General features: G+C 43.8%; 6 protein-coding genes and 1 pseudogene across 20 annotated transcripts in view; 4 read left to right on the top strand and 3 right to left on the bottom strand.

The window, feature by feature from the left end:
- Positions 1-1,409: 1,409 nt before the first annotated feature.
- Positions 1,410-5,570, bottom strand: LOC115202768 (dual specificity protein phosphatase 10-like). Its single transcript, XM_029766802.1, has 3 exons — positions 4,573-5,570; positions 2,079-2,384; positions 1,410-1,757 (listed from the first exon to the last, which is right to left on the bottom strand). The coding sequence occupies exons 1-3, from the start codon at positions 5,561-5,563 to the stop codon at positions 1,492-1,494; spliced, it is 1,563 nt and encodes a 520-aa protein (XP_029622662.1). The 5' UTR covers positions 5,564-5,570; the 3' UTR covers positions 1,410-1,491.
- Positions 5,571-5,583: 13 nt separating this feature from the next.
- On the bottom strand, positions 5,584-13,071 carry LOC115202621 (uncharacterized). Its single transcript, XM_029766710.1, has 4 exons — positions 12,871-13,071; positions 12,710-12,761; positions 5,660-6,767; positions 5,584-5,589 (listed from the first exon to the last, which is right to left on the bottom strand). The coding sequence occupies exons 3-4, from the start codon at positions 6,749-6,751 to the stop codon at positions 5,584-5,586; spliced, it is 1,098 nt and encodes a 365-aa protein (XP_029622570.1). The 5' UTR covers positions 6,752-6,767; positions 12,710-12,761; positions 12,871-13,071.
- A 3,559-nt stretch (positions 13,072-16,630) lies between these two features.
- LOC115204268 (serine/threonine-protein kinase MARK2) lies at positions 16,631-42,912 on the top strand. 11 transcript variants are annotated; one of them, XM_029769702.1, is made up of 20 exons: positions 16,631-16,730; positions 16,829-17,996; positions 29,123-29,296; positions 29,679-29,732; positions 30,113-30,161; positions 30,648-30,713; positions 30,932-31,002; positions 31,122-31,178; positions 31,354-31,590; positions 31,696-31,815; positions 31,958-32,096; positions 32,892-33,004; positions 33,095-33,230; positions 33,365-33,516; positions 33,607-33,695; positions 36,333-36,467; positions 37,676-37,939; positions 38,697-38,723; positions 41,040-41,075; positions 41,442-42,912. In XM_029769702.1, the coding sequence occupies exons 2-20, from the start codon at positions 17,937-17,939 to the stop codon at positions 41,875-41,877; spliced, it is 2,415 nt and encodes an 804-aa protein (XP_029625562.1). In that variant the 5' UTR covers positions 16,631-16,730; positions 16,829-17,936; the 3' UTR covers positions 41,878-42,912. The 11 variants fall into 11 exon arrangements, with proteins under 11 accessions (XP_029625562.1, XP_029625565.1, XP_029625561.1 ...); XM_029769705.1 differs by lacking the exon at positions 16,631-16,730 and having other exon boundaries at positions 16,747-17,996; positions 31,958-32,060; XM_029769701.1 differs by lacking the exon at positions 16,631-16,730 and having other exon boundaries at positions 16,747-17,996.
- Positions 42,913-46,612: 3,700 nt separating this feature from the next.
- On the top strand, positions 46,613-48,609 carry LOC115204266 (RNA-binding protein lark-like; annotated as a pseudogene).
- Positions 48,610-48,726: 117 nt separating this feature from the next.
- Positions 48,727-52,635, top strand: LOC115204265 (uncharacterized oxidoreductase Mvan_2161). Of its 5 annotated transcripts, none has more exons than XM_029769694.1 (3): positions 48,727-49,582; positions 50,968-51,528; positions 51,700-52,635. In XM_029769694.1, the coding sequence occupies exons 1-3, from the start codon at positions 49,460-49,462 to the stop codon at positions 52,039-52,041; spliced, it is 1,026 nt and encodes a 341-aa protein (XP_029625554.1). In that variant the 5' UTR covers positions 48,727-49,459; the 3' UTR covers positions 52,042-52,635. The 5 variants fall into 5 exon arrangements, with proteins under 5 accessions (XP_029625554.1, XP_029625556.1, XP_029625559.1 ...); XM_029769696.1 differs by having other exon boundaries at positions 48,727-49,586; XM_029769699.1 differs by lacking the exon at positions 48,727-49,582 and adding an exon at positions 49,597-49,723.
- Positions 52,297-55,265, bottom strand: LOC115204267 (bcl2-associated agonist of cell death). The gene is made up of 4 exons (XM_029769700.1): positions 54,865-55,265; positions 54,212-54,335; positions 53,821-54,047; positions 52,297-53,549 (listed from the first exon to the last, which is right to left on the bottom strand). Exons 2-4 carry the CDS (start codon positions 54,324-54,326, stop codon positions 53,448-53,450), a joined length of 444 nt encoding a protein of 147 aa, XP_029625560.1. The 5' UTR covers positions 54,327-54,335; positions 54,865-55,265; the 3' UTR covers positions 52,297-53,447.
- Positions 55,266-78,833: 23,568 nt separating this feature from the next.
- Positions 78,834-113,425, top strand: part of LOC115204264 (sodium/calcium exchanger 1-like) — a 64,837-nt gene continuing 30,245 nt past the window's right edge. Inside the window, exons 1-4 of the mRNA XM_029769693.1 lie at positions 78,834-79,512; positions 79,844-79,943; positions 107,609-109,018; positions 109,235-109,752. Coding sequence (XP_029625553.1) covers positions 107,684-109,018; positions 109,235-109,752 — 1,853 coding nt within the window. The 5' untranslated portion in view covers positions 78,834-79,512; positions 79,844-79,943; positions 107,609-107,683. The remainder of the gene's footprint in view (positions 79,513-79,843; positions 79,944-107,608; positions 109,019-109,234; positions 109,753-113,425) is intronic.

Here is a 113,425-nt window from a genome sequence, read left to right as displayed (position 1 = left end):
GCAGTGACAAACAACGCAAAATAAATGACAAAACATAGAAATAAAAATAAATAATATGTAATGGTAAACATGTATTCCACAAACCAGGACACTCAAAGAACATCTTGGTGCAGTTTTGTCTTAATTTAAGCACACACCTATGTACCCTCTTAGAAATAAACCTGCTATCTGGAACCTTAAAGGGTTCTTCGGCTGTCCCCATAGGATAATCCTTTGAAGAACCCTTTTTGGTTGCAGGGTTCTACATGGAACCCAAAAGGGTTCTACCTAGAACCAAAAAGGGTTTTACCTGGAACCAAAAAGGGTGGAGGGGGGACAGCTAAAGAACCCTTTTGGAACCCTTCTTTCTAAGAGTGTAGGGTTCATCTTCTTATATCTTTCCAACCATTGTCTGTTGGAAAGACAAAATGGATAGATCCATGACTAAGTCCAGTTCAATAACAGTCTGCCGAATCTGTTGAACGTTGCCTGTGTATTGTTGCTGCTGCTCTGACCATCCTTCTATTGACACCAGCTCTGGTTTCATCCACAGTGTTGTAGGTTTCTGATTTCACCCCATTTCTCTAAGAATTGGCACAATTAAATCCGCTCACTCCTCCACCAGTCACACAATGCTATATTGAACAATTCTCACAAGAGTAAAAAAAAATGACATTGACATTTACAATCCAGTTAGGAAAGATAGAACTAAACCAACAATATGGCAAGATCAGCTGTCCTCTGGGACTGTGTCACTTCAGTTGAGAGGCAATATTTTAAACGACCAAACATTTTGATGGGTAAAATGCATTGGAATGAACTTTCTGGAGCTATGTATAGGGGCGTTATCATAGTTTAATGGTGGGGTGTCACTATAGTTGTTTCTATTCTGGTTCTGCATGCATTATTGATTTTGTAAATGGCCTTGTGTCAGACCAGGACTCATTGCACTTCCTTAGCTTCTGTAATGCTATAAACCACAAGCATCAAATGAGCCATCTGATTACAGTGGATCATGGGAGATAATATTTACATGTTTAAGTCATATAGCAGACGCTCTTATCCAGTGCGACTTACAGGAGCAATTAGGGTTAAGCTCCTTGCTCAAGAGCACATCAGCATATTTTTCTATGAGTCGGCTCTGGGATTCTAACCGGCGACCTTCGGTTACTTGCCCAACGCTCTTAACCGCTAGGCTACCTGCCCCCCTATCTGCCAGATATCAAAGCATTATATAAAAATTGTCAAAATTACAAATGGTATTGGATGAGGATCAGGTTGGCCAGAAATGAGACTATTTATAAAATAACCAATCAAATTATTTCTCCCATAATCTATAGAAGTGCACTATTTCAATCATCAATTCATCATCTATGCCAATAGGGACAATCTGTTAATCAGCGTTCCCCTCTTCATCATTCTACCTTTCATTTCTCCTTCACAAAACTATGGCTCGCCCAATGCGGGTTTCCTCCATCCCTCAATTCTGTCCCTCTAATCAGTCTCCCACTCTCAGACCTGGGTCTCCAGGCCGCTGAGTTTGGGGGTCAGGATGCGAGGAGTGACCCCGGAATTGAGGTCCCTCTCAAACTCCAGTAGCTGACCCATGAAGTTGAGGTTAGGAGACACCACAGGACGACGGCCCCGCACGTACTTGTAGGCATCCGTCATGGTCATCAGGGTGTGCTTCATCAGGTAGGCGATGACGATGGTTGCCGAGCGGGACACGCCTGCTTGACAGTGAACCAACACTCCACGCCCACTCTGGTGAGCCTCCTCTGTGGATAAAAAGAGGTGGCCATCAGATCGCTGAAATTCATCTACTACACAGCTTTTTCTGGATCTGACTCTCCAGTTCTCCCATCTTCCCGTTTGATCCATTTATAGCTCCCTAACTGTCTCCCCAGTCAAAAACGTTGAAAGAGGAGATCGAGATCAGAGGAAAAACTTAACATATGAATCATCATGATCCTTATCTTATCTCACTGCTAAAATACTTCAAGTGTCAAAGATTCTAAGCTCAGAGAGAAAAAGACTGAAAGACAAGAACGGGGATAGAGCGTGCCGTAGAACATGAAAGTAAATATTGTTCAACTCACCAATGAACTCAAACACCTCTTCAAAATACTGACGCAGGTTCTGCTTGCTGTTGTCGGTAGCCGGCAGCCGTTTGTAGTGTATCAGGCTGGAGCCGAGGTGGTAGAGGGGCAGGTGTGTGGTGACGTTGACCACGTAGCCGATGTTGAGACGCAGCAGTAGGTCCAGGTCCTGGGCGTCCCTCTCGTTGCCCAGGAAAAGGAAGGGCAGAATGGGGCTGACCACCGCATTCTCCACGTCAGGGGTCATCCCACTCTCATCTGACAGGGAAGCCGGGAGCGAGGAGGAGAGCGGCAGAGTGAGGTGCACTGGGATAGGAGAGGACAACACAACACAGTGAGAGATTGCTGTTAGAAAGGACAATTTCATTTGATTTGGATCACTGGCTGACATGCATTCACCCTGAAGCATACCAACATAGATCAAGTATTGGAGACAGAAAGAGTTATGAAGAGACGTGTAAATGAAGGAGAGACAATGAAAGTGTACAATTTATCTAATTTATAGTTCTTGTTTGAGCATGACTATCATTGGCGTTCACTTTACACACGCAGAGCAAAGAAGTATGCAGCTCTGAGGAATTGCTCAAATGCTTACATAACTTCATACATATTCTCATAACAGGAAGAGGGAAAGGTACAGACATGAAAAGATGTCTGAAACTACTCTCTTCATTCTATACTGTATGTCATCAACACATCCTGCACTCACTTAATGGAGTGGGAGGAGGCTGGAGTTAAGTAACTATTAAGAATAGAGAATACATTATAGCTTTTTGGGTCTTCATCATTTAAATGAGAACAGCTTAATCTCCCACTGACAGGGTTCAGTGTCAGTGACCCCATTTCCCTTAGGAAAAAATAACATTAATTCAGCTATTCTAATCTCCCCCTCTTATCAGCGCTCTTCTCCATTTCTCTCTTCTCTGTCTCTTTTTTCTCCAGAGCCTAGGCTATAATTAACAGTCATTATCCCCGGGTTCCTCTTAAATCACCAACATGTTAGAACACCGTAACATATAAATAGAGATAGGCAGGGAAAGGCAGGGGATTTAAAAGAAAGGGAAGCAGGAAAAAGGTAGAAGAAAGAGACAGTAATGAGAATAGGAGGAAAGAGATTTACTGAAACAAATGGTAATTTCTGCAGTCAGACATGAAAGCTGGTTTATCCATTGGGGATTTTTTTTTACTGAAACTATCTAAGTGTCCATAACTTTCTGTCAAAAATGTACAACAGTCCAAAACCATCAGAAGTACACTATATGTACAAAAGAGTGTGGACACCCCTTCAAATTAGTGTATTCAGCTATTTCAGCCAGACCCATTGCTGACAGGTGTATAAAATTGAGCACACAGCCATGCAATTTCCATAGACAAACATTGGCAGTAGAATGGCCTTACTGAATAGCTCAGTGACTTTCAACGTGGCACTGTCATAGGATACCACCTTTCCAACAAGTCAGTTCGTCAAATTTCTGCCTTGTTAGAGCTGCCCCGGTCAACTGTAAGTGCTGTTATTATGAAGTGGAAACGTCTAGGAGCAACAACAACTCAGCTGCGAAGTGGTAAGCCACAAGCTCACAGAATGGGACCGCCGAGAGCTGAAGCATGTAGCGCATAAAAATCGTCTGTCCTCGGTTGCAACACTCACTACCGAGTTCCAAACTGCCTTTGGAAGCAACGTCAGTACAATAACTGTACACCGCGGGATTCATAAAATGGGTTTCCATGGCCAAGCCGCCGCATACAAGACGAAGATCACCATGCGCAATGCCAACCGTCCGCTGGAGTGGTGTAAAGCTCGCCACCATTGGACTCCGGAGCAGTGGAAATGCATTCGTTGGAGTGATGAATCACGCTTCACCATCTGGCAGTCTGATAAACAAATCTGGGTTTGGCGGATGCCAGGAGAACGCTACCTGCCCCAATGCATAGGACCAACTAGGAGGAATAATGGTCTGGGGATGTTTTTAATGGTTCGGACTCGGCCCCTTAGGGAAATATTAACTCAACAGCATACAATCACATTCTAGACGATTCTGTGCTTCCAACTTTGTGGCAACAGTTTGGGGAAGGTCCTTTCCTGTTTTAGCATGACAATGCCCCCATGCACAAAGTGAGGTCCATACAGAAATGGTTTGTTGAGATCGATGTGGAAGAACTTGACTGGCCTGCACAGAGCCCTGACCTCAACCCCATCGAACACCTTTGAGATGAATTGGAACGCCGACTGCAAGTCAGGCCTAATTGCCCAACATCAGTGCCCGATCTCACAAATGCTCTTGTGGCTGAATGGAAGCAAGTCCCTGCAGCAATGTTCCAACATCTAGTGGAAAGTCTTCCCAGAAGAGTGGAGGCTAGTATACCAACAAAGGGCGGGACCAAATCATTCCATGATTTTGGAATGAGATGTTTGACAAGCAGGTGTCCACATACTTTTGGTCATGTAGTATAAACTAAAAGACTGAAACAAAAAAAGTGTGTATGACATCCTTACCTCTGCCGTTCTCCTCGTCCTGCTCTCTGTTGACTGAGTTTAGAACCAGGTGGAGGGACGGGGCGGAGGGGAGGGAATGCCGTCCCTCTGCATCTCTCTGTCTTGGTTTGGGTTTGAGGAGAGTGCTGGGAACTGACGGTGCTGTTGAGAAGGAAGAAGGGGATTGGGGAGAGGGGGAGCGGGGGGAGGGGGTGCAAGGGTATGCCATATCGTCTTCCTGCCCCATGCCATCCACCATCCCTGTCTCCCCACCTTTCTTCCAGAGCCTCTTCAGCGAGTCCCGGCCTGGATCTCGCCCAGGCCCAGACCCAGACCCAATGAAATCCAGGACGGCCATCTTGCCCTGCTGAAGCCGGCGGCGGCCAGCGTGGTCTGTTATTTGATTCCGGGTGAACTCCAACAGGTTCTTACAGTCCAGGATAACAGGGCTGGTTCCGTTGCTGCTGTTCTGATTCTGACTGGCACATGTCTTCCCCATTCCCATCCCCATCCCGGCACAGCTCTGGTGGTTCTGTTGAGTTTTAGACCTGGTCATCTTCTTCGCCAGCTCCTCGGGCCAGATTGTGCGCACACTGTAATCATCGTCATCGGCGGGGAATACCCCCATGGGGTGCCCTGACACTATACCCCTCCCCATCCCGGGGGGCTTTCTGCCCCGGTGGGGGTTGAAGGTCACCACTATGGGGTCGCTGCTACAATAACTGCAGGTAGAGCTGCCGCCCTGACTGGCTTTGGGGTTGCAGCCACTCACACAACTCTGTAAGGCTCGCAGCGGGGCTGAGGAGGATAGTGGGGTACAGGGCAGGCATCCCCCCACCAGTTTTTTGCGGAATGCAGCAGGACTCTCAAAGGCGCCAGCCTCCCCGGAGCAGGAGGCACATCGCAGGGGTCTGAGCAAGCCCGTCCGGCAGTCCGACACAGTGCTGTTGGAGGATGAGGTGTTGGTGGTGGAGGCTGTGGACAAACATCCCCCCAGAGTTCTTAAACCCATTGCTGAGCCCCCCCTGTGGTTCACCCCTCCAACCCCGTGTCCGTGGGCGCAGGAAAAAGAAGAAGACGGACTCCCCCCACCCCCCTGAAAGCCAGCAGAACGTCCCCTGCCCCCCCTGCAGCGGACCAGCTTCCAGCAGCCACAGCTGAAGGGATGGGAGAAGTCGATGGTACAGGTGTGGTCTGGGCTGGGGAAACCTCCGCGGGAGGAACAGGGGGAGAGGGGTAGGCCGTGGAGGATCTGAGGGCGATGGTCCCTGCCACGGGATGGACGGGGCTGGTTGAGGGGTTGCTGGAACGAGGTAGAGGCACAGGGTTGGTGGGAGGGAGGGGAAGCAGGGTAATGGGAGTTTAGGACGGAGGCATGGGGCACAGGAACAGAGTTGTGGTGGCGGGGCAGGCTGTGGGCGTTGGGGTTTTCATGGACAGGTCCCAGTTTGGAATTCTCTTTGTTACCCACGCAGGGCACTTCCCGGGCACCTCTGGGGGGGAAGCTGGCAGAGCAGACTTTGGAAGCTGCGTCCTGCGCCTTCTCTCTTCTGGACTTGGTCTGCTGTCTCTGGGCTGGGACAAATTCTAGAACCCCTCCTGGGGACACAGCCAGATGATTCTGATGGTGACTGCCTAGTGAGGCCTTGATCTGGTTCTGTGGGTGGTTTTGGAGTTGCTGCACTGCTCCGCCAGGCTTCCCTGATGTTCCCTCAGCTTTTCTCTCCCCGTATCCGGGATCCAAGCACAATGAGACCCTTTTTTTGCCCACCTTCACACTCCCACTGCGACCTAAAGTGTTGCTGTGCCCTCGTCCTTTTGTTCCTTTGTTCACGGATAACTTGATGTCGATGGTGTGTGTGTGTTGGTGGGGTCTAGGGCCAAGAGTCACGGTCCCGTTACTGTGACAGTGGTTAGGGGTGTGTCTGACACCCTCTGACACGATGGCCTTGTTGCCCTTGGTTTTCTGCAGACGGGATGATGATCTGCTCTTGCATTCCAAAGACAGTGAATTCGGGGAGGGAGGATTAGGGTGGGACTGAAGAGGGTGGGGATGAGAAGGGCGGGAGAGAGGTTTGTTGCTGAGGGCTGTTATATGGGAGTGAGGCTGTGGTGTGGTCTGTGGGGAGGGCCTACGTAGGGCCAAGTTTTTAGGGCGCTGAATAACCACTATGCGCTCGCCAATAGGGAGTGGAGGCATCTGGGTCTACACAAAGCTGTGTGTGTGAGAGAGAGGGAGAAAGAAACAGAGAAACAATGTTAAGATTGTACTCAGATAAAATATAAAATTAAGGTCACAGATTTTTTAAATTACTTTTGGTATCACAGTGTTGGGAAGTAGTAAACTACATATAATTCAACTAGTAATTTAACTACATTTTACAGTAGCTGGTGATATTAAACTAAATTGAAATCTTGGTAGTGTTTTCAGTAGTTCATTACTTTTTTTGCCATGTAGCAATGTAACTACTTACTGGAACGACACTACTTTTTTTGCAAAAAGAAAAGAAAACATGGGTGAAGTAGGCAAGAATTTCCTTTCTTTTTCAGCATCAAACCAGCCTAATTCTCACCTGAAACATAGTTTTTGGTTTTAATAGGCTAAATTACACATTCTGTTAACATCTTAGTAATCTGTTCTGCAATTTGTAGTCTATGACATTTCAGATTTAGATATGATCATTTATCACAAAGTAGTTTCGATATAGTGAACTACTTTTTCAAAGTGACCTTAGTTCAGAAAACTATACATAGGTTTCTTAAGGGTAGCTGTAGCGTAGCTGAACTTCTTCCAGTGTGAAGGAATTGCTATCTTGGCAAACTATATTTTCAGAGTAGCTTCCACAACACTGTGGTATCATCATCAACATCGTCACATTTTTTTAATTCGAAGCCATATTTACATCACATCGGTCCTACACCAGAGTACTGACCAGTGAAATAACCAAGCTATGTAACTACCTTCCAACAGACTAGGTATGGAGTTATGGACACTTTTGCTTGAAAAAAAAAACACTTTGGGAAATACTATTAAACAGTCTGTGTATACATACCTAGTACACAAGATATTTACATGTGTTATTTACGCAATAAGGCCAGAGGTGGTGTGGTATATGGCCAATATACCAAGACACAACGTGGAGTGCTTGGATACAGCCCTTAGCCGTGGTATATTGGCCATATATAACAAACCTCTGAGGTGCCTTATTGCTATTATAAACTGGTTACCAACATAATTAGAGCAGTAAAAATAACTGTTTTGTCATACCCGTGGTATAGGCTCAGATATACCACGACTGTCAGCCAAGCAGCATTCAGGGCTGGAACCACCCAGTTTATAACCCCGTATAGATAATGCATAATAAAGCCTATTAATTTAAATTGTTGCAGAGTTCGAATTCAAGATGAACACACACATGACTGTGATGAACACTCAGAAGAATATGTGAAGCATATTTCTGTTAGTCACCGTTAGATTGGAAAAAATATACACCAAAAACAAACAGGAATGTAATCAAAACAAAAAGACCAAAATATAGCCTTTATGATTTTGCCAAAACATGGCAGACACCACTGTTTCATTATTTCCTATTATTCTTTTTTTTTTACTTCAGTTTATTTTAGTTAATACTTTCTTAACACTTATTTATCTTACAACTGCATTGTTGGTTAAGGGCTTGTATGTAAGCATTTCACTGTAAGGTCTACACCTGTTGTATTTGTATTTGTATTTGTATTTATTATGGATCCCCATTAGCTGCTGCCAAAGCAGAAGCTACTCTTCCTGAGGTCCAGCAAAATTAAGGCAGTTTACACAATTTTAAAACATTACAATACATTCACAGATTTCACAACACACTGTGTGCCCTCAGGCCCCTACTCCACCACTACCACATATCTACAGTACTAAATCCATGTGTATGTATAGTGCGTATGTTATCGTGTGTGTGTGTGTGTGTGTGTGTGTGTGTGTGTGTGTGTGTGTGTGTGTGTGTGTGTGTGTGTGTGTGTGTGTGTGTGTGTGTGTGTGTGTGTGTGTGTGTGTGTGTGTGTGTGTGTGTATGCATCTGTCTGTGCCAATGTTTGTGTTGCTTCACAGTCCCCGCTGTTCCATAAGGTATTTTTTTAATCTGTTTTTTAAATGTAATTTTACTGCTTGCGTCAGTATTCGGTGCATGTGACAAATAACATTTGATTTGATTTGATTGATTTGTTTTAAGAACATTTTGGTGAAATTGAAGTTAGGTCAAGAGAATGGTGGGAGACATGGAGTAGAACCAAATGTCTCCCTGTTAGAAAAGGCCCTTTGCCATAACATTGCAAACTAGAGAGCCAGCTGTAACTGCCTGAGGCACTGACTGACCATCGATGTACGTAACCTATAAATAAGCACTTCGTCATGAAATACTTGAATAAAGACTGGAGGAGAGAGTGAATTCTGGACAAAGCTTTAGATATTGTATTATTTTCATTATCATTTTTTTCTACCCTTTAACTAAAAACATGGGGTCAATTGATGCCTAATTCTCATTTGTAGTAACGACTTTGCTTTTGTCATCTACTAAGCCCTATTTACTATGACAAAACTATTAATTCGCTTTTCTGCATTAAAGATGATTCTCTGGGACAGGGCAATGGAGAGAGAGAGAGAGAGAGAGAGGGAGAGAGAGAGAGAGAGAGAGAGAGAGAGAGAGGAGAAAAAAATACAGAGGGAGAGGTTGGGAGAGAAATAGAGAGATGGGAGGACAGAGATATAAAGAGACAGAATATGACGTGACAGGGTGGACTACAGACTAGAGGGGAGGAAGAAACATGTCAAAAAGGCACTGATGACGTATTCACACCCACGCAACACGCACACCAACCCATAGACAGGGCACACCATGCTCGCATTTCCACATGCATACATCAACGCACAGGGCTTGGTGATGGTATCCTCATCTTTTTTCCTTTTTCAGCCTTGCCTTTGTAGCCTGTGGTGGAGGGGGTGGGGGTTACATTGACCCAGTTTTGTCATGGTGGAAGTCAACATCACTCTGATCACACATTGTAAACACCTCATCAGCACATACAGTGTGTTCCGAAATGATATTCACCCTTGATAAAGATGAGCAGACTGTTTCAAATAAATAATTCAAATATACTAATACAATTGCTCAGAGAAACAGATTTTGTTAAACATGTAATACTTTTTTTTCTCAAAAAAGTTGGGGTCAAAATTATTGACACCCCTGTTTTCAATAGCTCACCTTGCAAGCATAATGCTTTTTCTCTTTTTCTCAAATGTTTGATGAGTTGGAGAAGACATATGGAAGGATCGTAGACCATTCCTCCATACAGAATACTTCCAGATCCTTGATATCCTTCATCTGCACTTATGGACTGCCCTCTTCAATTTAAAACCACAGGTTTTCAATGGATTTCATGTCCGGAGACAGCCGTTGCAAAATGTAGATTTTGTGACCAATCATGATGCTGTCATATTTTCACGTCATCCAACAAATGTAAATGCCCGCCCACAGGGCAAACGCTAGTTGAATCAAGGTTGTTTTTAGGTAATTTCAATTAAATTACGTTCAACCAATGTGGAATAGATGTTGAAATGACGTCTGTGCCCAGTGGGTGGGGCCTCATTTATCAACCGTTTCTTACTAAATTCTGGTGTATGTGGAGATTCTAGGATTTGCATGCGCCACAAATGATTGGGATTTATCAAACTGTAGATGGAACATATACGCATGTTTTCATTGATAAAACAGAGCCATACTATATTTGTGCAGTCGTGAAGGAGTGCTAAAACCCCGCCTGGAAAACGCCCTCCATTAATATTTGATGGTAACAAAAACACCCTCATTTGCTGTATGATTTGGAGATGTTGGAACTGGGCCATGACAGCTCCTAAAAGAAAGCGCAATGGAACACTTTTTCCCATTTCTGTAGATGTGTGGGCAGAACTCTGCAGTGACTTTTCCAAACTAAAAATGCATGCTGCCTAATGAGTGACAAACACTGGTCATGCATTGTGAAAGATTGCTTGTCCTTTCGAACAAATTAAAAGTAAATGCTACAGCCCACACTTCTATGCAAAAGACAAAATTATGTTCAATATTTTGTTTATCAATACATGATTTTGCTTTTATCTCCTTCCTCGGTATAGGCTCTGAAATGAAATAGGCTAGCCTATGATGTTGCGCTCTATCGCACAGCAATACTGTAGCCTACCCATACTGTCACATACTGTCAAAGCTACTTAATTTCGAGCATACTTGGCTATTGAATGAGCGATTGATAAATGGTAGCCTACAACTTGTTGTGTAGCATGAATAATTTAAACCAGTTCTGTCAGAAAAGGAGAGACATGTCCCACTGGGCAAAAACTGGTTTAATCAATGTTGTTTCCATGTCATTTCAATGTCATTTCAATGTGATGACATTAACTCAATGTGGAAAACTGATTGGGTTTGCAAAAAGTCATCAATGTAAGGGAATTTCATATTTTTTTCACCAAACTTTTAACTTAAATCCATTGATATGGTAAAATGTTTAGTTGATTTCATGTTGAATTCACGTTAGTTGACAGCTTGCAATACAGTGGATCAACCTTCTAGAAGTTGTGCGCATGCATAGTTTGACATTTGTGTGAAAATACGCACACTTTCCCGTCAAGTTCGATATGGATAAATACCAACCTTTACGGGAAAACTGGTGCATGCAAGGTTTAGAGTATTTTTGTTGTGCGCACGCACCTTCGATGAATGAGGCCCCTGGAGTTTGCCAAACAGCATTGGCACTGATGCTTTGGTCAGATCACATGAAAATAGAGCGCTTTGGCCATGCACACACCAGTGGTGGGTTTGGCGTTGAAATGGGAATGGATGAGCAGAAAATAACCCCATACATACTGTCAAATATAGTGGTGGATCTTTGATGTTATGGGGCTATTTTGCTTTCACTGGTCCTGGGGTCATTGTTAAGGTCAAAGCATTATGAACTTTACCCAGTACCAGAATATTTTTGCCTAAAACCTGGTTGCCTCTGCCAGGAGGCTGAAACTTGGCTGCAAGTGGATCTTCCAGCAAGACAATAACCCCAAGCACACAAACAAAATCAACATTTTGCATTAGCCATTTCAGACTCCGGACTTGAAAACCATTAAAACCTGTGGTTAGAATGAAAGAGGGCAGTCCATAAGCACAGATGAAGAAGGATATCAAGGATCTGGATGGATTCTGTATGGAGGAATGGTCTAAAATCCCCTCAAATGTGTTCTCCAACACATTTTCTAAAAGGGATCAGTGTCGTTATCCTTACAAGGTAAAGTATTGAAAGGTATTGATAACAGACAGGGGTGTCAATCATTTTGACCCCAAACGTTTTGAGAAAAAAATGTATTACTTGTAAAACTCAATCTCTTTCTCTGAGCAACTGTATTAGTAGAAAATAATATAATTGACCCATTTCTTTAGCATAGAATATAGCTCGGTATTTAAATTGTTTATTGTATACAGTCATTTCTGGTCATCTTTATCAAGGGTGTCAATAATTTCAGACCCCACTGTACATGAAAACAGTGTAGCAGTGTATTAATCATACTATCTAAGCACAGTCAGACCAAAAACACACATTGCAAACCTAAAAAACATACTTAAGAAAATGCTTGCAGCTATGCCTCGAGATCATTATCATCATTGTTCATCAGCCCCATTCTGACCATTATTGTCACCATATCTAAAATTGCAGCCAGTAGGTCTTCATACATTTTGAAAGAGGTTCTGAATTTGGAGGCTTGATCAAGGGCAAAAAAGATTGTTTTTGCTATAGAATTAGAACTTAGGCTTACATAAAAATATTATGATGTGCAAAAGAAGTCCATCATTAGACCATTATGTGATTATTGTTATAATGATAGAAAGAGTGGCTAGAAAAATGTTGAAACTGTTGAAATTCTGTCCCCTCATGTCACAAAGGTGAAAGAATGACCTGATGATTACTCTGACTCTGAAGTAGAGAAAGGACCATGTGAGATTCACAAAGCACAGTACGTATCTTTGGGGTCTTATTATCAATCTACTGCTGAAATGATCTGAAATTGTAAGGTTCTATTTGAAGCCTTCCATGACCTTTCTTCATGTCTCTACACATTCACAAACAGACCTACCTGCAATACTATTTATCCCGGTTTTCTGTGGACAAATAAAGGCCTGCTGCGCCTGCAAGAGAAGAGGATAATAATAATAACAACAACGGGCATGGTTGAAAGAACACTAATAAATTGACTGCTGATAACAGAGGAATCCCATAAATAAGGTGGAATCATACGAGAGTGAAATTATTTCGCGCATCGTCAGACATCATTATGCTCAGGGTCCCGTCTCGGTCTCTGTGTGTCACTGGCAGGAAATAAGAAGCAGTCTCTTCTCATCTCCATGAGTGGCGTTTTACGGTTGCACTTTGATCGCATATAGGCTATGTTAGAATTATTAGGCCTGGGCTATATAAAAATAACCAAGATAAGAATAAATTATAATATAAAAAACGCATATCATGTAAATAATTCATAAGAAAACCATGCAACAACAAAGAAATAGGTAAACAATAATATGAAATAAATAATGGCTATGGCCTTATAGCTTAGTCTGCATGTCCTACAACTCTAGCATCATAGCCCAGTTTGGTAGTCCAAATTAGGCCATGGAAAAGGAATCGTCATCGTCTCGTATCACTTTCACTCATGTTTGGTCCTGATCAATAATAGAAAGTATTTTCGCAAAGACTGCAGAGATTTAGGCAAAGACTGCCAGGCGGTTAATAAGTAATGAAGGTGAATTTAATCCCTCTTGATTCGTAGTGTCGCGTAAAAATGGTTAGTGTCGGATGTATCAGTGAAGGGGATCCTAGTTCGAGGACGTCACTGTTCTAATTTGGATGGCATTTTAACGCACTGGCGTTTCTTATATGCATATAAATGTGTAACACATAGCCATAGTGCTGGATCATCATGTGGCAACAATAGCCTATAATAATCAGAGTGATTTAATATCAGACTTGACATCTTGTTCGTCAAGCTATGCTGGCTAAAGTGTTTAAAATAAACTTACTTACGTTAGGAGTGACAATTCCGTTGTATCTTCATGCTCTCCGTGTAATACAATTCCTTACGTTTTCATTGTTGTTGTCCAGACATTTGTTTGCACTGCAGGACCTATCATATTTTGCGGATCCGTGTGCGGTGCAGGTATTAGCTTGCATAGAAAAATATAGGACCATCGACACTAACCATCTATTATTAATAATTTAAAAAAACATAGAAAAAGTGCTTACACCATACCAGTGTCAGTGCTTGTGCGTGTGTAAATGTGCGCTCAGATTTATGCGTGAGAGGAAGACAGAGGTTGCTGGAGGAAAAGGGGGGGGGGGGGGGGGTAAGGAGGTGGGGTCTGTGGTCTGTACAGTGGATGACATCATTCCAGACCAATTGCAAGTAAAATGTGATAAGGCAGCCAGCAAATTAAGCCTCGTCTTGAGCAGTGTGAAGTATAAAATGGTAGGCTCTTATGTCTTTCGACAGGGTGGGAGCTGGTGATAAAAGTGATAGGTATTCTATAAACCAGTGTTGTACTTGATGTGAAATTATGGAACAGTGAAAGCTTGAATACAAATCGATTGTTTCATTGTAGTTGTACAACTACAGAATGTTGTTTCAGCCATTGTTCAACCTCTTGACCTATCCTATTGCCTACATAACCTACACATTAGGCCTGTATCTATAAGGCTGCATTTACACAGGTATCCCAATTCTGATATTTCTTTCCACTAATTGATCTTTTCACGTTAGATCTTTTTCAAAGCTGATCTGATTGGTCAAAAGACCAATTAGTGGGGGAAAAAAAGGTCAGACATTGGGCTGCCTTCGTAAATGCAACCTTGCCACACATACACACACACAGCAGAATGTTTATTGAATTTTTACACTGTCTCGGGAAGATATATATGTGAATAATGAAGGCTTGTAGAAGAGTGCCTTGCTTTTTTTTGCCAGGACCCTTTCATCCAAAGAGCACCATCCCTACCACTCTCTAACATAATCATTTTCCCAGCCCAGAGCTTCAGAATGACATAGGCCTAGGATAAAAGCTTGAAATGCTGTTATTTTAAACAACAACCAACAGGTGACAGCAAAAACTAGTAAATGCCTGTGTTGGGGTTTCAAGTTGATTGGGGCCCTGCCACAGAGTTTCTAAAAAAACCTATTTGGCCCTACACTTGTGTAGTTTCCGGAATGTGATTTGTTCGATTTACACATCGATTCCTGGGGAGCCCAATGTCTCTTGGAGGCTACTCTGTGTATAAATGTTAGACTTTTTTGGTGGGGCTCACATTGAGGAGGAGCCTTGATTTGATATTGGGATGCCCAAGTCCCCTCTAGCTCCACTGTTATTTAAACAATGAGCTAGGATAAACATTTGCCATAAGTGGGTTTCTGGAGGGATTTAATGGGACAGAAGATTCAAGGTGTTGCAGATAGAAAAGGAACTGTTAGTCCCAATATATTTTTCAGCCATGATTCCTTAGCCTGGTCCCAGATCTGTTTGTGCGATATTTTCACTCCTTGTCATAGCTCTTGTTGACCCAAGAGGGGGGCATCTTGGGTTCTCAATTGAAGCATGGACGACGGCACGCCCAATGTATACAACAGTACCGACGCTCTGTCTACCCCTTTACAAGATCATGAGTGCTGATGTAATATTGACTTTAAGCATCAGCTATCAGGGCAGCTTACAGATCATTGCACCTGTACATAGCCCATCTGTAAATAGCCCATCCAACTACCCCATCCCCATATTGTTATTTATTTTATTTATATTTTTGTTTCGCTCCTTTGCACCCAGTATCTCTACTTGCACATTCATCTTCTGCACATCTATCACTCCAGTGTTTAATTGCTAAATTGTAATTATTTCGCCACTACGGCCTATTTATTGCCTTATCTCCCTAATCTTACTTCATTTGCACACACTGTATATAGACTTTTCTATTGTGTTATTGACTGTACGTTTGTTTATTCCATGTGTAACTCTGTGTTGTTGTTTGTGTCACACTGCTTTGCTTTATCTTGGCCAGGTCGCAGTTGTAAATGAGAACTTGTTCTCAACTGGGCTACCTGGTTAAATAAACGTGAAATAAATAAAAAAATGTTGTCCCTCATTATGAATAACACTGTTTATGCCTCTCCCTCTCTACCTATCTGTGTGTGTGAGAGAGTGTATGAGAGAGAGAGATGTGTGAAAATAATTTATAAACAAGTTTGACGGCATGCAATATGGTTTGGAAATCTTGGGAACTTTACGTTCTTATAATCGAGAGATCATTTTCAAAAACAAAATGTACAATTACAATACACCTTTTTAACACAATTTCCACACGGCCATACTTCCATGTTGCGGCTTGTTTACAGAAGAGTGAGGCACCCACTTGTTCTAATTAGCATCTCCAAACAACTGTATGTGGGAAGGGACGCCTGAAAAGTGTTGTAACTGAAAAATACTTATGGCCGCAACTGTTAAAACAGTTAGTGTACATTTTGCATTTGTAAAATTATTTTGATGTGATATGAAAGTAGAGGGCTTTTTGTTTCTTGAACCGTATCACAATTGAGAATTGATTCACGTTTAGATTGACTGTTTTGGCTCCCAGAGCCAGTTTACCTCTGAACATAACATATAAAGGCCTTGGACATTAAAGGAGTAGGTTAGCCTACCCCTACACAGTACATATTGGACTAGTTTGGCATATAACACATGGAGTAAAGGGTGGAATGTTAGCATAAACAGACTGGTACCCAGGCTAATGTTTTCTTGTTAGTTTATTTTTCTCCTCTCGTTTTCTTCATCCGCACTGATGCGAAAATAATGTTGGAAAAATGTGTAAGACAATGTATTTTTTTATACAAGTAGTAAAGGATGTGACAGAAGAAATGACTGAGGAAACGAGGAAAGGGTTTCACTTAAGACTATTGAGATGAACCCACTACTTCTAGTGTAGAAATAGATGAACATAAAACTTGTGGCTAGTCCGACATGAAGTCAAACCAGGCATCTCTAACGTTACATCCAGACCATATAGTAGATCTGAAACAATCATCGGATGAGTGTAAAAAAGAAACTCCACCTAGTCATCTGGTAGGCGCCACCATATTGCTTACACCTATCTGATCTTGCGGAAATGTGTAGGCTAGCTATAGTATTTGATTTATTAACGCAGGATTGTTTGTTTTTAGGTGGCCGGCTGTAAAATAATCAGCGCAGACGCCGTCGAAACCTGGGCTAAGCTCCAATTCTTGTCCGCCCGAGATTCGGCGACCCAGCAGCAATCATACTCAACTAGAGCGGGGGGGACAAACTCTGAATCAACTTGATTACTTGTCGCTGTATCTAGCTATTTTCATCTTGAAACATGCTAGTGTAGATAGCTAGCTTCAACCTATTTCACATTTTATTAGCAATGCTAAAGACGGACGGAAGAGCTAGAAAGCTAACGTTAGTTGCTAGCTGGTCAGGAAAAATACAGGACGTTGCGCTGGTTGTTTTGCTCGTTAAACTCGCAGATTCTTATCTGTGCAGTGAAGAGAAACTAGCCTACGCTAGCTAACATCAGCAAGCTGCATTGTCAACTATTATGTTGTTTTCATTCTCATTACAGCTGAGGTTTGACTCTTTATTATAGTTCGTGCTATGTAACTAGCGTTTGACTTTCCTTCATCCAAAGAGGACGTTCGGGTTGCTATATTATCGGCGTGGCCGAGGAAGTTTTCTAATCCCCGGACTAGATTTTACCGTATAACGTACTTGTAGGAACAAACCTCGCTTTGGGTAACGCTTTAACGTTAACTAACAGAGCCCTATAACTTGACAGCTCATCGTACCCACTGCACAGCTCAGTGTTATTGGCGAAGCACTTTTGTACATCCAGAGAGTGGAATAGGCGCACCAATGTAACGTTAACTTAGCTAGGTACTGTAGCTAGCTTGTGAATGCAGGGTTAACGTTACTTTATTCAGATACGTGTGAATTGAGAACTTTGCTTTTAACTCTACTTACATATTATTGATAGGTAGCTATTTTTTTTACTGACGATTAACTACTTCAGCTAGTAGGTTAGCTAGCTAGTTAGCTAGCTATAACTTTAGCTTGCTAACTAGCTAGTTAGTTTACGCCTTCGACACGTAGCTAGCTAGCCGCTAGACAAGGGTACTTATGAGAAACGTTTTGATAAGTTAGCTAGCTAGCTAACGTTAGCTAAATAAACAAGATAGCCCCCAAAAACAGAGGACAGATGAACATCGAGTTTTGAGATTCTGTAAAGTTGTTACCCCCCGGAAATTTAAGATGTCAACCCGGACAGTAACCAGGACGGCATTATTAACAATTGAACATTCTTCAAACCAGGTAAGCCAACTGCAGAAGCTAGATGGCAGCTAATGTAATGGCGGTAGGCCAGTTCAGAGGTCCAGATAGCCAATTTATCCAACCTTAGCCAGAAATACTATAGCCAACTTATTCTTATTCGATGGGGTTTAACAGCGGTTGGCATCCAAACTATAGCCAACCTAAACCACAAAAACATTTATTTTTCCTAGGCCCCAGCTATCTAACGTTATATTTATAGGTAGCTAATTACACATTGTAGTCATGTGGATAGGTCATGCAGTAGAATCTAAGGCTTTTTATAACTAGGTAGCTAACTCTGATCAGAGCCCTCTAACTTTTAGGCATGTAACTTGGAGGGCTAGGACAAATTGTAACCATAGACACATTTTAGTTGCTGTAAGTTTTATGGAATTGGATAACACATTTCAGTAGGAAATGCCAATGCTTTTCAAACTCACTTTTCCATGTCTTCTTCAAATCTTGTCGTTTTGTCAACAGGAACTAAGCTGATGTAATCTCAAACATTTAATAGATGTTATCTCAAATCTTAATGCTCTATTGCCCACATTGTTTGAATGACTGTCTTCAACAGATCATCCACTGTCAGTCCGCAAAGTTGTAGGCCCAACTAGCTATTGCCACTTGTATGATGGGCATTTCATCATACAAATTGTCTGACGGCATTCTAAATATACTTTAGTAGGAATAACTCACATCAGGTGTAAGTAGAGGACACTGGACTTCAGCGCATTTGAGGAGCCACTCAGTCCTGAACACATTTGCTTGCAGTGAAGACTGGTTCTCTAGTGAGATTAGTGGTTTAGTCATTAATGAAATTCTGACAATTGTCTGTACAAATCACAAATTGCTGATACTTATACATGGGTAGCAGAGATGCTGACGCATCCCATAGTGGTCATTGTGGTGAAAATTCCCTAACTTGCACAGGCTACTAATTCCAAGGTTTTGTTAGCCAATGAATTTGTCTGAAGCAAGGAGTTGGCGAGGTTTCGCCATGCCCTGCCCAGCTTGTTTGACTACAGACTGCTGTTGAACTGGGCCCAGCTGGCGACTCTGTTCTTCCTACCCCAGTTTCTCGGTTAGTTCAAACCAGCATTTCCAGTTGAGCTGGGTGTGTAGGAGTTGTGTGGAGGCCGAGGGGAGTGCTCCTTTTCTTCATTTTGTCCATATTAGCATTATTTGTATGCACACGTTTCCTTGTGTGTTTTTCGTTCTGGATATGTCATATCATGTTCATGATTGATCATCAATGAAAGCTGAAGAGAATAGTTCTCCATTTGGTTGTAGGTTTTTACAAATTCTATTCAATAGGCCTATCTGGTTTATGTAACAGTGTCTTTGTTTTTACCAGCCATTCCCCTAGTGATTTTGGTTTCTCTCTGGTCTTTGTCATGTTCTAACCCACTCTCATATACTTGTAGGTATTAATAGCTCACCAGGAGGGGGTGGGATGGTGTTGGATGAGGGTGGTGGGCTGATTTTTTAAAAGCTTGTCAACACTGTTCCAGCTTTGTTTGAAATGTAGATTTGGTTTCTTGTCTGAAAGGATATATCAGTATTTCTTTTATTTCTCAGCTTTGTAGCTTGTGCTGTTTTCTGAGGAAAAAGTTGACAGGTTTTAGTTAAGTAGCTAAGTATATTTACATTTAGGATTCCTTGTTAAAGGGATACTTTTGGGATTTTGCCCTTTATCTACTTCCCCACAATCAGATGAGCTTATGGATACAACTTTTATGTCTCTGCATCCAGTATAAAGGAAGTTAGAGGTAGTTTTGTGAGCCAACGCTAACTAGCATTAGCGCAATGACTGGAAGTCTATGGTATCTACTAGCAGGCTAGCAGTTACCAGTAATTGAACTAACGCTAGTTAGCATCATTCTTTAAAACTGCACGCAGAGACATACAAATGGTATCCACAAGTTAATTTGACTCTGGGGATGTAGATTAAAGGGCTTCATTGCCGAAATCCCAAATGTATCCCTTTTAATGTATTGTCCTAGAATTTACAAAACCAGGGCCCCAGTGGGTATAAAATTCACATTTCTCTCCCCCATAGTTCCACTATGCCATGTATTTTGATTTCAGGATGTTTTTACTGTCATGTTTTTGAGTTAAATGCTTCTGACAGAAGTGTAGAGTATGGAGAGGATGAGGTGACTGGAGGGAGAGCTCAGTTGGTGTCTATTTGTGGTTCTTGCTGCCTCTACCCTGACTGGAAATAGCCATGGTGTGATATTAATACCCAGATAAATGACAAGCTGGCTCACACACCTCCTTTATTTACCAGTTCTTCTCCCTCTCCCTGCCAGTCTTACTTTGTTTACCCTCTCTTCTTCTTTCTTGGAGCAGGCAAGAAATAGTTTTCCTTTTGAAGGGTAGCATAACATTTGCTAAAACAATTCAGAGTTTAAACCAGGATACAGCGTGGACACCCACTTTCTAATTATCTATTCGGCTTATTATGAAATGTTCACTTGTTTAGGCCTACATTTGTATTGTTGCATACACCGGATAGTTGCTGTGAAATGTGTTAAAGAACTAGGGTTCCTGATGCTCCAAGAGTGTGTTTGTGTGCTTGTTTCACTGTGCATTGCTGAGTCTGAATTGAATGCTTTGCTCTGAGTATTTTGACTAGAGTGAGAGACTTGAGGGGACAGCCAGGCTAAAGTGAGTGTGTTTCTGTGTATATGAGAAGGTTGGGGAGGCAGAGTAAGGGATAGGTTTAAAGTAACTGTCCAGTGTTTACAGATTTTTTTGTGTGGAAATATGACCTATAATTAATTACAATATGAGCTAAATAGTTTTCCTTCCAAAAAATGGTAATTAGGCCAAGTATGTTAAACAGCTTTTCTGTGTTTGAATAGTAAGTATGTGTGTACCCTAACAACAGGATGGTGTGGGTGTATACTGGTCATAAAAAATATTAATGTGAGTATGCTGTTGATTGGCCAGCTCATCCTCCTCAGGAGGATGACATCATCCGCTGAGGAAAGCAAGTATTTTTTAAACGGTCTGTTTGAGGTTTGGTTTTTGAAGTGTTTTTTTTTTTTCTCCTCCAATTTTATGATTTGGACACATACGAGTATAGGATGAGTCAACATTATTTGGGTACTTTAGGCAGTAGGTTGCCATGGAAACACTACCACAGCACAAGTACTTTGTCAGAGAAGCGCTATTCCATCTGATCTTAGCAACACTAAAGCATTTCATCAACCTCTCATAGCAAACTTGCACATTTCTCCAACTCATTTTATGTTCTCAATTGTTGAACGTAATGAAGTGTAAAAGAACATGAGTGCAGTTGTGGCAACAGGCCAAGTTTTAGAGGATCAAATTTTATTTGTCATGTCCCGAATACAGGTACCTTACCGTGAAGTGCTTACTTACAAGCTCTTAAGCAACAATGCAGATTTTTTTTTTTAAGTAAGAAAATATTTGCTAATAAACTAAAGTAATAAGAAAAGTGTAACAATAAAATAATAACGGGGCTATATACAGGTGGTAGTGAGTCAATGTGCAGGTGTACAAGTTAGTCGAGGTAATATGTACATGTAGGTAGGGTTAAAGGTAACTGCATAGACATAGATAATAAACAGTGAGTAGCAGCAGCGTAAATAGTTTTTCCTTTGTAATCCATAATAGTTTGCAAGCCCTGGTACATCCGGCGCATCAGAACCGGTGTAGTAGGATTCAAGCTTAATCCTGTATTGACGCTTTGCCTGTTTGATGGTTCGTCGGAGTGCATGGCGGGATTTCTTATAAGCGTCCGGATTACTGTCCCATTCCTTGAAAGCAGCAGCTCTAGCCTTTAGCTCAGTGCGGATGTTGCCTGTAATCCATGGCTTCTGGTTGGGATATGTACATACCGTCACTGTGGGGACAACGTCTTCGCCGCACTTATTGATGAAGCCGAATGGAGGGAGAGCTTTGTAATTGTCTCTATGTGTGGAGTAAAGGTGGTAGAGTTTTATATATATATTTTTTTCTCCCCTCCGGTTGCACATGTGGCATGCTGGTAGAATTAGTTAAAACGGATTTAATTTTTCCTGCATTAAAGTCCACGGCCAATAGGAGCACCGCTTCTGAGTGAGCATTCTCTTGTTTGCTTATGACCTTATACAGCTTGTTGAGTGCGGTCTTAGTGATTGAATTGTACAGTCAACTCTATATGTAAAGTGACTGCAAGGCTAAGGCAAGGCTAAGGCAATACATGGGTTAATGATGGGTTAAGCTGGGCTATGGAGATTGGTTGCCAAGGGAGATGGGTAGAGCCAGTTCATGGGTCTGTGATTTCACACAGATTGCGTTTGGATTACTGATAGTGTTGGATTAATTCTGATGTACTTGTTTTGAGTTTGATTCTTTATTATTTGTGTACTTGTTTGACATTTTACTGCACTGTTACGAGCTAGTAACACGCACGCTGTAACATATGTGTACACGACCAACAAACTTTGATTTGATGTGTGGAGGGACCAGAGCAGACATTTGTCCATCCTGTCAAGGTTTTCAGGTTAAATTCTGGTAGGAGTTACTACAGTACTAGTTACTGAGCACATTCATCTTGTTTGTGTGTGAGTAAGAGGGAGAAGGAAGTGCATTAGGTGATTTGACACACGGTAAAGGTTTTGGGTGGTTTTCTAAAGGGTGTGGTACAGAGACTACTACACTGATTTGCTCATTTGTTGCACAACTACAACCAACCTCTCCTTAAAACTCAACACCAAGTTATACTTCCTGTTGTTTTCTCTTTAGTCATGGGGAATCCTTGACCTACCCTCTTTATTTTTATTCTTATCTCTTTCCCTCTCTCATTTCATCCCCTTTTTCTTTCAATTCTCTGGCACAGCTGTCTGAGCATGTCAGCTCTTGTCCATCGGGCTTCTCCCTCCCCTGCCTTTTCTCATCAGGGCTACTGCTCCCGCCGTCAGACAAACCTAGACATGTCTCATCTGCACTAGGAGCCTGACCTTGTCTTTGTCGGCCATTTCAGACTTTTTGGTTTTCTTTTGGGGGGGTGTAATTGCAATATTTCCTCAAATTGACCAAACATACTTTGTCTTCAGCATTGGGACGAACAGGTCTGTCTGGCTCTCTGAAGAGCCTGGCTGTGCGTGCTGCATGTGTCTGTTTCCTATTTTAGCCTGAGACCTCATGGCCCCCTGTGTCCCTGTTCTTGGTCATCTATCCAAGCCATCAACTCAACACCCCTTTATGCTTTGAAATCTGTAACAAGGGGGACACAGACCTGTATTGTTGTGAATCGTTTTTAGATACTACTGCACTGTTATGAACACAAGCATTTCACTACATCTGCTAAATATGTGTATGTAACCAATAAAATGTGATTTTTAAACTCTGAACTCTGTCTACATTTTCGTCATAGAGCATGGCTGAAGTCTTTCTTTATAGAGGAAGTGACAATGTTCCGAAAGCTACTGAATGGTAGCGGGCTGGTCAGTGCTAATGCTACTGAATGGTAGTGGGCTGGTCAGTGCTAATGCTACTGAATGGTAGTGGGCTGGTCAGTGCTAATGCTACTGTCAACCATAGAGTACACAAGTCCCACTGCAAGTATTCATGTAGAGTAGAAGGTCAACATTTTTGCATATGTGGATGTTTTTTTCCATTTGTGGATGATTCTTTTGACAGAATTGTAGCCTGACTGATCAGGGTGAATCTCAACTTTGTCCACACCAGTGTCATAGAGCATGGCTGAAGTGTCTCTTCATTGAGGAACTGACAAGGTTCCTAAAGCTGAATGGTAGCTGGGTCATTCATTTCAGCAAGCCATGACACCCACCATCTCAGATTGTTCTCTTTTTTTTCTGTAGTTAGAAACATAAGATAAGCATTCTGAAAGCATTGTTTTGTTGAAATATAATTTGATCTGAGAAATTAAGCTAATTGGTTGCACCCAAATTGGCCATTTTAATTTATAGGATTCATATAATATCCAATAATTATAGTAGCCTACCTAACATTCCATTTGGAACAAACTTTTTTTCAAACAATGAGTAAGACATGAGGAATCCAAATAACTGGTCAAAAGCCATCCACAGACCCCTCACGCCCCATGCCAATCCCACCCCAAAAATGAGTATATAGAAACAGTTATCTATGTTTGGCAAGTATTGTTTCTTCATCTTATCTACTAGTTTTTTTTCATTGAAGTTGGGTTTATGTCCCATCCTGATATTACCAGGTTCTGTCCACTAGATGGCGGTGATTATTTTTAAGAACCCCGCCCATTGTTAAAGGGATAGTTTACACAATTTATATATTGGTTTCTTACCTTGTAAGCAGTCTATGGACCAGGTATGACAGCAGCCCATGTTTTGGTTTTGTTTACCTAGCCACTGTTTGACTTGCATTGGATATTTGACACGCATGTTAAAAAGTTAGCATTTGAAACAGTGAACAAAACCAAAGCATTGGTTGCTGTCATTCCAGAGGGCAGGGTTTCCATTAGCCGGTAGTAGCCGGCTTTTGTCCGGAAAAAGTCGTCGACGTAGCACCCGAACTGCTGTTACAGCTCATCACACAGCTCGTTCATTGCAGCTGGAGTGAACCGTGCTTTTATAAGCCCAGTCATTGTGCAATAATTCTAAATGCAATTGCGTGTTAAACAGTTTCGATTGCCAAGATTAGCATTTTTTACATTTATTTTATCAACCTTTAAAGTATGCTTCCCATTTGCAATTCAATTGCCTAGGTAAGTAGGCAGGCTTCAGTGTGTCTCACACCACTTTGCGATGAGCTGGAGTCAGTATGCATTTTGTTAAACGTGTACTTAATTGATTGAAACTTGATCGTTTTACTACATATTGAGGCATGTCTTAACTTGCTTCAAAGTAGCTTAGCCAAAATCCAACCAAACGTGCAGACAATTATTTTTTTTATAGTCTTCTATATGCCATTGAAACCAGTAGTCGATTTCATTCATTCTATTGGTTTTCAAATCAACTTTCTTTCATTGTCCAGTAGCCAAAAGCACAGTCCTAATCATATTAGCAACCAATGTTAATTGGTGCATCTTTAGATCTCCTCTCTTTCTCAATTTCTAATGGATATTTTCATCTGTCTCATGAAACCACTCGCATGTGCGGTGTGCTTTTGACAAGTGTTTTCCCATTAATTGCATTATGGAATGAACATTTGTGCGTAGCTTACTGCCTTGTGTTCCATGCTGTGTTTTTAATGTGAAGAAATGTTAACTTTTTAAGCTAAACGTTGTGGTTTGTTTTTTGGATGAAGCCTAGGCCAACTGGTTGAATTAATTTGGGATCTATCGTTCCACAGCTGTCCCAGAGTCTGTTTGGAATGGGTGACTTTATATCTCGCTCAGAACGTCAAGCTGACCGATAGAATAGGTACATTTTTCTACTATGGGGGATAGTAGATTAAGTTAGGCCAGTGATTTTGCTGTTTGGTACTCGTCCTGTTGGCTGAGAAACTGAATGTGGACAGTTATTATAACATCTTTAAATTACCCTTTGGAATTCGGTAAGGACACACGCCATTGCATGTTATTTTAAAGATGAATTACCATCATCTAAATGTGATTTCTGTCATTCTGAACACTGTGGGTGGAATCCCTGATCAGGTTATGCACCCAATGCATATGCGTCCGGTAAATGTAAAAGGCCTGCTGGTCAAATGTCCGGCACCGCATTTTCGTAATGGAATCCCTGCCAGAGGGATATCCTACGAATCAAGCCAGATCTACTCTGGGTTTTCTAAAGCTAACCAGCTTTAGTTAGCTTCACATTCTAGCTCAGGCTTCATCTGTACTACGACTGGATATTGCTCGTCCGCCTGCCGCCAACTCTAGCAGGCTTGTAACTGCATGTCCCACGTGGCTAGTCATTGAGATAATGCTGAAACATTCATCCATGGGCGAGCCAATGCCACGTTTTCATTTGTGCCGAAATCAAAAGTGAAGGAAAAGTTAACTCGCTAATTCAGCAGGCTATGGTGTGAAATAGGCTTTTTAAAAGTGCGGTGTTTATTTTATAACTTGTTGTTAATGCTGACTTTGGTGACTATTTAAATCATACAAAAGTGTTGCTGTGCGTGAAGTTTAACATGCATTCTGTCATTACTAAATGTGTAATGTAATTTTTTTAACACAACAAAATTCATCAATAAAATATTTAATCAGTCTTCCTCAAATGAAGAGGATGATGCAGTATTTGCAAGAGGGAGGGAATCTGATTTAATTGGTCCTCAACTTGTGGCGCTAATTTAATTTAGGGTAAGTGGAGTTAACTGTGAGTTAGCCTGCCCTGGAGCAGGTTAGTTCTGAAGGATTCGTTGCCATAGAAATTTACCTGGCTAAAAGGTGAGCAACTTTCGAATGACCGGATATCCCAAGTGGAACTCAGTTGACCAAAGTTATCTAGTTAACTCCTCAAAACTGCTCCGTAGGATACCCTTCTGGTCCATAGACGGCTTACAGGATTAAAAAAAAGTCATTTGGGTGAACTATCCCTTTAACAATGAAGGTGGGAGATTCTTAAAATTCTGAACTAATAGCAGGAACAGCACCATCTAGTGGTGAGAACTTAGTAATATCAGGATGTACAATGGGATGTAAATCCAACAACTTCAATTACTTTCTCTGAACAGAAAAAAATCACAATTCACTGATAATACATTACATAGGATGAAGAAACAAAGCTCTATACTACTTGTCAAACAGACAACTGACACTATAAACTCATTGTTGGGGTGGGATTGGCATGGGGGTCCGTGTGTGGCTTTTGGACATTTATTTGGATTCCTCATGTCTAACTCATTGTTAGAAAAAAAGTTTGGTCCAAATTGGATGTTGGGTACTATATTTATTTAATATTATAAGAATCCTATAAATTAAAATAGCTGATTGGGGTGCAATCAATTACGCTAATTTCTTAGATTAAATTATATTTCAACAAAATAATGTTGCAGGAATGCTAATCTTATCGGTTTCTATAGAAACTATTTGAGAACAGAGATGGTGGGTGTCAATACTCTTTCTTGTGCTTTTTGAGGTGGAGCTGTCTGGTCAGTACTTATGCTACTGTTAGCACTTGATGAAGTCCACAAGTCCCAATTCAAGCATAAAAATAAAAGGTCAACTACATTTGCATGTGTAGATGTTTTGTGCATATCACTGAATGAGTCTTTTGACAGAATGGTGGCCCACTGATCAGTGAGGTTTTGCTCTAATGCTACCGGCTCTGTAGAGGCATGAATTTCAAATGTGTCATCTTCAAGTGTTTGTGGTTCTTGTCATGCCCCTCTCTCCACCTGAGGCTGATCATGATCTGAACAGAGAGACATGGGGTTATAATGTATATGTGATGAGACCCTCCAGTCTCTCAGGCTCCTCCTGGCTGCTCTCTCCTCAGCCTTTCTCTCGCTGTCAGTCAGGCCTGGAGCTGAGCTTCCCATGACTGACGGTATGTCTCTGTTCGGTCTTGTCGGTTTTGTCTGTATGATATGTTGCATTTGTGAACACGTGTTTTTATTTATGCATGTTTGTTTGATCTTTGTCAATGTGCCTGTTTTTGAATATGCTTCTATCTGTGTCCCAGTGTGTGCCAACCTCGGCGAGTGTGATTGAAGTGCTGGCTACTGTGCTGAAGGTCAAAGCTGTGTTTGTGAGGACTGCAGACTGCATTGCTGACACTCTCTCAGTAACTGCAGAGCTCCTTCGCAGATCAGCTGGGTGCAAGACACCTCTTTGACATAAACATTGTACAGTAGACACTCGGTCCCTGTCCCTCACACAACAAGCCCACTGTAGAGGGATGGCTAAACCATGTCTGCCAGTGCCAAGACAAATACAAAATGAAAACGAGGTCACCACACTGCCAGTTGTTGTATGGTAGTCTGGTTTACCCTGTTCTGCTCTGTATGTAGCCATTGAGGTGATGAGGCACTTCCTCATGCGTTTATGCCAGAGTCTGCTTTTGTGTGTGTGTGTGTGTGGGAGGGAGGGAGGGAGCATTTAGGTGACAGCTGTCTTCTGGCTCGTTAGGCTATGCTGGTTCTACCGGCAGACTTTCAACAAGCTTCTGCTTTATCCCTCAAACTGGCTGGGGAGGGACTCGACACAGAGAGACACACAGGTGTTACAAAATATAACAGTTACTAAGTGGATATTGGTGCATTTGTTTTCCATTTACTTGTATGTGGAGTGCTGTTTTCTTTCTTACAGGGAGGTAAGAGCATGACTTGTTGGGAAATGTGATGTACTGTATTTGTCTCATAGCCCCTGCTTTTTGTTTTCTCTTGGAATATGACCACTAGAGAGGAGCAGAACTGGACTTCTATTTCACAACAATGCTGTTTGTCAACTGTCAATTTATTAATAATCCTGTGTTCTTTAGAAGAATCTGTCCTATTTTCTAATTGTAAGATTGCAGAATAGTAGGGACGCCTCGGGCCCAGACTTGGACCTTAGTTTCCATGCTCATGTGGCACAATCCACACACAACATAGAACTGTGCCATGTCAACAATAGCTTTTCTGTCCTCTTACGTATGCTCACAAAGTGACAATCTTATCACACATGTCAGTCATACAGAGGGAGAGGGAAAGGGAGGGAGTGTGCAAATGGGGTACAATTCAGTGTTTGTGAATGCAGAGACATGTAAACCCCCCCCCCATCACTTTCTCTTGTTTTCTGGGGCTCCCTCACTCTTAACTACCTCTTTTGCCCACATGCATATGGTACCTTCACCTTTTTCCCCCTACTCTCCTTTACTCCCTCAATCAGCCCCCACCCCTTTCCTTCTGTTCATTCAGCTCTCTTTCTTGTGAGTCACTCTCCATTTCCCCCCCTCACATTTCTCTCCCTCTGTCCTGTTTGCTTGTCAGTGTGGATTTGAGCTGCTAGCAGAGAGAAATACCCTGAGTGTCAGGAGCAGCATCATTAGCTAAGAGCTGGGGTGACTATGTGACTATGACAGATCAACATTATTGGCCAGTATCAAGTTATGCTCACAATTGTGTTTCTGAGGTATCCTTGGGTCCAAGGCTCTTTTGCCTTTACTGAGATTCTGAAAAACATTGTCTGGATTTGTGAGTGAGGTGTTGCGTATGCCTAAGAATGCTTTGTTCCCCTCTTTCAGTCTCCCTCTGAATCCAAGGCAGGCGGGCGTCCCAATATGCCGCGGTGCCGGAATTCTGTCCCCACGACGGCAGACGAGCAGCCACACATTGGCAACTACCGGCTGCTAAAGACCATTGGCAAGGGCAACTTTGCCAAGGTCAAACTGGCTCGGCATGTCCTCACAGGGAAAGAGGTGAGGATAAACCATGAGATCAAAACAAGTCCAAGCATTGGATTTACTGACTGTGATGTTTTGATCCTCTGTTGGATGTGGTTTTATCATTATGTACCCAATGTTGGTAGTGCAGGATCCTACTTCACTTGACCCATATCCCTAACATTCTGATCTCTTGAGTATGGATCAGTGGATTATGAACATGTAACTGCCAGTTCTTTAATATGCTAATAACGTGCCATGTGATGTGGTTGCTGGGAGTGGGGCAGCACATGGAGAAACATAACAGAGCTTAGTAGAGTGGGGGAAAGTCTTCATCCAGCTCTTTCCACTGATGGGTGGTTTATCCTAAGTTTGCGGTTTTACTCATGTCTAACGTCATTGTTTTTTTCTCCTAAAGGTGGCTGTGAAAATCATTGACAAAACGCAGCTGAACTCTTCCAGTCTCCAAAAGGTGGGTGCATGTAGATGCTGTGTGTAATGCCATGCGGTTGTTTTGATTTGTGTTCGGATAGTGTGTTTTTATTTCTGAAATAGAAAAAATAACGCTGAAATCAATGAAGATGGCAGTTCCTTCCGAAGGGCTTAGGGCAGGATATGGCGGTAATTACAGGAAATTAGACCCAAGTACTTCCTGTAGTGATGGTTTGGGTGTGGTGCCAGTACTGTCCTCAGAAATACAGTATATGCATGAAGACTCCCACACAGTGATTTGCGCATAAATATAGTTTTGGAGTATACGAGTAAAAATGTGTATAGAATAAACTGACTTTGTTTGATATAAACTGATTGATCCTCTGTTAATGTCTTGTCTATTTGTTCTCCTGTCCATAGCTGTTTCGTGAAGTGAGGATCATGAAGTTGCTGAATCATCCAAATATCGGTGAGCTTTGTGCTGCCCTCCTTTTTAAGATTCTCATCAATCCCCAACCAAATGACAGAAACATGTTTGTGTTCCGCCTGCCTGCTTATTCTTGTGCAGATGCCTTTCTGAGGATATTGAACATATACTAAGAAATTGACAGCTATGTTGTGATGGGTGTTGTCCAGGGCTGGGCGGTGTACCGTATTTTAACAGTATTGATGCACGGACCAGTTTGGGTTTTTACTTTACCTTCTATAACGTTATTTGAATGTTTGTTAAATGTGATATGTTGTGTGCAACTTCCATTTTTATAGTTTACTTCGCTACTTGAGTCATCGCTCTCCACTCTCCCCCTCTCTCTCCATAAAATATAAAATACTGTACATTTTTTAACAAGTACCATGATATGATATTTTGACCATATCGCCCAGCCTTGGTGTTGTCTTGATTGGATTGAACTTTCCGCTCTTTTTCCTTCTCGTCTTTTACATTTTTCCTCTGTAGTTAAGTTATTTGAAGTTATTGAGACGGAGAAGACACTGTACTTGATCATGGAGTATGCCAGTGGAGGTGAGTAAAGGCACAAGACACTCCTTTCAACACACCACTCAACCTGAAATTCTGTTCTCAGCTTCTGTAATAACATCAATGCTAAGTCCCAGTTCTCTCACTCTATTCACATGCACTCTGTTCCACACTTGTCCTTTCATCCTCTTTTGTGTCGCCACTGCTTTTTTGTTCCTTCAACACTCCCCTACGTTCTGTCTCACCTCTCTATCCCCCCTCAGGTGAGGTGTTTGATTACCTTGTTGCTCACGGGAGAATGAAGGAGAAAGAGGCCAGAGCCAAATTTAGACAGGTGAGACCCTTTTGTCTGCTGGTTTCTTTTCTGTTTTTGACACCGTTTTGACAATGTTATTGACAATACTGTTTAAAAGGGAATTGTCATCCTAGCTGTTGCTCCTTCTCTTGCTACAGATAGTTTCAGCGGTACAGTACTGCCACCAGAAGTGCATTGTACACAGAGACCTAAAGGTGAGGATAGACAAATGTGGCAGGTGTTTTTTTGTGTGCAGATGGAGAGAGAGATTTATGGATCCAATTCAAAGTGACAGATCAATATCATTACATTATGAGGTATGATGTTGGATACGTTTTTAAAAGAATGTTACAGAAACTTGTATCAATAATTAACACACTCTTTCTCCAGGCAGAGAACCTACTCCTAGATGCTGACATGAACATCAAGATCGCAGACTTTGGTTTCAGCAATGAGTTCACCATGGGGAACAAGCTGGACACTTTTTGTGGCTCCCCGCCCTACGCCGCTCCGGAGCTGTTCCAAGGGAAGAAGTATGACGGGCCCGAGGTGGACGTCTGGAGCCTGGGGGTCATCCTCTACACACTGGTCAGCGGCTCTCTGCCCTTTGACGGGCAGAACCTCAAGGTGAGCAGGGAACTGTGAAAGAGGAAGGGATACATGGAAAACAAGTAATGTTCTTGAATACCTAGCTACCTTTATCCTGGTCTTTTGTGCTTGTCTTCCCTTTAGGAGCTGCGTGAACGGGTTTTGCGGGGGAAGTATAGGATTCCCTTCTACATGTCCACAGACTGCGAGAACCTGCTCAAGAAGTTCCTCATTCTCAACCCAACCAAGAGGGGCAGCCTGGAGGTTAATAGTACCTCATCTAGCCACTGCTATTTCCTCCACTGGATACACTGTGTAGACGACTGTAACGCTACTGTTGGTGCTTTGTTTCCCATCTTCCATCAACCCTACATCTGTCCTCCCTCTTCTCTCTGCTTGTGTCCAGCAGCAGATCATGAAGGACCGCTGGATGAATGTAGGCCATGAGGAGGAGGAGCTGAAGCCCTTCATCGAGCCCCAGCCAGACTATAAGGACCCCAAGAGGACAGGTCAGAACCCCGACCGAGCGGGGGGGTGGAAGAGAGGTGGGGCAGGTGTCTGGTGGATGAGCTGGTTGCAGCAGATGGGTTACTGGGGTGGGGTTTAGAGGTCACACTAATTGGGGGAGGTCTCCTCTATCTGAAGGTGCAGAATCTTTTCAGTCTTATTTTACGTGCTGTCTTAAGCTGAAATTACACACAGAGACAGCGTGTGAGAGTAGTGAATGGTCGATTCACATATATGTAGCCTATTTGACTGGCAAACCTTAGCTTACATCCCAGTACATTTTAAACTACATCTTTAGTCTACTTAGCATATGGAAGATCATAACAATTCCTCTAATTCCACAAACGACCCAGTCATTTTACCAGCATTGCTCCACGTAGACATTAGGAAAAAAGACTTGCTTTCTAATTTGACGCTTGCGTCCCGTCTGTTTTCTGTCATTCACTCATATGCATTCTATTTCCAGCGTGACCACGCGTGATCATGCACTTAAATGGAATTGAGCGTTAGTCTCTGTTACGTAACGTGCCCCTTGCGGTGTTGGCATGTGCCTACATGTTTAGTCAAACTAAATGCTAGACTTTTTGTTAATTTCTGTCCTTGTTTGCTGCCTTCCGTTTTATTAAATGATATGCCTGTACGATAGAACTGTTTTGTCCATATAACGATGCGCCTGTCTGTGTTTGTTAGAGAACTATTGACCTGTTGCTTTCTAGTATGTTAGACTTGTGTTAAGTAGTCTCTGATATGCCCTTGTCTACAATGCATGTGTGTGTAATGTACTTCTGTCCTTGATGTGGTTGTAAGGTTGACATTTTCTCCATTCTGTCCAGATATCATGTTGCAGATGGGCTACTCTGCAGAGGAGATCCAGGACTCGCTCGTCAACCAAAAATACAATGAAGTCATGGCCACATATCTATTACTGGATTACAGGAACACGGAGGTACAAAGTGTATACACTCACATCTGTAGGAGCGAACTGTGTCCTACTCCTGCCATGGTAATATTGATGACCATCCCTGTTCCCTTTCAGATGGACGAATGTATCAGTCTGTCAATGAAATCCCGCCCAGGAAGTGACCTCACAAACAGCAATGCCCAATCTCCTTCTCACAAGGTACAGCGCAGTACCTCATCCAATCTGAAGCCCCGTAGAGCAACGGATGCAGGTAGGAAGCTGTTTGGGTTGATGAGGGTACTGAAAATGTTGAACTGTTTTTGATATGTAGTCTTATTTGATGCTCATTCTTTGCGTCTCTGTCCCACCCTTTCTTTCTGTTCTCGCTCTTGTTCTTCTTCCCAGGTTCTTCTGCTTCCAAGCGTTCCCAGGGTGACAACAAGCACACAGCAGAGGATTATGGGAGAAAAGGTTCTGGCACTGGCAGCTCCACTAAAGTCCCTCCCAGTCCTTTAGCTTCAGCAGATCGTAAGAGGAGCACCCCGACCCCCTCCACCGTGAGTAGACTTATTGTTCTGCATGCCTGCCACTCTAGGATTGATGGCATGTACAATACTGTACCTAACATCATCTCAATGGTCATACAGAACAGCATCCTGTCCACTGGTACGAGTCGCAGTCGAAACTCGCCAGTCCCTGAGAGGGCCACACTTGGGGTCCAGAATGGAAAGGACAGGTACACACAAGCACCCTTGCAGCCACAGACATACACAGACACGCTCACATGGCTGTGGAGCTCTCTATTTGGAGCTAGTCACGTGTCTAGATGGCAGTGTTTACAAGCAGTGGTCAGCTGACAATCAATTGAATACAGCAGCTAGCAGCTTCCCCACCAGCATGAGATGGAGTCCCGGTGTACGTAGTCACACATTCACACGAGAGCAGAGATTTGACATTTTTCTAGAATGTATTAGTGACACTTGCAACATTTTATGAAGGACTTAGAATGTACTCAAGGCCAGCTTAGTCACTCACACAGTAATACACTGCATCCGTAATCAACTCAAACAATAATAATATCTTTGAACTCTAGCTCACACAATCATGGCAAGATTAGTTTGCTAATGCTGACAATTATTTGATATTTTACCATTTTATTACCATATCCTTCACTGTGAAATGTACAGCAGAGTAGAAAGCCAGGTTTAGGTGCAGAATCAGGGGCCTCAGACACTGACACTTAACAGTATTAAACACATTGACCCTGATAATCAGATCCCAATCCTTAATCTGGGATTTGTGACGCTGGCTGCTCTTGTATGCAGGTTACTTCCAGACACAAAAAGGGAGAAATGCAGAGGGGAAGTGTTTAAAGAACACGTTCTGTGGGGGAGAGAGGGGGAGCAGCAGTGACTCAGACATGTTTGCTATAAAGAGATGATCAGAGGGCAAACGGACAGTGGTCAGCTCTAGCACTACTGGTAGAACAAGTCACTAGTACACATTCTCCTGACACAACAGCCATTTGACCATTTTCTTGTTGCATTTTTAAGCAGTTTTTCCTTTCCCCAAACTTGTTCTGTCCAGACAGTTTCTCCCTCCATTTCCAACGCTTCCTTTGCTGCACGATTTTTTTTGGGGTGTGATGCTTCCCAGAAATAATGCAGTCTGTCACATTAAACTCCCCTAATGAAAGCTCAGTGTTTCCCCTATATTCATTTAGCAGCTGCAGGCCTCTGCTTCTAAATCGTTACCGCCTTGCAAAAAAAGGGGGGTAAAACGTTTTCAGTCTAAACATAAAACGACTAAAACCAGAAAGTACTGAACAGAAATATAAAGGCAACATATAAAGTATTGGTTGTATGTTTCATGAGCTGAAATAAAAGATGCCAGAAATTTTTCATACGCCCAAATAGCTTATTTTTCTCATTCGGTGCACAAATGTTTACATCCCTGTTAGTGAGCATTTCTCCTTTGCCAATATAATCTATCCACCTGACAGGTGTGGCATATCAAGAAGCTGGTTAAACAGCATGATCATTACACAGGTCCACCTTGTGCTGGGGACAATAAGGCTACTCTAAAATGTGCAATTTTGTCAAACAACAGATGTCTCATGTTTTGAGGGAGCATGCAATTGGCATGCTGACGGCAGGAATGTCCACCAGAGCTGCTGCCAGAGAATTGAATGTTCTCTACCATAAGCCGCCTCAACGTCATTTTAGAGAATTTGGCAGTATGCCCAACCAGCCTCGTAACCGCAGACCACGTGTATGGCAACGTTGTGAACAGATTTCCCCATGGTGGGTTATGTTATGAGCAGGCATAAGCTACGGACAATGAAAACAATGTAATTTTTTCGATGGCAATTTGAATGCACAGAGATGCGTTACGCAATCCCGAGGCCCATTGTCGTGCCATTCATTCGCCGTCATCACGTTTCCGAATGCTAATGCACTGCCCCATGTCGCAAGGATCTGTACACAATTCCTGGAAGCTGACAATGTCCCAGTTGGCCTGCATACTCAGCAGACATGTCACCCATTGCCCATGTTTGGGTTGCTCTGGATTAATGTGTACAGTATGTTCCAGGTCCCGCCAATAGCCAGCAACTTCACACAGCCATTGAAGAGGAGTGGGACAACATTCCACAGGCCACAATCAACAGCCTGATCAACTCTATGCGAAGGAGATGTCGCTCTGCGTGAGGTGGTCACCAGATAGTGACTGGTTTTTGGATCCCCGCCCCTACCTATTAATATATGTTTTTTTAAGTATCTGTGACCAATGCATATCTGTATTCCCAGTCATGTGAAATCCATAGATTAGTGCCTAATTAATTTATTTCAATTGACTGATTTCCCTATATGAACTATAACTCAGTCAAATCTTTAAAACTGTAGAATATTGAGTTTATTGTTGTTCAGTATAGAAAAGATAACGCAGCTATATATTTTTAAATAAGATCATGTTTGCGAAGTAACACCCACCAAAATAAAAACTAGACAGTCGGGGAGAATTCCAGAAATGTCATGGAATGGGGGCCTCCATTGATTTTATGTTTGTCACTCAGATAGCATTAGAACGCGGCCTAAGTCATTGCAAAATGTGTTGAATTACAGGAAACTAGCTTTAAAACTAACTACATCTACAACCGCGGCTGAAAACCAAATCTTAGGGGAAACACTGAGGCTGTTATGTTTTAGTCATCCAATACAAATCTGCATTATTTGAGATGTCTGTGATAATGTGTGGTTTGATCCGCCCTCGGTGTCCCTGCTTCCTCCCCAGTTGTAACCTTGTTACCCCGTGGCTCTCTTCCACCCCTCACGGGGGACGGTCGGCATTGGGTTTCTTCATTTCTCTCCCTCAGCCTGACCACCCCAGGGTCCCGTGCCTCCACAGCCTCGGCAGCTGCCGTACTCTCCTCCTCCCACCCCCGACATCACAAGTCCTTGTCCACCTCTGCTCACCCCAGCCCCCCAGACATCCATGCACACCGGCCCAGGCAAGTGGCAACAGGGAGGGGAACACAAGGACAGCCACTCTGCAGGAGGGAGAGTAGAGTGGATATTCAAGGCTTTGGGTTAGATGGTTCCTGGTTGCAGTTCTCAGCATTGTGTGTCCAACATCGGGAACAAATTGGTATTAAAAGATCAGCTGTAGGGATTAAAAGGGTAGCAATATTGCTGTTGAAAAGGCAACTCACTTTTCCGTCACTTTCCACCACCCCCTGAAACACAAGCACCCTGCCTCTTTGTGAAATCTCTTTCTCCCCACCACCATCACTGTCCTTGTCCTACCACTAATCTTCCACTAGAAAGCCAGATCCTGCCAACCCGTGGCTCCTGTGTACCTGCAAACCCTCAGTGACACATCACAATTCTATCTTGGCCCATCCGGTGCCATTATGTTTTTGGCTGCAGTGAGCTCCTGACTGGTGTGCACTGCTGTGCATGTCATGTAATCCCTTTTAATACGTTCTGCAACTCCGTGTCCCCAAACACAATTTGACATCTCGTGGGCCATGCACATTGTTCACAATTTATTTTTTTATCGTTTCCTTATGAACTAGCTATAATGCTGGGATGTCCTTCACATGTCAATTGGTTCATACTGTGGAAGCTATTTTCTCAATTGAGAGGGTGTTATAACATCTGCCAATATGATCAGGTCCATGACATAAATCAACGCTATCACAGCTCCCTGACCCTTCTCCATACTTCCCTCTTTGTTGTGATGCTGCAGCCATCGTCCTGTTGGCTGATCCTAATGTGCCATGCTAATTGTGTGATTCATGCCGTGTGCCTGTGATTTAACACTCAACAAGGCTTCACTGGCCTCATTCTAAGACTGGTTTATACCTGCTGCCCGTGGTGGGTCACAAGGCTGTAAGATGTTATTTTACTGATTTCAGTCATGGTGAATTTTGCTGAGTGGATGGCACCACAGTTGGGGTGCATGTTGTAGACCAATAGAAATATGCCTTTTACACATTGCTTTTGCAAACTGCTTAATCAGGCTTCCTTACAACTGTGGCATTTGTATAGAAATGGTATGCATTTCATTCACTTAACTTTAGTTTACTCTGAAGCGCAGTTAGGCTTTTATCATAAATTCTTTGTGGGAAATGGCTAAAGCAGTTGAAACTTTTGATATACATAATGAAATATATAATTGTCTCTCCTCTTCCTATTCACAAAACTATCAAAACAGCACCGCCCCTCAGAGAGTACCGGTGGCGTCTCCTTCTGCCCACAACATCGGCAGTTCCACGGCGACAGACCGTTCCAACTTCCCCAGAAATGTGACCAGCCGAAGCACTTTCAGTGCCGGCCAGCAGAGGGCGGCACGGGACCAACATACTTCCACTTATAATGGTCCTCCATCATCCCCTTCCCTCTCCTACGGGAACAGCCAAGCCCGAAGAGCCGGCGGCACTGGTATCTTCAGAAAGTTCACTTCTAAATTTGTGCGCAGGTGAGCGAATGAGGGAATGGGGATCTGAGATGTGTGATGGGGAAGATGGTTAGTGTTGAATCCAATGATATGCTGATCACATCCTGGTGTTGAACGGCTTGTCATTAGTGAATTACAGTTAGGTATTCATGTTTGTGCAGCGTGACCTTTGGACTGTTTGTTATTAGCATTTGTGTGTCCCTGTGATTTATTTATTTATTTATTTATTTTTTGTCTGGCCATAAAGTTATTGTGCACGCAATGCGCTTCACTACTCCCCTCTTTCAGGTTAAGTTGGTTTGAAGCAGGTCATATTTCTGTGGCTATGGTCAGTTAGCACATAGTTGAAGCAGATAGGGAAGTTACTGTGTGAGTATACCTTCAAATACAATTCGGAATATCCTGCTATAGTTTAATTGTTTAATGATAAATTGTACAACACCAGGAATTAAAACTGAGTAAATATAACATCTTAATTGGCATGCATGTTTCCTATCCAGTGCTAACGTTAATCCTAATCTGAGTCCATTGTTCATGTAACTGCTCTTCCCCGAACATCCTAAATTCTATGGTAATGTCAGGCTACAATAACAGCCATTTAGTGACAACCTGTTTGGCCCAAGCAGCTCACCTCCTGAGGGACACCGGGGGAGTATTCATGTATTTGAGTTGACTGACATGCACATGACATGTATAACAGGATTGGCTGTGGTTTGTTTTGCGCACGTTTGTGTACATACTGTTTTTTTTCTTTTCTTCCCCCTCCCCTTTGTTGTAGAAATCTCACATTCAGATTCCCCAGAAGGTAGGCAAAAATAACCACACACTTGATTCTGTCAACTATTGCCTTGTGTCCTATCTATCCTCTAAGGCTGTCATTTTATGTGTCATGACCCTTTTCATGAATTTTTTTATACGTATTTTTTAACCATTTGCCATTTATACTAACGCGCCCTGCTCTCGCCATCGCCTGATTCACCCTCGTCTGCTGCTCGGCTCTCTTCATCCCTCAGTGAATGATACTCCTCCCTTCTTTCTCTCATCCCTGTTTCCTTTTTGACTCCGTTAGTGTTGTCAAATGTCGTCCTGTGGGTCCTTGGCCAAGTCAATAGAAAACCCTCTGTGCTGCCCAGTCTGTGGCCGTGCTGCCCGGTCTGTGGCCGCGCTGCCCGGTCTGTGGCCGCGCTGCCCGGTCTGTGGCCGCGCTGCCCGGTCTGTGGCCGCGCTGCCCGGTCTGTGGCCGCGCTGCCCGGTCTGTGGCCGCGCTGCCCGGTCTGTGGCCGCGCTGCCCGGTCTGTTTCGCCAACATTCCACTCCTTGGACTCCGTGTCATATGACAAGGAGTGGAGTCATAGCAGGGTTTTTTTCTGGATGAAAAAGGGGCTTGGGGTGACGGGGCGTGGTCTGACCGTCGGCGCGGCAGAATTAATGGCCGGCCCCATCTTGGCGTTGTAGAGCTCTTTTATTTTTTAAGGACATTTCCTCCAATTCTACATTTTCTCCCATGGAGCTGAGAAAAAGTAGCAGTTTTAAAGCTATTTTCCTGTAATTCTATGCATTTTGCCATGGCTAATGCCTTTATTTTGCACAAACATAATAATCTATATTACTAAATTCAATGCTTTGGGAATTTTCAATTCTCCCCAACTGTCTAGCTTTTATTTTGGGGATCGTTAGTTCTCAAAGATTATATCATAAAAAAAATATTTAGGTCCATTTATCTTTTCAAAAATGTTATCTGATTTTAGTTTACGTTTACACTTAAAGCGTTTTTCTATCCCGAAAAATACATTTTGGTAACCTGAAAAAAACCGCTTAGGTGGCACGCCCTAGCATTTCATTTTGACAATTTACTTATGAAGCTTGCATTTGAAATATTTTGTTAAAATATATTATTACATAATCAAAATGTGTTGTAGCCTTAATAGACAAGTTATTGCCTGTGTATTTTTTATTTTTTTAAACTTGACTGAACGCACGACTTGGACTTGACTCGAGACTCAACCCGTTCTACCTGGGACTCGACTTGAGACTTGGACCTTGAGACTTGCTTGTGACTCTAATAATAGTGACTTGGTCTCAGTCCTGAACTATTTGCAGGACAGACATTTTATCTAAAAAATTTCAAATAAATAGTTTCAATGGTATTGAAAAACCTTCCTGTGGCTATTTCCAAACACCCCGGACTGTGGTATACTGCCCAAGCCTTGTGGAAGAGGGGGGGCAGTGAAGTGTTTGTTGGCAATGTAGCATCGCTGTCATATTTTTGGGGGGGATATCTCCTGCCTTTCTTTCTCTGGTCTGATACCAGACCACGGTCCAGGCTGCACTGCAGTTTGTGCTTAACAACCTTATTTTCAGCAACATTCTGCAGTTTTTTTCATCTTTTTTTAACCGTGGCTTATCCGCTAATACTTAGTCTTTTTAGATTTCGTTTTTCTATTTTGAATGAGTTGACTGAAGAGTCATCAGAGAAGTGTATTTCTTGGCTCTAATATTATATTCTCAGCGACAAAGATGTCCATTCAATCAGAAAATAAGTGAAGATTGAAAGTTTTGACGTTAACAAAAATGTGCATCAAGGGGGGCATGTATTTTTGTCTTATTGTTGTGGGTGCAGACTTAAGGATGTTGGGCACCTTGAGAAACTGAGAAGAGGTCTGCAGAATGCCCGCATATGCATCTGACAGATGCTGTTCCTTTGTCGTTTCTGATGCCTTGCTGTGGGAGTTTGAGGAGAGGGTTATTATATGGTGGTGATGGGACTTATTAACATAACAAAGATGTGATCTCTGACCTTTCATTCCAGTTGTATGCTAAACAAAAAACAACAGTTTCCATGGATTGTGTGAGTCCACTTTGCAGTGGGGGGGTGACCAAAAACACATTTGAATTTGTAGAGCTACCTAGTTATTCTCTCATAGCCCCCCCCCAAAATGTAGTGGCGCTCACATGAAGTAAATCTATGGATATGTGCAGTATGTTTCTAAGAAAAATACTATAGAATCTGGAAGTGGAAGGTCCAGGGGTTGCCATGGGAGTTGGTAGTGTTTGTTCTAACCTGGTAATAGCCTAATTGGAATTTTGGGAGACTAAACTTGTGCCAATTTTTTTTGCGGAGCCCGTATGAGGGAGAGGGTCGAGATGAGGCCAGCAGGTGAGGAATACAATAGTGAAAATTTGATCAATCTGATTCAGTGATTACACTTTTTTTTTATTATTATATTTTTTAAATCAAATAATCATTACATTCATTGAGTAAGGTGGTATAAGAATAGCATGATTGTGATCATATAGCTCATTCAATTTTGACAATGCAAGCATTTGATATTTTAATAACAGGAGATGTATTCTGTAGCTTAGTGAAGCTTTTCATGCTCATGCTGTATCTTTGGCTTCCCCTGTGATTGAATGCATTGTTAACCAGCCCGTAAGATTCCTGTTTTGTCTGTCTCCCCATTCTGTTTCTCTCCTTGCCTTTTTATTATATTACTGTCCTTTCCTACTTTCTTTGCCAACTCAGACCCATGTTGACCACCGCTGAGAAGCTGGAGAAGGTCACTCTGGGCTCTGCAGGAGATGAGAACAAGGACTTCCTGTCCTCCACCTCTACGGTACCCAGCACCCCGACTTCAAGCCTGACCTCCAAGGACCACAAGCCCCGCTCGCTGCGCTTCACCTGGAGCATGAAGACCACCTCCTCCATGGAGCCCAATGAGATGATGAAGGAGATCCGGAAGGTTTTGGACTCGAACAGCTGCGAGTATGAGCTGCGGGAGCGCTACATGCTGCTGTGCGTGTCTGGGAATCCCGCCCTTGACGACTTTGTCCAGTGGGAGATGGAGGTTTGCAAGCTGCCCCGCCTCTCCCTCAACGGGGTTCGCTTTAAGCGCATTTCTGGCACGTCCATCGCCTTCAAGAACATCGCTTCCAAGGTTGCCAATGAGCTCAAACTGTGAGCTTGTGGAAGAGTAGTGATGATGATGATAACAAGGAGTCGGCTGGTGGAAGGAGACAGACTGGAGCACGCAGGCAGAGAGGCTAAACTTTGACACAGAACTGAGTTGAGAGGGCGACAAAGGAGCGTGGAGAGACTTTTTGGGTGGGGGTGGCAGGCAAAGAGGCTAGGGGAGGTTGCGTGTATAGACCTTTTAAGGGGATTGTTAATTTTCTTGAAGGGGTGTTCTTTTCGTTTGGGTTTTCTATCCTCTCTCCCTCTGACTTTTCTGTTGTCTTCTAAGGCAGTTTTGTTTCTCTTAAACCTCACGATCCTCTTTTTCCAAAAGGAATTCATTGATGGAAAATATGAAAGGAAATTAGTTATAAAGCAATGAACTGATTGTGGGTTTAATTATATTTTTTTTGTTGTTGCCCAAAATAGCCCTGGACTCAGCCAGCTGTAACCCTCAGGCCCTTCTCTCTCCATTATCCTGCACCAAGGACAAACGGTCTAAGCACCATGTTACTGCATCTTGCCCCTATTTTCAGCTGTCCGTTTTGAACAGATGAAGAGACCTGCAGTTTGACACTCTGAATGTACAACATGATTAGACGGATGTATCTTAGGTACAACGCATATTCACTACAATGTAAATTGGTTTTCACATGTTTTGATTCTGATCAGCTAATGAAGGCTGCACAAGGTTCCTGCTTCAGTGTGGTGGTTCAGAAAGCCATTTTTACATCACAGCACAATGTCTTACTTGATCGTAAAGTGGAAGTGCAGACTGGATTTACCTCTTTGCTCTGATTGCGAGCCTTCACCACCCTTTACCCCAAGCCCCTTCAATTAGTTTTTGTTTTTCTACAGCAGGAGTAATTTATCTGATGAACTAATTAAGGGCCAATTGATAATTATTGGTGGATTGTAATGTAATTAAGAGTGGCTGGTTGGTTTCAATGTGCTGCACTGGAATGTCTGAGTTCCCTTGCCTTTCTCTGGAGAAAATAATTATTAATATTGTTATTAAGAATAAACAAAGTTGGATGATTTATTTGCTTGTGCTCTTCAGTTGTTTAATCTGTTTTACATTCAGTTGAAGTCGGAAGTTTACATACACTTAGGTTAGTCATTAAAAATAATTTTTCAACCACTCCACACATTTCTTGTGAACAAACTATAGTTTTGGCAAGTCGGTTAGGACATCTGCTTTGTGCATGACACAAGTAATTTTTACAACAATTGTTTACAGACAGATTATTTCACTTATAATTCACTGTATCACAATTCCAGTGGGTCATAAGTTTTCATACACTAAGTTGACTGTGCCTTTTAAACAGCTTGGAAAATTACAGAAAATTGTTATGGCTTTAGAAGCTTCTGATAGGCTAATTGACATAATTTGAGTCAATTGGAGGTGTACCTGTGGACGTATTTCAAGGCCTACCTTCAACCTCAGTCCCTCTTTGCTTGACATCATGGGAAAATCAAAAGAAATCAGCCAAGACCTCAGAAAAAAAAATGGTAGACCTCCACAAGTCTGGTTCATCATTGGGAGCAATTTCCAAACGCCTGAAGGTACCACATTCATCTGTTCAAACATTAGTACGCAAGTATAAACACCATGGGACCACAGCCGTCATACCGCTCAGGAAGGAGATGCGTTCAGTCTCCTAGAGACGAACGTACTTTGGTGCGAAAAGTGTAAATCAATCCCAGAACATGAAGATGCTGGAGGAAACAGGTACTAAAGTGTCTATATCCACAGTAAAAGGAGTCCTATATCAACATAACCTGAAAGGCCGCTCAGCAAGGAAGAAGCCACTGCTCCAAAACCGCCATTAAAAAAGCCAGACCGGTTTGCAACTGCACATGGAGACAAAGATCATCTTTTTTGGAGAAATGTCCTCTGGTCTGATAAAACAAAAATAGCCATAATGACCATTATGTTTGGAGGAAAAGGGGAGGCTTGCAAGCCGAAGAACACCATCCAAACCGTGAAGCACGGGGGTGGCAGCATCATGTTGTGGGGGTGCTTTGCTGCAGGAGGGACTTGTGCACTTCACAAAATAGATGGCATCATGAGGGAGGAAAATTCTGTGGATATATTGACGCAATTAATTGCAACGTCCCCCTTTGCCATGCAAATGAACTGAATCCCCAAAAAACATTTCCACTGCATTTCAGCCCTACCACAAAAGGACCAACTGACATGTCAGTGATTCTCTCATTAACACAGGTGTGAGTGTTGATGAGGACAAGGCTGGAGATCACGCTGTCATGCTGATTGAGTTCAAATAACAGACTGGAAGTTTCAAAAGGAGGGTGGTTCTTGGAATCATTGTTCTTCCTCTGTCAACCATGGTTGCCTGCAAGGAAACGCGTGCAGTCATTGCTTTGCACAAAAAGGGCTTCACAGGCAAGGATATTGCTGCCAGTAAGATTGCACCTAAATCAACCATTTATCGGATCATCAAGAACTTCAAGGAGAGCGGTTCAATTGTTGTGAAGAAGGATTCCGGGCGCTCAAGAAAGTCCAGCAAGCGCCATGACCGTCTCCTAAAGTTGATTCAGCTGCGGGATCGGGGCACCACCAGTACAGAGCTTGCTCAGGAATGGCAGCAGGCAGGTGTGAGTGCATCTGCACGCACAGTGAGGCGAAGACTTTTGGAGGATGCCTGGTGTCAAGAAGGGCAGCAAAGAAGCCGCTTTTCTCAGGGACAGACTGATATTCTGCAAAAGGTACAGGGATTGGACTGCTGAGGACTGGGGTAAAGTCATTTTCTCTGATGAATCCCCTTTCCGATTGTTTGGGGCATCTGGAAAAAAGCTTGTCCGGAGAAGACAAGGTGAGCGCTACCATCAGTCCTGTGTCATGCCAACAGTAAAACATCCTGAGACGATTCATGTGTTGGGTTGCTTCTCAGCCAAGGGAGTGGGCTCACTCACAATTTTGCCTAAGATCACAGCCATGAATAAAGAATAGTACCAACACATCCTCCGAGAGCAACATCTCCCAACCATCCAGGAACAGTTTGGTGACGAACAATGCCTTTCCCAGCATGATGGAGCACCTTGCCATAAGGCAAAAGTGATAACTTAGTGGCTTGGGGAACAAAACATCGATATTTTGGGTCCATGGCTAGGAAACTCCCCAGACCTTAATCCCATTGAGAACTTGTGGTCAATCCTCAAGAGGCGGGTGGACAAACAAAACCCCACAAATTCTGACAAACTCCAAGCATTGATTATGCAAGAATGGGCTGCCATCAGTCAGGATGTGGCCCAGAAGTTAATTGACAGCATGCCAGGGCGGATTGCAGAGGTCTTGAAAAAGAAGGGTCAACACTGCAAATATTGACTCTTTGCATCAACTTCATGTAATTGTCAATAAAAGCCTTTGAGACTTATGAAATGCTTGTAATTATACTTCAGTATTCCATAGTAACATCTGACAAAAATATCTAAAGACACTTGTAATATTCACATGTGTAAACATACTGAATTATATTTTACCGCCGTATCATACTGTGCTATGATTGGTTAAGACCACCCAGATGGTTAGGTCATGGTCAGTTGATCATGGTTGGAGATGGGTGAACGTGCCAGTTGTAGCTAGCTAATAAAGAGCTACGTTAAGAAATATCCTGTAGTACTGCGTTTTATTATTTTGTACAAAGCGTACAAAACAAGACAACACTGAAGCAGCAAACTTTGTGGAAATGAATATTTGCTTCATTCTCAAAACGTTTGGCCACGACTGTACATTCCACCTGTACAATTTTATAAAATAACGGCAGACTAGGGAAAGGAAGTCACTTTAGAATATTGATGGGGCTCCCGAGTGGCGCAGCGGTCGAAGGCACTGTTTTTCAGTGCAAGAGGTGTCACTACAGTTCCTGGTTTGAATCCAGGCCGAATCACATCCGGCCGTGATTGGGCTCATAGGGTGGCGCACAATTGGCCCAGCGTCGTCCGGGTCTGCCCGTCATTGTAAATAAGAATTTGTTAATAACTGACTTGCCTAGTTAATTAAGGGTTAAATAAAATACGCAGCCGTAGACAACAAACTTTGCTCTTCCTAGTTATCCAGCTAGCTTTAGTGCCAGCTGCCGTTAGCTTGCTGCAATTTGTTGTCAGTGGGAAGTAGGGCTGTGGTGAAGCCACCAAAGTACATACCTACGTAACCCAACCTACACGGTGATATTTAAGTTAATTTGTACAGAAATAGACGAAAGCGACTTGTCTTACAACCTCAAAAAGGCAGCCAGCTAGCAGTTGACGTTTTTAGCTTGCTAGCTAGCCTGCTGCTGGCAGCTTTTGTTAGCTATCACGCTAGTTGTGACTAGTAGCTAGCTAACCTCCACAAACACTAACAACATTATCTAACTAGGCTACATCTACTAAGGTATTTCTATTTGGTCAGAAAGGCACACTTTATTTTGTGGAATGTAACTAGCTCGCTAGATATTTCAAGTGACTGTATTTTTGTAACTTATCAGTCACTAACGTTAGTTACTAGCAAATATACTCGCCAGCTAACGTTAAATAGCCTGGCTGTAACAAGCTAGTTAACATTAGTTAACCCCACACTGTGCCTGAGAACCCCAGAATTCCCACGATTCCAATGGGGTGTTAATGTCTAACTTGTCATATTTTTGGTTTTAGACCGGTTGAGTGCTGAAGAAGTGTCCTCCAGGAATCCTGTAAACTTGATGCACCCCTTATGTGCAACAGCTAAGTCAATACTGTCTTGTTAGCTACCATACTAAAATGGTAAATATATTTGTTGGAAATGTGAACTCCCCAACCACAGAGCCAGAACTGCATACCCTATTTGAGAAATATAGTCCGGTATTGGACTGTGACATTCTGAAAAACTATGGCTTTGTGCACATGAATGAGGAGGCGGCTCAGAAGGCAGTGGTAGAACTCCATGAGCTCAATGGAGCGCAAATCACAGTGGGGTTTGCCACTACGAAGGTCCGCAATGCCACAAAGATCTACGTAGGGAATGTCCCTGAGGGGGCTACAGCTGCTAAGACAAGAGCGCTCTTCCAGCAGTTTGGTAAGGTGGTAGTGTGACATTGTGAAGAACTTGGCCTTTGTGCACATGCAGAAAGAAAATGAGGCCCATGGGGCCATTTCTCAGTTAAATCACTCTAAACTGGAGGGCCAAAAGATCTTCGTGTCCATCTCCTGCAACAATCAATCCAGAAATGGCAGAGGGGATGACTACCCTCCCCCACCTCACCACTATCCACTTCACCCACACCACGGTCCTCACTACCTCCCTGCTCGAGCGCCACACAGTGACTACTACCCATCTCGTGGTCCCCTTCCACCTCCTCCACCCCCTACTAGGGCCTATTACGATCGTGACCTATATGAGAGGAGTGTCTGCCATGACCCATACTTTTCCTCTTACTTTGAGCAGGATTCTTATGAGCGACAGCTTCCCCCACTCCCTCAGTGGCCACTTTCTCCCTCACTTACTTCCTGTTATTACTGGGAGCGCAGGCCCCTGGCTAGCCGCCACACTCTGTTGCTCTCACCTTCCTCTGCCAGCTATGTGCGAAGTGGTGCTTCGTGAGATTTTGTTGGTGGCAGCTCTGTGCCCCCTCCTTCATCTATGCTCTGGGCTCAGGCTTTGATAATCATGATTACTTTGAGGAGAATTACTCCAATGGTTTTGGTAGAGGTTACTAAGGGCTCTTTTTGAAATGGAAGATTTACTGTATGAGTGTGTTTGCTATGAGTGCACAGAGAGGTTTTTTGAAGCTGGTGGTAATCGTATATTATATAGGAGAATGGGTAATAGGGACAATACTGTACATTCATAAATCTTACTTCGTCAAACATCACACTTAATTGATTTTGACTAGTTTTTGTTTATTTATGATGGAAGACACACCAGCCATAACAGCAGTCTATGAATAATTGTATGAGTGTTTGATTGTTAACATATTTGTAGACTTGAGGTGGTAGGCTAGTGTCTCAATGTCTGTTGTTAATATTATATTTTGGACTTTTGGAGTTTAGGATTTTCTGGTGTAGTATAGGAATTGTGTTTTGTGTAGTAGGCCCTACATTGAGTGGATGGCTCTGCCTAAAAGTCCTGAAATACTACTCTCTAAGACAGTTTTATTTGTCCCCTAAAAATAACCCCTCTCCCTCAGGTTTTTGTCATTCACCCCAATTCAAAGGTTGGGGGTGTTGTGTGCAACCTGACTGACCGACTAACCAAACACACCGCAACAGCTGACCGAGCTCATCTCCTCTGAAGGCCTTGCCACGTTCGACGCAGCATCATAGGATAAAGCATCGCCTTCGAAACAAAACCCGATACGACCGGTTCATCGACTTCAGCAACGAAATAAAAAGATAACCACCGAAAAACCGTTGCACCGCCACAGTCACACAGCTTGTATTACTATTTCACATTATGCATATATGAACTAATCACTAGCTTTCTGTTGCGTTGTGAGACCTTTTTGTTTTTGTATAACGTGACGTTGATGTAATCCAAAATAAAATAGACATCTACGCCTATAGACTTTCCTGATTGTACGCTTCTCGGTTAAAATGCTGTTAATTGGAATGGGAACATTTTTAATGACTTATTTCGAATTCATCATTACGGTTGTTGAAACGTTGGACAAATTTGACTTGTTTTGATAAGAAATACATGAAGAAATGTCTTGATCAGCCGCTTTTGTCATTTAGCAGCTTAAATAAAATGTCGACCTCACTCTGATCCCATCGATTTTTCATTTAATACATTTTTTGTTGAATATCTTTACGAACTGATGATGAAATAATGATTGCTCAAATACGTGATTGACGGTTACCAATAGTGTAATTGAAATGGTTTGTGTCCTACCACAACTAAATGACTTGAAGTCTCTACAGACAAAAAAAAGCACCCTCGCCAGTGGTCAAGTGAGTAGCTCTGAACAATGTCAATGGTGTTGAGGTGTTTGGATGTCAAATGTCAGTCAAAAGGTAAGGTGTCTGGTGTATACAGGATCTTTCATACAACCTACCTCCACAAACTACCCCCACAAGGGGCTAAACTCAGACTAAACTTTTGTGTAAGACCTGACATGGCTTCTTCCTTTTGTTAGACAATTCCTTTCTCCAAATAGAGAAATAGGGCCTGGCATACTGTAACCCTTAACTGCTAACGTTTTAATTTCTCTTTTACAAGTTGTCCTATGAAAGCTTTCCTCCACCTGAAAAAGGTAAGTGAAAACTTGTGTAACAGCTTGGCAGGTAAAACTGAAGGTACTGAAATTGAAGGCAAGGATGCACAGGGCCTCCGGCATGGTCTTTTGACAATAATGTTTTGGTATTGATTGCTTTTGATGGTGTGCAACATTTCAAGTTCTCCATGGTGCACTTCCCCAATCCAATACATTCCATGGTACCACAATGTTGCATATTTTCAGTAATTTCACTGGATGCTTGGAAGGAAATCTCTTTAGAGAATTTCATGCCATGGCAAAATCTGAAGTCTGAAATGTCCCATTTCTCTGTTCTTGCCTATCTGGTCTTTAATTACTTGATAAGTGAGGAAAAAGGAAGATGAACAGTAATTCATGGAGGATAATAAGATTGTTTTATACTGTCCTCTTTTTCACCCCTACATGTTTCAACATCTATTCAGCCTCTTCCAGTCAACAGCACGTCACTGGGGACTGTTCCTGATGGCATATTTAAGGGTTTGTGAGTATTTAAAGAAAACGATTAGCCATTTAGCATTATTGAAGTTAATTTTAACAGCTGCCATTTTAAAGCAAAAGTTGACTTTGTCATGTTATTGCAGGTGACAATGAAATAAGTCCATTGATTTCCAATGTTGGGTATGACTTGTCTTTATTCAAATCAAATCAAACTGTATTTGTCACATGCACCAAATAGAACAAGCCCTTAACCAACAGTGCAGTTCAAGAAGAGTTAAGACAATATTTACCAAATAGACTAAAGTAAAAAATAATAATAAAAAGTAACAATAACGAGGCTATATACAGGGGGTAGAGGTTAGTTGAGGTAATTTGGGGGGGTGTCAATGTAAATAGTCCGGTGGCGATTGTATAAATTGTTCCGCAGGCTTATGGCTTGGGGGTAGAAGCTGTAGAGGAGCTTTTTGGTCCTAGACTTGGCGTTCCAAGTACCGCTTGCCATGCGGTAGCAGAGAAATCATCTGCTCTAAAGTGAAAAAAGTGTCATTCATATGGTCTTACTTAGCCTGTGTGTTATTTTTATACAGAAGTAGTTGAAGAAGAAGAAGGAAGCCACTTTAGACGATCTATTAAAATGCGTCCACAGTTAATCTGGTGATGTGCGCGAAGACAGTAGGGAACCCATAAAATACCTTCGGACATCACCAACTTCGCTCAAATCCTACAACGTATGTTCGTGTACCGTACCATCTAAACATAACAACACGTGGTCATCCTTCAAGTAAGTTGTCTGTCTCTAAAGAAAAGTAAACGTATGAGAAGCAAAAACATGATACTATGTCAGAAATATGATAGTATTTTGCAGCCACTGAAATGGTCTGAAGTTGGTTTAATAGCTAGCAATTTCCTGTCAAATTCAGTGTTCCATCATGGCGCGAATATTGTGGTACCCCAGCCAGTTAAATGAAACGAGTCCTCTTCTGCTCAAAAAAATACATTAAAAGCTTGGCCATGTAGACTTGTCTTGAAGTACTATTCCACTAGTTTTAAGTTGTAGTTATTAGTCGTATGTACGGGATACACATAGTATAACGTAACATAATGTCCAACGAAATGCTTGCAGGTGTCTTCTCGACAATGCAATACAAAATAACAAAGATAAGTATACGGCATAAAGTAAAATGCTCAGTAGAATATAATATTTTTTAGCATCAGTATTGCACAGGAAGGCACAATTTATAGTCCGATATTTACACGTATTTTGGGGAAGGGGATTTGTGAGGAAGTGTTTTAAATTGTGCAGTATTTAGCGAGCAATCGTACGAGTCTGGTAGTAGCAGTTGTGACGTGTGTGTATGTAGCATGATTGTATAGGTGGGTGTGTGGCTAATGGTTAAACCACAATGTCCATCTTTTTTTTACAGCACAGTACTCCCCAGCCCTTCCATCTGGCGTTGATGTCTTCCCCCCTGCCCTCGTTTAGACTGAATACTGGGGCTCAGATGCCCCTCCTGGGACTAGGAACATACAGGCTGCAAGGTAAGCAAATGCACCTGAGTGTTGACGCTGCACTCAGGGAAGGGTATCGTGCCTTTGACACTGCTGCGGTGTATGGCAATGAAGCAGACTTGGGCCACGCCCTGTTGGACCTGATGCCCAAACACAACCTGACCAGAGCAGACATCTTTCTCATCAGTAAGCTGTCCCCAGCGGACATGGGCTCGAAGGCCAGAGAGGGCTGTGCTCGTAGCCTGGAGAGGCTGGGGCTAGGGGGATACATTGACTTGTACCTCATCCACTGGCCTGGAACTGAGGGTCTGGAACCAGAAGATGAGAGGAATGCACAGCATCGAGCCCACAGCTGGACTGTCATGGAGGAGCTCCATACCAATGGTATGCTCAGAGCAATTGGGGTCTCAAACTACTCTCCTAGGCACCTGATAGAGCTGCTGGAGACCTGCAGGGTGCGCCCTGCCGTGCTGCAGGTACATTCATGTCCTCATGATTTGTTGAAGTGGTTTTATTTTTCAAATTTGACACATACAGACCACAGTTTAAATGTATTCGGATTTAGCTTAGCCAAGGGCACAGCTGCTGTTTGTACCTGGCCTGCGATTTTAACTCTCATTTATTATATATTTTTTACCATTCTGCAGGTGGAGTTCCATCCTAGACTGGCACAGAAGGAGCTGAGGGTCATTTGCAGGGACTCGGGAGTCTGCTTCCAGGCGTATTCATCCCTGGGGAAAGGTGCCCTGTTGTCGGAACCAGAAGTTGTTGCTATGGCGGAGGGGCATGGCAGAACTGCCTCCCAGGTGCTTTTGAGGTGGGCCATTCAGCAGGGTGTGGCTGTGTTACCCAGGTCCGCACGGCCCAAGAGGGTGAGAGAAAATGGGCAGGTGTTTGACTTTGACCTGGATGAAGGGGGAATGAAGACACTGTCTGACATGGACAGTGGAAAAAGGTTCTGCAAAAGAGATCCCACTAGTGTGGTCTAGAGGAGAGAGCCCCACAACAATATACTTGATCAGTCATAGAACATTGTGTTAAATGTAATTCTGAACTACAAACGAACCTATAATGAAATGTAACGTTTCATTTACAATATTTATGTTTAAGTCATAGTTCCTTGATTCTTAAACAAATGTTAGGCCAATCGGTTAGTTTAAATAAAGACCTATCCTAATGCATGTTAAAATGCTTAATATGAATTACTTCAACAAAGATTTGCAAAAAACAATAGTCACATTTTAATAAGCAATGTTCAAACATTTAATCTGTTACATAACATAAAAAATATTTACAAATAGTTATACAGTTTTTTTATGAAAAAAATAAATATAAAAATGTTAAGCCACACAAATTTTCAAGTAGAATATCAGTTTTAACTGATGGCAGTGGATGACTCCTACTATTGTTTATACATCAGATTGCCATATACACTCATATTTGTTGCTTAACAGTATTCCCGAATATTTGCATATAAGGTGGTTGAGAAGGCTGCATATGGCCTGGATTGTAAATATTTACATACCGGTATGCACACTATACAATTGAAAAAATATACTGAATAAATGAAAGACTATTGCAAATGAAAGAAGATAATGAAATGTAATGCATCTACGTTTAAGATCAATACCAAAATAAACTTAGTGTATCAGTTAAGTATGTATGAAGATAATTGAACATCTACTTTTACGTTTTTGACAATACCCTGACTTGAAATAGGTGCCTGTCCATCTAAGTCTACGTAAATCTACTCATTCTATCGCACACTGGAGTTACATGTGCCTATGTCAAGTCAGAATGCACTAATGTTTTTGCAGATAAAGGCATTTAATAGGCTAGCATAGGTGGGGGGGGGGTCTGTATAATAAAACGTTTTGTACAACATACCCGTCTTATAATTATTGTCATCACAGATCAGTTGTCCTTTTCACAGGTTTCATATTTTAAGAATCATTAAAGTATATTTACATTTTGTTTATTTCAAACCATTAGTTATTAGCCTACGCTTTGAAATTCATACTTACAAATGTAGAAACATTTCATAGAACAATTTGACATTTCTCTGCAAATATGTTAATAAATATGTAATTGGCACAAGAGATTGTCGCTTTTTAATGACTGCATTTCTTTGAAAATGCATTTATTATGCACTGAATAACTTTTTGGTAATATTGCAACATGTTTTCAATATGCAATGCATTTTGCATAACGTTTGATTTGATTGTACAAAAAGGTCACATTTGAATTGGTGATATTCTCCATAGACATACTGTAATTTAAGCAAAAGTATGCCTATGAGATGTGAATATTTCAGGTGTGGTCCAGTCATTATGGAAATGTGTATGAGCTCCTTCTTGCCTTGGTCTCTGAAAGAGGTGCGTACTGTATTGGTTTCTCACTCCCTGCCTTCCGCCTCCTTTGGACTCCAGAGGAAAGAGAACCATCCTCGGGAGACTTTCTGCTTGCCTCCTCTTGGAATAATCCCTCTCTTGGGCACCTGGGCAGGGAAATGGATTGAAAGGTCAACTCTATACATTTTGATGTAAAGCAGTCTTTACTGCAATCACTGTCAATTAGTGATACTCGGGTAAATCATTTTCCTACGGTATATGCACTATGCTTAGACCTGTGGAGTCCATTCATGTAGCTAAGGATAAAGTCGCATATTACACATTTACTATATATGTATATAGTAAATGGGAATGAGAGTGTCTGCTTTGTTCCCAATCTTTCAATTGTACACTCCTCTGCCAGCCCACATATCTTACCCCTTTGTCGAGCCAGGTGTCAAATTCATCACTCATCCTCCTCAGCTGGCAGCCATATTTCTTTGCAGCCCACAGTGCAGGAGGAGCAGACTGTGATCGGCCTCGGAATGAAGCCCCATCACCCCCACCCTCCTCAGTAGGAGTCATCACATCCTGAAACTCTGTGTCTTCCCTTTTGCCAACCTGGGAGCACACCTGGGACTCTGAGTAGAGCCGGACTCGCTCACCTGTCAGTGAGTGGAAAGGGAAGGGGGGAATTAAGAAATGGTTAGATGTATTTATACCTGAAGAGATTCACACATGTATCCAAACTGAGTATGAATGTATTTTCACATGATATTCGATATCCAGGCTTTATAGGTTTGAGGGTAAACGCAAGTTTGATTCTGACCTGGTCTTGGTCTGTTGCTCATTGTAGTTGAGACATGGAGCTGAAATTCTGAGTTGTGTGTGGTTCCTGAGTGATCAGACTCACATTCATCCACACAATCATGTGTGTGGTCCATTGTAAATACCTGAAGAGAAATGGACCATCCACAGTGAATTATTTTCATTTATTATGATCCCCATTAGCTGACGCCATTGGTTTCATTTGTTTTTTGAAACCAGGTTTGCAATTCACTTGCGCTATATTAGATGGAAGGGAGTTCCATGCACTCATGGCTCTGTAATACTGTACATTTCCTTGAATTTGTTCTGGACCTGAAAAGACCCCTGGTGGCATGTCTGGTGGGTGTGTGTGTGTGTGTGTCAGTGCGTGTGTCAGTTGACTATGCAAACAATTTGGAATTTCCAACACATTAATGTTTCTTATAAAAACAAGAAGTGATGCAGTCAGTCTTTCCTCAACTCTTAGCCAAGAGAGACTGGCATAGTGTTGCTCATAACCATATGTATCTACTGTAAGGAATAGTGTGGCTCATAACCATCTACTGTAAGGTGAACGTTACTCTCACCACAGCAGGCTGTTGGTAAAATCAATATACATGTATTTTATTTATTTATAAGAATTCAATATTTTCAGTATATTTAGCTAGAACTTACCTAAGGTGTCCTGACGACTTGCAAGAGGGTGGTTATAGGTTGACTCTATTTTGGCTATCCTCTTCTGTCAATGTTAAACTGGACCTTGGAAGTGGTGCTATTTCTGTTTCTCCAAGACCCAGTCGGTGTTGATTTCCTCTCATTGCAAGTGGCACACCCAAATAGAAACAGTAACGGTCTATCTAGTAACGTTATTGCTTTGTGTGCCACCGGGAGCCTTTTATGATCAAATGTTCAAAATAAACTTTCGTAGTTAGCTCACATCTTCTGTTCTTAAAGATTGTCTTCACTCAATTTCAATCGACGAGTTTATCAAATTCTTACTGAAATGTCTTGACATATGGAAGGCGGTCTCGAGTACCCAATGCTGTTGTTGTCTTCCGTCGTGTTGTACAGTAGCACCTCTTCGCCCAATAGGCTGACACTGGCAAGCAGAACAAGCCAATAAGCGCGCTGCTAGGGGTTTTTCAATGGCTATCTTGTCAAAACGTCACTGTTGCGAAACGGATATGGAACACAGTTGTATAAATGAGTATGGAACAGTTGTATAAAGTATGGAAAGCCGAATGGTTCATGCGGTCTCGTGACTTGTTTACCGTTTCGCCCATTCCGCGCGCACAATTTACTAAAAGCTTATTATTGATATTGGGTAGTGACGGACATTTAGATTAGCTCATAAATAACCAAACTATTACATTAGGTAGAGAAATTTGCCAATGCCCAGTATATTTGTTCTTCTGTAATTTAGTCACACTTTAATTTGAGATAATGTGTACTTTATCTGAGATGTCACCCCTAATGATTTTTCATTTGTTGGAAGCAGTACAATATTCTGACCATGATGACAGACCTGCAATGAGGGACATCACATCAACATGAGGTAGCCTATGCTTTTTTTTGTTTATGTCGCCACAGCAATTATGTACACGGTGCCTTCAGAAACTTCACACCGCTTGATTTATTCCACATTTTGTTGTTACAGCCTGAATTCAACATAATAATAATTTAAAAAATTCTCTCTCACCCATCTACACACATTACCCCATAATGACAAAGTGAACACATGTTTCAGAAATTTTAGCAAATATTTTGAAAATGAAATACAGAAATATCTGATTTACACCCCAGAATCAGCTTTGGACCAATTACAGCTGTGAATCTTTCTGGGCAAATCTCTAAGAGCTTTGGACACCTAGATTGTACAATATTTGGCCATTATTATTTAAAATGTTCTGTCAAATTGGTTGTTGATCATTGCTGGACAACCATTTTCAAGTCCTGACATATTTTCAAACAGATTTAAGTCAAAACTGTAACTTGGCCAATCAGGAACATTCACTGTCTTCTTGGTAAGCAACTCCAGTGTAGATTTGGCCTTGTGTTTTAGGTTATTGTCCTGCTGAAAGGTGAATTAATCTCCCGGTGTCTGGTGGAAAGCAGACTGAACCAGGTTTTCCTCTAGGATTTTGCCTGTGCTTAGCTCCATTCCGTTTTAACGCTTTGTATTCATGGCAAAAAGTTTTTATAAATTCACCGCTTTGCCACATTTTTTTGCAGTGTTACTTCAGTGCCTTGTAAACATGATGCATGTTTTGGAAACATTTTATTCTGTACAGGTTTCCTTCCTTTCACTCTGTCAATTAGGTTAGTATTGTGGAGTAACTACAATGTTGTTGATCCATCCTTAGAGTTTAATGGCTGTGATAGGAGAAAACAAACTGTTTTAAAGTCACCGTTGGCCTCATGGTGAAATCCCTGAACGGTTTCCTTCCTCTCCAGCAACTGAGTTAGGAAGGACACCTGTATCTTTGTAGTGACCTGGTGTATTGATAGTAATACACCATCCAAAGTGTACTTAATAACTTCACCATGCTCAAAGGGATATTCAATATCAGCTTTTTTCCTAATTTTACTGATCTACCAATTCTTTGGGAGCCATTGGAAAACCTCCCTGGTCTATGTGTTTGAAATTCACTGCTCGACTGAGGGATCTTACATATAATTACATGTGTCGGGTACAGCGATGAGGTAGTCATTAAAAAATAATGTAAAAACTAATATTGCACACAGAGTGAGTCCATGCGACTTATGTGACTTGTTAAACCAAAATTTTACTCCTGAACCTATTACCATAACAAAGGAATTAAATATGTAATGACTCGACATTTCAGCTTTTCATTTTCAATTAATTTGTTAAAATGTCGGAAAACAATTCCACTTTGACATTATGACAAATCTCAATTTAATCCATTTTAAATTCAGGCTGTAAAACAACAAAATGTGGAAAAAGTCCAGGGGGTGTGAATACTTTCTGAAGGCGCTGTAATTCATCAAGTCTTCTGAGATCAGAAGGTATGTAGGAAAGGAGATGAATAAAGTTTGGGCTCCCGAGTGGCGCAGTGGTCTAAGGCACTGCATCTCAGTGCTAGAGGCATCACTACAGACCCTGGTTTAATTCCAGGCTGTATCACAACCAGCGGTGATATGGGAGTCCCATAGGGAGGCACACAATTGGCCAACGTTGTCCGGGTTAGGGTTTGGCCGGGGTAGGCCGTCATTGTAAATAAGATTTTGTTCTTAACTGACTCGCCTAGTTAAATAACAAAAATAAATAAAAGGAGTCCATTGAGATACATACAGCCACCATAGGCTGCGTTTAGGAAGCCTTATTCTTGATTTTTTTTTCTTCCAATAATTGGTCTTTTGTCCAATTATATCAGTTCTGAAAAAGGTCAGATGTGAAAAGATCTGTGATTGGTCAAAATACCAATTAGTAGGAAAAAAGATCAGAATTGAGCTGACTATGAGGGGGTGCAGCCTGTGTTGGCTAGGGTTTCTTTATTTTTCTAGTTGTAGTTTTGTTTTATGGCCACTAGATGGCGGGAAACTCTTATACAGCAAAGCTGTTATCTTAATTATTTGACTAGCATGCTATTTAAACTTTATATGAATTTGATTAAAACGTCCAATCAAAATCCATGATTGTAATTAAATATGTTGACCTAGTGCGTCCTTTTCAATCTCTATAAGTGAATTTATATTAATTTATGTTAAGGGAGGGTCATTTAAGCTAACATTATTGGAAATCCAGGTAGTAGGCTTGGTGGAATTCTAGTGTTTTACTTTAATTAGCACCTTATTGGTCTTCGTTCAGATCAGAGCTTGATGATGCCTGGCAGGGCAAGATATCAAGGCAACATGCAACGATAGGGAAGAAATTAAAATATTATTTGGAGAGACAATTCCATGTGTTTCATGGGATAGTTAGATAAACCAAGTGCCTAGGTGCTCGCTGAAGGTCTCACCATTTTCAGTAGTATTAGGGATGAATACACACACGCACGAGCGTACACACATGCACAAGCGTGCGCACACGCTGTTTGGAAGATATTTTCTGTTTTCAGGTGTCTTAGAAAGTGAGCAGTGTCAAGGCTGTCTACAGTCAGTGTTTCTGCTGGTGTCAACCTCAGTCCTTCAGGGCTGCTTTTCTTTTTATCTTTTCTTGAGCTTGGATGCTTTATTTACGTCTTATTGTACAGTAAATCTTACTGCTGCTGCTGTTTCTCATCCTGAATTACTGATTTAGTTTCTGGACACAGACCAGATTACTGGACCCTTTGTGCACATTAGTATGGGGTGATCCTACGTTTAAATTGAGTCGATGTTAGCTGGGCCCGGGGCTAGGGAAATTGGATTGCTCCCCAGCCCCTAAGCACATAACCTGAATTGCTTCATTACTGTAGATGCCTCTGTAGCTCAATCTGTAGCTGCGAGCAAGTAGGCTAATGGTGCTTTCTGTGAGAGGGAAAAACAAAGACAACATGATTACGTTATATTACATTCATAATTTATCCATTGTTTGGTAGACCATGGTTGTGCAGGGAACAGAGCCCCTGCTGTCTGGGGGAATTGTGGAGGCCAGGTCTGCTGTGGCTCATTGCTGCCTGGAGCTCATCCAGAATTCTGTGGTACAAAGTGTCTTTTGATGTTCGATTAAGTAACCAAGGCCAGTCTGTGGGCAGCCCATTACTCCAAAACCAGCAGAGGGACAATTATAAAAAAAATTAATCAGTTACCCTGTCCAGGATGACTTAACCCTCTTCAAAATGTCTGAAACATCTCCAGTAGGGGCTGTAACTCTGAGCTGAATGCTGGATGAGAGGGCCGCCACTGACCCAGAGGATTGGGTGATCTCTCTCTGAGGCCGACGTGAGTAAGTCTTTAATCAGATCAACACCCGCAAGGCCACGGGACCCGGCGGTATTCCAGGGGGCGTTCTCAGAGCTTGCACAGAACAGCTTGCAGGCATATTCACTGTAAATTTCAAACTCCTTGTCCCAGTCTATAATCCCCACGTTTTAAGATGACCACCATCATTCATGTTCCCAAGATCAATGACTACCACCCTGTAGCACTCACATCTGTAATCCATGAAGTGGTTTGAAAGGCTGGTTATCAAATCAAAATGTATTTGTCACATGCGCCGAATACAACAGGTATTCACCTTCACCTTACTGTGAAATGCTTACTTACAAGCTCTTAACCAACAATGCAGTATATAGGTCCTGGATGTCAGGAAGCTTGGCCCCAGGGATGTACTGGGCCGTACGCACTACCCTCTGTAGCGCCTTACGGTCAGATGCCGAGCAGTTGCCATACCAGGTGGTGATGCAACCAGTCAGGATGCTCTCGATGGTACAGCTGTAGAACATTTTGAGGATCTGGGGACCCATGCCAAATCTTTTCAGTCTCCTGAGGGGGAAAATATGTTGTCGTGCCCTCTTCACAACTGTCTTGGTGTGTTTGGACCATGATAGTTTGTTGGTGATGTGGACACCAAGGAACTTGAATCTCTCGACCCGCTCCACTTCCGCCCCGTTGATGTTAATGGGTGCCTGTTCGGCCCTCCTTTTCCTGTAGTCCACGATCAGCTCCTTTGTCTTGCTCACATTGAGGGAGAGGTTGTTTTCCTGGCACCAAACTGCAAGGTCTCTGACCTCCTCTCTATAGGCTGTCTCATTGTTGTTGGTGATCAGGCCTACCACTGTTGTCGTCAGCAAAATTAATGATGGTGTTGGAGTCGTGCTTGGCCATGCAATTGTGGGTGAACAGGGAGTACAGGAGGGAACTAAGCAAGCACCCCTGAGGGGCCCCAGTGTTGAGGGTCAGGGTGGCAGATGTGTTGTTGCCTACCCTTACCACCTGGAAGTGTCCCGTCAGGAAGTCCAGGATCCAGTTGTAGAGGAATGTGTTTAGTCCCAGGGTCCTTAGCTTAGTCATGAGCTTTGTGGGCACTATGGTGTTGAACGCTAAGCTGTAGTTAATGAACAACATTCTCACATAGGTGTTCCTTTTGTCCAGGTGGGAAAGGGCAGTATGGAGTGCAATTCAGATTGCATCATCTGTGGATCTGTTGGGGCGATTTGGAGTGGGTTTGGTTTTCCGGCATGATGGTGTTGATGTGAGGCATGACCAGCCTTTCAAAGCACTTCATGGCTACCGACGTGATTGCTACGGGGTGGTAATCATAGGCAGGTTACCTTAACTTTCTTGGGACTATGGTGGTCTGTTTGAAACATGTAGGTATTACAGACTTGGTCAGGGAGAGGTTGAAAATGTCTTTGACGACACTTGCCAGTTGGTCTGCACATGCTTTGAGTATACGTCCTGGTAATCGGTCTGGTGAATCTTGACCTGTTTAAAGGTCTTGCTCACATCGGCTACAGAGAGCATGATCACACAGTTGTCCGGAACAGCTGGTTTTCTCATGCATGCTTCAGTGTTGCTTGCCTCAAAGCGAGCATAAAAGGCATTTAGCTTGTCTGGTAGGCTCACGGCAACGGGCAGCTCGCATCTGGGTTTGCCTTTGTAGTCCGTAATATTTTTCAATCCCTTCCACATCCGACAAGCGTCAGAGCCAGTGTAGTTGGATTTAATCTTAGTCCTGTATGAACGCTATGCGTGTTTGATGGTTCGTCTAAGGGCATAGCAGGATTTCTTATTAGGGTCCGGATTAGTGTCCCGCTCCTTGAAAACGGCAGCTCTAGCCTTTAGCTCGGTGCGGATGTTTCCTGTAATCCATGGCTTCTGGTTGGGAAATGTACGTGTGGTCACTGTGGGGACAACATCGTCGATCCACTTATTAATGAAGCCGGTGACTGAGGTGGTATACTCCTCAATGCCGTTGGATGAATCCCGGAACATATTCCAGTCTGTGCTATCAAAACAGTCCTGTAGCGTAGCATCCGCGTCATCTGACCACTTCCGTATTGAGGGAGTCCCTGGTACTTCCTGTTTTAGTTTTTGCTTGTAAGCAGGAATCGGGAGGATAGCATTATGGTCAGACTTTGCCAAATGGATAGCGAGGGAGAGCTTTGTATGCGTCTCTGTGTGTGGAATAAAGGTGGAGTTTGTTTTTCTCCCTCTGGTTGCAAATGTGACATGCAGGTAGAAATTGGGTCAAACGTATTTAAGTTTCCCTGCATTAAAGTCCCCGGCCACTAGGAGCACCGCTTCTGGATGAGCATTTTCTTGTTTGCTAATGGCCTTATACAGCTCGTTGAGTGAGGTCTTAGTGCCAGCATCGGTTTGTGGTGGTGATAGACGGCTATGAATAATATAGATGATAACTCTCTTGGTAGATAGTGTGGTCTACAGCTTATCATGAGGTATTCTACCACAGGCGAGCAATACCTTGAGACTTCTTAAATATTAGACATCGTAGGCCTCCCGAGTGGTGCAGTGCCACTAGAGATTCTGGGTACGAGTCCAGGCTCTGTCGCAGCCGGCTGCAACCGGGAGACCCATGGGTCCCATTGGCCCAGCGTCGTCCGGGTTAGGGGAGTGTTTGGCCGGCAGGGATGTCCTTGTCCCATCGTGCACTAGCGACTCCTGTGACGGGCCAGGTGCAGTGCACGCTGACACGTTCGCCAGGTGTACGGTGTTTCCTCCGACACATTGGTGCGGCTGGCTTCTGGGTGAAGTGGGCATTGTGTCAAGAAGCAGTGGTCTCTGTGAAACATAGGATATTGCAGTTTTTAATGTCCCTTTGGTAGGATAGTCTTAATCGTAGATCGTCCAGTTTGTTTTCCATTGATTGCGCGTTGGCCAATAATACGGAGGGAAGTGGCGGTTTACATACTCGTCTGCAAATTCTTACAAGGCACCCGACCCCCCCCCCCCCCCCCGTCTTTTTCCTCCGTCTTTGTTCAGTTCGAGGTGAGTAGTTGCTCTTCTGATGTCCAGAAGCTCTTTTCGGTCATAAGAGACGGTAGCAGCAACATTATGAGTTACAAACATTGTGAAAAAACAAATAAAATAGCACTGTTGGTTAGGAGCCCGTAAAATGTCAGCAATCCCTTCCGGAGGCATTATTCATTTTGCACGCATGAACTCCATCAACCCAGACACCCTAGACCCACTCCAATTTTGCATACTGCCGCAACACGTCCATTAACGACACAATCTTAATTGCACTCCACGCTGCCCTCACCCACCTAGATAAGAGGAATAACGATGTGAGAATTCTCTTAATTGACTACAGCTCAGCGTTCAACACCATTGTCCCCTCCAAGCTTGTCACCAAGCTTAGGACCCTGGGGCTGAACACCTTCATCTGCAACTGGATCCTGGACTTCCTGACCAGCCGACCCCAGGTGGTGAGGGTAGGCAACATCACCTCCTCCACGCTGACCCTCAACACGGGGGATTCACAGGGGTGTGTGCTTAGTGCCCTCCTGTACTCCCTGTTCACCCATGACCGCGTGGCCACGCACGACTCAACACCATCATCAAGTTTGCAGACAACAGGACGGTGGTAGAACTGGTCACCGGCGACAAGCACATCGACGGGGCTGCAGTGGAGCGGGTCAAGAGCTGTAAGTTCCCCGGTGTCCAAATCACTAAGGACTTAAAATTTCCACACACACTCATAGTCAGGAGGTGAAAAGGTTTAACATGGGCCCTCAAATCCTCAAAAAGTTCAACAGCTGTACCATTGAGAGCATCTTGACTGGCTGCATCAATGCTTGGTATGGCAAAAGCACTGCCCTCGAGCACATGGCGCTACATAAGGTGGTGTGGACAGCTTAGTACCTCACTGGGGCCTATCTCCCTGCTATCCAGGACCTCTATATCAGGTGGTGTTAAAGGATGGCCTGTAAAATCCTTAGACCCCAGCCATCCAAGCCATAGACTGTTCTTTCTGCTTCCGCACAGCAAGCAGTGCCGGTGCATCAAGTCTGACATCAACAGGCTCCTGAACAGCTTCTATCCCCAAACCATAAGACTTTGCCTTCAGAAAGTATTCACAACCCCTTGACTTTTTCCCCATTTTGTTGTGTTACAAAGTGAGATTAAAATTGATTTAATTGGGGCCTCACAAGTGGGGCAGCTGTCTAAGGCACTGCATCGCAGTGATAGAGGCGTTACTACAGACCTGGGTTCATTCCCAGGCTGTACCACAATCGGCCGTGGCCGGGAGTCACATAGGATGCCGCATAATTGGCCCGGCATCATCCGGGTTAGGGGAGGGTTTGGCCGGTGGGGCTTTACTTGGCTCATCGCGCTCTAGCGACTCCCTGTGGCGGGTCGGGTGCCTGCAGGATGACCCCGGTCGACAGTTGAACGGTGTTTCCTCCGACACATTTAACTGTCATATTTTGTCAACGATCTACAACGATCTACACAAAATACTCTTATGTCAAAGTGGAAGAAACATTTGTAAAAACAATGATTAAAAAGAAAACACTATCTTGATTAGATAAGAATTCAACCCTCTTATGGGTTGTGTTCTTATGGGTTGTGCTCATGTTCTATAATAGTTATGACTGAAAATACAATGCATAATGCATACCTACTATCTATCTAGATGTAATGTATACCAAAATATCTAATTATTTATTCTTCCTATGTAAAAGTGTGTGTAGAATGTCCAAAAAAACTGTAGAAATGTTTTAATTAATTTAGTAAAAATACTTTAAAGTACTATTTAAGTAGTTTTTGGGGGTATCTGTACTTTATTTTACTATTTATATTTTTGACAACTTTTACTTTTACTCCACTACATTCCTAAAGAAAATATTGTACTTTTTACTCCATACATTGACAACCAAAAGTATGCTTAGCAGGACAGGAAAATTGTCAAATTCACACACTTATCAAGAGAAACGTGGTCATCTCTACTGCCTCTGGCGGACTCCCTATATGAAAATTGATCTTTTTTAAATAATGTCTGAGTGTTCGAGTGTGCCCCTGGCTATCCAAACATTTTAAGAACAGAAAAATGGTGCTGTCTGCTTTGCCTCTTTACCCCTACCTACATGTACAAATTACCTCAACTAACCTGTTCCCCAGCACATTGACTCGGTACCTGTACCTCCTGTATATACTGTAGCCTCGTTACTGTTATTTTATTGTGTTACTATAGTTTATTTTGTGACGACCCTCCCACTCTGTCTGCTGTTTTTCTCTCTTTGCTCTTGTTCCCCATTAGGATGCCAGTGGGCGGAGTTGGAAGGGTCGTCAGCTAGATGGGAAACACCTGGGCTCGGGTGTGTCCCAGGATAAAGACAACTCTTCCACAGTCATTGGGGAGACTCTCTCCACGCAGACACTTTGTTGATTTTGGTTGTGTAGTTTTGTGGCTTTTTGGTTATTTGCTTTGGCACCTTTCAACACCCTGCATTATCACATTCAGGTGTGCAAAACACTCACTTACACTACTGATTACTGATTACACACACCATTGTTAATTACTTAGTTACTTTATTTAATAAATATATATTTTGATACTCCTTGTCTCCACGTTGTCTCCCTTTTGTTGCGAACTCTGAGCCGGTTCGTAACAATTTAGTAAATATTTTCTTAACTCCATTTTTTTAAACTGTATTGGTGGTTAAGGGTTTGTAAGTAAGCATTTCATGGTAAGATCGGCACCTGTTTTATTTGGTGCACGTGACACATACATTTAGATTAATATAAGGAATTTTGTAATTTTTACTTTTACTTTTGATACTTAAGTAAATGTAAAAACAAATACTGTTAGACTTTGACTTAAGTATTTTACTGGCTGACTTTTACTTTTCACTTCTACTTTTTCCAGCACTGTATTTAGTGTCCTCCAATCGGCCCAAAAAATAAAAAACATTTAAGAAAAGTATTCAACCCCCTGAGTCAGTACATGTTAGAATCACCTTTGTGAATACATGTTAGAATCAGTCTTTCTGGATGGTACAATATTTGCACATTATTCTTCAACCTCTGTCAAGTTGGTCATTGCTAGAAAGACATGTTCAGGTCTTGCCATTACAATTTCAAGCCAATTTAAGTCAAAACTGTAACTCGGCTACTCAGGAACATTTAATTTCGTCTTAATAAACAACTCCAGTGTATATTTGGCCTTGTGTTTAAGTTATTGTCCTGCTGAAAGGTGAATTTGTCAACCAATGTCTGTTGGAAAGCAGACAGAACCAGGTTTTCCTCTAGAATTTTGTCTGTGCTTAGCTTTATTCCATCTATTTTTTGTCTCTATGCACACTCACAGGGCCTTACACACTCACACTGACACTCCAACACACACACAAACACTTATTACAACATTTGCACACACACACACACACACACACACACACACACACAATATGCACATACTTTTTTACTGACACACATGCATACCCACTCACATACAATCCTTATATACATTGCTGCTACTCTGTTTATCACATATCCGGTTACCTAGTCACCTTACCCCTATACATACAGTGCCCACTGTAATTATTGGGACAGTGAAGCATTTTACTTCTTTTGGCTGTATACTCCAAACTTTTGGATTTGAAGTCAAGACTGTAAGCTTTAATTTTAGGGTATTTTCATCCATATCGGGTGAATCGTTTAGAAATTACAGCACTTTTTGTACATACGTCTGCTCCCACAGTTTTATGGGAGCAGACGTATTGTTACAAATTAACTAATGTGTATTAAACAGTGGAGGCTGCTGAGGGGTTGACCGCTCATAATAATGGCTGGAACGGAGTAAATGGTATGGCATCAAACACCTGGAAACCACGTGTTTGATGTATTTGATATTATTCCGCTCCAGCCATTACCATGAGCCCATCCTCCCCAATTAAGGTGCCACCAACCTCCTATGGTATTAAAGTATTAAAAAGTGAATTATTTGATCCTGTAAGGGTTGCGGAACTGGTGGCAGTGAAGTCAGACGGAGCAGTTTAATTACAACACCCACGGCAATACAAAAAGAACCTACATGGGTACAAAACCCGACGCGCACCAGTAACATAGCGTACAAGCACTTACAAACAAACAATACCACACAAGGACATGGGGGGGGGGGACAGAGGGTTAAATACACAACACTTAATGAGGGAAATGGAAACCAGGTGAGTAGGAAAACAAGACAAAACAAATGGAAAATGAAAAGTGGATCAACGATGGCTAGAAGACCGGTGACGCCGACCGCCGAACACTGCCCGAACAAGGAGAGGAAACACCTCGGTGGAAGTCGTGACAGATCCCATATTCATAGCACACAATGACTACATCAAGTTTGTGACTCCACATTTGTTGGATGCTTTTGCGCTTTGTTTCGTAATGGTAAATAATGTATTGTCACTTTTATTGTAAATAAGAATAGAATACGTTTCTAAACACTTCTACATGAAAGTGGATGCTACCATGATTACGGATAATCCTGAATGAATTGTAAATAATGATAAATGAGAAAGTTACAGGCACACAAATATCATACCCCTCAAAATTCTAACCTCCCCTGTTATTGTAATGTTGAGAGGTTAGCATGTCTTGGGGGTATGATATTTGTACATCTAACTTTCTCATTATTCACAATTTCTTCAGGATTATCCGTTATCATGGTAGCATCCAAATTCATGTAGAAGTGTTTTGAAACATATTATATTCTTATTTACAATACAAGTGACTCCAAAATGACACAATTACGTTATTTACCATTAATTTATACTGGGCACAAAATCATCTGAAACACAACCAAAACAACAAGCAAATGTATCCAACAAATTTGTGCTGTGGGTATGAGCAAGGTTGTTGTGTTTAACATAGGCACTCTGCTGTTCACCACTACTGTCACAGGGGGAGAGCGAGGAGCTGTTAATAAGAGTCAACCTTCAAATTATAACTACGTCATATTACAATTAAAGATTGAATTTAAAACCAGCTGTTAATTATGTTGAAAATGTATTGAAACCAGGTTCAGCATTAAGGAAAAGGATGGGAGAAGGAACACTGTTCCTATTGTTAGTTATTAGAATAATTAAGAAAAGTGAAGAACCAGCTTCTACTGTAACTGCTCACATAGCTTCCATGATGCCGTCCTGAGCATGGAAGGCCACTATGAGTCCGTCGGGGGCCTGGGTGGGAATGCCCGGTCCTAGGCCTGTCAACTGCTACCACAACATCTGTAGCAGGTCAAGACTGGAGCTGACAGGGTGGTCTGCTGTAACTTGGCTCTGTCATATCCTCACATGGTCTCTCCTATCATTGCTACGCAGACGACACACAATTAATCTTCTCCTTTCCCCCTTCTGATAACCAGGTGGCGAATCGCATCTCTGCATGTCTGGCAGACATATCAGTGTGGATGACGGATCACCACCTCAAGCTGAACCTCGGCAAGACGGAGCTGCTCTTCCTCCCGGGGAAGGACTGCCCGTTCCATGATCTCGCCATCACGGTTGACAACTCCATTGTGTCCTCCTCCCGGAGTGCTAAGAACCTTGGCGTGACCCTGGACAACACCCTGTCGTTCTCCACTAACATCAAGGCGGTGACCCGATCCTGTAGGTTCATGCTCTACAACAATTGCAGAGTACGACCCTGCCTCACACAGGAAGCAGCGCAGGTCCTAATCCAGGCACTTGTCATCTCCCGTCTGGATTACTGCAACTCGCTGTTGGCTGGGCTCCCTGCCTGTGCCATTAAACCCCTACAACTCATCCAGAACGCCGCAGCCCGTCTGGTGTTCAACCTTCCCAAGTTCTCGCACGTCACCCCACTCCTCCGCTCTCTCCACTGGCTTCCAGTTGAAGCTCGCATCCGCTACAAGACCATGGTGCTTGCCTACGGAGCTGTGAGGGGAACGGCACCTCCATACCTTCAGGCTCTGATCAGGCCCTACACCCAAACAAGGGCACTGCGTTCATCCACCTCTGGCCTGCTCGCCTCCCTACCTCTGAGGAAGCACAGTTCCCGCTCAGCCCAGTCCAAACTGTTCGCTGCTCTGGCACCCCAATGGTGGAACAAGCTCCCTCACGACGCCAGGACAGCGGAGTCAATCACCACCTTCCGGAGACACCTGAAACCCCACCTCTTTAAGGAATACCTAGGATAGGATAAAGTAATCCTTCTAACCCCCCCCCTAAAAAATTTAGATGCACTATTGTAAAGTGGTTGTTCCACTGGATATCATAAGGTGAATGCACCAATTTGTAAATCGCTCTGGATAAGAGCGTCTGCTAAATGAGTTAAATGTAAATGTAAATGCTGGGGCTGAACTGAATCATCCTTCAGACCTTGGACCTTCATGTACTCTTTGACCTTCATGTACTCTTTGACCTTCATGTACTCTTTGGCCTTTATGTACTCTTTGGCCTTCATGTATTCTCTTCATGTACTCTTTGATTTTCATGTACTCTTTGATCTTCATGTACTCTTTGATCTTCATGTACTCTTTGGCCTTCATGTACTCTTTGGCCTTCATGTATTTTCTTCATGTACTCTTTGGTCTTCATGTACTCTTTGGCCTTCATGTACTCTTTGATCTTCATGTACTCTTTGATCTCCATGTACTCTTTGGCCTTCATGTATTCTCTTAATGTACTCTTTGACCTTCATGTACTCTTTGGCCTTCATGTACTCTTTGGCCTTCATGTATTCTCTTCATGTACTCTTTGACCTTCATGTACTCTTTGGCCTTCATGTACTCTTTGGCCTTCATGTATTCTCTTCATGTACTCTTTGATTTTCATGTACTCTTTGGCCTTCATGTACTCTTTGGCCTTCATATACTCTTTGGCCTTCATGTATTCTCTTCATGTACTCTTTGGCCTTCATGTACTCTTTGGCCTTCATGTACTCTTTGATCTTCATGTACTCTTTGGACTTCATGTACTCTTTGGCCTTCATGTATTCTCTTAATGTACTCTTTGGCCTTCATGTACTCTTTGGCCTTCATGTATTCTCTTCATGTACTCTTTGATCTTCATGTACTCTTTGATCTTCATGTACTCTTTGATTTTCATGTACTCTTTGATCTTCATGTACTCTTTGGCCTTCATGTACTCTTTGGTGAACTGCTCCTTGAGGATCATCATCTTATTCTGCAGCTGGTCCTTCTCTTTGGCTGAGATCCTCTGGCCCAGCTCGTTCAGCTTGCCCTCCGTCTCTTTCACAATGCACTCCAGGGTCTGGTACGGTTTTAAGGGGGACAGCAGGTCTGTCTGGACTGTCTGCAGCTACAGGGTTACCCTGTAGGGGGATCAGCCTCTGATTGGAGCTGCCTGAGACAGCCACACAGGACAACACAACCAATTAGCTACCAGGTTGTACCATACAATATTACAGTAATCATTACCTGTAATGCTTTGTGCCTTGTGCAGATGCCTTGTGCAGTCAACTGGTGTCTAGTTGTCTTCTTGGTTAGGGAATTAACAAAGTTAGACCAATATTTACTGTTGGACTGACCTTTTGTGATGACGGGTGGAGGTGTTGTGATGTTGGAGGGTACTCTGTCTGGCTCTTGGGGATGCTCCACCATGCCAGCACAGGAGGTTGGTGCACCTTAATTGGGGAGAACGGGCTAGTGGTAATGACTGGAGCGGAATCTGTGGAATGGTATTAAATACATCAGACACATGGTTTCCAGGTGTTTGATGCCGGTCCATTTGCTGGGTTCCGGTCATTATTATGAGACGTTCTCCCCTCAGCAGCATCCTGTGATGGCCAGGGGTTGGAATGGATCTCATGGAGCCTGTTTGGGTTAGGTAAGATGTAAGGAGATATTACAAAAGTAGATTTGCTATCAATATTTTCTTTCAACTTGGTGTCAATATAACTCCACCCAGACAAATAAACAAACATGTTTGTAGAAGTACAGTAGATGTTTGTCTGTTAGTAAACCAGCTGTCCCTATCTGAGAGGTGTCATGGGAGGGGGTGTGAGCTGAGATAGGTCTGTCGCGGGGACTGACAGGATGTTGTTGAGGTAGTCGAGGAGGTAGGAAACCACAATGGTGTGACCACCCTGAGCACTTCCTTCTCCTCTTCACACTTTGCTTCTGTGTCGTCGTCGTCGCTGCAGGACGATTCTAAGATCTTGCTCATGTCCATCTTCCAACTGTCAGGGACACCCTTTGATTGTAAGGAAATGCACTGTCCCATGAGCCATTCTTACCATTACTTCACCAGAACTCCAGCTTAGAGATGCTGTTCATTTCATGGATCTCATTTTTTGCCACAATGTAAAAAAATATATGAAAACAAAAAATATCTAAATGCATGTGCATTCAGCTATTTTTATTTTTTGACCAATTGTTTGAAGACTGTATTAGCAAAAATACATGCATATAACCTGTGACAGGGCAAAAAATAAAACAAGATAATATTTGTAAACTGACCAGAATTTCCTAATAATTATACAACACAAAAGTAGGACGCACAATGCTTACAATTTGCAGGCTTGTGTACTTGTTTTCAGCCACATCTCTGTGTCCCTTCTCACAGGTAAACGTCAACGCCGTCTCTCCCAACACCATTGTGGTGTGGAAATTGGCTCCTGAGGACAAGAACACCGGTGTCAAATTACACACAGAGGGTTGTGTGTGTGTGAGTGATCACTCAGGATAACAAAGATAAACTTTAGAGGAAGTTTTGGTGTTAGCCATGTGAATTTCGATAATGTTTGATCTGAGGATGAGGGAATCTCAAATAGAGGTTTGTAGAGATTGGTTTGAGAGAGCCAAACAGACAGGCTGTCCATTTAGGACAGGTTCTGCTCACCTGCAGCCAGCAGGTATCCAGTTCAAGGGGTTGCTCCTGTGCAGCCTCCATGAGAGGTGTTGAGCAGCCCAGCTCGATGTCGGCCCAGCCTTGATAAGGAAGTCAGCCATGTCCAGGAAGCCCCCACGCAAGGCCAGTCAGGGACGTCTCCTGGGACTCCTCTGTCTAAGCGTTGACATTGGCACATGCAGAGAAATTAGGATTTAAGAAGGTTCTGCTTGGAACACACTTTAAATAGTATTAATCTATTCCCGCTGTTGGCTATTGACCCCAGAAATATTATATCAATTTGTTTTGGAAAAGCCAGCTTCTACCTTTTACATCAACTCAAGAAGACTATGATCTTAAAACTGTATGTGAATATAATCATATCACTTGATAATTTTGTTTCCAAAAGTGGGGTCTCATATTTTGTCTCAAAACTGAGCTTGGATGTCAATATGGTAGGTAAAATATATAAACAAAAGCAGTGGTTTAATTCAAACCCAGAGAGGGAAGCCCATACCTCTTGCCAAAAGCAATGTCTGGCAGAGGGATACCATAGTGGCCAAAAGTCTGTATTAGCATGGGCAGCGCCATTGAGGACTTCCACCATTTTAATGTAGTCAACTGAGTGGGACTTCCAACTTCATTGGGTGATCCCTCCTGGTGACACAGATGCTATAATGGCACAGATACAAAGATGAGTCCTCTATCTCTGGGTGGGGCTACATAAGGATAGGAGTGGGTGATGGTCTGGCAGCACCACCATCTCCTCTTGGCCCTCTTGTGCAGCCTCCATGAGTGGAGTGTATCCTTCATCATTGATCTCCTCCAGGTTGGCGCCCCTCTCAATCAGCAGGGCAGCCAACTCTACGTGTCCCCAACAGGGCAGCCAGCTCTACGTGTCCCTCACAGGGCAGCCAGCTCTACGTGTCCCCCACAGGGCAGCCAACTCTACGTGTCCCCCACAGGGCAGCCAACTCTACGTGTCCCCCACAGGGCAGCCAACTCTACGTGTCCCCCACAGGGCAGCCAACTCTACGTGTCCCCCACAGGGCAGCCAACTCTACGTGTCCCCCACAGGGCAGCCAGCTCTACGTGTCCCCCACAGGGCAGCCAACTCTACGTGTCCCCCACAGGGCAGCCAACTCTACGTGTCCCCCACAGGGCAGCCAACTCTACGTGTCCCCCACAGGGCAGCCAACTCTACGTGTCCCCCACAGGGCAGCCAACTCTACGTGTCCCCCACAGGGCAGCCAACTCTACGTGTCCCCCACAGGGCAGCCAGCTCTACGTGTCCCCCACAGGGCAGCCAACTCTACGTGTCCCCCACAGGGCAGCCAACTCTACGTGTCCCCCACAGGGCAGCCAACTCTACGTGTCCCCCACAGGGCAGCCAACTCTACGTGTCCCCCACAGGGCAGCCAGCTCTACGTGTCCCCCACAGGGCAGCCAACTCTACGTGTCTCCCACAGCCAACTCTACGTGTCCCCCACAGGGCAGCCAGCTCTACGTGTCCCCCACAGGGCAGCCAGCTCTACGTGTCGCCCACAGGGCGCCAGTGACACAAAAGAGTCAGCAGGTATGTTGACCTTTGCGCCACTGTCCAACAGCAGCCAGTGTGTGTCTATGTGAGTACTCACCATACAATCCTCCATGAGTGTTGTGTGCATCTCGTCAGCCCCAGCCTCTAACAGGAAGCATACCATGTCCACCCATGGGTGGAGAAGAGGAACAATAAAAAACAATGCTCTGGCTGCTTTTTCCCTACAATTACATTTCCTGTTTACCATCACTCTTTGTCAACAGGAGTGTAAACATTAGATCACTAATGAAATGTGTCAGATGTCTCCTGTGCGGTTTTGTGTGGTGTTTTACAGGGAGGGAGCAGATGCACACCTTTGCTGATTAGGAATTGTACATTACACAGGTGTCCCGCTCTGGCTGCTTTCATCAGACTGGTTCTGCCTTCCTCTGATTCATGTCCTTGCAAGACAAACAAAAAGAAAGAAAGACAAACAGAAAGACAGGAGTGAGTAAAGTGGACACACGGAAACACATGAGCAGCAATGCATCCAGAGAGAGAGACAGTAGACAGCATGACTGAATAGGTTAAGTTATGACAGTAGCTATCGTCGTCTGCTAGCTAGCTACAATATGTCCCTGATGTTTACCCCTTGCCTTCGGTAGCTGATCTGTTTGCGACCCTGGCAGGTGGGGTGCTGTTTACAAAGCTGGACATGAGACAAGCTTACCAGCAGCTAGCTTTGGATGAAGACACAGGGGAGCCCCTGACTATCAACACACAGCGGAGGCTTTTCAGGGCAACAAGCCTCCAATTTGGAGTGTCCACAGCAGTGGCCATTTTTCAGCGCTACATGGACACCTTGCTATCAGGCATCACAGGGGTCCAGATGTACCTTGATGACATACTGATTACAGGCCGGACTCTGAAAGAGCAGAACTCTCGGCTGAGGGAAGTGCTGAGGCACTTTGTAGAAGCAGGGCTACGACTGCAGAGAGAGAAGTGGATTTTTGCTGCACCACTCACTACCTCTTTGTCTGAGCCACCACCTCCCTGAGAAGTGATGCAGTTTGCAGGTGGTTCTTGATGCTCTTCTCCAAGTTTCTAGGATAGCCGCACTGGCCTTTAGGGATCAAGTCATGTTACGGGTGCTTCGCTGGGTGCTGCATGGATGGGCCTCCGAGGTTCCTGGCTGCCAGTTTGGGCCCTACTGGCCTCGTCGAAATTACCTGTTGGTTCACAAGAACTGCGTGTTGTGGGACAGCCAGATGGTGGTTCCTGGCCTGGCGAGGGAGGGGGTCCTTTCCATGCTGAATGATATACATCCTGGAATAGTGAGGATGAGGGCACTAGCACGGAACTATGTGTGGTGGCCTGGGATTGACATGGAAATTGAGGCTGTGGTGCGCAGCTGTCAGGCAATGCTCCAAGCAAAGGCTGCCTTGCACCCATGGGAGTGGACAACAAAGAAATGGTCTTGTCTTCATATAGACTTTGCTGGCTATTCAAAGGAAAGACTTATGATATTGTAGTCGATTCCCGCTGGAAGTAGCCATGGTTAGCTTCATATCCTCTGCTGCTGTGATAAGCATGGGTTGTCAGACAATGGATCTGCCTTCACTTCTGCTGAGTTTAAAGATACGGACGGAACGGAATCAGACCCGTCACCACAGCCCCATGTCATCCATCCTCCAATGGCCAAGCTGAATGCATGGTTCAGACAACCAAGGAGGCTCTGTCTAGGATCTCGGTGGGTGACTGGCAGACCCGACTGTCAAGGTTCTTGCTGTCTCAGCATGTTACGCCCACGGCCTCTACTGGGAAGAGCCCGGCCAAGCTGTTAACGAACAGGTGATTGACATCTGCATTAGACTGGCTGCACCCGGACTTCGCAAAGCAGGAGGATGTTGCAGACAGGAGCCATGGTCATTTAAGGCATTTTGTACCCGACTAGTCTGTGTCAGAGGAAGGCCCCAAAAATTGTTATTGACTCCAGTCACCCAAGTCATTGACTGTTCTCTCTGTTACCGCATGGCAAGCAGTACCAGAGCGCCAAATCTAGGTCCAAAAGGCTCCTCAACAGCTTCTACTCCTAAGCCATAAGACTGCTGAACAGTTAATCAAATCCCCCCCCCCCTCGCTTTATTTTTACAGTGCTGCTACTCTCTGTTTCTTATCTATCCATAGTCACATTACCCCTAACTACATGTACAAATTACCTCGACTAACCTGTACCCCCGCACATTGAAATGGTACCGGTACCCCCTGTATATAGCCTCGTTATTGGTCTTTTATTGTGTTACATTAAAAATATATATTTTTTACTTTAGTTTATTTAATAAACTTTATTTTCTTAACTGCATTGTTGGTTAAGGGCTTTTAAGTAAGCATTTCACGGTAAGGTCTACACCTGTTGTATTTGTCGCATGTGACAAATACAATTTGATTTGATTTTGATTTGGTTTGACATGAGGAGCTACTTTGGAGGCCCTAAGTGGGTCCCTGCAGTCGTGGAAGAAGCCACTGGACCTGTCTCTTACAGGACTCGGATGCCTGACGGTCAGGTCCATGTGGAGGCCGCGAAGCAGCAGCCCCCTTTGCTGCCACCTCCTCCCTCCCTGGCCTGGATGCCCTGGACACCACACCTTTAGGCAGAAGCAGTGCCAACTCCAGAGCCAAACCCTGATACTAAGCCCCCAACTTGCAGCTGAGCCCTTTCCGGCCCTGAGGCTGCCTGTGAAGGTAGGAGTTACAACCAAGGGTTCCATCCAAAGGTTATTTGGTTACATTTAGTTTTTGAAGGTGGTGGCATAATTCCCCAAATTAGTTGCTTTTCCATTATGATCTATTTTCAACAAAATACACTACCGGTCAAACATTTTAGAACCCCTACTCATTCAAGGGTTTTTCTTATTTTTTTAAACTATTTTCTACATTGTAGAATAATATTGAAGACATTGCAACTATGAAATAACACATATGGAATCATGTAGTAACCAAAAAAGTGTTAAACAAATGTCACGTTCTGACCTGTAAAGGTGTGATTTGTTAGTGTTTAGTTTGGTCAGGACGTGGCAGGGGGTATTTGTTTTATGTGGTTCAGGGTGGTTGTGTGTATGTGTCCATGTAGAGAGGGGTATTTGATTTATTAGTCCAGGGTTTTGGTTATTGTTCTATGTTAGTTTATTTCTATGTTCTGTCTAGTCATTTGTATTTCTATGTTTAGTTAATTGGTGTTGGGGCCTTCAGTTGGAGGCAGCTGTCTATCGTTGCCTCTGATTGAAGGTCCTATAATTAGGGGTGTGTTTGTATTGTGATTTGTGGGTAGTTGTATTCTGTTTTGTGCTTGTCACCTGACAGAACTGTTAGTGTCGTTTCTGTTAATTGTATACGTGTTTATTTTGTTTCTCCTTCTTATATATTAAAAAGAGAAGTTGAGTATACACTTCCCTGTTGCGTCTTGGTCCTCCACACACGACAATCGTTACATCAAATCAAAATATATTTAACATTTGAGATTCTTCAAATAGCCACCATTTTCCTTCATGACAGCTTGGTACACTCTTGGCATTCTCTCAACCAGCTTCACCTGGAATGCTTTTCCAACAGTCTTGAAGGAGTTCCCACATATGCTGAGCACTTGTTGATTGCTTTTCCTTCACTCTGAGGTCCGACTCATCCCAAACCATCTCAATTTGGTTGAGGTTGGGGGATTGTGAAGGCCAGGTCATCTGATGCAGCAATCCATCACTCTCCTTCTTGGTAAAATAGCCCTTACACAGCCTAGAGGTGTGTTGGGTCATTGTCCTGTTGAAAAACAAATGATAGTCACACTAAGCCCAAACCAGATGGGATGGCATATCGCTGCAGAATGCTATTGTAGCCATGCAGGTTAAGTGTGCCTTGAATTCTAAATAAATCACAGACAGTGTCACCAGCAAAGCACCCCCACAGCACAACACCTCCTCCTCCATGCTTCACAGTGGGAAATATACATGCAGAGATCATCCGTTCACCTACTCTGCATCTCACAAAGACATAGCAGTTGGAACCAAAAATCTCCACTTTGGACTCCAGACCAAAGGACATATTTCCACCGGTCTAATGTCTATTGCTTGTGTTTCTTGGCCCGAGCAAGTCTCTTCTTATTATTGGTGTCCTTTAGTAGTGGTTTCTTTTCAGCAATTCGACCATGAAGGCCTGATTCACACAGTCTCCTCTGAACAGTTGATGTTGAGATGTGTCTGTTACTTGAACTCTGTGAAGCATTTATTTGGGCTGCAATTTCTGAGGCTGGTAACTCTAATGAACTTATCCTCTGCAGCAGAGGTAACTCTGGGTCTTCCATTCCTGTGGCGGTCCTCATGAGAGTCAGTTTCATCATAACACGTGATGGTTTTTGCGACTGCACATGAAGAGACTTTCAAAGCTCTTGAAATTGTCCGTATTGACTGATCTTCATGTCTTAAAGTAATGATGGACTATCGTTTCTCTTTGCTCATTTGAGCTGTTCTAGCCATAATATGGACTTGGTATTTTACCAAATAGGGCTATCTTCTGTATACCCCCCTACCTTGTCACAACACAACTGATTGGCTCAAACGCATTAAGAAGGAAAGACATTCCACAAATTAACTATTAACAAGGCACACCTGTTAATTGAAATGCATTCCAGGTGACTACCTCATTTATTTTATTTATTTATTTTACCCTTATTTTACCAGGTAAGTTGACTGAGAACACATTCTCATTTACAGCGACGACCTGGGGAATAGTTTCAGGGGAGAGGAGGGGGATGAATGAGCCAATTGTAAGCTGGGGATGATTAGACAGCCGTGGTATGAGTGCCAGATTGGGAATTTAGCCAGGACACCGGGGTTAACACCCCTACTCTTACGATAAGTGCAATGGGATCTTTAATGACCTCAGAGAGTCAGGACACCCGTTTAACGAAGCTGGTTGAGAGAATGCCAAGAGTGTGCAAAGCTGTCATCAAGGCAAAGGGTGGCTATTTGAAGAATCTCAAATATAAAACACTTTTTTGGTTACTACATGGTTCCATATGTGTTATTTTGTCGTTTTGATGTCTTTATTATTGTTGTACAATGTAGAAAATAGTAAAAATAAAGAAAAACCCTTGAATGAGTAGGTGTTCTAAAACTTTTGACTGGTAGTGTACATCTATTTAATTGCCCATTGGTATACAGTGGCACTCCCCTTTACGTTCCCCAATGTAACATCTGGTTATAACAGTAAGTAAGATGAATGGATAGGAGGTTACAATGTTTTAATGGACTGGATTAGTCTTAATTGGTGTTGTTAATTGCCTACATCGTAGGCTATGCATGAAGCAAATAAGCAGTATTATGTTAACATCCGTAACTACGCGTTATGTTTTTTTTTTTATTGAGACAATCCTATAATTCCAATAATTTCTGTCGGCCCTTCATACGCAGAGACTGTTGATGGCGAGCTGTGCGTTTCTATACTGAACACATATATAAATGCAACATGTAAAGTGTTGGTCTCATGTTTCATGAGCTGAAATGAAAGATCACAGAAATGTTTCATATGCACAAAAATGTCAATCAAATTTTGTGCACAAGTTTGTTTACATCCCTGTTTGTTCTTTGCCAAGATAATACATCCACCTGACAGGTGTGGCATATCAAGAAACTGATTAAACAGCATGATCACTACACAGGTGCATGTTGTGCTGGGGACAATAAAAGGCCACAGATGTCTCAAGTTTTGAAGGAGCGTGCAATTGGCATGCTGACTAATGGAATGTCCACCAGAACTGTTGCCAGAGAATTTAATGTTAATTTCTCTACCATATGCTGTCTCCAACATCGTTTTAGAGAATTTGGAAGTACGTCCAACCGGTCTCACAACTGCAGACCACGTGTAACCACGCCAGCCCAGGACCTCACATCCGGCTTCTTCACCTGCAGGATCGTCTGAGACCAGCCACCCGGACAGCTGATGAAACAGCAATATTTGTGTCTGTAATAAAGCCCTTTTGTGTGGAAAAACTCATTCTGATTGGCTGGGCCTGGCTTCCCAGTGGGTGAGCCGGGCTCCCAAGTGGGTGGGCCGGGCTCCCAAGTGGGTGGGCCTATGCCCTCCCAAGCCCACCCATGGCTGCGCCCCTACCCATGTGAATACTCAGTTTAGGGCCTAATGAATTTATTTCAATTCACTGATTTCCTGTAACTCAGTAAAATCGTTGAAATTATTGCATGTTGCGTTTATATTTTTGTTCTGTATAGATGTTCCAAACGTCCCCTCCCCTTGCCCTGCAGTCCAAGCTGCTAGAAGATGCTGTTCCTTCTCGCGCATTGTTTTCTACCTTGTGCCAAAACCTGTCAACCGATAGACGAAATAAGACAGGGCTGCATTTGCATATATCCTTATGCCTGCCTATCCAACACTTTCTTCCCCATTCGCATCGCTTTCGCTTCCATGCTCTACTGATGCTGATGTGAGTGTTGGGTTTGCGTCTTTTTAGTACATCTTCATCACTCATTCCCGCCTCTTCGAATAGGCTCTGAGAAACAGCATTTTGAAATAGATTTTTGGTTGATTGCGAAACATTCTGCCAAAGCGGTTTGTTCTTCGTTTAATTTAGTGTAGACAAACAGCATTTGGTTCTTCTGGAGAGTAAATGGCTGATCAAAGAGGAGCGCGGATCCTTAAACGATCCAACACTGTGTCAATAATTAGACTAATTAATTCCGCTTCAACAACCTCTCATTGCCTTGTTCACAGATAGGCAACTAATACCAATTTAGATTTTAGAAAAATCAAAACAGATATTCTGGATACAAGACATTGTTTAGTACGAATAAAAGAACAAGGACCGATCATAGCCTATCTAATAATTCCAAGTTAGCAACGAAACCTGCCTGAGAAGCCTATTCCTGAAAAACGCCTAGGAAAACAGAGCGACGTTTCCAAAATCCAGCGCAGCCTACGGAGCACCATTGATAGTGTTCTTTGGAAGTGACAGGCTACAGTGTTTTGCCGTGCCACATTGTATACGGAGAAGGAGTCGAAGAAGGATAGGAGGCAGATGATATTGGGCAGCAAGTGAGTATTATGGATATGGATGAAGCATTACTTTATGCCTTGACAATATTCATTCTGCAAATAAGCTATCACTCTAATGATAAACGAGGATGTTTAACAAATAAGCTAACCAATAATATTTGTCTCATTGTGAGGTCAGTTGGATTGTATAAATGGTGCAATTCCTTTGATAAATCAATACATTATACTTCAAGAGTTGATTAGGAGAACGATAGTCAACTTCATATAGGGTATTTTTGTGTACTCCGTTATGAATGGTTAGAAGTGGCATTTTGTGAATCTCTATCAAATAAGTTGTTAGAATTGATGGAATTGTCTTGTCTTGCACCAGTTCCATTTAGGAAGAAAACCTGCCTGCCATTCCAAAGAGCGAAGGGGGATGATCTGTTAAGACCACCAGTTTGTTGCTCACTGCTGACAGCAGCACTCAGGTGAGTGATAATAATATTCTGTCTACTGAGAAAGTTGTACATATTATGGAGTAGTGTATGTTTTGTCAAAACCATGGAAAAAGTATTGTTGGCAAATAAGTAATTAGTCATGACCTCAGCCACTGACTTTCTTGTTAATGTTTGTGGTATATAACAACAGTGTTGTGTTCAGTTGTTGATGCCGTCGATAACACACCTGTTTAATGTCAACCTGTGTGTAAGTCTAATGTTCTAAATTGTCTTTATGATAGTGTTGTCATGGTAATGATATAAGGTTTACAGGACCAACAGATCTGTCTTATTAAGATGTGACTATATGAACATGGTTTGCGTAAGACATTGAGATTAGGATATACCTGAGACCTGAGTGTTATTGTACCGCAACAACACTGTACCTGCAAGTTGCCTATCCAAAGTAGTGTGTCTTTGCCCAGAGCAAATGTATTTTATTTGGATTTATTTTATTAAACCTTGCCCAGGGAAGAACGATTGAGACCATGCCTATTTTGTAAGGGTGCCCAGCTTCAGACACAAAAAGCAGGAGAAAATACAAATTTAAATTGCGTTAAATGACAACAATGTGAGTTGTTGTTAATATTCCCATGAGGAAACATGTTTCATTAGTGCAATGTATTAGTGTGTATGTTTTGCCTCATACTCGATGTAGGTTCCCTAGTGATACTGTATTATGGAGAATGAAAAAATAATGGAGGATGGCTGGTGCTTTCAAGACAATTCGGAAAACTCTGAATATTTTTTGCACAGAGCTTTCTATTGGTTGATTCTAATATTTTCCAAGTGGGAAACTCGGCGCACATTTTTCTACAACTAGTTTCCAAGTCGGAAATTTCAGAGGTGCCGAGTTGTCTTGAAAGCGGCAGGAGACCTGAGATGTTTAGACCATATACATAATCCTGTGGATGAGTTCAATTCTGATGTTGAGTTAGTGGTTCTAGTTTTATTACCACCTGTTATGGGAATCCAGTTCCACTGCTATCCTTTCTTGTAGGGCTTGGCACTGGAAATTATGATTGAAGAATGTATTTTAATTCTGAGAGAAAGATGTTTGGTGCTTTCTTTGTTATGTAGCCATTTCTATTTTTGCATTTGGACTATTTATGGTCTCATTTTAAAGGGTTGAGGGTGGTAAATGCGATGTGTTGTGTTTTGATGTGATCTATTAACTACCCATCCTAGATGCCTGGTGTGAAAGAGAATAATTGCAGACAGCAACTCAGTGAACACATCCATACTAATCTAACCTTCTTAACAATGGCGCCGACAGAGATGGTCGCCTCGCTTCGAGTCATTAGAAACTATGCAGGATTTTGTTTTTTTAATTATTGTTTCTTACATTGTTACCCCAGGAAATCTTAAGTCTTATTACATACAGCTGGGAAGAACTATTGGATATAAGAGCAACATCAACTTACCAACATTACGACCAGGAATACGACTTTCCCAAAGAGGATCCTCTGTTTGGACCACCACCCAGGACAATGGATCTAATCCCAGAAGCTGACCCAAAACAACGGCACCGCAGAAGGGGCAGACAGAGCGGCCTCCTGGTCAGGCTTCGTAGACGTGCACATTGCCCACAGCTCCCGAGTATACTACTCGCAAATGTCCAGTCTCTTGACAACAAGGTAGACGAAAATCGAGCAAGAGTTTCCTTCCAGAGAGACATCAGAGATTGTAACATTCTCTGTTTCATGGAAACATGGCTCTCTCGGGATATGTTGTCGGAATCGGTTCAGCCACCGGGCTTCTCCATGCATCGCACTGACAGAGATAAACACCTCTCTGGGAAGAGGAAGGGCGGGGGTATATGCTTCATGATTAATGACTCATGGTGTAATCATAACAACATACAGGAACTCAAGTCCTTCTGATCACCCGACCTAGAATTCCTTACAATCAAATGCCGGCCATATTACCTCCCAAGAGAATTCTTACAGATGGTAGGCAAGGTCACAGTTATGAAAACTTAGGACACTAAAGAGGCCTTTCTACTGACTATGAAAAACACTAAAAGAAAGATGCCCAGGATACCTGCTCATCTGCGTGAACGTGCCTTAGGCATGCTGCAAGGAGGCATTAGGACTGCAGATGTGGCCAGGGAAATAAATTGCAATGTCCGTACAGTGAGACGCCTAAGACAGCGCTACAGGGAGACAGGATGGACAGCTGATCGTCCTCGCAGTGGCAGACCACATGTAACAACACCTGCACAGGATCGGTACATCCGAACATCACACCTGTGGGACAGGTACAGGATGGCAACAACTGCCCGAGTTACATCAGGAATGCACAATCCCTCCATCAGTGCTTAGACTGTCCGTAATAGGCTGAGAGATGCTGGACTGAGGGCTTGTAGGCCTGTTGTAAGGCAGGTCCTTACCAGACATCACCATTAACAACGTCGCCTTTGGGCACAAATCCACCGTCGTTGGACCAGACGGGACTGGCAAAAAGTGCTCTTCACTGACGAGTCACGGTTGTGTCTCACCAGGGGTGATGGTCGGATTCGCGTTTATCGTTGAAGGAATGAGCGTTACACCGAGGCCTGTACTCTGGAGTGGGATCGATTTGGAGGTGGAGGGTCCGTCATGGTCTGGGGCGGTGTGTCACAGCATCATCGGACTGAGCTTGTTGTCATTGCAGGCAATCTCAACGCTGTGCATTACAGGGAAGACATCCTCCTCCCTCATGTGGTACCCTTTCTGCAGACTTATCCTGACCCTCCAGCATGACAATGCCACCAGCCATACTGCTCGTTCTGTGCGTGATTTCCTGCAAGACAGGAATGTCAGTGTTCTGCCATGGCCAGCGAAGAGCCTGGATCTCAATCCCATTGAGCACGTCTGGGACCTGTTGGATCGGAGGGTGAGTACTAGGGCCATTCCCCCCAGAAATGTCCAGGAACTTGCAGGTGCCTTGGTGGAAGAGTGGGGTGACATCTCACAGCAAGAACGTGCAAATCTGATGCAGTCCATGAGGAGGAGATGCACTGCAGTACTTAATGCAGCTGGTGGCCACACCAGATTCTGACTGTTACTTTTGATTTTGACCCCCCCCCCCCTCTTTGTTCAGGGACCAATTATACAATTTCACATGTCACATGTCTGTGGAAGTCACATGTCTGTGGAACTTGTTCAGTTTATGTCTGTTGTTGGATCTTGTTATGTTCATACAAATATTTACTTATGTTAAGTTTGCTGAAAATAAACGCAGTGGACAGTGAGAGGACGTTTCTTTTTTTGCTGAGTTTATATCCTGAGGCTGCATTTATTGTAGCTGGGGATTTTAACAAAGCAAATTTGAGAACAAGGCTACCTAAATTCTATCAGCATATTGATTGCAGTACTCGCGGGAGTAATACACTCGATCACTGCTACTCTCTTCCGCGATGCATACAAAGCCCTCCCCCGCCCTCCCTTTGGCAAATCCGACCACGACGCCATCTTGCTCCTACCGTCTTATAGGCAGAAAGTCAAACAGGATGTACCAGTGACTAGAACCATTCAACACTGGTCTGACCAATCGGAATCCATGCTTCAAGATTGTTTTGATCACACGGACTGGGATATGTTCCAGTCAGCCTCAGAGAACAACATCGACCTATGAGTTTATAAGGAAGTGCATTGGAGATGTTGTACCCACTGTGACCATTAAAACCTACCCTAACCAGAAACCGTGGATGGATGGCGGCATCTGCGCAAAACTGAAAGAGTGAACCACCACATTTAACCATGGAAAGAGGTCTGGGAATATGGCTGAATAGAAACAGTGTCGTTATTCCCTCCGCAAGGCAATCAAACAGGTGACATGCCGGTACAGGGACAAAGTAGAGTTGCAATTCAATGGCTCAGACACAACGTATGTGGCAGGGTCTAGAGGAAATCACGGATTACAAAAAGAAAACCAGCCAAGTCTTGGACACCGACGTCACGCTTCCAGACAAACTAAACACCTTCTTTGCCCGCTTTGAGGATAATACAGTGCCACCGTCGCTGCCCGCTAACAAGGACTGCGCTCCCCCCCACACCTTCTCTGTGGCCAACGTGAGTAAAACATTTAAACGTGTTAACCCTCGCAAGGCTGCTGGCCCAGACGGCATCCCTAGCCGCGTCCTCAGAGCATGCGCAGACCAGCTGGCTGGTGTGTTTACTGACGTATTCAATCGCTCCCTATCCCAGTCTGCTGTCCCCACATGCTTCAAGATGGCCACCATTGTTCCTGTACCGAAGAAGGAAAAGGTAACTGAACAACATGACTACCGCCCCGTAGTACCCACTTCTGTCATCATGAAGTGCTTTGAGAGAATAGTCAAGGATCCAAGAACCTCCACCTTACCGGCCACCCTAGACCCACTTCAGTTTGCATACCGCCCCAACAGGTCCACAGACGATGCAATCGCAATCACACTGCACACTGCCCTATCCCATCTGGACAAGAGGAATACCTATGTAAGAATGCTGTTCATTGACTACAGCTCAGCATTCAAGACCATAGTACACTCCAAGCTCATCATCAAGCTGGAGGCCCTGGGTCTCAACCCCGCCCTGTGCAATTGGGTCCTGGACTTTCTGATGGGCCGCCCCCAGGTGGTGAAGATAGGAAACAACATCTCCACTTAGCTGACCCTCTACACTGGGGCACCACAAGGGTGCATGCTCGGCCCCCTCCTGTACTCCCTGTTCACCCACGACTGCGTGGCCATGCACGCCTCCAAATCAATCATCAAGTTTGCAGACGACACAACGGTAGTGGGCTTGATTACCAACAACGACGAGACAGCCTACAGGGAGGAGGTGAGGACACTCAGAGTATGGTGTCAGGAAAACAACCTCTCACTCAACGTCAACAAAACAAAGGAGATGATCGTGGACTTCAGGAAACAGCAGAGGGAACACCCCCCTATCTACATCGAAGGGACAGCAGTGAAGAAGGTGGAACGTTTTTTAAATTGCTCTGTGTAGACATCACAGACAAACTGAAATGATCCACCCACATAGACGGTGTGGGGAAGAAGGCACAACAGCACCTCTTCAACCTCAGGAGGCTGAAGAAATTTGGCTTGTCACCCAAAACCCTGACAAACTTTTACAAATACACAATCGAGAACATCCTGTCGGGCTGTATCGCAGCCTGGTACGGCAACTGCACCACCCTCAACCGCAAGGCTCTCCAGAGGGTGGTGCGGTCTGCACAACGCATCACCGGGGGCAAACTACCTGCCCTTCATGACACCTACAGCACTCGATGTCACAGGAAGGCCAAAAAGATCATCAAGGACAACAACCACCCGAGCCACTGCCTGTTCACACCGCTACCATCCAGAAGGCGAGGTCAGTACAGGTGCATCAAAGCTGGAACCCGAAAGACTGAAAAACAGCTTCTATCTCAAGGCCATCAGACTGCTAAACAGCAATCACTAACTCAGAGAGGCTGCTGCCTACATTGAGACCCAATCACTGGCCCCTTTAATAAATGGATCACTAGTCACTTTAAACAATGCCTTGTTAGATATTACTGCACTGTCGGAACTAGAAGCACAAGCATTTCACTACACTCGCATCAACATCTGCTAACCATGTGTATGTGACCAATAAAATTTGATTTGAACCTCTGTGCTCCTATGAGTCCAGTAGCTTCTATTGGACTCGGTTATAAGGGCATGACTGTAAGTACAAGTAGGTTTAGTATTAGAAATACAATTCTAATCTATTCCACAGTTAACAATATGTTAAAAAAAATAAAAAAAATGTGCCATTACAATTACGTACAGTACCAGTCAAAATTTAGTACACACCTACTCATTCAAGGTTTTTCTTTATTTTTACTATTTTCCACATTGTAGAATAATAGTGAAGACAGCAAAACTATGAAATAACGCATATGGAATTATGTAATAATTCCCACATATGCTGAGGACTTGTTGGCTGCTTTTACTTCACTCTGCGGTCCAACTCATCCCAAACCATCTCAATTTGGTTGAGGTCAGGTGATTGTGGAGTCCATGTTATCTGATGCAGCACTCCATCACTCTCCTTCTTGGTCAAATAGCCCTTACACAGCCTGGAGGTGTGTTGGGTCATTGTCCTGTTAAAAAACAAATGATAGTTCCACTAAGTGGAAACCATATGGTATCGCTGCAGAATGCTGTGGTAGCCATGCTGGTTAAGTGTGCTTTGAATTCTAAATTGGAACCACACATGCAGAGATCATCCATTCACCTACTCTGCGTCTCACAAAGACGCGGCGGTTGGAACCAAAAATCTCCAATTTGGACTCATCAGACCAAAGGACAGATTTTCACCGGTCTAATGTCCATTGCTCGTATTTCTTGGCCTGAGCAAGTCTCTTCTTATTGGTGTCCTTTAGTAGTGGTTTCTTTGCAGCAATTCGACCATGAAGGCCTGATTCACGCAGTCTCCTCTGAACAGTTGATGTTGATGTGTTTGTTACTTGAACTCTGTGAAGCATTTATTTGGGCTGCAATTTCTGAGGCTGGTATAACTCTAACTTATCCTCTGCAGTAGAGGTAACTCTGGGTCTTCAATTTTTGTGGCAATCCTCATGAGAGCCAGCTTCATCATAGCGCTTGATGGTTTTTGCGACTGCACTTGAAGAAACGTTCAAAGTTCTTGACATTTTCTGGATTGACTGACCTTCATGTCTTAAAGTAATGATGGTTGAGGTCATTTCTCTTGTGACCTCTAATGAGGTCGTTTCTCTTTGCTTATTTGAGCTGTTCTTGCCATATTCTGTATACAACCCCTACCTTGTCACAATACAACTGATTGGCTCAAACACATTAAGAAGGAAAGAAATTCCACAAATGAACTTTTAACAAGACACATTACCTCATCAAGCTGGTTGTGAGAATGCCAACCATGTGCAAAGCTGTTATCAAGGCAAAGGGTGGCGACTTTGAAGAATATCAAATGTAAAATATATTTTGATTTGTTTAACACCTTTTTGGTTACTACATGATTCCATAGGTGTTATTTCGTAGTGTTGATGTCTTCACTAATATTCTACAATGCAGAAAATAGTAAAAATAAAGACAAACCCTTGAGTGAGTAGGTGTGTCCAATCTTCATTTGGACACACCTTCATTTCATTATTCCTATTTTATTATCCTATATGTTATATCAGATTTAAAATAGTTTATTCTCTTAAGATAGAGGTATCAATATGTCTGTTTCTGCATGTACAGTAGGGTTATTTTCTCACGTTGAGGCATTTTGTTCATGCCAAACATCCCCATTGAGCTGGATCAGCTCTAGTTCCATTCTTTTCTTTTTGTGAGATGAGGTTTAGTCAGAGGCATGAACTTTCACTCCAAGCCTGTTCCGCCAATGCTTTTTCTTCATCTGCAATCCTGCAATCTAAATGGTAGTGAGTAGTGGATTCGCTGTTTTTCTCAGTTCACAAAGTCACAACCACAGATAATTTCCCGGTTTGACTGGGAAATAGTACTGCCAGGGTTCAGGGATGCCTCTCAAAGAGAGTTACATGAGTTTGCATTGAAAAGATCACGTGCAAAGCTATCCCTGTGTCATCTATTTGTATTTATTTTAACAGGGAAGTTGACTGAGAACACATTCTCATTTACAACAATGGCCTGAGGAGTAGTTACAGGGATGAATGAGCCAATTGGAAGCTGGGGCTGATTAGGAACACATGATGGTATGAGTGGGATGCAGTTCAGAGGCAAGCCAGCGGTGGGATGCAGTTCAGAGGCAAGCCAGCGGTGGGATGCAGTTCAGAGGCAAGCCAGCGGTAGGATGCAGTTCAGAGGCAAGCCAGCGGTGGGATGCAGTTCAGAGGCAAGCCAGCGGTGGGATGCAGTTCAGAGGCAAGCCAGCGGTGGGATGCAGTTCAGAGGCAAGCCAGCGGTAGGATGCAGTTCAGAGGCAAGCCAGCGGTGGGATGCAGTTCAGAGGCAAGCCAGCTGTGGGATGCAGTTCAGAGGCAAGCCAGCGGTGGGATGCAGGGTGGTATGAGTGGGATGCTGGGTGGTATGAGTGGGATGCAGGGTGGTATGAGTGGGATGCTGGGTGGTATGAGTGGGATGCAGGGTGGTATGAGTGGGATGCAGGGTGGTATGAGTGGGATGCAGGGTGGTATGAGTGGGATGCAGGGTGGTATGAGTGGGATGCTGGATGGTATGAGTGGGATGCAGGGTGGTATGAGTGGGATGCTGGGTGGTATGAGTGGGATGCAGGGTGGTATGAGTGGGATGCTGGGTGGTATGAGTGGGATGCAGGGTGGTATGAGTGGGATGCTGGGTGGTATGAGTGGGATGCAGGGTGGTATGCTACTGCTGATTAAATCACCTACAGTTGAAGTTCATCTTAATGCATGTTGTGGATAGATAACATGAATCTGTTTCTTGTCATCAGCTAAATTCAAGAAATGGTTTATTTTGTGATCCATGCTCTGGATATGGGGAAGCCAAAAGAAACACATATGCTATGTGGAAGAGGCTTTTTGCGTGCTTTAGTCAGATTTACACCTTCAACCTCATTTGGTGTTGAGCCACATTTTGTTCGATGTCTCTCAAACGTCTTCCCAGTCTTACAATTACTAAAAGGAAATGGTCTAAGTGTTTTATTTTGTGTGCTCAGAGACCTTTGTGACCATCGAATACCAAAGTCATTCTTTACCGTGTTGAGCTTTCCAGGACCTACATGGACCCCAATCAGGCGACCTCAGGAGAACTTGTGCCCCAGTCTCTGGACCAGTGTTTCCTAAGTCCAGTCCTCGATTACCCCCAACAGCACACATTTTTTTGTTGTAGCCTGGGACGAATACCCACTCATTCAACTCATTCAGGGCTTCATGATTAGTTGACAAGTTGAATCAGGTGTGCTTGTCCAGGGTTACAATACAAATGAGTACTGTTGGGGATACTTGAGGACTGGAGTTGCAAACAATGCTCTAGACCATAGCAATTTAACATGGCAAATGTCTCTGGTGTTCACAGTGAATCTTGTGATGCTCTAATGAATGCACAAACATGATTGTGGATCCTTTTTTCTTTAGACCTGTAGGAATGTTAATTTCAGATTTAATGTCTGTTTCCTGTTTGGTGTTTGGCTTTGTGACGCACTAAATGAATTTGCAGAGGCGTTGTAATCTCTCAACAGAAACTGATGAACAGTCTCAGGGTCTCGGTTAATTATAAAAATGTTGTTGACACTTCTGTCTGTGTGTGTTGCAGTGACTGAGAAAATCTAATGTATTTTGCTGTGTTTATGCAATTGTTTTTTTATATGTTGACACAGCCCCTAATTACCACCAAAGATCTTGAAGTGATTAATTGGAACCAAGCTACCAACGGCACATTACGGTCTCATTCCCTCTTAAAATATAAGGGTGCTTGACAAATCAAATCTGGCAAACGTTGACTGTACAGTGTCCACTCAAACATGCCATTATGTACTGCCAAGTATTTTCACTGTACACATATAGAGCGTTGTAAAGCAGCAGAGCAGCAATGGTACCAGGTGCTGTCCATGGTCCTGATTCTGCATGTTAGAAACAGCTACAATAGTTAGATGAAATCTTGCTAATCAACACCAACCATTGAGAACACTGAAGACTGGAGAAGTGGCAGAGCTATCGATTTGTTTCTGGAAATTAAAAGCACATTTTAAGTTGTATGTCTTTGGGCTCCACCATGGTGAAGAGAATGTTAAATCCCACAATCTCTTAAAAACCCTTTCTCACTCGCTGTCATTCTCTCTCTCGCATTCTCTTTCTCTCTCTCTCTCTGTCTCTCTCTCTCTCTCTCTCTCTCTCTCTCACACGCACACACACAACCAGACATGGGTTCAAATATGTGTGTATTTGAATATTTGTTATTTAAATACTTTTTTCTGTATTTGGGTATTTTCAAATACTAAGTCCAAAATATATACTTTTATTTGAATACTTGAATGGTTATTTGTAAAAAAAAAAAAAAAAAGATTTTATTTCAAGTACTATTTTCAAATACCTGGTTTAAATTCATGATTCAGTGTATTTTTGTATTTTCAAATACTGTACTTTCCAAGTGTATTTCCATTACAAAACGGGTTGTTTGGATCCTGGATGCTGATTGTTTGATATCCCGCAAAATACCATGACGTGGTAATCTCATTATTCCACTGTCCCGCGCCCCAGACAGGAAATGTATACATATCATCTCCCTGGAGGAATAAAGCGTCTAAACATAATTTTTCCATGCTACTATTTGGTTTGCAACAGTTGGGGGTTTTATACACCTACCTGTCTACCTCTATAACCTGTGCAACAATGTATCATTTTACAAATGCGATCTCTCCCGTGTTAGTAGTCAGATACAGATATGTTCCTAGGGCTAGCTAGCCTAAGAATGAACGTGAAAATAACAATTCACCATGGAAACCGTAAACACTCAGAATTCCATTCATTCATTAACCAGCGCAGTATGGCCTATGTAGACCTATTGGATATTTATTAAATAATAATTTATTGAAGTTCTTGTCTCTCATCATCATTGCATCTCTGATAGCTAGCTACACTACCGGTCCAAAGTTTTAGAACACCTACTCATTCAAGGGTTTTTCTTTATTTTGACTATTTTCTACATTGTAGAATAATAGTGAAGACATCAAAATTATGAAATAACTCATATGGAATCATGTAGTAACCAAAAAAGTGTTAAACAAATCAAAATATATTGTAATGAAACAGGCAGGGAGCAGGTCTCGAACCCTTGACCTTCTAGCCCGAAGTCCAAAGCACTATCGACTGTGCCGCAAAAGCGGCAGAGTCGATATCCGTGCTTATAAACCCAGGGTCGTTACACTACTCCCTCCTTTCAAAGAGTGCGTCCTCGCGCTAGCTTGCGACTCTACGTCTTACAGGAACGCGCTCACTGGCCAAGCACACGCACTGTCGTGGATGCAAGGTCCGATCCTACTTCTGACACCAATGTAATGAAACAGGCAGGGAGCAGGTCTCGAACCCTCGAAATCCAGCGCGCTATCGACTGCCGCAAAAGCATGCTCGAGCGGCAGAGTCGATATTCGCGCTTATAAACCCAGGGTCGTTACAATATTTTATATTTGAGATTCTTCAAATTGCCACCCCTTGCGTTGATGACAGCTTTGCACACTCTTGGCATTCTCTCAACCAGCTTCATGAGGTAGTCACCTGGAATGCATTTCAATGAACAGTTGTGCCTTCTTAAAAGTTAATTTGTGGAATGTCTTTCCTTCTTAATGCGTTTGAGCAAATCACTTGTGTTGTGACAAGGTAGGGGGGTATACAGAAGATAGCCCAATTTGGTAAAAGACCAAGTCCATATTATGGCAAGAACAGCTCAAATGAGCAAAGAGAAAAGACAGTCTATCATTACTTTAAGACATGAAGGTCAGTCAATATGGAACATTTCAAGAACTTTGAAAGTTTCTTTGAGTGCAGTTGCAAAAAACATCATGCGCTATGATGAAACTGACTCTCATGACGACCACCACAGGAAAAGAAGACCCACAGTTACCTCTGCTGCAAAGGATAAGTTCATTAGAGTTACCAGCCTCGTAAATGCTTCACAGAGTTAAAGGAACATCTCAACATCAACTGTTCAGAGGAGACTGTGAATCAGGCCTACGTGGTCGAATTGCTGGAAAAGAAACCACTACTAAAGGACACCAATGATAAGAAGAGACTTGCTCGGGCCAAGAAACACGAGCAATAGACATTAGACCGGTGGAAATCTGTCCTTTGGTCTGGAGTCCAAATTGGAGATTATTGGTTCCAACTGCCGTGTCTTTGTGAGATGCGGTGTGGGTGATTGGATGATCTCCGCGTGCGTATTTCCCACCATAAAACATGGAGGAGGAGGTGTTATGGTGTGGGGGTGCTTTGCTGTTGACACTGTCTGTGATTTATTTCGAATTCAAGGCACACTTAACCAGCATGGCTACCACAGCATTCTGCAGCGATACGCCATCCCATCCGCTTAGTGGGACTATCATTTGTTTTTCAACAGGACAATGACCCAACACACCTCCATGCTGTGTAAGGGCTATTTGACCAAGAAGGAGAGTGATGGAGTGCTGCATCAGATGACCTGGCTTTGGTTTTGCAAAGGTGTTGTGGACGAGCGTGGCATATGGGTGTAAGCATCTGCCGCTGGTTCCAAAGGTTGCATGTTTGAATCCAGCTATAAAAAGTTTTTTAAAATATTTTTTGTTTTAAGCCTCTCCTAAACCTTAACCCTTATCTTAACCATTTGGAGTTAATGCCTAAACTTAATCTTGGAACGATACAGAGATGAAACAAAACACTTTGAAATTTGACTTTTACATTTGAGAAAACTTGCGCCAACCTTAGTACACTGCTCAAAAAAATAAAGGGAACACTTAAACAACACATCCTAGATCTGAATGAAAGAAATAATCTTATTAAATACTTTTTTCTATACAAAGTTGAATGTGCTGACAACAAAATCACACAAAAATAATCAATGGAAATCCAATTTATCAACCCATGGAGGTCTGGATTTGGAGTCTTACTCAAAATTAAAGTGGAAAACCACACTACAGGCTGATCCAACTTTGATGTAATGTCCTTAAAACAAGTCAAAATGAGGCTCAGTAGTGTGTGTGGCCTCCACGTGCCTGTATGACCTCCCTACAACGCCTGGGCATGCTCCTGATGAGGTGGCGGATGGTCTCCTGAGGGATCTCCTCCCAGACCTGGACTAAAGCATCCGTCAACTCCTGGACAGTCTGTGGTGCAACGTGGTGTTGGTGGATGGAGAGAGACATGTTGTCCCAGATGTGCTCAATTGGATTCAGGTCTGGGGAACGGGTGGGCCAGTCCATAGCATCAATGCCTTCCTCTTGCAGGAACTGCTGACACACTCCAGCCACATGAGGTCTAGCATTGTCTTGCATTAGGAGGAACCCAGGGCCAACCGCACCAGCATATGGTCTCACAAGGGGTCTGAGGATCTCATCTCGGTACCTAATGGCAGTCAGGCTACCTCTGGCGAGCACATGGAGGGCCGTGCGGCCCCCCAAAGAAATGCCACCCCACACCATGACTGACCCACCGCCAAACCGGTCATGCTGGAGGATGTTGCAGGCAGCAGAACGTTCTCCACGGCGTCTCCAGACTCTGTCACGTCTGTCATGTGCTCAGTGTGAACCTGCTTTCATCTGTGAAGAGCACAGGGCGCCAGTGGCGAATTTGCCAATCTTGGTGTTCTCTGGCAAATGCCAAACGTCCTGCACGGTGTTGGGCTGTAAGCACAACCCCCACCTGTGGACGTCGGGCCCTCATACCACCCTCATGGAGTCTGTTTCTGACCGTTTGACCAGACACATGCACATTTGTGGCCTGCTGGAGGTCATTTTGCAGGGCTCTGGCAGTGCTCCTCCTGCTCCTCCTTGCACAAAGGCGGAGGTAGCGGTCCTGCTGCTGGGTTGTTGCCCTCCTACGGCCTCCTCCACGTCTCCTGATGTACTGGCCTGTCTCCTGGTGGCGCCTCCATGCTCTGGACACTACGCTGACAGACACAGCAAACCTTCTTGCCACAGCTCGCATTGATGTGCCATCCTGGATGAGCTGCACTACCTGAGCCACTTGTGTGGGTTGTAGACTCCGTCTCATGCTACCACTAGAGTGAAAGCACCGCCAGCATTCAAAAGTGACCAAAACATCAGCCAGGAAGCATAGGAACTGAGAAGTGGTCTGTGGTCTCCATCTGCAGAACCACTCCTTTATTGGGGGTGTCTTGCTTATTGCCTATAAATTCCACCTGTTGTCTATTCCATTTGCACAACAGCATGTGAAATGTATTGTCAATCAGTGTTGCTTCCTAAGTGGACAGTTTGATTTCACAGAAGTGTGATTGACTTGGAGTTACATTGTGTTGTTTAAGTGTTCCCTTTATTTTTTTGAGCAGTATAGTTGTTGCCTACGTGATTATTGGATATTTATTGAACCATTATTTATTGAAGATCTTGTTTATCATCACCATTGAATCTCTGCTAGCTAGCTACGTGCCAATGATTTGTTTAGCATAGCAATGTCGAATGAATAGAATGATTCGAATTAACGTGACATGAGAAAATAACTAATGACCAGCCGCTTGTGGAGCAACTTCAGAATGCAAACACAAATTTACTTGTTTAAATAATGTTTTTAATGAAAAAATGTAATTCAAATTTGTATAAATATGTTGGCAACTGTTTTATAAAAGCAATAAGGCCCTGTAACCTGGGGATTATCGTGTGATAACTCCTTCCTAAGGGCTGTTCCCAGCCCAAAGCGAACAGCCCTTCGGAAGGAGTTATCACACAATAATCACTGGGTTCTCAGGCCTTACTGTTACTTTATTCCAGTATTCAACTGCTTGTTTTTTCAAATAAAATAATCTGAATATGTGTTTAAAAGTAATTTAAATACCTGAAATAGAATTTGAACCCAGGTCTGACACACACACACACACACACACACACACACACACACACACACACACACACACACACACACACACACACACACACACACACACACACACACACACACACACACACACACACACACACACTGCCTCCATCTGTCTGGAGCCCTATTAAATGTCAAGCTCTGCTTTTTCTCTACTCCCTGTATTTAAATGAATGTTTTAGAGTGAATTCCATTTTGAATTGAGTCATTTCAGGGTTTGAATTGGACATACCATTTTTATTATAAAATGCTCATGATGCAGACATGGGTTTTTTAGATATTCAAATCAATATGTTCTCCCTCTTTCTCCCTCCATCCCTTTTGCTTTCTCTCCCTCCACCCCTCTCACTTTCTGTAGGTCTGTCTGTCTGTGTCTGTCTGTCTGTCTGTCTGTCTGTCGGGCTGGCTGTCGGGCTGTCTGTCGGGCTGGCTGTCTGGGCAGTTTGTCTGTCTGGGAAGTCTGTCTGTCTGGGCAGAGGTCACTCAACGGATATACCAGCCAGTTGTGCATGACATTGATAACAAGTAAATCTATTTCTGCTGTTAGAAATTCCATGTGTTTTTGCTTCATGATAATTGAAATGAGAATGTGCTTTAGCCATATTGAGAAGGCATAGTGCCCAATGTCAATACTTCCCTTCCTATAAATGCTTTTCTGTGATATCGGGTTTTGCTCAGTTATTTGGGCATGTGCCCACACTGGCTCCATCTCTATGTAATATTGCAGTCATTACTGAGTGAATGTCAACGACTCTTGAATGGAAATGTGTAAGACATGTGGATATAGGTTGGCAAAGTACAGCGAAAGAGTTGGCAAGAGTTGGCAAAGTTTTAAGACCAAGAATATGACATATGGGGGTTATGTGGCAACACAACTAGTGGCACAGAAAACTTGAAGTGGGGTTGGGGAGGAGGGGGGGGGGTACCAAGATTTCCAGCTGATACTTGAGACATAGAGAGGAGACGAATGGAGAATGTAGCTGTGCCTGCACCTGGGCAAATATCACCAATTGAAAGAAGAAAGTAAAAAGAAGAGGTAGTGTTATTTTTGTCTGGCACATGCCATATACTCCAGATGCTGTCTCTCCCAGCTAGGTAACGTTCCAAGGTCTTTTACAGGGTGGCCTGACTTTACCTTATATTCTTACTTCACCAGAGTCAGGACAGCACATGTGGTTCATCTGCAACAAAAGACATGCAGTGCTGGCAGGTGCACATCAACAGTTGTGAATTTGTATGAATCTTACTGGCTTGCTTCATTAACAACTTATATTGGTGATCCTGTAAGGTCAGTGTCAGAAACATGATTTTATTTCTTGCTGCAAGAATGCATAACCGGTTGATTGAACACGGTCTTAGATAAGAGGATGGAGTTAGTAGAAGAGCGTAGTTCATTTGCATTGGCCTGGTTGCTTGTTACACATTTACTTCCCTGGGCCCAGTTATCTGGATTTCACTTATTGGATAGGATTAAATACATGGCAATATCATGAATAGAACTGACAATTCATTGACTTGAATGGGGACTCCCGTTCTATTCATTCCAATTCATTCTATTCATTCTAATTTTAATCCTATCCGATAGGTGAAATCCGAATAGATAACTTTTGAAAAACTCTGAGGTTAAGGTCTAGATTAGTTCTTTAGAGGCACAACAATTCTATGTGTGATTGATTGTGCTTGTTCAAATTGTGGAGTCTTCTAGTGGAACAGGCCATGAAATGAAAAGCATGTTCACATCAGGAGAGATCAGCATGAAACAATTTCATTCGGCTCCTGTTTGGGATTAGGACGTTCTGAATGGTAATGTGTTGCATATGCCGTGAATATCAATGTGTGTGTGTACATGTGTGCAGCATATTGAAAAAGGGAAAATGACAGCTCTGAATATGCAGGAAGCTGGGCTGGGATAGCCTTCATGTTTTTACAGCTCAAGGGGAATGCTGTTGACCCATTTAAAATATGATTTTTTTCCCACACGTTTGATGCCTTACACATTAGGTACTCTACTATGTGTATCAACTCAATTAAATGTCAATTCAAACCATTGCTCTTATATCATAGAATTGGGACCTTATGCCTATTTGATTGTGTAATGTGACTGTCATGGCAGTTTTAAAATTGGAATTCCTTGAATATTGTATCAGTGTTGAGAAAAATATCCCAGTGAAGTAGTATTTATTTATGAGTTGGCATCTTTGTGTTTGTCTGTCAGTTGGATACCTCACATGTGTACCTACCGGTATGCAAAAAACAGAAGATTTTTTATTTCATTTTGTGTGTGGTGTGTGTGAGCAACGTGTGTGTTTAGGCATGTGTGCAATTCTCCACATTACTGCTGCCATACATGTGATTTCAGTTCCCTGCACCATACCTTTCCCCATCCATGACATCAAAGCCAAGTCTTCAACCTCTAACTCCACTCAGGAATGGGATTTAAAAATATTCTCTCTCATTGCAGTGTCATCTCTTTCTTCCTTTGTCCCTCTGTGTTATTCGAATGTGCTTGTTGTAGACAATAGGGAACAATTTTAAATTAGCCGATGAAGAAGAGAAGATTTTAATCTCAGCTCTGTCACTTCCATAAAGGAAAATCCTCATATATTTGAAGTAAACAATCTTGCCTGCCTGTTGTTATCTCATTGTGTGTGGTGGTGGGGATTGTATTAACAGAAATTATGCCAAACAGTGAAAGGAAACAATCCCTTGCACATGGTTCTCATTCTGTATGAGGAATTATCTTTGGGCTTTTCTTATAATAATGATTATTTTATATTTTAGTAGAGTGTGAAAGGGGGAAAAGGAGAGACAGAAAATAAAGGGTGAGAAACAGAAGGAGCATCCATGAACTTCTTGACACTTGTAGACTCAGCTGGGGATTTGATTTGATTTCATAGGATCCCCATTATCCGACGCCTATGACGACAGCTAGTCTTACTGGGGTCTGACACATAACGAAAAAGACATTACAGACAAAAGACATTTACAATTGACATACAATTAAAAACATTAACATGTAGCGTGTGTGTGTGCATCTATCAGTTACACAAACATGTCAGTACATACTCACAACAAGTAGGTCACATGGGGGAGAGGCGTTGTGCCGTGAGGTTTTGCTTTATTCGTTTTTTAAACCAGGTTTGCTTTTCACTTGTGCTATATAGGATGGAAGGAAGTTCCATGCACTTATGGCTCTGTATAGTACTGTACGTTTACTTGAATTTGTTCTGGACCTGGGACTGAAAAGACCCCTGGTGGCATGTCTGCTGTGGTAAGTGTGTCAGTGCTATGTGTAAGTTGACTATGCAAACAATTTGGAAATGCCAACACATAGTTTTTTATAAAAACAGGAAGTCACTCAGTCAGTCTTTCCTCAACTCTTGGCCAAGCATAGTATTAATATTAGCCCTCTGATTACAATGAAGAGCAAGAACTGAGGCTTTTTTCTGGGCCAGCTGTAGCTCAACTAGGTCTTTCTTTGCAGCACTTGACCGTATGACTGGACAATAATCAAGATAATATAAAACTGGAGCCTGCAGGACTTGCTTTGTGGAGTGTGGTGTCAAAAAAGCAGAGCATCTCTTTATTATGGACAGACCTCTCCCCATCTTTACAACCACTGAATCTACAGTGCCTTCAGAAAGTATTCAGACCCCTTGACTTTTTCCACATTTTGTTACGTTACAGCTTTATTCTAAAATATATATTTTTTTTATTACATCCCCAGCAATCTACACAGAATACCCCATAATGACAAAGCGAAAACGGAAAACAAGTTTTTAGATGTTTTTGCAAAAACAGAAAAACCTTTAAGTATTCAGACCCTTTCCTATGAAACTCTAAATTGAGCTCAGGTGCATTCTGTTTCCATTGATCATCCATGAGATGTTTCTACAACTTGATTGGAGTCCACCTGTGGTAAATTCAATTGATTGGACATGATTTGGAAAGGCACACACCTGTCTATGTAAGGTCCCACAGTTGACAGTGCATGTCAGAGCAAAAACCAAGCCATGAGGTGGAAGGAATTCTGCGTAGAGCTCCGAGACAGGATTGTGTTGAGGCACAGATCTGGGGAAGGGTACCAAAATATTTCTGCAGCATTGAAGGTCCCCAAGAACACAGTGGCCTCCATCATTCTTAAATGGAGAAGTGTGGAACTACAAATACTCTTCCTAGAGCTTGCCTGCCCGGCCAAACTGAGCAATCGGGGGAGAAGGGCCTTTGTCGAACATCTCTGGAGAGACTTGAAATAGCTGTGCAGCGACACTCCCCATCCAACCTGACAGAGTTTGAGAGGAATGGGAGAAACTCCCCAAATACAGGTGTGCCAAGCTTGTAGCGTCATACCCAAGAAAACTTGAGGCTGTAATCGCTGCAAAAGGTGCTTCAACAAAGTACTGAGTACAGGGTCTGAATACTTATGTAAATGTATTATTTCAGTTTTTATTTTTTCTAAATTAGCAAAAATGTCTAAAAACCTGTTTTTGCTTTGTAATTATGGGGTATTGCGAGTAGATCGATGAGGGGGAAAAAACTGTTTAATCAATTTTAGAATAAGGCTGTAACGTAACAAAATGTGGAAAAAGTCAAGGGGTCTGAATATTTTCCGAAGGCACTGTATTATGGAAGCAGCTGAAGAGGATGACATCTCCCAGAAGGTCGTGGAAACAAGGACACCTACTCTGCCAACACCACGATGAGCTAGTGCAACTGTGTGTGGCTGTGGAAGGGGTCCTCCATATCCTCCACTGCCTCGACACCACCTAAGAGGATTCACCTCCAACTAGCGGTTGGCCTCCTACCACGAGTCGTCCCAGCGAGCCAGCCCCCCAGCCTACCCAGCAGACCGCCCAGGTCAGCGATGACCGACTGTCCCTCACGGACAAGTATGACGGGACTCCATCCCAATGCCGTGGCTTCTTTCCCCAGTGCTCCCTCTATTTTGCCCATCACACAGGAGCCCCCACCACCGAGAGGTCCAAGGTTGCCACGGTCATTTCCCTGCTGACCAGAGAGGCGTTGGAGTGGGCTACGGCCGTCAGGGAGAGAGGAGAGGAGGAGCTAGGTTCCTACGAGAGGTTTATGGCTCTGTTCAGGGCAGACTTCGACCATCCACCAGAGAGCAGAGACGGAGGAGAGGGACTACTCCAACTCCGGCAAGGTGCCCAGACCGCTGCTGAGTACGCCTTCACCTTCCGGACCGTGGCAGCCTCCAGCAGATGGAATGACCCGGCACTCTGCACCCTATTCCATGGAGGACTGAGCAAGGAGGTCCAGACCGGAGTCATGCACATCACAGCACCACTCACCCTGACCGTAGGACTCCTGCACCAAGAAATCCTTCCCTTCCTCATCATCAACGCACCCGTACACAGTCATCCTCAGCCTCCCGTGGCTCCAACGTCATGACCCCACCATGTCCTGGTCGAGGATCAAAATTCACCGCCTGGGCTCCCGGATGTCGGAAGACCTGCTTTCCATTACCCTGTGATTCCACGTCGGTTGAGAGTCCTGTGGTTGCCCTCCAGCCCGACATTCCGGATGTTTACCAGGATCTCTGGGAGGTTTTCTCCAAGAACCGCGCAACCTGTCTCCCTCTTCATCGCCCCTGGGACTGTGCTATCGACCTGCTTTCAGACTCTGCACCTCCGTGTGGTCGCGTCTACCCTCAGTCGGTGGCTGAAACCGAGGCCATGGAGGAGTACATCCAGGAGGCTCTCCAGCAGGGTTTTTTCCGCTCATCTACCTCCCCTGCATTGGCAGTCTTTTTCTTTGTGGCCAAGGACAGAGGTCTACGTCCGTGCATTGATTACAGAGGCCTCAATTCCATCACCACCAAGTATCGCTACCCTCTCCCAGCCCCCATCGAACATCTCCGCAGGGCCCATTTTTTTTACTAAACTGCACTTGTGGAGTGCCTACAATCTGATCCGCATCCGGGAGGGGGATGAATGGAAAACGGCCTTCAGCACGATGTCTGGGCACTACGAGTACTTGGTAATGCCTTATGGGTTAGCTAATGTTCCGTCGGTTTTGCAGGCATTTGTGAATGAGGTGTTCCAGAACATGCTTGGGCGGCAGGTGGTCATGTATATCGACGAAATCCTGGTCTACTCGGCCACCTTGGAGGATTACATTGCCCACGTCCGGGTAGCGGAGGAGGAGTGCCAGTTCTATCAGGTGGCTGTCTCCTTCTTGGGATACCGGATCAGACCTCGGGAGTGGTGATGGTTGAGAGGAAGGTCGAGGCAGTCCCAACCACCGTAAAGGGACTACAACGTTTTTGGGGGGTTTTCCAACGTCTACCACCGCTTCATTAAAAACTTCAGCTCCATTGCCTCTCCTCTCAACTCTCTCCTCAAGGGCAGTCCCAGTAAGTTGGTGTGGAGTCTTGCAGCCATTTACATTACATTTAAGTCATTTAGCAGACGCTCTTATCCAGAGCGACTTACAAATTGGTGCATTCACCTTATGATATCCAGTGGAACAACCACTTTCCAATAGTGCATCTAAATCTTTTAAGGGGGGGTTAGAAGGATTACTTTATCCTATCCCAGGTATTCCTTAAAGAGGTGGGGTTTCAGGTGTCTCCGGAAGGTGGTGATTGACTCCGCTGTCCTGGCGTCGTGAGGGAGCTTGTTCCACCATTGGGGTGCCAGAGCAGTGAACAGTTTGGACTGGGCTGAGCGGGAACCGTGCTTCCTCAGAGGTAGGGGGGCCAGCAGGCCAGAGGTGGATGAACGCAGTGCCCTTGTTTGGGTGTAGGGCCTGATCAGAGCCTGAAGGTATGGAGGTGCCGTTCCCCTCACAGCTCCGTAGGCAAGCACCATGGTCTTGTAGTGGATGCGAGCTTCAACTGGAAGCCAGTGGAGAGAGCGGAGGAGCGGGGTGACGTGAGAGAACTTGGGAAGGTTGAACACCAGACGGGCTGCGGCGTTCTGGATGAGTTGTAGGGGTTTAATGGCACAGGCAGGGAGCCCAGCCAACAGCGAGTTGCAGTAATCCAGACGGGAGATGACAAGTGCCTGGATTAGGACCTGCGTCGCTTCCTGTGTGAGGCAGGGTCGTATTCTGCAAATGTTGTAGAGCATGAACCTACAGGATCGGGTCACCGCCTTGATGTTAGTGGAGAACGACAGGGTGTTGTCCAGGATCACGCCAAGGTTCTTAGCACTCTGGGAGGAGGACACAAGGGAGTTGTCAACCGTGATGGCGAGATCATGGAACGGGCAGTCCTTCCCCGGGAGGAAGAGCAGCTCCGTCTTGCCGAGGTTCAGCTTGAGGTTGTGATCCGTCATCCACACTGCCAGACATGCAGAGATGCGATTCGCCGCCTGGTTATCAGAAGGGGGAAAGGAGAAGATTAATTGTGTGTCGTCTGCATAGCAATGATAGGAGAGACCATGTGAGGATATGACAGAGCCAAGTGACTTGGTGTATAGCGAAAATAGGAGAGGGCCTAGAACAGAGCCCTGGGGGACACCAGTGGTGAGAGCGCGTGGTGCGGAGACAGATTCTCGCCACGCCACCTGGTAGGAGCGACCTGTCAGGTAGGACGCAATCCAAGCGTGGGCCGCGCCGGAGATGCCCAACTCGGAGAGGGTGGAGAGGAGGATCTGATGGTTCACAGTATCAGCAGCCGATGAGGTCTTCCGCCTACTGAAGGGCCGTTTCACCTCAGCCCCGTTGCTGAAACACCCAGATCCTACGCTGCCCTTTGTGGTGGAGGTGGATGCCTCATAAGTGGGCATGGGGGCTGTCCTGTCCCAATGCCAAGGTAACCCACAGAAATTGTATCCATGTGCATACTACTCCCCTGCATAGAGGAACTATGATGTCGCCCATCATTCGGCCCTCTAGAATCATTGCCCCCGTGCTTTTGGACGTAGACGTGGACATCCGCCAGGCTCTAGAGAAGGAACCCGCTTGCTGCCTGCCTTCCGGAGCACACCTGCGTCCCCACGGAGGTAAGGGATTGGCTGTTGACCTGGGCGCATACATCCCTTTGTCACTGGACACCCACGTATCGCTTGCACCATTCAATCCATGTCCATAAAGTACTTAAGGCACACCTTGGTGTAGGATCTCGCCCGCTACATCAACTCCTGCTCCATATGTGCCCAAACCAAATCACCCCGGCACGCTTCAGTGGGGAAACTCCTTCTCCTTCCCGTGCCTCTGCGGCCTTCGTCTCATCTGTCCATAGATTGCGTTACTGATCTTCCCCCTTCTGATGGTTTCACCACTGTTATGATTGTGGTGGACAGATTCTCCAAATCCTCCTGTTTTATCCCTCTCTCTGGTCTCTCCACTGCTCTCCAGGATGCTGATGCACTATTCCAGCAGGTCTTCAGGCACTATGGCCTTCCGGAGAACATCGTCTCCGACCGTGGCCCCCAATTCACATCGCGGGAATGGAGAGCCTTCATGGAGAAGCTGGGTGCCACGGCCAGCCTCACATTGGGGTGCCGGCCTCAGTCAAACGAGCTGGTGGAGAGGACCAACCAGGGGCTGGGGAGGTTCCTTAGGAGTCACTGCCAGACCCGACAGGGGGAGTGGGCCCGTTTCCTTCCCTGGAGAGTACGCCCAGAGCTCATTTTGTCATTCCTCCACTGGGCTCCCTTCCAGTGCGTCCTGGGATATCAGCCGGCCCTGGCCCCATGGACCCCTTGCCAGACCAAAGCCCCTGCGGTGGCTGAATGGTTCTGGTGCGCAGAGGAGGTTTGGAACGCTGCCCACCGTGCGGCTCCAGCACGCCATCTGCCTCCAGAAGGAGCAGGTGGACCGCCACCACAGTGAGGCTCCCGTGTTCCATCCTGGTGATCGCGTCTGGCTCTCCACCTACTCCCGCTCCCTGGCTCCGGCACTCAACGTTGCCGGTCTACAAACCACAGGTCCTGGCAATCATCATTATGCATACCTGGACCTCATCATCACCTTGATTACTCTCTCTTTATTTAGCACTCAGTAGCCTCAGTCATCAGGCAGTAATGGCTTTGTTCACATTCAGTACACTTCTCCTGTTTTGTTTATCTGCCTTTTGTTATCATTACGCGTACCTTCTGCACCTTCTTCCTGACTCCCTGCGTATATACGTTAAATAGGCCCCCCCATTGCACATCAGGCACCAGACAGAGAGCAAAAGGAGAGCCGTGTGGTCAAACCCTGACAGGGTGTCTGACTGTGTGTCGTTAACGATAGGGAACACATGCTTCAGTAGTGTGAGAACAGCAGGGGTGACCTGCAGGTGTTCTCTAGCTCCTCTCTATTGGTGCCTTCATTAGTGTGCTGCTCCGCTCTCATTCCCCTTGCTGTGCACTAGCGGTGAGCAGCCCCGTGGTCTAACCTGGAGAAAGAACGATGTTTGTATATTACATCATCAGCTGACCTTAATGAGGCAGTTACGTTACATGGCCTCGAAGAGATTGCCTTCATGGTTAGTCTCAGTATTAGAACATATATTCAGTATTAGCACTGAATTGATTTTACGGTTTCTGGGCCACAATGAAAACTGTTAAAAGAGTATAGGCATATCAATAATCAGTTACTGTATTATAGGATTTACATGATCTGTGTAGCATTGCTCAGCAGAGTGGAGGGGGTTTCTGTCAGGAGGTAGATGAAGATAGAGGGGAGGTGTGCGCAATATTGACTAGGCTGGACTGAAGAGGCAGAGTGAGGCAGATATGGTGTAAATACAGTATTGACTGCTTTTGGTCCCCAAACCAAACCTCCTACCACATGGAATCTGCACAAGTAAAACAGGTCTGATATATATAGGTGGTTTGGTATAGTTGTGCAGTGTTCGTAGACTCATACAAGACAACAATGATAAAGAAATATATAGAATGTGTATGGCCCTTGTGTTATTTCTACATCCCTTTGCATTAATGCTAACTGAAATCCATGGGTATGTATACCATCAAGTCTATGTGGGTAACAATAAAACTACAGAGATGGAGTGCGGTACCCAGTCTAGACACAGTGAAACTTGAAGGGAAATTGAATCAATTTGTACAAGCATATTCTGCTCAAGAAATATCAGAAATGGCACCAAATGTATGGTGGGTAGGGTTTGCTCATGTTGTTTCAAACTCTATTTGTTGTTTCTGGCCTGTTGGATTTGGTCACTGATGGCAGAATTCTCAGTGGAGAGAGAGAGAGACGACGACTAGCTGATTGGACCACTGATTAATTCTCTACCACACAGACAGCTGATGTCCAGTTCTGGGTCTGGTCTGTCTCTCTGAGCTCAACGTATTGGTTTTGTCTGGAATCTGGATCTTTGCACCTGATGTCTCTGCTGATGGTCTTGTCATAGTCTCTATACTGTATGCCTGGTCTTGGTCTCCTGAGATTCGGTCCTGACTTCCCCTCTGGTTGAGATGATTCTGTGTTTCTAAGGCCAAGTGTGTCTGTCAGTCTATTTTAGCACCTGACTCACCTCCAAGAGAGCGAAGGGAGCTCCCTACAGAAAATCTGTATTTTTACTCCTCTCATTTAATCCAACTATAATCCTATCTTAATCCATAACACATCTTCTTCTCAATATTCATGCAGTCTTCTTCTTCTTGGCATCTTGTAATGTTATATAATCCTCCTGGCTCTGAATGACAATGTTTTTGAGATGCAACAATTTCATCTTTGACCCCTCAACAGTGTGCCTCATTTGCTAAAGGTTTACATGTTTGAAGACGCTTGTCTTTTTAAGGGTGCAAATCAATGAACCAAACCAATGTAAAGGTGCTCAGAGGCTTCTATGTCCTTTCGATGTGACGCAGACATGTTGTCTCTAGCTGACCGTCCATGGTTGCTCACTGTTTTCCAGATCTCTGTTCCTTATCATTAAATTAATAGCCAGGGTGCATACATGTGCGTGCCATGTCCACAGAGTGTTTAGCCTGTCGACCATTGGGGAACTACAGCTACTCTCCAGTCTCACACTACATTGGGCTATGTTGCGTGGTAAGTTAAGTTAATTTGCTAGCTGGCTACATCACCCAGGACTAATAAAGTGTCGGCCTGACAAGGCGAGATAGCAACTCTGACCGTTGACTGGCAGCATCTCTGCCGTGGCTGCCGGAAGCTTCTCCTTATGGTAGTATTTACAGAATTGTCCTTCAACTCAGGAAATGCAGATGGGCATCATGATTTACATAAATTCACTGAAAACCTGCAATAACTCACGGTTATATTAACAGTAGCCTAATTTTGGCCAGCTAATAGCCGAACCACCGATCAAGCAACATTATGGAGTTAACATTAAAATCCTGTTGCTTCAGTATTATTTTGTTGCGACAATACTGGTCAAATTAAGGTCCAACATCTGTATAGGGCCAACCATGCATCATATGCCACACAGCAGTGTGTTGAACTGCTTATAGTGGCTGCAGGATTTTTCCTTGGGAAAATGGAAGGCAAGCGAAAACACCGTAATTCCCCTCCAAGTAGTTGAAGTTCCAGGGAGAGCCATTGGAGCGTACAGGCAGGCTGATGAATATGTGAACTGTGAATAGAGGACTAGATCCCCTCCACAGATCAGGGATGCTGTTCTGTTCACCCACCTCTGAGCAATCTCTTCTTTAGCTAGTAAGCCGCTATGGCCAAATGCACTTACCCACTTACCCAGAGAGGCTGTTTCTGTTGTTATTGGTGGTACAATAGCTGTCGGTGATCATTGTTTGGAAACAAAGCAGTCCTGAAGTGTTGCTTATAGGGTTATGATAAACCAAAGAGGTGGGCGATTGGTGAGGTGTTCACATGGAGAGGGGAGGGGAGTCTGGCACTAGGAGGTGAGAGATTGTGGACCATTGTAGGGCTTGGAGGGACAGGAGCGGCTGATGTGACAGTACTGTGCTGTTTGTGGAGAAAGAGAGGCTAAGGAAGCAGAGGCATCATTGGTCCTCTGTGCGTGATACAGGCTCTTATAAAACACGCCTCAGCCAGGACGTTTCAGGGATGAGAAGGAACAAAAACACGTTCTCTTTTTGTGAATATGACGCATTACTCTGTTATTGTTACCACTGACTCTGGGCCACGGTTTAACACATTTGTTAAGCTCCTTAGACAGAAACATTTAGAAGAGTGAGGGTTAGTGTTTTCAAAAAAGTGTATTACAAAGTGAACACTCACTGTGCTTGATCTATTACAGAGTTAACATTGACACAGCAGCACAATAGGAAGTCAGTCACACAACAGAGAAGGGGTGAAACAGGAGCTGTTGAATGTGATATTCAGAGAATTAAAGTATTAAAGTACTGGTTGACAGCATCAGCTACAGCAGCAGCAATGGCTATTGTAACACCAATAACAACAGAAACAGGGTAACGATAAGTGCATTTGGCTGTGTCGCTTTATTTGCCAAAGAGGAGATTTACTCAGGTGGGTAAACAACAGTGGTGCTCATCTGTACTGTGCTGGCCTCACTTTATATGCGCAGAAAGATACCTTTGTATGTGTTCATCTACAAAGCCCTTTTGGGTAAACTCCCTCTTTACCTCTGTAGTCTGGTCTCCTACACCACCAGCAGTTAACATACCCGGTCTGCTAGGTGTTTGCTACTTAAAGTCCCCAGGACATTCACAGTATTAGGCAAAACCGACTTCTCTTCTTGTGCACCAGAGGCATGGAATAATCTACAATCCATGCTTCATCTAGATATGTTAGTGCCACTGAATGAACTTAAAATATTGATGGGAGAGTGTAAATGCTTTTTTTTTAGGCTGGAACATGTTGTTGTATTGTTGTATGTTTTAATTCTGTAATGTATTGATTGTTGCTGCCTTCTTGGCCAGGTCTGCCTTGAAAAAGAGACTCTGGGTCTTAATGGGCTTTTCCTGGTTAAATAAAGGTTAAATTAAAAAAAAAAAAACATCTAAAACAGCAGTTGATAATTCAGGTTCTGGAGATCTACTTACTTGGTCTGCTGGTTTTCACTGTAATCCAGGCCTCAATTAATGAACCAGATATGTGGGATGGAATAAACTATCACTGTAACTAACTCTCCCATCACATTGTGATTGACCACTAGAGCACCTTTGCCTTAGGAAAAGACGAGGACTTGCGGACCTTACAATGATCTATCTGCAGCAGCTAACAATCAATATTCTGCTTGTGCTCGTCTTTCTTGTAACTCATTACACTTCTTCCCTTATGTCTTCCAGGGGTGTCTGTTGATACGTTGGATGTGAAGTGGGCTGATCTCTGGAGCCAGCTGACTCGAATGTCCGGACGCCGGCATGTTACACACCCGCATTCTGAGCCTTGTCCACCCCTTCGCCGCCTCCTGCCCCTCCACGTCCCTCTTCCTCCTCTTCCTCCTGGGGCTCACCCACCTCTCCCAGGCCGGCTCAGACCAAGCAGCACCCAGCAGCCCGCCCAGCAACTGCTCTGATGGAGACCCCTGCTCTGAGGGTGTGGTCCTGCCCATGTGGAACCCTCAGAACCCGTCGGTGGGTGACAAGGTGGCGCGGGCCATCGTCTACTTTGTGGCTCTCATCTACATGTTCTTGGGCATGTCCATTATCGCCGACCGCTTCATGTCTTCTATTGAGGTCATCACCTCTCAGGAGAAAGAGATCACCATCAAGAAGCCCAACGGAGAGACCACCACAGCCACCGTACGCATCTGGAACGAGACCGTATCCAACCTGACCCTGATGGCCCTAGGCTCATCTGCCCCAGAGATCCTGCTGTCTGTCATCGAGGTGTGTGGCCACTCGTTTGAGGCAGGCTCCCTGGGCCCCAGCACCATTGTGGGTAGTGCAGCCTTCAACATGTTCGTCATCATCGCCCTCTGTGTGTACGTGGTGCCAGAGAACGAGACACGCAGGATCAAGCACCTAAGGGTATTCTTTGTCACGGCAACCTGGAGCATCTTTGCCTACATCTGGCTCTACCTGATCCTGGCTGTCATCTCCCCGGGGGAGGTGGAGGTGTGGGAGGCTGTGCTCACATTCATGTTCTTCCCCATTTGTGTGGTTCAGGCCTGGGCCGCAGACCGACGCCTGCTCTTCTACAAGTACATCCACAAGCGTTACCGTGTCGACAAGGCCCGCGGCATCATCATCGAGACGGAGGGAGACGGCATGTTCACCAAGATGGACATGGAGATGGATGGCCAGGGAGGCAACTCCCACCCCCACCCCAAGGAGGTGCTGGACGGCATGCTCGAGGGGGTGGTGGAGGGCGGGGGGATGGGCTCAGAGGAGGATGAAGCACGGAGGGACATGGCCCGCACTCTGAAGGAGCTGAAACAGAGGCACCCAGACAAGGACACGGAGCAGCTGATTGAGATGGCCAACTACCAGGTTCTGGTCCAGCAGCAGAAGAGCAGGGCCTTCTACCGCATCCAGGCCACACGCATGATGATTGGTGCTGGGAACATCCTGAAGAAGCATGCTGCCGACCAGGCCAGGAAGGTGGTGAACTGCCATGAGGCCAGTGGACAGGAGGAGGACCCTCACACCATCTACCTGCAGTTTGAACCCTCCCACTACCAGTGCTTCGAGAACTGTGGCTCGCTCAAGTTGTCTGTTGGGCGCCATGGGGGTGAAAGCGGCTGCACAGTCAAGGTCAGTGGGGACAAGCAACTCGTATTTGTCTTTGTTACTAATTATACTGTATAATGGAAAGTTTATTATGTTAAAAATCAATCACTCAAGCCACATGTAATAATGGGAAAGGTTTTAGATGAGATAAGGATCGAGCCAGGGGGACATTTTAATTATTTCTGTCTAATGAATAAATTAAATCGGCATTGAGTTGGTTTTGTTCCTGGGTCACCTCAGGTGGACTACCGGACCGAGGACGGCACAGCCAATGCCGGTTCAGACTATGAGTTTGCCGAGGGCACGCTGGTCTTCAAACCCGGTGAGACGCTGAAGGAGCTGACCGTGGGGGTTATTGATGACGACATCTTTGAAGAGGATGAGCACTTCTACGTGCACCTCAGCAACCCTCGCATTGTGCACCGTGCCGAGGTGGTTATCCTGGAGCCCAGCACCATCACCACCACCAGCAGCATGCGTGACCTCTCCCCCCACTTGTCCCCCAAAGCCGCCCTCGGCAATGCCAACACCGCCACGGTAACCATCTATGACGATGACCACGCAGGCATCTTCACGTTTGAAGTAGATTCGATGAGGGTGAGCGAGAGCGTGGGCACCATGCAGGTGAAGGTGCACCGGATGTCCGGGGCCAGGGGTAAAGTGGCCATCCCTTACCACACCCTGGAGGGCACCGCCAAAGCTGAGGAGGACTACGAGGAGGTGGCCGGGAAACTGGAGTTCCAGAACGACGAGACCATGTGAGTAACACCACTTCCTGTCCTGTCCACTGCTCTGCTGCTGTTGATGGCTTGTGTGTTACATTTCAGCATAGTATTCTATGGGCCATTTTTATGGCATAGATGGCACATATTTTAAGCAGGATTGGAGAGGAGATAAACAGCAGGAGATCTAACAGTGGGGATGCAGTGTGGAGGACAGAGATAGAGGAATTGGTAGTGATGAAAGGGATAAATACATGTAGCTATATTAGAACACTATATTTTCTATGGGAGTTCATTAATTGTAATGGGTTGGCATTTGGGATTTCACAATTTTCATAGAGAGAAGGTAATATAGAGACATGAAGAAGAGACTAGTAAAAGAGAGAGGATGAAACTAAATTAATATTGCTAGAAAAAGATAGTGGCCAAGTATGTAAAGGTTGAGAAATAAAGAATAGGGGACTGAGAGAGAAAAGGGAAAAGCAGTGGGTTTAGAAAATGGAACCGGTTTGTCTGATCGTGATGATTTGAGTGATGATTTAGACTAGAGAAAAATGTGATAGATTTCGAGGGAGAGAGGAGGTAAGAGGGCGTAAGGAGAGGTAGAGAGGGGATGAGAGTGTAAAGCAGTGTGTTTTAACATTCGTCTCTCATTGTAGGCAGGGTTGGCTGACGGTTGAGGAAGAGAGCTTAGAGAGTGGTGTGTGGGCGTGTGTGTTTGTGCTTCATGGAAGGTTGTTCCACCTCAAAAAGCACAAGAAAGAGGATTTTGGCATCTACCATCTACGTTTAGCATTCCTGCTGCATCATTATTTTGTTGAAATATGATTTGATCTCTGAGAAATTAAACTAATTGATTGCACCTAAATTAAAACAAATTCTAAAGCCACCCACGGACCCCCACGCCCCACACCAATCCCACCCTAATAACCAGTATACAGTATCAGTTCTCTATGTCTGAGAAGTAGTTTGGAGCTGTGGCTTGGAGTATTGTTTCTTCATACTATGTAATATATTCTGAGTGAATTTGGTGATGGTTATTTTCCCCTGTTCAGAGAAATTAGTAATTGAAGTTGGTCAGTTTATGTCTTATCCTACATCCTGATATATTTGTGGCACAAATCCAATGCAAGTCAATGGTACCTATATGAGCATTTTCATGCTTCATGTCAAAATCATCCTAAAGTATAAAAAAGTGCATTGTGTAAATCAATGAAGGTCACCCGTGATACAGTATTCAGTCAGTATTCGACATCCATCCATTGCTGAGGACGTTGCTAGAGGACTTTGAAACCGGCCACTAGGGGCAACAGTGAGCGCTGATCTACGGAGTCCACAGATCAATTTATAAGTGAAAATGTCGGTCAGAACCGGTACCAGAACTATGCAGATCCCCTAAACAGGGGACTTTACATTTTCTCACCAGATTGTAACCATTCTGAGTTAATATCTAACCTTAAGATTTCTGAGCTAATGCCTAAACTTAACCCTAACCTTCAAAATTCAGAGTTAATGCCTAAACTTAACCTTAAACACTTCTAAATGTAATGTTTGAGAAACATGGATGAACGTCCAATTCTTACATGAGACTGTGAGAGCTAGTTGGCAGTTACTTATTATGCTAATAAAAGTACCAGTAGCTAGGTTTCCATCCAATTTGTGACCAATTTTCATGCGAATATTATAAAAAAAGTTTTTTTTCTCACCAGATTGTTTCCATTAAAACTGGCTTGTTGTGGATAAAAGACTGTGCGTGATGATGTAATGCACATCACCACCACTTTTGCACTAAAGTTGTACCAAATGAACACAAGTTCAATGTGTTTCCATTGCATTTTCTACTCTATCGATGATTTTGTCACACAAACCCAATTTGCGCTTGCTCTCTAGACAGCAGTGCGCTGATAAAGTGGACAGGACAGGTCAGGTTATATGATGAGATGGATAAGAGCAAGATCATTCTTATTTGTTAATTGGCAGCTAAGCACCAATCATCTTGTCACTCAGTGGAGGCTGCCCGAGTGGAGGACTGCTCATAATAATGGCTGGAATGGAGCAAAGGGAATGGTATCAACCACATGGAAACCATGTGTTTGATGCATTTGATACCCTTCCACCCATTCCGCACCAGCCATTATCACAAGCCCGTCCTCCCCAATTAAGGTGCCACCAACCTCCTGTGATGTCACTAGCATACAAATTAAGACCCTCAATATTTATTGAAAAATGGCATCAAGCTCCTCGCCCGTGCACTTTCACCACCCTGTGAAGTTCATTATAACTTATTTCATCGGCAGCCCAAAAAACAGAATTTTTCTTTTCTTTTTTCACCTTTATTTAACCAAGTTCTCATTTACAACTGCGACCTGGCCATGATAAAGCAAAGCAGCGCGACAAAAACAACAACACAGAGTTACACATAAACAAACGTACAGTCAATAACAATCGAAAAATCAATTTACAGTGTGTGCAAATGTAGAAGATTAGGGAGGTAAGGCAATAAATAGGCCATAGAGGTGAAATAATTAAAATGTAGCATTAACACTGGAGTGATAGATGTGCAGATGATGATGTGCAAGTGGAGATACTGGGGTGCAAAAAGATAAATAACAATATGGGGATGAGGTAGTTGGGTGTGCTATTTACAGATTGGCTGTGTACAGGTACAGTGATCGGTAAGCTGCTCTGACAGCTGATGCTTAAAGGTAGAGAGGGAGATATAAGTCTCCAGCTTCAGTGATTTTTGCAATTCGTTCCAGTCGTTGGCAGCAGAGAACTGGAAGGAAAGGCGGCCAAAGGAGGTGTTGGCTTTGGGGATGACCAGTGAAATATACCTACTGGAGCGCGTGCTATGGGTGGGTGTTGCTATGGTGACCAGTGAGCTGAGATTAGGCATTGTTTTACCTAGCAAAGACTTATAGATGACCTGGAGCTAGTGGGTTTGGCGACGAATATGTAGCGAGGGCCAACCAACGAGAGCATACAGGTCGCAGTGGTGGGTAGTATATGGGGCTTTGGTGACAAAACGGATGGCACTGTGATAGACTACATCCAGTTTGGTGTCGTCTGCGTAGAGGTGGATCAGAGAATCACCAGCAGCAAGAGTGACATCATTGATATATACAGAGAAAAGAGTCGGCCCGAGAATTGAACCCTGTGGCACCCCCATAGAGACTGCCAGAGGTCCGGAAAACTGGCCCTCCGATTTGACACACTGAACTCTATCTGAGAAGTAGTTGGTAAACCAGGCGAGGCAGTCATTTGAGAAACCAAGGCTATTGAGTCTGCCGATAAGAATGCAGTGATTGACAGAGTCGAAAGCCTTGGCCAGTTGATGAAGACGGCTGCACAGTAGTCTTTTATCGATGGGGGTTATGATTTCGTTTAGTACCTTGAGCGTGCCTGAGGTGCACCCATGACCAGCTCAGAAACCAGATTGCATAGTGGAGAAGGTATGGTGGGATTCGAAATGGTCGGTGATCTGTTTGTTAATTTGGCTTTCGAAGACTTTAGAAAGGCAGGGCAGGATGGATATAGATCTATAACACTTTGGGTCTAGAGTGTCTCCCCCTTTGAAGAGGGGGATAACCGCAGCAGCTTTCCAATCTTTGGGGATCTCAGACGATACGAAAGAGAGGTTGAATAGGCTAGTAATAGGGGTTGCAACAATTTTGGCAGATAATTTCAGGAAGAGAGGGTCCAGATTGTC

This window comes from Salmo trutta, chromosome 12 (assembly GCF_901001165.1).
Source record: "Salmo trutta chromosome 12, fSalTru1.1, whole genome shotgun sequence".
Taxonomy (NCBI): domain Eukaryota; kingdom Metazoa; phylum Chordata; class Actinopteri; order Salmoniformes; family Salmonidae; genus Salmo; species Salmo trutta.
Note: the sequence above shows the minus strand (reverse complement) of the source record. Positions and strands in the feature narration are given on the sequence as shown.

Excerpts from the sequence above, each read along its gene's own strand:
- LOC115204268 (XM_029769702.1), top strand. The coding sequence starts at position 17,937 with ATGTCAACCCGGACAGTAACCAGGACGGCATTATTAACAATTGAACAT. Across the intron at positions 30,714-30,931 it reads CATGGAGTATGCCAGTGGAG|GTGAGGTGTTTGATTACCTT; the intron begins GTGAGTAAAGGC and ends ATCCCCCCTCAG. Across the intron at positions 38,724-41,039 it reads ACATTCAGATTCCCCAGAAG|CCCGTATGAGGGAGAGGGTC; the intron begins GTAGGCAAAAAT and ends TTTTTTGCGGAG.
- LOC115202621 (XM_029766710.1), bottom strand. The coding sequence starts at position 6,751 with ATGCCTCCACTCCCTATTGGCGAGCGCATAGTGGTTATTCAGCGCCCT.
- LOC115202768 (XM_029766802.1), bottom strand. The coding sequence starts at position 5,563 with ATGGGTTTAAGAACTCTGGGGGGATGTTTGTCCACAGCCTCCACCACC. Across the intron at positions 2,385-4,572 it reads GGACGAGGAGAACGGCAGAG|TGCACCTCACTCTGCCGCTC; the intron begins GTAAGGATGTCA and ends CTCCTATCCCAG. Across the intron at positions 1,758-2,078 it reads AGAGGTGTTTGAGTTCATTG|AGGAGGCTCACCAGAGTGGG; the intron begins GTGAGTTGAACA and ends TTTTATCCACAG.
- LOC115204265 (XM_029769694.1), top strand. The coding sequence starts at position 49,460 with ATGGAGGATAATAAGATTGTTTTATACTGTCCTCTTTTTCACCCCTAC. Across the intron at positions 49,583-50,967 it reads TCCTGATGGCATATTTAAGG|CACAGTACTCCCCAGCCCTT; the intron begins GTTTGTGAGTAT and ends TTTTTTTTACAG. Across the intron at positions 51,529-51,699 it reads TGCGCCCTGCCGTGCTGCAG|GTGGAGTTCCATCCTAGACT; the intron begins GTACATTCATGT and ends ACCATTCTGCAG.
- LOC115204267 (XM_029769700.1), bottom strand. The coding sequence starts at position 54,326 with ATGGACCACACACATGATTGTGTGGATGAATGTGAGTCTGATCACTCA. Across the intron at positions 54,048-54,211 it reads GAGCAACAGACCAAGACCAG|GTGAGCGAGTCCGGCTCTAC; the intron begins GTCAGAATCAAA and ends ACTCACTGACAG. Across the intron at positions 53,550-53,820 it reads ACACCTGGCTCGACAAAGGG|GTGCCCAAGAGAGGGATTAT; the intron begins GTAAGATATGTG and ends TTCCCTGCCCAG.